At 43.6% G+C, this 144179-nt stretch overlaps 5 protein-coding genes across 11 annotated transcripts; 3 read left to right on the top strand and 2 right to left on the bottom strand.

Moving 5' to 3' along the window:
- Nucleotides 1–37579: 37579 nt before the first annotated feature.
- fax (failed axon connections) lies at nt 37580–46036 on the top strand. Its single transcript, XM_037413634.2, has 4 exons — nt 37580–37992; nt 39188–39523; nt 42657–42794; nt 44489–46036. The coding sequence occupies exons 1-4, from the start codon at nt 37705–37707 to the stop codon at nt 44861–44863; spliced, it is 1137 nt and encodes a 378-aa protein (XP_037269531.1). The 5' UTR covers nt 37580–37704; the 3' UTR covers nt 44864–46036.
- An 8002-nt stretch (nt 46037–54038) lies between these two features.
- Fbw5 (F-box and WD repeat domain containing 5) lies at nt 54039–60454 on the bottom strand. 2 transcript variants are annotated; one of them, XM_037413635.2, is made up of 2 exons: nt 60266–60454; nt 54039–55736 (listed from the first exon to the last, which is right to left on the bottom strand). In XM_037413635.2, exon 2 carries the CDS (start codon nt 55683–55685, stop codon nt 54069–54071), a length of 1617 nt encoding a protein of 538 aa, XP_037269532.1. In that variant the 5' UTR covers nt 55686–55736; nt 60266–60454; the 3' UTR covers nt 54039–54068. The 2 variants fall into 2 exon arrangements, with proteins under 2 accessions (XP_037269532.1, XP_037269533.1); XM_037413636.2 differs by lacking the exon at nt 60266–60454 and adding an exon at nt 59500–59523.
- Nucleotides 60455–60570: 116 nt separating this feature from the next.
- mRRF1 (mitochondrial ribosome recycling factor 1) lies at nt 60571–101701 on the top strand. The gene is made up of 8 exons (XM_075879640.1): nt 60571–60720; nt 61088–61275; nt 65621–65767; nt 72437–72555; nt 76603–76694; nt 87914–88073; nt 94853–94944; nt 101484–101701. Exons 2-7 carry the CDS (start codon nt 61089–61091, stop codon nt 94934–94936), a joined length of 789 nt encoding a protein of 262 aa, XP_075735755.1. The 5' UTR covers nt 60571–60720; nt 61088; the 3' UTR covers nt 94937–94944; nt 101484–101701.
- A 137-nt stretch (nt 101702–101838) lies between these two features.
- Nucleotides 101839–121045, bottom strand: LOC119161259 (phytanoyl-CoA dioxygenase domain-containing protein 1). Of its 3 annotated transcripts, none has more exons than XM_037413640.2 (11): nt 120897–121045; nt 116181–116324; nt 116014–116089; nt 115890–115937; nt 113590–113645; nt 113450–113512; nt 113349–113370; nt 113157–113285; nt 110130–110249; nt 109526–109652; nt 101839–102389 (listed from the first exon to the last, which is right to left on the bottom strand). In XM_037413640.2, the coding sequence occupies exons 2-11, from the start codon at nt 116262–116264 to the stop codon at nt 102338–102340; spliced, it is 777 nt and encodes a 258-aa protein (XP_037269537.2). In that variant the 5' UTR covers nt 116265–116324; nt 120897–121045; the 3' UTR covers nt 101839–102337. The 3 variants fall into 3 exon arrangements, with proteins under 3 accessions (XP_037269537.2, XP_037269535.2, XP_037269536.2); XM_037413638.2 differs by lacking the exon at nt 120897–121045 and adding an exon at nt 120636–120774; XM_037413639.2 differs by lacking the exon at nt 120897–121045 and adding an exon at nt 119863–120591.
- Nucleotides 120647–138315, top strand: Coq4 (Coenzyme Q4). Of its 4 annotated transcripts, none has more exons than XM_075879637.1 (7): nt 120647–120780; nt 121518–121631; nt 121705–121801; nt 121862–121964; nt 123479–123702; nt 128268–128443; nt 138138–138315. In XM_075879637.1, the coding sequence occupies exons 1-7, from the start codon at nt 120777–120779 to the stop codon at nt 138155–138157; spliced, it is 738 nt and encodes a 245-aa protein (XP_075735752.1). In that variant the 5' UTR covers nt 120647–120776; the 3' UTR covers nt 138158–138315. The 4 variants fall into 4 exon arrangements, with proteins under 4 accessions (XP_075735752.1, XP_075735753.1, XP_075735754.1 ...); XM_075879638.1 differs by lacking the exon at nt 138138–138315 and adding an exon at nt 127075–127165 and having other exon boundaries at nt 128268–128405; XM_075879639.1 differs by lacking the exons at nt 128268–128443; nt 138138–138315 and adding exons at nt 127075–127165; nt 127726–127975.
- The last annotated feature ends 5864 nt before the right edge of the window (nt 138316–144179 follow it).

Below are 144179 nucleotides of genomic sequence, written 5' to 3'. Positions count from 1 at the left end.
AATCTCGTTGCTATATTTTACCCTGTTACCATTTCTGTGCCCTTATAACGCACGTAGAGAGTACACAAACTTGAGGAAAACGTGAGGGAAGTCCAAGGTTGGTTTGTGAATACGCGTGCCTTACACCTCGAGCAGTAAAGAAAGAAATCTTGTCATGCAGACCGGTATTTTTTAATTAAACAAAAGTGGTGGCACTTAAGAAAAAGTGAACACATTCGTATACAGGCCTTTAATTGCTACCGCATGATACAAATATGTTTTAGCTAATTTGCAAATGTATCGAAGTATACAACTGGAAAGTATCGTATCGGGTACTACTATTTAGGAAATATCTTGCATCTGTATCTCAAGTACTTGCTGCGTTGAATATCTTGTATTGTAGCACGATACAATTTCAAAGTATGTTTGCGCAGCTCTGCCATACACGTTATGCCAATATTTTATATGCGCCACACTTTACATGTATACCGAGTGCATGCTGAAATATATTACAACAAATAGAAAGGCAAAATTGCCCTATAACGGCATACAAAATGAATTATAATCTATTTGAACTCATTGTAAGCTTTATGTCTTCCAGACCTCTTTCATAATTCATTTGAAGCCCTAGCACACCGAGTTTGTTCAGAGCAAGAACGAATGAATCTCGAGGTTTTGTGTTCAGTCGTATTTGATGTGCAGAAATGCGCCTGAGCCTAAACAACGGATATATTGGATCGCGGATGTTTTCCGATGAGAGGTTCCAACCACCTGGAAATTGCTTTTTATTTTCGACAAGGAGACGAAATCTCTGGTATGAATTCTGCATTGTTCGCACGTAATACCGCCACCGCGGACGTGTTAATTATATGATCAACGGTGGAACACGACACCTATTTGATTCAACGTGGCCGATGACGTTCCCGGCGCGTCGAAACTCCTCTGTACTGAGGTTGCTTTCGATTACGCTTTTCGCGATGAGAGCACTGGCCCTCCATTCGCTTTCCTAGACTCTATTGAATCGTTTGTCGCGTGAAACGGTATTTTCTACTGTTTCTCTCTTCCATCCTTCCTTTATTTTATTTATGTATTTATTTAGGATATGAATATTGCCAGATGGTGAAAAAAAAAGGTGTTGGCCATGAAGTCGCACCGTCGTCCACCGCCATGAAGCAGGGCACTCGGCTGCTGACCGGTGGCGGTCGCATTTCGATAGACCCGAAATGGTAAAGGCCCATGTAGTGTGATGTAGTGTGCAATGTCAGTGCACAATAAAGAACGCCTCATAATCATATCGTGGTTTTGAGACGTAAAACCCGTTGTAATATTTTTGAAGATGTCATGTCGCCCCATCCCCCATGCACAAACACACACACACACACACACACACACACACACACACACGCGCGCGCACACACACACACACACACACACACACACACACACACACACACACACACACACACACACACACACACACACACACACCCCTCCCTCCCTGACCCGAAGTTTTGTCGTGCTTTCGGCTGCGCCAGGATTATTTTAGCGCGGGGGGGGGGGGGGCACCCACGATAACTGAGTTCCTTTCTTTCAGGCGGGGAACTTAGCCATTGTGTTATGACAGTGTTCCCTTGAAGTCGCACCGTCGTCCACCGCCATGAAGCAGGGCACTCGGCTGCTGACCGGTGGCGGTCGCATTTCGATAGACCCGAAATGGTAAAGGCCCATGTAGTGTGATGTAGTGTGCAATGTCAGTGCACAATAAAGAACGCCTCATAATCATATCGTGGTTTTGAGACGTAAAACCCGTTGTAATATTTTTGAAGATGTCATGTCGCCCCATCCCCCATGCACACACACACACACACACACACACACACACACGCGCGCACACACACACACACACACACACACACACCCCTCCCTCCCTGACCCGAAGTTTTGTCGTGCTTTCGGCTGCGCCAGGATTATTTTAGCGCGGGGGGGGGGGGCACCCACGATAACTGAGTTCCTTTCTTTCAGGCGGGGAACTTAGCCATTGTGTTATGACAGTGTTCCCTTTAGGGGGCAACGGGAGAAGAGGGGGGGGGAGAGGCAGGCGAAAGTTTTGAGGGGGCTCCAGCCCTCTCTCTTGTGTCCTCTTCTCGCGCCGCCCCTGAACGATTTTTATGGCTCCGCATTACCGTCAAAAGTACCCCTGAAATAGAGGCGTAGGTTCACCAGTTGCGATGAAAAAAAAGTAGGGGGGGGGGGGGCATTGGAATATGCCGACATATTTATTCGTTATGGGAGGCAGAGAAAACGATCTTGTCATTGTTGTCAAAATTTGGAAGCGTGTTTACGCATGGTTTGTTCTAACAGTATCAGCCCCGAGAACGAACACTGGCGTCGCTGCGGTCGCGGCGATGTGACGTCACGGCACGGACTCACCTGCTCTGCCGGCGCTTGTCGCCTTTTTTTGCGCCAGCCGTGTACACGCTCTATACCGATACGTTGGTGATCATTCCTCAATTTCGTGACGGTAATTTATCAATATACAAGGTGCAAGGTTGCACAATTAGTGAGAGCTTTTAAAGCTGTAAGAAGTTTCCATAATTCAGCTTAGGATTGGCAGACTCCCGTCAGAACGGAAGATTTATTTTGAACATGGTGATGCAGGAGAAGGCGTTCGTTGTCTTTATCGCGTACACCACGGAATGAGTGCTAAGAAAATATGCTAAGTGGTACTAAGGTGATTACAACCAGGCACAGACTTCGGGATTAGAACATGTCTGTGCTGAAGTCATCATCATCATCATCATCAGCCTGACTACGTCCACTGCAGGACAAAGGCCTCTCCCATGTTCCGCCAGTTAACCCGGTCCTGTGCTTGCTGCTGCCAATTTATACCCGCAAACTTCTTAATCTCATCTGCCCACCTAACCTTCTGTCTCCCCCTAACCCGCTTCCCTTCTCTGGGAATCCAGTTAGTTACCCTTAATGACCAGCGGTTATCCTGTCTACGCGCTACATGCCCGGCCCATGTCCATTTCCTCTTCTTTATTTCAACTATGATATCCTTAACCCCCGTTTGTTCCCTAATCCACTCTGCTCTCTTCTTGTCTCTTAAGGTTACACCTATCATTTTTCTTTCCATTGCTCGCTGCGTCGTCCTCAATTTAAGCTGAACCCTCTTTGTAAGTCTCCAGGTTTTTGCTCCGTAGCTAAGTACCGGCAAGATACAGCTGTTATATACCTTCCTCTTGAGGGATAGTGGCAATCTACCTGTCATAATTTGAGAGTGCTTGCCGAATGTGCTCCACCCCATTCTTATCCTTCTAGTTACTTCAATCTCGTGGTTAGGCTCAGCGGTTATTACCTGCCCTAAGTAGACATAGTCTTTTACAACTTCAAGTGCACTATTACCTATCTCGAAGCGCTGCTCCTTTCCGAGGTTGTTGTACATTACTTTCGTTTTCTGCAGATTAATTTTAAGACCCACCTTTCTGCTCTCCTTGTCTAACTCCGTAATCATGAGTTGCAATTCGTCCCCCGAGTTACTCAGCAATGCAATGTCATCGGCGTAGCGCAGGTTACTAAGGTATTCTCCATTAACTCTTATCCCTAACTGTTCCCATTCTAGGCCTCTGAAAACCTCCTGTAAGCATGCGGTAAATAGAATTGGGGAGATTGTGTCCCCCTGCCTTACACCCTTCTTGATTGGTATTCTGCTGCTTTCTTTATGCTTTCACTATGGTAGCAGTTGATCCCCTGTAGATTTCTTCCAGAATGTTTATATATACTTCATCTACGCCCTGATTCCGCAGTGTCTGCATGACGGCTGTTATTTCTACTGAATCAAACGCCTTCTCGTACTCTATGAAGGCTATGTATAGTGGTTGGTTATACTCTGAGCATTTCTCTATTACCTGATTGATAGTATGAATGTGGTCAATTGTTGAGTAGCCTGTTCGAAATCCTGCTTGTTCCTTTGGTTGATTGAATTCTAATGTTTTCTTTACTGTGTTAGCAATTACCTTTGTAAATAGCTTGTATACTACAGAGAGCAAGCTGATCGGCCTGTAATTCTTCAAGTCCTTGTCATCTCCTTTCTTATGTATTAAGATTATGTTAGCGTTCTTCCAAGACTCTGGTACCCTTCCCGTCAGGAGACACCTCGTAAACAGGGTGGCTAGTTTTTCTAACACAATCTGTCCTCCATCTTTCAGCAGATCTGATGTTACCTGATCCTCACCAGCAGCTTTGCCTGTTTGCATGCTCTCCAAAGCTTTTCTGACTTCTTCTATCATTACTGGTGGGGTGTCATCTGGGTTACTGCTAGTTCTTATAGTATTAAGGTCGTGGTTGTCTCGGCTACTGTACAGATCTCTGTAAAACTCCTCCGCTATTTTAACTATCCTATCCATATTGGTAGTTATTTTGCCTTCTTTGTCCCTTAGTGCATACATCCGACTTTTCCCTATCCCAAGTTTCCTCTTCACTGCTTTGACGCTTCTTCCGTTTTTGTGCTGAAGTATGAGAAATTAAACTGGGACGGTTTCAATTCACTAAATAATTGCGCTTTACCGTGCAAGTTTAGCCTGCATCTGGGAATGATCTAAATGATTTGACAGAACTGCGCTTTCTCCAGCCGGAGACATTACGTGAATATGACTGTCATAAGCACTCACTTAATATATTCGTCAAACAAACAAAATAATACTGCCGCACACACAACGATTTCCGGAATAATGAGATATTTCCGTTCACTGGCATCATATGCATAGGTTCCATCTCAACAGTCACCAGGGATTATGTAGTCCTATACCCTGATTTGCGTGAAATGCTGGAGTGTTCTACCACCCCGCCACAAACAATACAGGCAGCTTCACGTGGAAAACCGCTGATGGCAATGATTCCAACAAAAACGTCAGAAAGTCGAAATGAACTCTTTGTATGGCACATTCGCGGACGTAGCCCAAGCAGTGGCGTAACCAGTGGATGGCTCACCAGGCCTGTCCCCTACCCCCAAAATTATTCTTCATGCAGAAAGAAAAATAACCATTTCAAATAGGTGCCTTCTCCAACCCCGAAAAAAATTTCAACCTATAGGCTTCTGGACCCATGTAATAACTACATTTGCCTCGGTGAGGCGACGACTGGTCTCGCACGTCATGTCCACCAACAGGTAATCGACTGCAATGAAATTCTACATATGAGGTGTCTATCTAAACTGGTAGTTCGGAACGTGAGCACGCCATCGGTACGATTCTGCACAATGACAGAATCTGACCGCAATAGAAATTTCCGCACCTAACCTCAACCGCACTTGACCTCAATAATTTTGGTGAATTAAAGATTCAAAATTATTGCGACAGAAACATGAAACTAAACAACGTGTTGAGTGAGCAAGTAGACAAGAAAAACACACAACAACGGCGAGCGCTTTCCGGTATATGTTGCGATAATCGATGCTGTACGCGAGCGCGGTGCTTGAGATATGCGCTTCTGAAAGTGCTGTACGCAGATACGTGGATTCCTCCACTACAAACAATTCTAGTGGAGGAGAAGCACCTGATATTCCCGAAAGGAATCACCCACGCACATTTCAACCTTTTAATGTAAATATGGTGTCTTAATTCATCCTCAAAATCACATGGTTATGCGTCGACAAGTTTGTTGTATCCAAACAGAAGCGTAATCTTGATTTTCACACCAGTCGGAATGCGGTTGTCTTCGCCATGAATGGAATCCGTCATCGGGGTTAGCAGCGAGACACATATACCTTTTCATTCATCTCATATTGCTATACGACCCGGCGCGTGATTGTGCAGAAGCAAAAGTAAACGTTTTTTTTTTTCTTTTACCGGGCACATTACTTGAGGCAAGCAAAAAGCTTGAGGCAAGCAAAAAGCAAACGCAAACATTGGAACAGCGCACGAAGCGAGCGCATCATATCTAGGCGCGCCACGGATCGCATCGAAGAGTCCGTGCCGTGACGTCATCCGCCAGGTGGCGCCACTCCAACTTCTCGGGGCTAATACCTATCAAAAACGAAATGCAGATAATAATGATTGCATTCCTTTGTGAGAGGCGAAGCCACATCGATGAGGCTGCCATCATCATTATAATCACAATGATCGTCATCATCATCAGCCTGACTATGCCCACTGCAGGGCAGAAGCCGCTCCCATGTTCCGCCAATCAACCTGGTCTTGTGCTTTCTGCTGCTACGTTATACCTGAAAACTTTTAAATCTCATAAGCTCCTGTCTTCCCTAGTTAATTAACTAGGACACTATAATCTGCTAACCATGCAACTTTGCCGAGATTTCTCCCCCCCCCCCTTCAGATGACGACTCTGCCCTGAAAGTTTCTGCAATGTATTTGGTGTCGTTGGCTAACTGACGCTCTAGAAATCATCAATTGGAACGCACGCCCAATTTTTTTCCTTCGCGAAAGGCGAAGCCACATCGGCGAGGATGTTAACAAGGACACTATAATTTGCTAGCCCTGTGACTTTGCCAAGATTGTTTCCGTCCGCAAATGTCTATAACACAAACAGTATTCTGTTGACGAAACCATGGGGACCGAATTCTGCTATATACACATGATCTAGCTCGAGTTGTTGCATTCTCATTTGTTTCCTTATGTTGTACTTGCGCGCGAGCCTAGCAGTTAAGGAGCTTTAGGAATGCTTTTTTTGGTTTTTTTTATGAGTACGAGCACAAGGAGGTAGAAGTTTATGTCTAACCTGTCTTCCACGTAACCACAGCTGTCAGATTTGTGATTTCGCCGTTTAGCAACACCATTCTTTGAAACTGTTGCTGTTCACAAATATTGCCTAAAATTCGAATATTACATCAAGTAAGAAGATGTCCCTTGAACTCCACAAAGCAAAATATTAGGAGCTTATTCCCAAAACTTCTGTCATGTTCTTGGGGTAGCATCAGCCGTAGCATCTAACGGAATCTTTACACTTCGCTCCTTACTCTATAGTAACTTCTTCGCTGTCAACACCCTTCCTCGCAACCGGCAGTTCATTTCGAAAATTAGGTTCAGCGCGCTATTAAGTCTTGCGATCCATGTGTAAACTTCACCTGATTTTTTTTTCTGTAAATAAATCTGATTTGTAATGCTACCTCATACGAAAGCGTAATTATTTAAGGGTACAGACTGTCGGTAACTCTACTGTAATTATTTACAATACATTCCTTGTCGATTGTATGGTGTAAGGACGGAGAGAATCAGCTGGAGAGTATACAGAATTACCGACAGCATTGTGCTGCAGTGCGAACCACCGGAGGGTGAGCGAACTTGATTATACTTTGCGGCACGGCTCCTCCTTACATGTAAGTCTGTTGAACGTTTACCCACAGGCCAGCCCCCCTCAAGCCACACCGCAATATGGTTATGAGGGACGCCTCAGTGAAGGGCTCCGCAAATTTTGACCATCTGGTGCTGTTTAAAATACATGAAAACGCACAGTACGTGGCAGGCCTTCGCATCCGACTGGCTCGCTGGATTCCGTGCCGACCGGTTGTGTCCTCGTGATCTCCGACGTCAGCGTAGCTCTGGCCGACTGGGCTCGCCCTACGTCATCTCCTGACGCCGACCTCCGACGACAGCGTAGCTCTGACCGAGTGGACTTGCTCTACGCCATCTCCTGACGCCGACAAGAGCTCTCGCAAATAGTGTCCCGTTCTCAGACTCCTGTGACCGTGTTTCCATCTTTCCTCTCTATCCTATCCCTGGATATGTCCTCGCTCGCTGTCCCAGCACATCTTTCTCTCTCTTTCTCTCGCTCTGTACCGTTTATTCTATCCTTTTAATCCCTCCCCACCGCCATTCCTTGTGAGCTACTGTTGAGGTGTCGCACCCTGATGCAGACAGTTACAGGGCTCACTTTTCTCTTCTTTTCCCTTTTATAAACATAAACACTTCCCCTTGGCATTCATCGAAATGCGACTGCTACGGCCGGGATAGATACCGCGACTTTCGGGTCGGGAACCGAGCTGCTTAATCGCTGCACCACCGAAGTGGACAGAATATTGCTCGAAGGACCTGAAGTTTTGCGAGTACGCTCCTAAGCTTGTATACTTCGTTTCCAGGTTTGCATAGACTTTCGTTCATTCGCTGCGCAGCTGTAAACATAAATGACTCTTAATTATTTTTCTCTATAATATGCACATTTCATGGCTAATGTGCTGCGATTAATTAGAAGTGTGAGATACAAGTGAACCGCGAATTTAATTAGATCTCCGTTTTTAACCGAATTTCTTCTTCAAAGGAACTGCCAAACCGTAATACTGATAAATTATACCCTAAAGATTGTAGGTAGTTTTAGTAACGTCACCACCATAGGTTTATATTTGGATGAGAAATAAATGTACATAGTCTCACTTTTAAATTTCTCGACCAGATATTTGATGGTGACGTGACAAACATAAAAGTATTTTTTTTATGTTTGGCCACATTGGCTCAATTAACGAAAATCCTTGGAAATTGGCATGCTAAGTCTCTGGTGCCCTAAGAAGACAATGTTCTTCAGTTTTACCCATTAAAAGACAACATTGGCCTTGATAGACGCCGTCCAAATCTATGACGTCACGGCGATCAGTGCGGGAGCTTCAAGGTGGCGTCGCCAGCTGCGTTTTGTTTTTTTCGCGCATTATCGAGATTACTTTGCGTCTTCTAGCATCAAGCGCCGAGTTTTTCGGTACCCTGAGCTAGGAGAAAATTTTTTTTTCTCTTTAGTGCCTTAGAAGTGTGGCAGCTTGGGCTAGTTGGTATGGCATGACGATAGTTATAGCGCGAGAACAAAACGACGACACACAGACAAGAAGGACGCTATAACTATCGTCTCTTTTGTGCCGCTTTGTGAGTGTCATACGGAATCTAGAACACATTGATAGAAGTTTGCTTAAGCATGTGTGTGCACGCAATCGAAATGCAATTCATGGCGGGACACCGCCTCTCATCGCGTCAATGACGGAGCCACTGCGATGGCCGTAGGGCGCGAACTCTTCCTCATTCGCGCCCCGAGACCTTGAGAGGAGAGGCAATTACAACTAATTACGCGACGCTGCTCTGATGATGGCCACGCGAGCCGAGAGAGGTCGCAATCCGCTTGCCATGCGAGGCCTCGCGATCGATTTTTATGGAGCGTGCGTGTAATAAATTAAAAAATTTAACACCTTACCGAAACAGTAACCTAATTGAGGCTAGCCACACGACGCATTGAAACCTCTGCATATTATTTTGACTGTATGTACATAAAATTAAGGAGCACTATACCGGTGTCTAACTTCTAAGCAAACGTTGTTTTTTTTTTTCTGTGTGAAAGCTTGCCATATATGTATTTCATACTTTTCCGAAAATAGCCACGATACGACGCGTCAGTAATCATCTGTATATGAATATGATTATGTCCTACTTCACAAAAACAATAATTTATGGCGCAGTGGATACCTTGCGGAAATCGAAAACATCGAATGCGGCTGGCCTTGTCACCACACTGTGGTGTAACAATCGTAATCTATTTTGAGAAAAATTGAAGTGCACGAAAAAGCGCCCATTCCCTCGGTAGGATTCTGAACCCACAAAGAGAAAAGAAAAAGAGGGAGGTTCCTAACCCACAACCTTATAATTTCGGCTAGGAGTTCAGCTAGATAACACTCTCAGGAATATCGTTCTCGCGGTGAGCGCCCTCCGTCACTGCTACATTAAAGCGTCTGACGCGTAATTGGAAAGTTGGCGGTTCAGATTCCAGCGACAGGAAGAATACTTTTTCGCGCCCTTAATCCTTTCATTTTTGGTCGTATTCATTATACTGTGGGTGAAAAACAACAATAAAGTATCTATGGTTTATTTGACTTGATTGTCTGTTAGCTTTCTGACAAAGATATGAGATTATCGAACAAGTATTTCCTTTTAAGGAATGTTTGTTGAGAAAGCTGGAGAGAAATTTTTCGTTTCAAAGTAAATTCTTGGCTTTCACGAGCCAGAAACTTACACATCAAAACAACCTAGAACGTGGTAAAACATTTTGGTTCCTGTGACTGGAGAGACTCGTTTTCCGACCGAGATAGAATGTTTCATCGATCACGTGACCGCGGTGCGACTGAATGCCTAACGAGGCGGAATGTCCAACCGATACTGAATGTCCAAAGAGACTGTATGTCCAACGAGTTTGAATGTCCGACCGACACGAAATGTCCAACGAGACAGAGTGTCCAACCAGGACGGAATGTCCAACGAGACTAAATGCCCATGTAGCCTGAGTGTCCACTATTAGACATTCCGTCTCGGTGGACATTCAGTCTCGTTGGACATTCAGTCTCGTTGGACACTCAGGCCACAAGTGAGGCGTGAAGTACCGTTATATTCTCTTGAGAACGCCGTATCCATTGCTGTACACTCCGAAATTCAATTCATTCGCATTCACACTTGGACACGTAACCAAATTGCACAATCTCCCTCTAAAGGGAACCAAGTGTCATGCAAAGCAGCGGACACTTACACTGGTGGCGACGCTGACGCTCATCGCGACGTGGCGTAGCAGAGAAACCTGTGGAGGCGCAAAGCACGCAGTGATGGACCGGTGTTTCCTATAATGGAATATGCCAATCGGGCAATGAGATACAGAAGACTCCGATTGGACACAGAGAACCACAGTCCGCTCTTAATCAACACGCATGCTGCAAATTTTTAGTGTTCAACAACACACTGGAGAAATCTACCAGCTGCACTACCTCGGAGGTCAAGACCCAGTGCCCGTATATACAGGGTGGCCATGCATCGCGAGCAGTCTGTTTCTTAGTTTTTTTTTTTGTTTTTTCAACCAAGAAACTCACTAGCAGGCGCTGCCTGCGTCGGCGATGCGAGGCGAGAGAGGGGGAGCGTATGCGCAATGTGGGTGTAAACGCCGGGGGGGAGAATGCCTATAGAGAAGAGAGAGGGAGGAGCGAACGCGTTAGAAGATGCTCCCTGCGGCGGCGTTGCGAGAGAGGGGCAACATAGGAAAGAAGAGAAAGGGGAACGCAGGCGCATGCGCAGTAAGGGTGGTGACGCTGCACACCGGATTGGCTTAATGGGCAACAGAAGATGGCTTAATCCGACAACACGTGTTTTGCGCGTCTGTGCTGTGTGTTAACACGGGGATTTTAGTTCCGCGAAAGTTCTTCAGCGTTTCCCAAAGGCAACGGGTGAGCACCAAAAATTCGGACCGTCCATTTGAGCAAATATTGATTTTGCATGAGTAAATATGATTAAATCCAGTTCTTTACAAGCCTGACTACACTGACAGAAGTGCAGTGTCACTTGACTAATCGGTGAAGACAGCAGCCAAGCTCCGGTCGGGAAAATGCGTTTATTGAAATGATTGAATTCCAGTTGGCTCGGCTACACAGTTTTAGTTTCTTTTACTTTCGGCGTGTAGTTAAAATGATGTCGAGTAATTGTAGGTTACTTCCTGCTCATGAAAATATTGTAGCAGTTGTTTGAAAATTTGGGAGTCTTTAATAATGTAACTCAAGTGCAAGTGATGGACTGAATGCTTCTAAAAATTATTACTGAGAATGTCGTGGAGCAAATATTTTGACAATAAGCGAGTTTTTCTTCGTCAAGGCAACGCTGTTGCCCTGACGAAGATAAGTCATCTTGCCAAAACACTGTTTCAAGCGACGTTCTTTCTCGAAAAACTTCTGATAACTTCAAGCTTCTCTGTGCCTATGGACTTCGGTCTCGTTCGGTACTCAAGTTCTGTAAAAAAAAACTATGCCTGTCGTCATAACAAACGTGACTGAGTCAAATACAACGTGTCCTACTCGCGATTGTTGATAAATTTTGAATTGGCTCAGATATTCTGGGTTCAAAGTTTGCTCATCATTTCCATATTTTAGTTGTCACTTTCACACTACGTGTATATCTGTTTCCTTATACAAAACGTGCAATAAAAAGTTAATTTTATTTGTTTCGATCGAGTTTCGTCTTACTGAGAAATCAGTCAGTTTAACTTTTGCCTCTTCAGAAAACACGAACAAAATCAGAATTAAAAAAAAATGCCCCCACCTTCCCGAAGAGAATCATGAGGAAATGCGAATGCATTGCGTAGCGTCCATAACGGCGTTTCGCACGTGAGAACCCAGTGTTAGAAGAATGTTTTCTTTTTTTTTATTACACCGCGTGCAGCCAATAGCACCGTTTGCCGTATGTAGCGTTTTTCTGTCGCGAGAAACGCGGTATCCAGCTCTAGTAGCTGACGTGCCCGGTTAAAAAATACTACGGCGTTTCGTGAACACATTTCCGAGTGTTCTTGAGAGGCGCACAACCAGCGAACGGGTGAGAGTGAGGCGCGAGTGGACGGGAAAGTGGGGCGCAGGGAGGAGAGGGAGGTAGCAGCAAGAGAAGAAGCGGCGAAGCACTGCACCTACCCTCTCCTACACTCTGTCCCACCACATGCTCCGTTTGCTAGGGGCGAGGATAAGTGCGCGCGCCCGCAGCTGTTGCTATGAGAGCGGGAGGGAGAGCGGAGAGATAACACCTGCCGGCGCGCGGACGCAGCCGCGGACAACGCCGGATGCCTGATATAGCCTGACTAAGAAATGCATTTGCATTTCAAAAAAATTAAGAAAATGTTAAGAGTTTTAGCCTGGCGGGCTTACGAGCGAGCGGGCAACCCACCCAGCTAAAACTCTCTAATGGCCGCATCGCCCAAGCGGCCAGCGGACCTGAAAGAAGGCGCGAGCGCATTCCGCTTTCATTGCTAAGTGGGAAAGGAGGGCTTCCGTGGCAACCCTCCTGGTTTCGATTATTCGTCCTTTTCCTCTATTTCTGGACGTCACCAGTTATGCCATGAAAGACATTTTCTGTTCCTCATTTATTTCTAGTAGGATGTCCGGCAACCGCCAGTGTTAAGATCGGCGCTGCCGCTGCCGAGAGCGAATACATGGGAGGTTTATATTTACAACTTAGTTCCTACAAAAAATTGCGATTGGCTTCGGTGTACCAATTACTTATTCGGAAAAAACGAATTGGGGGATTACTAAAACGTTATGTATTACATTTGCATTACTACCGTCGCAACCTCAATGTTGACGTTGCACGAGTTGTCCCGACTTTTTCAGAGGGTCCCCGCACGTTCTTTAAGCAAGGGGACGTGTTGTAAACCTACAAGGCTGAATTAGCAAATTAATTAAAGCGTTAAGTATTGTAATAGATAAGTTGCGTCATGAATAATTTCACTGGCACTGATCGCGCTATTTATCATCAATACCGTGTATTTGCAAATCTATAAAATATCTACAATTGTTTCATCAAATCCTTTACATTTGTATTGACATATGAGACAGTTACCGCAGAGGCTCCGCCGCTAGTGGCTACAGTACTCGGCTGCTGACCAGCAGGTCATGGGATTGAATACCGAATGCGGCTGCTGCATTTTCGATGGAAGCCAAAATGCCGTAGGCCTGTGTGCTCAGATTTGGGTGCACGTTAAGGTTGAAATTTCTGAAGCCCTGCACTATGGCGTCTCTCGTAATCACAAAGACGCATGCCACAATTGATGAACGAGCTGCTGTGACTCATACTCGTTTAGGACTGAGAAGAAGAAGGGATGATTTGATTGATATGTGGGGTTTAACGTTCCAAAACCACCATGTGATTATGAGAGACGCCATAGTGGAGGGCTCCGCAAATTTCGACCACCTGGGGTTCTTTAACGTGCACCCAAATCTGAGCACACGGGCCTACAACATTTCCGCCTCCACCGGAAATGCAGCCGCCGCAGCCGGGATTCGAACCCGCGACCTGCGGGTCAGCAGCCGAGTATCTTAGCCACTAGACCACCACGGCGGGGAGAGATGAAGAAGGGAAGATTTTCGTTGCTCTGGTTCAGGTCAACTCCTGGCAGCCGGTCTTGTTTCGCTCGTGACATTACTCGTGGAGGTGCAGGGTGTGGAGCCCTATTCGACAGCGTGGCCGTTCAAAAAAACTGCTTCGCCGCTACTTCAGCCCTTGCAAGGTCGTACCACTTCTCAGCGACGTCACTTACGAGGTTCGTTCCCGTCGCCCCCCGCAAACTGAAGTCATTCACGTGTTTCACGGCTCAAAGCATACTTTTCGCGCTGCGAATGACCAGTGGAGTGACCGACTTTATTGCTGACTTTGCGTCGTTCTTTCTGTTTCCTCTTTTCCTTACATTCTTTCCTATTTTTCTTATTTCTCATTTGACTCACAACCGACTACATTATTCCGTCTCACGCCATTCATTTTGCTTGCATAGTAGTTTTTGCCTCATTTTTTTTTTGCCTTCATGTACAGCATCAAGACGATGCTTCTTGGGAGAGGGGGTAATGACGCATGCCACCATTGATGAACGAGCCGCTGTGGCTCATTCATCTGGTGGTTTTGAGACATTAAACCACACATATCAATCAACCAAATAGTTATCGCAGTGACACACGATGCGACGTTCTGGCGCTGCGTGGTGTTGCCGAAATGCGCTCTTTAATTTAATTGTTCTCGCGAACCGTCGGGCCGAGAGGCACAGAGATATGACAATGCGAGAAGCTGAATATGGTATTCACCGATATTGAAGGGCGTAAGGTGATTAGAGTAGTTGTAAGTAATCACTGAATACTAATAACATGACGGTCCTGCATTGGTCTTGCCGCAGTAAGTGTGAAGGAATAAAAAAATAAATGCATCAATAATTCAAGCAGTCGTATAGTCATAATCATAGTGCGTTCAGCATGCGCTCTGGTAAAACAAGCGAAAACAATTATAGCTACACACGCACACACAGTCGAACCTTATCGATACGTTATCGCACGCGTTTCCGGTGCCAAGGTTCACGATATCGTTATCAATCGAGAGGGCGCAGTGTTTCATTGGACTCAGTCGACGGCGAGTTTTGTCGCATATAGTGCGTTCCCCCCCCCCCCTATTTTTTTAATGAGTGATCAATGTTCTACTACGCGCATGCATGCCCGTTGGTCGCATTTCGATGGTGGCGAAATGGTAGATGTCCGTGTCCTGAGCGATGTCAGTCCACATTCAAAAAACACCCAGGTGGCCTAAATTTCCCCGAGCCCTCTACTACGGCGTCTCGCATAATCATATTGCGGTTTTGGGACGTAACACCCCAGATATTATTATTTGAAGACGTATGTCTCTTTGAGCTGTGCGTAGGTATGCGCAAGTCCGTATCTAATCAGTTTCTCTCTCTTTCCAGGTTAATATTTCGAAACAGCAGACAGTCTTGCGCTTGCTATATGGACAACGTGTTTCGGAATGCGCCGCCGCGGTCGACCTGTCGCTTCCGGTGTCTGGCGGACGACCACACTTCGAGCCGGGGACGCCTCGGAAAACCGCGCCCCTCACGAGCTGCAGGGGGCGTCAGCCTCGACTGCGACAACCGCGCAGGGGAGCATGTCCTCTAGCGCACTCTCAGGGCAATCGTCTTCACACCGGTGATAAGCTTGATCGTCGCGTTTCGCCTCTCCACCTATTCGCTGAGAAATGCGCCCAAAAAAGTCGACCAAGATGCAAGCCGTTGTTTTTCTTTTTTAGGTCGAGTACACCGTTTCTCGACGCCCTTCCCACCCGTAATGCGCACTTTTGAAGAGCATTCATGTATTTATAAATTAAGAAATAAGGTACATTTCTACATATAGGAAGCTCGTGCATGAGGAACACCAAGCACGAAATCTATAGAGCGACCTTTATACGTTTCTTTTTAATAATTAGCCCCACCGTGGTGGTCTAGTGGATAAGGTACTCGGCTGCTGACCCGCAGGTCGCGGGTTCGAATCCCACCTGCGGCGGCTGCATTTCAGATGGAGGCGGAAATGTTGTAGGCCCGTGTGCTCAGATTTGGGTGCACGTTAAAGAACCCCAGGTGGTCGAAATTTCCGGAGTCCTCCACTACGGCGTCTTTCATAATCATATGGTGGTTTTGGGACGTTAAACCCCACATATAAATCAATCATTTTTAATAATTATTTTCGAAAGTCGGCCCTTAGCCATAATAATTTTTTTTTATTCTTCATCGTTGGCATAATATGTAAAGATCGCCTATAGAATGCAACGCGATTCTTTCTTTAGCGAAATCAGCAAAAGAAATGTACCGAGAAACAACTACGAAATGTTTACAATGAGTAACGAAGTTTCGTCAATGCAACTTTTTATACTAGCTTTGTACGCGTTGTTGTCAGTTCCATAATACACCCTGCCCACGGCACCAAAGAAATTAAAAGAAAAGGAACAAAAGCGGTTGGAACTCCCATTGTTTAAGGCACACAGAGTTCGAACGCCGTCTTGCGTAAACCGGGCCTTCACATGCAGCCTATGAACCCCCAGGAAAAAAACAGAGAGAGAGAGAAATATTGACTGACGGGGGGGCTGTCTGTACCCGTGCATTTTAACCGGTAGGTAACCGTGGGCCAGTGGCCTTCGCAGTTGGACACTCATCGAGGGGGCATACGTGCACGAGCTTTCAATTTATTTACACGAATAAATGGTCATTCCGCGATGCATAGTTATAAACGATTGTCACTTCCCTTTTAGCGTTCTCGTATACAGGCAGTAAAGGAATAAAAAAAAATAATAATCATAGGCGGGTCTGCTGTGACGCTCACTTCTCTGCCTTCCTGAATCGCTAGAGGCTCTCATGAGACTGGAGTGAACTTTTGCGCTGCCATGCATGGTGCGTTGTGTCAAACGCGCACATCGATGAGCATTGGATGGCATCTGGGGACGCAAAAAGCGCGCTGTTGCGCGTGGACGCCTCTGCGACTGAAATATAATACCGGTGCGTCAGGCTTTTGACAGCTGTCGTGCGTGTAGCGGATAATGAAATACCTGTTCGCGAACAATGCCCGTGGCGCTGGGGCGGTGTATACAAAAACCCTGACGGCCACTAGATGCAAACAGCGCGAACTAAATCGATCTCCCTGGTCGCACTCAGAATAATGGCTTTTTTTTCTTGTATAGTTATTCAATTTAATTATTAACGATCTCCTAAACGCGTACGTTGAAGTACTGTCGGCTAAAATTATCGCGGAAATATAGGTAATGCATGCAAATTTCCCAATTTTCATTTAGTGCGCCAATCACTAGCAACCCATAAGCGTAGGATTTTTAGTTAAGCTTCTTGTTTTTACAGACCGCAATAAAGCATTGGCCGCACGTGAATTCTCGTAATTGCCGGCCGCGGTATCGGTGACTTGCACTGATTAAGCGTCGGCAACATCAGCGAACATTGCCTTATCTTTTATTTATGCTCACATCATTTTCACCGCGCGTGTCAATAATTATCTCGTATCGTTTCGTGCTATCGACGCGCAACATACCCACGAACGCCGCAATCGACAACCATATAGTCGCATGTTTGCCGAGTCAGCAACCCTATAATAAAACGTATAGTGTGCGTGGCGTGAACAGGACCTCGGAGTTCTCGTGGCAGTGCAGAGTCCAGATATCGGGATATCTGTATCACAAGCAACGCCATCGTCCGGGTCGCTCTATTATTGCATTACATCCGAGCTCCGCGGTACGCTGTGCCGCATTGCAAAACGGGTATTCCATATTCTCAGGCCTACCGGTACCGAAGAATATGCTCCGATATGCGGGAATTTGACAGACACGCAGAACACCTAAAGCATTCCTTATTGAAACAAAATTATCCGGAAGACATTATTGACGATGCCATACTACGTGCTCGCAACGTGAACAGGAATGATATAATTAAGGGACCAAACAGAGTATCTAAAACGACTTCCCAAACGAACCTTGTACTAACTTACTCCTCATCAGCGCCACGAATCAACAACATACTTTCCCGCCATTTCAACATAATCAGGCAAAGCAAACGACTAACTTCTATTTTCGCGAAGCCACCTCACGTGGTGTACCGCAGGGATAAAAATCTGAAGGACATTCTTGTCAGAGCAAAAACAAACACCCCCGAAATTCAATCAGGGTGCCATCCCTGCGGAAAAGCTCGATGCAAGGTATGCGCACAGATGGTCACAACACGTGAATCCAAAGCGAACTTCTCGGATTTCAAATTCTGCATAACTGAAAGCCTTAATTGTGACTCCAGTAACGTAATATACATGCTACTTGCAACATCTGCGGACAAGAATATATCGGCCAAACAGACACGCCATTTCGGCTGCGGTTCAATAATCACCGGTACCACGCCACTTCACTGCCGAAGCTACCTTTATCTAGACATCTGCGCCTGCCAAACCACAGTTTTGAAAATATCAGCGTAACTCTTTTGCAGTCTGGTTTCTCAAACAGGCGCGAGCGCGAACAGCGTGAGGCATATTTTATTTTGGAATTTCGAACATTAGTAGCCGGCATCAACGAGGACCCCGAAAAACTCTCCTGCCTCCGAAAAGTAAGCCAGGAGGAAATTGGTGACAAAGATTGGTAGCTGGAGACTATGATTATTTTTTCTGACTGACTCGTACGTGTACACTGTCCCTTCTTGTTTTTTTTTGTTTTTCTTCTTTTTTTCTTTTTTTCACACGCACATACAAAGTGTTTATGTTCGCCTACCACTTGATGACCATTGAAGGGAAACGGATGAAGATTAAGGGTAAAGAGCCGACCGACCCAATACGGGGAACCCTTTCTTTACGCACGCCGTCACGGACCCTCCTTGGGTGGCCCGACACACGTCGAGAACTGAACAGCACGTGATAAGAACCGTATGTGGACGTACACGGACAGTTGGTTTCGTTCTCAGTGTTGTCAGTGGTTCTTTCCCTTTTTTTTTTGCTTTCTTTCTTTTCTTTCTTTTTCTTTTTTCTTTTCGCCCTTTTTCTTTCCCTTTTTTTCTTTTTTTCTTTCCTTTTTTAGTTCCCTCTCACTCCCCCAAACATCTTTCAAGGCGAGAGGGACGCGGCAGCAACGAAGTTTAGAAGTTCATGTCAGTATAACTCATCCCCTGATGAAGGGAGGACCCCTCCCGAAACTGTTGGGAAATAAATATATTTATCCTTGTTGACAACGCTCCCGTTGTGCCATATCCCGTACCTTCACGAAGACTAACTGGCCCATTGAATTATTACTCCCACTATATATATATATTGTGATGAGTGAGACAGAGAACAAGATACCTTTTTTGGTCATGACTATATATATATATATATATATATATATATATATATATATATATATATATATATATATATATAAATGATCAGAGTTTTTTCTGGCTACCGTAATAAAAATTATAAACTTCGAGAGTAGGTCAGTATAGGAAGCAAAACAGTAATTTATTTATTTATTCCTAACAGTTTCAGCTGGTGGACCAGCCTTCTTCGGAGGATGTAAGCAAAATGATACGAGTTCCCGTAGCAGAGGGCCACCAGCACAGTTTGGAGACCCCAGTTAATTTTCTCCACCTCGACTACCTTCTACACTAGCTAAGGAGGGAGGATGTTTGAGGTTCGGAATGGGTCATCTCGATTACTCGAGTGCACGGTGGCAGCGCGAAGGAAGAACTTGAGCTTTGAAGCTCACAGAGATATTGTGGGCGCACGACCTATTTAAGGCATTCTCAAGACAGGTTCGTACTATGCCTCGCTTAACTAGCTTGCTGTGAGCGGAAGAAAAAGGAAGTGCGAGCTTCAAAGCTCACGTTTCCCTGCTTAAGGCTTCTGGTTTCCCCGAGGCGTTTATCACTTCCGTTGCTGAGACTATCCTGCGGACTAATAAGGCAGAGCAGAGGCAGTGACAGAATCCGAGCAACACGGATACAGAGCGTGAAATGATAGCCGTGATTCCATACAAACACCCGATATAACACAGGCTCAAGAAAATCGGAAAATGAGTTGAAGTTCGTGTCCTGTTCTCAGCACCGTTCTAATTATCAGCCTCACTAAATCTACAAACCCCCCGAAAACACAGTCATCAACGGAATGCCGAGTTCAACATACAAACAGGTATGCGGCATGCTCCCGAGAATTTGTCTATAGAACGCCCCTTCCATGCTGTGCTTGTTATGCCGGAACGACCGGAAGGTGTCTGAATGATCGACTGAGAGAATACGCTAACAATGCTAGAAACGGGAAAGGTGGTTTTCTTGCTCAGCACTGCACTGAGTGCAATTGTGTGCCCCTTTTCAAAGACACAGCGACGCTGTACAAGCACAAAGATGAGCGCACCCAAGTCATTGTCGAGGCCGCGCAGATGGCACGCGAACAGGTGCCTTGTATTAGCAAGCCCTCCGTGGCTTTGTCCGAGAAGGAACGCAGGTTCCTCGAAGGTTTCGGTGCGGGCAGGTAGTTATTTTATCTTTACCTTTCTGTTTCGTTTTCTTCTAGGTTTTTTATTTGCCTTTTTTTCTGTGTTTTTGTTTTTTTGTTTTTCCCTTACTCATGTTCTGCTTTTTGTGCCATATGGTTTTTTGTCACATGGTTACTGTCTCCTCTATATATGTTCGCGCTCTGCGCAATAAACTCAGTTGAAAGTTAGCACTCGTGTCCTCCGTGTCATTCTTGTCTTTGCGTCGTCGTTTTGTTCTCGCGCTACGACTATCGTCATGCCACACCAACTAGCCCAAGCTGCCACACGTCCGTCGGCAGCCGTTCTCACGCTCGAGCCCCATCAGCTCTCTCATTAAATGTTGCTTCGTAGAAGCCTCCCTAAGAGCTGTGAGTACACCGTTGGGCTCCGTGCGCTTACCAGGTGTGCATGCGACAGCGAGGCGCCCCGACATCCTAACAACACTCGGTAATGACGTACAGCGGGGAAGGTTATGCTCGTCTCCCTGGTCAGCCAAGTGGTCGCGTCCCCGCGTCATTCTCAATGGCACACGTGCATGCCAACAATGGCTTAAACTCAGACGGCGGTGCCTGGCCTGCTTCTTGTCAGACGCACTTCTAGTCCCGAACGGGGGCGACCTTGACGGCTTCGCTCGTGAACCGTGTGAACAAAGAGGTCTCCTTCCTTTCTTTCCCGTGGTCGGGTCTTCGCGTTCGCCTTCGCGGAACCGATCAGCTTCGCAAGTTGACGGGTCGGGAACTGTCTACGCGCTCGGCATCATCCGCATTAATTGCACTGCATACAACAGGCCGGTAATTGTTGCCTCATTCCAACTCCCTCAAAACGAAAAAGAAAGAAAGAAAGAAAAACGAAACAAACGGGCTAACGAGGCAAGTGACAGAACACAACAACAGGAAGAAGAATAAGACAGGAGGGACGGAGAGCCACCGGAAGCGGGCGGGTAATCCTTGCAATGTTACTAGGGGTAGATAAGACGCACCGCCAGCGGAGGCGACCAAGGAAACGGGATTCACATATTGCCGCTTCCTCGCATCCCACACATGGATCGAGTTAGAGTTCACGTGGTTCGACGGCTGGCCCGCGGCGTCGGGCCACACACGCGCACACACACAAGAAACGTACGACCCGCTCCAGCTTTAGGAAAACATTGGCCACGATGCAAAGCTAATGTGCCCTCTCTTTCCTTCCCCATCTGCCCTCTCCTGTAGAAAAGTGTATAACCAGTCATACTCAAAATAAATGAATGGATATTCTTTGGCAGATGAACAAACAAAACATAAACAAAGGAATAAAAAGTACCTAACAATAAAAATGAAATCTAATAAAACCTCATCATATTTCGCAGAAACAGAGATTTCGGGTGGCTGGCGATGAGGGCAACACCCTCAAAACTTGAATGTATACCATCAGCCGCCAGAACCCGGCCAGGCGGAAGCCATTCCAAGGCGTGATCGATGTAGAAGAGAGTACCGCTTCGACGACACTGCAATCGAAGGAGGTGGTTGAAAGGGCCCGTTTCTCTGTTGAAACGTATGACGAAGGGCCGGTTGAGACACGTGCGCCTGTGGTCTGGGGCCCTCGGTAGCACCAATGTGGTGAAGATCTTCGTAATCTCCGGGCGCTGTACCGCGATTTTGCTCACCATATGCTTGTATTTCTCAAACACTATTGTGGCTGGGGAGGAGGCTATGTCCTTGGTACCCACATGCAACACCAAAGTAGTCACTGTGCGTGGAATAAAGTCCAGCAGCGAGAGCGCTTCCTGCACCAATAGTCAAGACTGAGACACGAAGACGGGCGTGTTTGTTCGACGGGGGTCGAAATGATTGAACAGGTACTTTGAGAGTCACCGATGATGGCTAACGTTGAGGGATGGTGAAGGAATTTCCATGTTAACTGTTTCCTTGCAGCACTTGCAGTAGCCATGAGCTTTGCGCAGTTTAAGTGACAGCCAGAGCATCATTATCAAACCATCTGATAAGGGTGGTGCTGTGGTGTTACTTGACAGGACCGACTACATCAAAAAAGGGCTTCGCCAACTGGCAGATAAGAATTTCTATAAAGAACTCCCTTGTGATCCAACAGGAATCATCATCATCATCACGTTCACTGCAGGACAAAGGCCTCTCCCATGTTCCGCCAGTTAACCCGGTCCTGTGCTTGCTGCTGCCAATTTATACCCGCAAACTTATTAATCTCATCTGCCCACCTAACCTTCTGTTTCCCTTAACCCGCTTGCCTTCTCTGGGAATCCAGTTAGTTACCCTTAATGACCAGCGGTTATGCTGTCTACGCGCTACATGCCCGGCCCATGTCTATTTTCTCTTCTTGATTTCAACTTTGATATCCTTAACACCCGTTTGTTCTCTAATCTACTCTGCTCTATTCTTGTCTCTTAAGGTTACACCTACATTTTTCTTTCCATTGCTCGCTGCGTCGTCCTCAATTTAAGCTGAACCCTCTTTGTAAGTCTCCAGGTTTCTGCTCCGTAGCTAAGTACCGGCAAGATATAGCTGTTATATACCTTCCTCTTGAAGGATAGCGGCAATCTACCTGTCATAATTTGAGAGTGCTTGCCAAATGTGCTCCACCCCGTTCTTATTCTTCGAGTTACTTTAATCTCATGGTTCGGATCCATGGTTATTACCTGTCCTAAGCAGACATAGTCTTTTACAACTTGAAGTGCACTATTACCTATCTCAAAGCGCTGCTCTCTTCCGAGGTTGTTGTACATTACTTTCGTTTTCTGCAGATTAATTTTAAGACCCACCTTTCAGATAACGTATCCTATGCTTAAAATGATGTCACCTGGCAATTTGTTTCCTTGGCGCTTCTATTTACGACTCAAAATTCACACGAATAACAATTCCAGTCGACCTATCTTCCAGCAATGGCACTGCTATACTGAAAAAAGAATCTCTAGTTTCATTGACTTTCTCATTAAGCACATCCCACAATCATTCCCGTCATACATCAAAGATACCAGCCACTTCCTTCGAGAAGTCTCAAAGCTTGTGGTACCTCTAGAATGCTATTTGGTCACCATGGATGTCTCATCACTGTACACAAACATTCCCCACACCAAAGGAATCGCCGCCAAAATCGCCGCCTACGGAAAAAGTAAATCGACGAGTCAGTTCGATGAAAGCGCCTTACAGGTGCTCCTAAATCTTGTACTTAAACTTAATAAATTTGAATTCGACCAAAAACATTACCTACGAGTGAACGGAACTGCCATGGGAACCAAAATGGCCCCAATATACGCAAATATTTTTATGGCCTCTTTGGAGATTCCTTTCCTCGAAAATTCTTCATTGAAACCGATATTCTACTGACGCTTCCTCGATGATATATTCTTCGTGTGGGCTGATGGTGAGCATACTCTTCCAATTCATTTCCGATTTCAACTCCCTGCACCCTTCGGTAACATTCACGCACACGTATTCGCAGAAGAGTGTTCACTTCCTGGATGTCACTGTATCACTCAGTGGTACCGCCATATCTACTTCCCTGTATAAAAAAACAACTGACCGCCAACAGTATCTGCATTTCCACAGCAGCCACCCCCATCACTGAAAACAGGTGTTCCTTACTCTCAAGCCCACAGATACAGTAGAATTTGTTCTGAAATTACGCAATTTGACACCCACGCACAGGAATTTAGAGCAGCCTTCTTCCGTCAAAAGTACCCTGAAAAAATGATTGACAATGCAATTGAGCGCGCTCGCTCTTTGGACCAAGATTGAACAATGGGGGAAAAAGGCGGAAATAAAGATATAACTTCAGGGGCAAATTTAATCCTCAAATACTCCGCCACCACCCCTCGGGTGAATTCTATACTAAGCCGCCACTTGAACATACTTAAACAGAGTAGTCGCCTCTCTGTCGTTTTTCAGACTCCGCCCAAGGTTGTTTACCGAAGAAATAGAAACCCGAGAGACTTACTGGTCAGGGCGAAAGCACACAAATCCGACCACTATCAGGGCTGTAGACCCCAAACCTCGCTGCAGGGTGTGCACACACATGGTGACCACAGATACCACCGAAGCCTCCTGTTCCGACTTTGTGTACAAAATTAAAGACGACCTTAACTGTGACTCAGCCAATGTGGTACACAAAATTCGCTGTGAGGTGTGCAAACGGGAATATATTGGACACACGGAAACCGCGTTCCGTTTGCGCTTGAACAACCACAGGGCACGCGTAGACTCGCTCGCTGAATTCCGTGCCGACTGGTTGTGCCCTCGCGATCTCCGATGGCAGTGCAGCTCTGGCCGACTGGGTTGGTCCTACGCCACCTCCTGACGCCGGTCCCCTACGACGACGATAGCGTATTTCTGGCCGACTGGATTAGCCCTACGCCATCTCCTGTCGCCGACAAAAGCTCTCGCAAGTGGTGCCCCGTCCTCGGACTCCTGTGACCGTGTTTCATCTTGCCTATCTTCTCTTTACTTCCGTCGTCGCTCGCTGTCCGTGCGTATCTCTCTCTCTCTCTCTCTCTCTCTCTCTCTCTCTCTCTATATATATATATATATATATATATATATATATATATATATATATATATATATATATATAAATATATAAATATATATATATATATATATATATATATATATATATATATATATATATATATATATATATATATATATATATATATATATATATATATATATATATATATATATATATATATATAGCCTTTAATCTTATACTTTTAATACCCCTATCCCTTTTGAACTACTGTTGAGGTGTCGCACCAGATGCAGACAGTTACGGGGCTCACGTTTCTCTTCTTTTCCCTTTTATAACCACATAAAGAAGGACACACGTAAAGGACCTCCCCAATTTGCCGTTCTCGAAACATATCAACCTCCCTGGTCACTCTTTCAAACGCGTGTCATACTCCTACAATCCGCTTTCCAGAACGTGAACAGCGGGAATCATACTTCATAAAGAAATTCACATCAATTACACACGGAATCAACGAGAGCCCTGGGCGACTCACGTGCCTCCACGAATATTCGTGAAACACAGAAAGTGAATTACTCAATTAGTTTATTTATACATACGTGAATTCGCACACATAGAATGATCAATATAGCCCGTGAAAATAAATGAATTCGATGATACGTGCATGAACCGGCTCGTGTTAGTATTATTAGTTTTTATGTTTATTTTTAAATATTTTTTATTTTTTGTTATGTTTTTGCTTGTTCATCTCCTAAAGAATATCCATTCATTTATTTTGAGCATGACTGGGTATACACTTTTCTGCAGGAGAGGACAGATAGGGGAAGGGGGGGGGGGAGGCACATTAGCTTTGCATCGTGGCCAATGTTTTCCTAAAGCTGGAGCGGGTCGTATGTTTCTTGTGTGTGTGTGTGTGGCCCGACGCGGAGCGCCAGCCGTCGAACCACGTGAACTTAAACTCGATCCATGTGTGGGATGCGAGTAAGCGGCAATATGCCTCACTTTTTCCCGTTTCCTTGGTCGCCTCCGCTGGCGGTGGGTCTTATCTACCCCTAGTAACATTGCAAGGATTACCCGCCAGCTTCCGGTGGCTCTCCGTCGCTCCTTTCTTATTCTTCTTCCTGTTGTTGTTGTCTGTCATTTGCCTCGTTAGCCCGTTTGTTTCGTTTTTCTTTCTTTCTTTTTTTCGTTTTGAGGGTCTCCAAACTGTGAAGGTGGTCCTCTTATGTGATTCTTAAAGTGAAAAGAAGAGAAAAGTGAGCCCCGTAACTGTCTGCATTAGAGTGCTGCATTAGAGTGCATGCTATATGGCAGTGGTATCAGACCCTGTGCAAGCAGTCAACACTGGAGGAAGTTTTCCACATCAGTGCATTGTCTTGTTGTCTGCGGAAAGAACACACACAGTGCTACCTCGGCTAGATGTGAAAATGTATGTTGGCGCTGGCAAAGCAATGCTAGAGTGTACATGAACAAGCACTTGAGCATTGCTTATGTGCACTCTGGCATGGTGAAGTATGCTGCATAGCGGAGACACTACTACTACCAGGGACACCCTTGTGTGACATATTTGCAAGCGTGGCCATGCGAAGGCACTGAAGTAGATTGAGCATGTCTAGAGAACACTGAACATGTAGAGTCCTAATTAGTGAAAAAATACAAAGGATAATAGCAAAGGCAATGACATGCACCAGTGTAACTTTTGTGTGGGGCCTTGCCATTAACCTGTTAGTTCACAGTGCATAAGTGCAAACATTCAACAAAATCAGGATGTTGATGTGAAAAAAAAGCATTCAATACTGCATGTACTTAAAATATTTCAAACATTTTTTTTGGCAGAAGATTGGTTAACTCATCATCATCATCATCATCAGCCTGACTACGTCCACTGCAGGACAAAGGCCTCTCCCATGTTCCGCCAGTTAACCCGGTCCTGTGCTTGCTGCTGCCAATTTATACCCGCAAACTCCTTAATCTCATCTGCCCACCTAACCTTCTGTCTCCCCCTATAACCCGCTTCCCTTCTCTGGGAATCCAGTTAGTTACCCTTAATGACCAGCGGTTGTCCTGTCTATGCGGTATATGCCCAGTCCATGTCCATTTTCTCTTCTTGATTTCAACTATGATATCCTTAACCTCCGTTTGTCCCCTAATCCACTCTGCTCTCTTGTCTCATAAGGTTACACCCACCATTTTTCTTTCCATTGCTCGCTGCATCATCCTCAATTTATGCTGAACCCTTTTTGTAAGTCTCCAGGTTTCTGCTCCGTAGCTAAGTACCGGTAAGATACAGCTGTTATATACCTTCCTTTTTGAGGGATAGTGGCAATCTACCGGTCATAATTTGAGAGTGCTTGCCGAATGTGCTCCACCCCATTCTTATTCTTCTAGTTACTTCAATCTCGTGGTTCGGCTCCGCGGTTATTACCTGCCCTAAGTAGACATAGTCTTTTACAACTTCAAGGGCACTATTACCTATCTCGAAGCGCTGCTCCTTTCCGAGGTTGTTGAACATTACTTTCGTTTTCTGCAGATTAATTTTAAGACCCACCTTTCTGCTCTCCTTGTCTAACTCCGTAATCATGAGTTGCAATTCGTCCCCTGAGTTACTCAGCAATGCAATGTCATCGGCGAAGCGCAGCTTACTAAGGTACTCTCCATTAACTCTTATCCCTAACTGTTCCCATTCTAGGCTTCCGAAAACCTCCTGTAAGCACGCGCTAAATAGCATTGGGGAGATTGTATCCCCCTGCCTTACACCCTTCTTGATTCTGTTGCTTTCTTTATGAAGCATTATGGCAGCAGTTGATTTCCTGTATAGATTTCTTCCAGAATGTTTAAATATACTTCATCGACGCCCTGATTCCGCAGTGTCTGCATGACGGCTGATATTTCTACTGAATCAAACGCCTTCTCGTAATCTGGGAAGGCTATGTATATTCTGTGCATTTCTCTATTACCTGATTAATAGTATATATGTGATAGATTGTTGAGTAGCCTGTTCGAAATCCTGCTTGTTCCTTTGGTTGACTGAATTCTAATGTTTTCTTTTATCACAGCATACGGCTAGTATTTTTCACTTCAACAGCGAATGCGCGAATGCAACTGTGAAATGTCAAGCAGTAAACTTCGTGCCCAAGCTGCATCCTGAATGGTGACGGTCCTCCCGGTGAAAAGGGCATCGAGCTGGTTACGTATATGTAGCTTGTAACGTTTATTCCGCCCCACACCTCCCAACCATTGGGTCGTGCTGGAGAATAGTCAACCTCAACGCGAGCCTCTTTCCTCCGCGCCGTTGCTGAACAAGAGAGAGAGAGAGAGAAACCGTGCCAGTGGCTATTGCTTGGGACCGCGCACACGAGAACATAAAAATGCACAAATAAAAACACAGGCCAAAGGAGGAGATTGGCGCCCCGCCGCGGTGGTCTATAGTGGCTAAGGTACTCGGCTGCTGACCCGCAGGTCGCGGGTTCGAGTCCAGTCGGCGGCCGCTGCATTTTCTATAAAGGTGAAAATGCTGTAGGCCCATGTGCTCAGACTTGGGTGCACGCTAAAGAACCCAAGGTGGTCGAAATTTCCGGAGTCATCCATTACGGCGTCTGTCATCATCATATGGTGGTTTTGGGACGTTAAACCGCACACATCAATGAAGGAGAAGATTGCCATGAGTCGTTAATGAGAAAGAAAAAGAAAATGTTGGTAAAAAAACACACCCACAAAGCGCGAACAACGAGAGACCAGTCGAAGAAGTACACATACAGCGCTCTGTCTGTGTCACTTCTTCGTCTGGTCTCTCGTTTTTCACGTTGTTTGTTTTTTCAACTATATATATATATATATATATATATATATATATATATATATATATATATATATATATATATATATATATATATATATATATATATATATATATATATATATATATATATATATATATATGTATGTATGTATGTCGTACCCCTAAGCAACCACTTTAAATGTTGGTACTAACTGCAATCGCTCTTAAATTTTGACGCTGCTTTACAGATATATGCAATGACCATGCACAGCCTAGTGCCCAGTGATTGCGGTACTCTTCACGACGTCCTTCAGTTCATCTTAGACAACCATGAGTGCGACGACCTCCGGGAGTGCCATTCCTTAACCTGGCAGTTTCAATGGCAACGGCAGAGGTTTATTTTTTTAGTTAAAACAATTAGGATGTACGATCTGCCGCCGAGCCTGGGCTAGTGGGCTCGGCGGCACACCGGCGATGGGTCATCCTAACCCGCTTGACGTCTTCGCTACGCAGTTCTTAGTGCTGCCCTGGATCCTGATGCTACTGCAGAACTTCGGCCAGCCTACCGGGTCTCCACTATCATGCGGCGCTGGCCACCTGGCTGTGAACGCGTCACCTCGCCATGACGGGGTGCGCCAGCCCGGCCTCTACTGTGCACTGGAACGCGCATCACCGCCAACGCTATCACTACGGTGGCCTCGTGGTCATCAGCTGGCATCTTGAATTTCGGGCACGCTATCTTCTGACAGTGCCACTGTTCCATGGAGCACCAATATAAACCCCGGGCAGACGCTCACCGCGCCTAGTGGGCTCGGCGGCACACCGGCGATGGGTCATCCTAACCCGCTTGACTTCTTTGCTACGCAGGTAACGAATTACCACTGTCTTTACGCTAAGCGAACTGGATGCCGATCATTACTTGTTCTACCGAGCCCACGGCGCTCCATCTCTGTAGTTCTCGATTGTGCCAAAATGCCATTGAAATTGTTGTTATTAGCAGGTGATATTGAGACTAATCCTGGACCTAGGAATGAACACTGTGTGGTGCCTACTGACATGCTTGATATACTGAAGACGTTGCAATCTGGGCAGTCGGCAATGCTTGAGCAGTTAGGTTCGATCAGACCAACCCTTGCTGAACATGAAAAAACGTTCACTGACCTGAGCTGGCGGTTGACCAAAATAGAATCTGACTTACTATCACTTTCAAATGTTCAGTCTCAAATTGACATCATTGAAAGTGTTGCCACTAACAGTGCTGCTCAGGTAACTAGGCTGTCTGACTGGATTAGCCACATGGAAAGCAGATCCCGAAGGTGCAACCTGATCTTTTACGGGTTCAGTGATGTGCGAAACGAGGCGTGGCGTGTTAGTGAAGAACTGGTTATTGATCTCTGTCACAAAAGCCTGGGGATGACTATTCAAAGTCGTGACATAGAACGTGTCCATAGGCTCGGAGCTTATCGCGAGGGGAAGCGGCGACCGATAATAGTAAAATTTGCCCACTTCAAGGATAAAGAAGCACTCCTTTCGCCTAGCAGTAAACTGAAAGGCACAGATTACGGCATCAGTGAAGACTTTGCCCCGGAAATTCGTGTAGCCACAAGACGCCCTATCGAATTTGGAAAAGCGCAGCACTCCCCGTATAAGCTCCGTTATGACAAGCTCATCTGTGGCAGTAAAACATACGTTTTTGATCAGGCTAAGCAGTTGGCTGTCGAACTTCAGGCCTAGCAACGAGCGCAAAAGCCACGAAGGCCGAATCGGAGTGTTAAGCATGATCTCTCGCTGCTTTACACTAACACTTGCAGCCTGATGCCAAAACGTGATGTGTTGTGCACCTTGATCTCTTCTTCTTCTAGCAACGTTGTTCTGTTGACGGAAACGTGGCTAACCTCTAACATACTTCATTCCGAGATTCTTCCAGATCTACCAGATTTTGACATCTATCGCAAGGACCGCTTTGATGATAACCGTGGGGGCGGGGTGGTGATTGCCACACATCGTTTGCTTAAGTGCTCTGCTGTAAATGTAAAAACTTCTCTGGAAATGGTTTGGACGTGCTGCCACTTCACCGCGCATGTTAATCGGCTGTTGCTACCGTCCACCAAGCGCCGATAGCTCCTTTCTTTCGTCTTTTCACGAAGCATTGTTAGAACTAACAACGACGTATCCCAACACTCCCGTCTTATTATTCGGTGACTTCAATTTTTCTTCAATAGATTGGAGTAATGTTAAGTCATGTCTTGCACAAAATAACATGGCTACAGAATTTTTAAACATATGCTTGCTTTTTGGCCTCTCACAGCTGGTCAATAAACCTACCCGAGTAACCCAACACTCGTCAACAGTCTTGGACCTCCTTTTCACGTCACCCCCCCCCCCCCCCCCTTACGTATATCCGTGGTTTTAATGGCCACAACGTCATTCATGCAACATTTCCTTGCAACATCTTAAAAAGCAAGAAATCTAAAAAGTACTCACGTTATACGACAAAGCCGATTGATTCCAGCATCAACCGTGAACTTTCTGTTTTTCACGACAAACTTGCCCTTACATATAGGCAGCACTCAACTGAGAGCATTTGGATACTATTCAAAGCCGAAATGCTGCGTTTAATGAATATTTACATCCCAACTATCACTATAAATGAAAAAGCGCGTTCCCTCTGATTTAACAAGTCTTTAAAAGGCCTTAATAATAAAAAAGCGATTATTTCGAGTTGCTTAACGAACTAGTTCATCCTCGGCCTGGCAAAAGCATAATGAGGTCGTTAAAGAGTACAACTCATTAAAAGCACGCGCGAAGCGTGACTACTATTGATTGATTGATTTGTGGGGTTTAACGTCCCAAAACCACCATATGATTATGAGAGACGCCGTAGTGGAGGGCTCCGCAAATTTTGACCACCTGGGGTTCTTTAACGTGCACCCAAATCTGAGCACACGGGCCTACAACATTTCCGCCTCCATCGGAAATGCAGCCGCCGCAGCCGGGATTCGAACCCGCGACCTGCGGGTCAGCAGCCGAGTACCTTAGCCACTAGACCACCGCGGCGGGGCCGTGACTACTATTAAACTACCATACCAAATATGCTACAGTCTAACCCGCGGCGTTTTCGGAAAGCGATTAAGCCTGATAATAAAAGTGCCATTTCACTATGTGGTTACTCGGGGACACCCATTGCTGATTCCGAAGTTCCCGACGCACTGAATCTAGCGTTTTGTTCAGTGTTCACAAAAGAAAGTACAGATGCATTACCACACTTTTCATATTTCAATTTTCCTCCAATGGGGGGTATTGAATTCAGGGCAGAGGGCATTGTCAAGGTCATTGACTCCCTGGAAGGCTCTTCATCTTGCGGTATTGACGGAATCAACGCGAAAGTACTAAAAAGTACAAAATATTCGTGCAGTGCGATTCTTTGTATTATCTTTGAGCACTCACTTGACACTGGTACAGTGCCAGATGATTGGAGGACAGAGAAGGTCATTCTAGTCTTCAAAAAAGGTGACCGGTCTTCCCCTGGAAGATACCGGGCCATTTCCCTCACCAGCATATGCTCCATGATCATGGAACACGTCATCTACTCTCAAGTAGATGACGTGTATTTGTATTTTTTATGTAAAAGTTTGTATTTTTTGTTCCACTTCACCTGAACAAATGCATGGGTGGAGGGATCTTAGTCAGGTAGAGGTAATCTGCCTTTAGTCCCTTCAACCTATAGGCAATCATTGTTTTTGTCTGAATCAACAGTGAATGAGTGAATGAATGAAGTTGCTCATTTCCTAAGCTCGGTGAACTTCTTTCATCCAAATCAACATGGTTTTAGGAATGGTCACTCATGCGAATCTCAACTTGCTCTATTCACTCATGACATTCAGTTAAACTTCGACAGTAACATTCCAACCGATGCTCTATTCTTAGATTTTGAAGAGGCCTTCGATAAGGTTCCACATTTTCGTCTTTTGTTGAAATTGTCGCGCCTAAACATTCACTGTAACCTCTGAAATACGTCTTTTTGCAGATGATTGCGTCGTGTACCGCCCTATCAATAACTCCTCCGACGTTTGTACTTTTCAGGAAGACCTACTTCGTATTCAAGACTGGTGTACCACATGGCTCATGTTACTGAACACCAGTAAGGCCGTGAACATTTCATTCCATCGTCGACCCAACTATGCACCCTCCGTGTATAAGGTTAATAACAGCATTATAGCTAATGTGCATTCCTTCAAGTACCTAGGACTTCACCTGTCTTAAGACTTATCTTGGACGGATCATATAACCCACATCATCAATTCAGCGAACAAAATGCTTGGTTACCTTCGCCGAAACCTTTTCATGGCTCAGTCACATGTAAGATTACTTGCATACATAACGCTCGTGCGACCTAAACTTGAATATGCCTCTGCTATCTTTGACCCCCACCAGTCTAATCTCACTAAAGCTCTCCAATCAGTCCAGAAACGTTCCGCCAGATTTATCCTTTCTGAGTACTCGTATCATACAAGCGTTTGGTCTCTAACGTCTAAGCTGGAGCTGGTGCCCCTTGCCTCTCGTCGCCGCATCTCACGCCTTTACCTCTACCGCAGATACCTCCACACCATGCCTCGTGACAGTCGGTTGATTCAACTGACTCATCGTACATCCCGAACAAGCCACCCGAACGCAGTAATTTCACCCCGTACCCGCACCACTACATTCCATCACTCATTCTTCGTCAGAACTGCCCGAGACTGGAATGGCCTTCCAAAAGATGTTGCACTTGTCCGTGATGCAACACGCTTCCGATATACTATCGAACATACATGAATTGATGCCTTTGGACTTGCCTTTGTGAAATGGATCGTCTCATTTTTATTGCCGACATTTGGTATTTTAGTCTTATTGATGTTTATTGTTATATTGTTTATCGTTTTCTCTTTACTTATGATACCCACCCCTCATGTGATGTCCCTCGGGACCCTTGAGGTACCAATAAATAAATAAATAAATAAATAAATAAATAAATAAATAAATAAATAAACTATGGCAGACGGCAGAAAGTTTTCGCCGGCGAGTTGGTCAATCGAAAACAGAAGAGCGTATACTTGTAACGGAATTCGCGACGCTGAAGGCTTGCAGGGATGCCTTCTAAAGTGTCTCGCGAGCTTCTATAAAGTGGCACACTTTATACAGTAGCACACTGCTATAGTGTCCACTCCGAGGCGCCGTCAGCGACGGCCAGAGGCACGCGCCGATGCATTCGTCGAAGTGAGCGCGCTCGATCATCCTCGAGTTTCCCCGCAGTGACGCGGATTCGGGCGAAAAGTCACGCACGCCGGCCACGGGAAACGAAGGCTTCGCCGAGCCGCGCCCAACGGCGAGCGTCTCCAAGTGGGGCCCCGCCGATAAGACAATTAGTGCTCCTTTTAAACACGGGGGGGCATGCCACCGACTGTAAACGAGTCGGCGGCCCTTCGAAAAAGCGTCCCTGCTCGCTTGCACGAGAAGTTCGACCCTCCAACTGTGTTCCACCCTTCCAACCATCGTATAACTCGGTGGCGTCATTTCATTAATTTGATTTACTGGTTACGTCATTTGGCTGTGGCGATCGATGGCGCGAAAAGACTAAAGGGAGAGAAAAGGGAGGAACGACATATTTGCGGAAGATATACTGTTTTGTGAATTAACACAGGGGCAACAGGGCTGAATGTATCATGCCTCAGAAAACGATTCAATGCGACTGAGCATAAAGAACGTTATAGATACACACAAAGGCTTCTTAAATAAAGCGCAGCGAGCGTTTTTTTTTTAAAGTGGCAAGGGAGCTCGTACCTCTTTTCATGTATGTTCGTGTCTGTCTTTTTCTGTGCGCGTGTATACAAAATGTAAAAATATCGAGGATGGGGGAATTGTTGAACCCCGTAAAGCACACCCCTGTCTAAACCACCACTGGAGCTGCGTCACGTGGCATTTGGCCGGGCTGGGCATCCTCCGAGACCTCGCGTAATTGTTTAAAGAGCGTGTTCACATTATACTTCGTCATTCAACTTCTGAGCCACTGTCGCTCTCGCACATGACTGTAGTACATCACCGAACCCCGTCACCTTTCGTCAACTTTTGAACAATTCCACACCATATTCGGTCACACAGCTGTTCTCTTTCATTTACAACATTTCCGAACGGGGACCAAACACTTGACTATGTTGACCGCAAAGATAGGAGAAGCTGGAAACCGAGCGACAAAAGTCCAGTGTCTGTGTTCACATTTCTCCCTGATTATCGGGGTTGCAGCTCCCCGGCGAAATCGAAAAAAAAAAAAAAACGTCCGAAGTAGCGACCTCACGAATACCATGAACGCGAAGCAAACAGGTATCATCGACGTGAGTGCTATAAACGTTAGCAAGGATACAAAAGTCGCTCGTCACAGTATGAGAAATGTATAGGTATCGGTGATCGAATACAAGTGCAGTTCCTGTGTCAAAAAGTGGCGTCTGCTAAGCTTCCCTAATCCACTCAATCACTTATATATATATATATATATATATATATATATATATATATATATATATATATATATATATATATATATATATATATATATATATATATATATATATATTCCCACTCTTTCTTCAACTGCAATAGTGTGTGATCAAAAGTGCAGGAACACACACACCACAGCACCCCCCCCCCCTTTCCCGCGCTCACTAACCAGTGACCACCCATATACAGTTATACGAGCATCTCAAGTATGCGTACACAAGTAACCTCTCACTGTGTTGTCGTTGTTAATTAATTATAGCAAAATGTAGCAAGAAAAAAAAAACAACACTCGGATAGTGAAGAAATCGTTATCTTATGAGAACGCTTATTCGCAAAATGATAATTCATTCAGACTTCAAGAAATGCACGCGAATCAACGAATGAACTCGGCTCGATCATGACACCTGGTGCCTTGAAGATCCCGCCGCACTGGGCACCGTACCGCGCGGCAGCAGCAAGCAGCCGGGGGAGGGGAGGGTTGCGGATATCACGTGACAGTGTACAAAAAATGGTTAACGCATACGCAGGTATCCATTCGTTGGCTAATTCGCCGTCTGTTTCCGGTAATAAAATGAAGTGTATTTAACTTCTCCCTGGCATCGATGTCAACGTGTCTTGATGCTAGGGTTGCGAAACATTTGTAGATGAAAGGGGGAGGGAGGTTAACGAAATAAACGGAAAGTAAGGCAAGGATATCACAGCCAATCCTGATTTTCCCTAACAGTTGATGCTGGAATAAATGTATTTTTTTTTGCTTGCAATAAGCAAAAGAAGCCCCGCCGCGGTGGTCTAGTGGCTAAGGTACTCGGCTGCTGACCCGCAGGTCGCGGGATCGAATCCCGGCTGCCTTTCCGATGAAGGCGGAAGTGTTGTAGGCCCGTGTGCTCAGATTCGGGTGCCCGTTAAAGAACCCCTGGTGGTCGAAATTTCCGGAGCCCTCCACTACGGCGTCTCTCATAATCATATGGTGGTTTTGGGACGTTGAACCCCACATATCAATCAATCAATCAATGAACAAAAAGGGGAAGTTTATGGGCTTCTTTTTTTTTGTTGGCCACAACATTCATGAGGATTGACAGCCAATCAAATAGAAAAAATACATGGGGGGTGTTATTTGACATCAATGTGACGAAACTAAAGCGGAAGAAAAAAATGACCGCGAAATCCAGATCGGGTGCGTTAGCCGAAAGTTACAGGTTCGGTCCCTGGCGGCGGCAAGCCATCCTTTCGCCCACCTTAATTTCTTCACATTTAAGCCCCAATCACTACAAGTGACGTCCCCTATACTTTCATTGGCTTGATTGGTTGTTCTAATTAATTTCTAGGGGGGCTTTCAAGTATTTTAGCACGATTAGCACATTGCACACATGTGTGTACACAGGGGGTGGACACCGGGCCTCTTGTTCTAGTTTCGATAAATGCGGAAATTCAAAATGTACCCTCGAAATGTATTGTTGTTGCACTGAACAGTTGTAATGGGCTATCGTACTACATATAAAGTTTTATGATAGGCTACGTAGAGACAGCGTTGGTTGGGTACATTATGCGATTTCCGTAGGCATAACGTGGTAGCCAAGAGGATCGCTTATGACGCATGGGCAGTGATGAACACTGACTCAAAGCTTGGCGTTCCATATTCTTGATTTCTTTGTTAATTTTATTTCTTGAAAAAGGGTGAATTAAGGCGCGAAGTTTGTAAAAGCAGGATATCTGCCATTGACTACTGCATGACTTCAATGTTGCAATTGTAGCCCGTCCACGAATGTCATGGAGTAAAACGTCAATCAGTGCGAGTTTGATGAAATCCCACAGTTGACATTGTGCAAAGTCTGATGCACTCTTCAGTGTGGAGTAGTGTAGCACTGCGGCAGCTGAGGTCACAGATAAATTAGACATTGGGAGGAAGAGGTAGGAAGGTGCAACATCGCCAAGGTAGTCATAGGTGTACGTAGCAAGAACAAAAATAAATAAACAAAAAGCGCTTGTTCAATGCAGCCTGTTTGGCCCCCTGTCGTCTACAGTGTTATTTAGTAGGTTAAATGTTACGTTCATATCTAAGCGTAAATGAAGCTCTACATAGAAAGGCTGGCTGTAAAGCTCCTATCGCAGCTTTATGACTGTTCACTAGATAGGAACGGAATTTATGTCGTCCGCTATTGTTTCTTATTTCATTAGTATTTTCTGGGACTTGGGTAATCTGTGCACTTAGCGGGCAGAATGAATTGCTCATGGCTACAGTTTTTCGCAGATATTACGCTGAAGAAATATTCTCTGTGATGGCTTACTCGATGATGAGTCAGCATTTATCGTACTTCCGAAGGGAAGTAGCGTGACATCATGAGCGAGGGACGCCCTTACGCGCCCGTATCAGCGCGCTTTGGATAACGCGTCGCCGGTTCCAGCGGAACACACTATCCGAGGAGAGCTGTCAGGGAGGGCAGCAATGAGAACGTCACGTCCGCTATCGAACTCATCCATCGCAGACCGCATGACGTCATGCGCCGAGCCGCGTATAAAGCGCCCCCTCCCAGGCTGCCCAGGCGTTGGCCAATCATCGACCGCCTGTCAGGCAGTACGTGAAGCTTGGGTTGCTGCTCTGCGCCATTTTGCGCCGGTCTCCCGTCGTCGCTGTTTCCCTGCCGCGGAGTTCTTCCAGCCATGACGAGCCCTAGCGAGACCGAGAACTCTGCAGGTACCGCACCCCCGGCGAAGGCCGAAAAGCCGGCAGAAACTCCAGTCACACAGGAGACAGCCGCCAGCCCGACGTCCGACGCCACCACGACCGCCGCTTCGGCGCCGGCAAACAAGCCCAGCGTTCACAAGACGGATTACGATAAAGATGTAGTCTATCTCTACCAGTTCACTCGCTGTCCAACTTTGCCCGGAATCTCGCCTTTCTGTTTGAAAGTTGAGACTTGGCTGCGCATGACACAAGTGAAGTATGAGGTGAGCTCGTCTTCGCAGCGCGCCGTTCGTTTCAAATTTGCCCACTGCTGGGATTGCGTCGGCCGGCTTGGTGTGACGCGGTGTTAGGCTTAGGAGCTGTCAGTGCGTGTTGTCATGGCCGATGCGTGACAGGGAATAGCGTTCGGTGACCGCTTTCACGCTCGCCGAACGCTGCACTTTAATCCTTCTTTTTCATTGTTACTCAGTACAACGGCGATTCAATCGATCTAGCTGAAAACATAACGCATGTGGGCAAGTTCGGACCGCGGGGTGTTCGGCGTACTGCCCCGCCTTTGCCGGTCAATCCGTACGCCGAAGTCGGTCGATGAAAAAAAAAAATCTGACCAGCTCCGAATTAACCGCAGATATTAGAAAGTACGTTTGGTTACTCCGACTAGATTAGAACTCTGCGAACGTTAGCTAGTTTTCTTGGAAGAACCTGTATGCTTACTGTATATTCCTTCTGACACTGCTGTAGATCCGATTGATTCACTTAAATGTGGTTTATCAACCGCGATTTGGCGTTCTGCACACCATGCGTCGCTCTGCCTCTTCACGGAGACAAGTTCGACAAGCTGAACCGTATTCTTATAAGCGGTGTGCTTAATGTATGTTAAATAGCCGCGGCTTGCTGGTGCATGACTCATTCGTGGCGTGCCCTCTCATGTTTAGAGTAGCGTGGATATGAATGATTGCGATGGCTTTACATGATTAACCTCGTCCCGCGTCATTCATAAGAGCGTTACACATTATATATAGTGCAGTGTTTTTTTTGTTAGTCACTTTTCTGATACGCAGGGGCTTTGTAGCACTTGGGTTAAGAATGGTGAAATAATTACGAAAAAAAAAACGTTTTCTTCGATAGTATAGTCCTTGACGAAGCTAACGCGTAATGCTGCGTTATGTAAGCCTTCAAAGCTATATGCAAGAAAAAAGTGAAAATAAGGTGCAGGACTGCCCATATTTCTCCTCTTTTTTTGTTAGCCACTTTTTTACTTGTGCATAGGGTAAACCTGAACAGACCATCAGGGGTGCCCTCTGCAGATCAGTTGCCAAGGGCCACTGGGTCTACTGTTGTACACCTAGCGGTCCTGTGCACTTTTCACCATGCCCGCTGAAATTCTTCCACGTTGAGGAGCAGCTCGGTGGCATGTTGCTTCTTTTCGTTACTGAATGCCACCTTGCACTTTTACAGAATGTGGACCACAAGCTCAAGTTTAAATCGAAGAAAGGTCAACTCCCGTTTGTGGAGCTCAACGGCGAGGAGATAGCAGATTCTGACATCATCATCAAGCAACTGAGCCAGTTTTTTGGCAAAGATCTGGATGCCGGCCTAACCACAGAGGAGCGCAACATCTCTCACGCCTTCTCATCTATGCTCAATAACCACACAGGCTGGGTGTCTCGCTGCTGGCGTTATCGTCACCCTGGCCAGTTTCTCAAGGCAGCCCAGATGGATGTCAAGCGCATGCTCAACTCAAAGTTGCCTAAAGGCGTCCTGCAGTTCTTTTTCAAGCTTGCTTTTAAAAGCGTAAGTTTGGTACTTTCAGTGCAATATTCTTGTGCTGTTCTGGTCAGAAAGTGCTTCCAAGATATCTCGCTCTAAGAGGTATCACCTGCACATTGTGCCCCGTCGCGGTGGTCTTGTGGCTAAGGTACCCTGCTGCTGACCCCCGGGTCGTGGGATTGAATCCCGGCTGCATTTTCGATTGAGGCGTAAATGCTGTAGGCCTGTGTGGTCAGATACATGTGTCTAGATACATGAGCAAGACCTCTAGTACTGTTTTTTGTTTATCCTGCATGGGAATCTGATCAAGAGCCATTAAATGAATTTCATCACCAACCTGTAATGATTTCTTTGGAAACGAGTTAAATTTCTTTATTTCCTCGATGCGCACACTTTTGTATATTTATCGTGCAACCTCGGAAGCAGTGCACTGCTGGGTGGCTGTCTAAAGTGCCCTTAATTGGACTCTAGTTTTGTAAGGTGACCGTTGACACAATAGCCAGTGTGGCTGATGTAGCAATAGCCACAAGGAAGGGAGATCTCTATAATATTTTGCAAGACAAATCTTTTTGTTTGCATGTGTAGCTTCGTGTGTTTATCATTCCTGCTTTTGCATATGGTGGAAAATTCGTTTTTTTTTTTTTTTTGTGGTGTAAAACTGATGACCATTTTTTGTTTCCCTGCTATCTTGTTCAGAGACAAGACATGCAGATGAAGAACATCACAAGGTGTCCTTTTGATTCTTTGCTGAAAAGTTTGTTGCATCCCTTATGCAGTGTCTCGTCTTACTTTTTTTCAGAGCAGCAATGCTTGCTTAAATAAATTCCCGGTAGATCATAAGGTCTATTCGAAATTGTAAAACTATGAATGGAAAGACAGTAGCTCCGGTGAAACCTTTCTTTCGCTGCTATGCAGTGTGGCAAATGTGCGATTGTTCATGGTCAAAGGTAAATGAAAGAAAGCTCTCGCCACATACACAAGGGGTAAAAAAAAACATTTTAGCTCTCGTACAGGGGCTTTGTTCACTGAAAAAAGGGGACAAAAGTATGCGCAAATAGATGGCGCAAGCAGCTCGCACAAACAAAAAAAAGGATGCCATCATTGTGTTTCAGCATGTAGTCGGTAGTTTGGATTAATAATGACTTCAGATGAAGTCGTGAGGTTACTTTTTTTCAGTAGCAAGGACATTGCACTAGCCCAGTTGTGGCCCCTATAAGAGAGCTGACACAGCCTTATTTTAGTTATTTTTGTATTCGGTCAGTGTCTACCTTTTTTCTTTGACTATGAGCATTCCTGACCAGAAGCTTTCATTCAACTCTTGATTTCGCGAAATTGTTTGAATGTACAGTATGGTCCACTCTTGGAGGGAACACGGCAACGCGTGGCTGGCGGCCAGCGTGGCGCAAACTGGTGGCGAGATTTACAAACACAGCGCATGCGCATAGACGCGAATGGGTGGGGCTTGCCGCGCTTCGTCTGCTACTTTCCGCTCCGGCACTTGCAGTGCGCTGGATATCACGTTCGCTTTTCCGCGATGCGATTCATGCCCCTACCACTTTCGCTGCTCCTCCCCGGCTAAGCGGCGTGCAGAAAAAAAAGGGGGCTGTTTGTTGTGCTTTCTTGGCAGCTTTGTTGCGATTCCATTCATGGTCACAGCATCCAGTTTCAGAATTCATGCGATATGAAAAAAAAAAAAGCCATGTGCATATAGTATTTCAAAAAAACGTTAAACACGTGTTTGAAAATACTTTTATGTATTCCATACAGCGAGACACAAAATTATATAATTATTGTGGATTGCAGTATCCAGCAAATGTTATAACTTGCGATACATTTCGTTTTCTTCGTTGAAGCGAAAACGCTAGAAGCTCCTTATTTGAAATATGCGATAGCATTCACTTTTCCGAGAATCATTACGTTTCACCAATACGCGTGCTGAAAAACTACGTACGTAGAACACTACGGAGTAAACAAATTTTAAAACCTTTGTGACAGACGGGTCGTGTGAGGCCAGATCTGCAGCCTCGAAACACAAAATAAAATGCAGATCTGTGTAAGCAAAATAGGACTACGAATTACAGAACTAGGCACTGAAAATTTTTTCGTAATGCTGATGATTGCGCTGGCGACGAGAAAGTGGCCTTTTCGCGATAGAAGTGACAGCATGCTGGCTCTATTCTTTGGTGTACAGCTCGACTATTCGAAGCCTTTCGTCCTCGGGTACTCTAGCTATGCCGCTTCTAAAAACTAGCTCTGCCCAAGATGCGATCAACGAGTAAATACGCCCCCAGCTGTGGAACTCTGTGAAAATGATAACGCAACCCATCACTCGCGTAGCCCGGTGTTTTTGCTTTCCAAACGTAAGCTTAAGCAAATTGGAAGCTTTCCAAACGCTGTTCGAACCAGCCAGCCGCTTTTGATAACAAACATGGAAATCGATCGTCGATGAAGCGAGCATGGCGATCTTGTCGTTGGCGCGCGCCGAACGTAGGGCGGGGAAGTAGCGGACGATGCGGGCAAGTACCGCCCTTGCAATTCAGCTCGCACGCTCCGCGTTTCCAAATCTCGCCATCAGTTGGCGCCCCGCGAACCACCGGCCATGCACTCGTGTGTTCCCCCTAACAGTGGATTGTACTGTACATTATCCCACTAAATTGCTAGCTTCATGCCTGCCAGCGCATATTTTCATAGCATTTATGGTTGTCTCTTTGGTTACCATCATACTGGTTAAATTTGGAGACGACTGCTGTTAATATTCTTTAAAGTTAGTTCATTAGTCCTGTGCCTTTCAAATGGAAAATGCAAGTACCTGGCCTTGCCACCAGCTTGGCCTAGTCCTCCTTATCATTATGTCCCTTTGCAATGTGGATTAGTGCTCATGCTTTAGCATGACTGATGCAACCACATCAGGTTGCCACTACTTAGTGATGGCCCCTAGAAATACGTTATTTTGATAAGGGTAGATGAGCAGCTTTATTACGTGTATGTGCACCTTTCTAAAATTAAAAATTTTACATGTTTATTTTGTTGCAGTTTCATAACGCTTGCACATCCTTGGGATACATTTAGGTGTGAATATATCTGTCCAGTAGAACTTGTTGGCCTATTGCAGTCTTTTCAATTTTTTTTTTTCATTTATCTTATTTGTTGTGTGCAGAATGTGCAGCAGACCATTGGCCATGGCCTGGGCCGTCACACAACAGAGGAGATCTTGGAATTTGGGAAGGAAGATCTTAAACACCTGTCACAGTATTTGGGCACCAAACAGTTCTTCTTTGGCACAGAGCCTCACTTGGTAAGACGTGAAGTTGTTCTGCCTATGCTTATATGTAAATTTAAAATTTTGCCTGAAATAAGGCAGATGTCTTTGTTGCACAGAACAAAGGCAATCGTCAGTTGATCCTGCACTTTGGAATGTTCTACTAAAGCTTTTGTTGTATCTGACTTGAGTGAACACAATTTAATAGGAACTTGTAACATTACAGGAGGCATGTAATTGTAAAACATGCAAAATGCCTTGCTAAGGTAAAATTTCAGCCTTGGCTCTTTTCCGTGTGGTCCTTTTCCCATTAATAGCCTACTTTTCCAATTTTCTGGCTTTAAAGTGTCCTCGAACAAAGGGAATCTCCCAACGGCTAAAAGAAACTGCTTTAGCCATGGGCTTGTAGTTGGCTAGCCTAGTTCTCGACAAGGTGTCACTGGGAGTGGCAACTTTGCAAAGATGTTGCTTTTCTACATATTTCGATGCAGCAGCATGTGCAATTTTTTTTTTTTACACTGACAGCATCAACTTTCTCGGTTCGGCATTCTAGTTAAAATTTTAGCTGCACATTAAGCATACAGTAGGCTCTCGATAATTCAAACTGATCGTTCAGATTTGGGCGCTCGTTGAAGAACCCAAGGTGGTGAAAATTTCAGAGCCCTCCACTACGGTGTCTCTCATATTCATATGGTGGTTTTGGGACGTTAAGCCCCACATATCAACTAAACTCTGATCATTCATACTCGGTTAATTCAAACAGAATTCCATTTTTTGATTGGCCTTCTGTTTTTTCAATGTATTTTAAAAGCCTTTTCATTCAAACTCTGTCAATTGGTTAATTCACATTTTTTTCTGGTTCTATACCGGAAATTGTCTGTGGGTTTCCTTCTACTATTTAAATATGTGTGCGCTGGTATAATCCTAATAGCCTAAAAATAAAAAATATGAGCCCCTCAGGCCTTCAAGGAAAACTACTTTGCCACTAAACAAATGCTATAAGTGAAGCACATGCATGGTAAATTATGATGCTTCTCAACTGGTATAGAGAGCTTTGTGCTGAAGGTACACATAGCAAAGTAGTAGGCAATTCATTTCTGTAAAAGGTCTGATCAGTAATAAATGGCCAATAAAATAAACTCTTACACCTTTAATATTTGCTGTTCATTTGGTGCAGTTAGGGTGTAAAAACACCTTTAAACAATTTAAATGTGACACAGTCAATGCATCACTTTGCCCAGAGGTAGTATATGAGAACTTCTGATCATTCGAACTTCTTGATAATTCAAACAAAATTCGGAGGTCCCTTCGAGTTAATGCGAGTAGACTGTATATGCATGAATGTGTAAACAGGTGTCCTTGTGAAATTGCTTTGTTGTGTGTTTGGGGGGGGGGGGGGGGGGGGAGGGTGGGCAGTGCTTTTGAACTTTGGCGCTAATGGTGGGGAAAACAAAACTTCTTTATGAATTGGTACTGTGCACTTTAATAGTGTCAACGTATAACTGGAACAATCGGGAAGTACTTCATCTGTGGGCAGAGAAGTTAATACCTGCTTGAACTGAACATGACCAGTTGACTGAGCATGCTTTGGAGGTAGCCTCCTTAATTCTAGCTTTTTGACCACAAGCCCTTGTGGAAAGTAAGTGCAGCTTCTGCAGTGTTGGGACTAACGTAAACAAATCTGAAGTCGTTGCTGCAGTACTGTGCTCACAATCTTGTCTTCTGCGCAGCTCGACTGTGTGGCCTTTGCCCACCTCTGCCAGTTTGTGTACGTGCCCTTCGGTGGTCTCCTGGAGTTCATGGAGCAGGAATGTGCTAATCTGCTAGCATTCGTGGAGCGCATGAAGGAGCGCTATTGGGCTGACTGGGACGAGATCTGCAAGACCCTGGAGCTCAACACGCATCTGCCCAAAAAGGCACCAGAGGAGGAGCCCAAAAAGGCTGCCGACGAGTCTGCCCCAGCTGCTGACGAGAAGACTCCTCCTGCCGAGGATGCTGTCAAAAAACCTGAAGCTACTGTTGACGAGGTCAAGAAGGAAGAGGTTATCAAAAAGGAAGTTGTCGAGGAGGTTGTTACTAAGACCATCACGGAGGTCAAGGAGTGAGCAGTTTCGGCACTGGAGAAAGGCTTTAGTCATTTTTCCGTTCCAAGGGTTTGGGGGGTGGGGGGGTAATAGTTCCGTTCTTAACGAGACCTCAAGAAGGGTCGTTTTCATCTCATTGTGCAGCGAAGCATAAGGGATCTCGCATTTTCATGCTTCTTTAATGGAGAGCAGTTCTTCGTTTTTTGGGGGGAGTTTGGAGGCGAAGGGAAATCCCGTGGAGTTGATGCAGTGTGTGGTTTTTAGCAATGTGCACAGAGCTAGAAAGTATTATACAGGGAGCTCGTTGCACAGGGCATTAAGAGCTTTTACGAGCAAGTCATGAGGGAAAGGGGCAGCAGTGCATTTGAAATTTTTGTTCCTCTTTTTTTTGTGCATGGGTGGCCAACTTTCATGCGTTTTTGTTTGGAGGGCTGGTCAGATCGAGGAGCTGAAGACATCTTATACTCATGATCCACTACATACTCAAAGCAATGCATATTATATTATATCAAAGTTGTAAATTTGCTCTTGGTGTATTTTTCATCTGTCGTACATCCTTTCGTTTTTAAATTCTGTGTACACATGTAACTATATGCTCGTTTCTGTTGTAGAGATCTGTTTTTGTTCCTGCTACTTGAGTTCACCTTGAGGTCTAGATGCCGACTTCGCTAAAACTGCTGCTTGGGCGAGTTGTTCATGATTATTTAGACAGATCTATCAGCGCAACGGAAAGAACTTTTAGAGAAGAAACGCACGCAGTGCTGTGTGTGTGTTTCTTCTCTACAACTTGTCTTTTTTTGCGCTGGTAGATCTGTTTAGATGCGGAATTGCTCAAGGAAATTTTTGACGGTTGTCTTGCCATCTTTTTGCATACATGCTGTTATTGTATTCATATATAGCATACTGTAGATCTCATGTGAGTGTTTACAGCAAAAGTTTTTATGGCGTTTTTGCTCGACCATTTGTGTGAACAAATTTTCAGCCTGATCAACATTCTTTGTATGTCCCTTTTAATTCAATTTTTTCAACTGTCAATGTGTGCATGGTCGCATTATTGTACATGCCCGCAGCTTTATACTTTTTTATGGCAGTTTTTGTAATGCCTTTTTACTTTACCTTCCTTCCCTTCCTGTTTCCCCTTTGATGTGGAAATTTGTAAAAATGAGACAACACAGATTAAAGTTTGTGGATGAATTTATGGGTCTTTGTGGATTAATTTATGGTTTCTTTCATAATTCTATTTGGAGCAAGACTGTGCTTAAATGCCTTCTTTTATTAATAGACTAATTCTGTTTTGAGTAGCTTTGGTGTATTGGCTTATACTGAGCTACTGCTTTAGTTCAGACCTGTGCAGAATAGCTCTGTACAGTGTTGCTGGTTAAGAATGCTTCATCATCATCAGCCTGACTACGTCCACTGCAGGACAAAGGCCTCTCCCATGTTCCGCCAGTTGACTCAGTCCTGTGCTTGCTGCTGCCAATTTATACCCGCAAACTTCTTAAATCTCATCTGCCCACCTAACCTTCTGTCTACTGTAGAATACTGCAAAAACTGGCAGATCCAAGCTGAAACGGCTCCTGCACAGGCCAACACTACATTGTTTCTCATAAAGTACCCAGATTTGCTGATGCACGACTGATTGATTTATGTATAGGTCGTCTTTGCATCTGTTAAAAAGACCTCTAGAAATGGTTAGGTGGGAGTAAAAATTATCCTTTCATGTTGGCAATCTCTAGCTAGACTGCACTACTGCAAAGCCTATGGTGTGATGTGCAACTGATGCATGTGTGCACAAGTTTAGAATGTTGATGTAGAATAGGGCTGTACTTACGAAGTGCAGCGCAAACTGCTATGCCATAGCAAATGCTATGCCATAGAATGTTCGCTATCACTTGGGCTAGATATAGGCTGCATCCGCAAGCTACATCATTCTGGCACTGTGCCAATGCTGCCAAGAACTATTGCTTTTAAACAGACTTGTGCGTGAATTGGTGTCGTTTACACATTTTAAACATTGCACTTTTCTCTTTTGTATACTTCAGTGGTTAATGAAAATTGAGTGCATGCAAGTCTGATTCTCGGTGAACCATGTGTAGGCTCCTTCAAACTTGGGGACATCTATTCATGATTACTAGAAGTAATGAACTTCATTCTTTTTTCCCCAATTCATGCCATAGTAATCCACATGTTCATCCTATTGATACACTAGAAATTAGGTGAAATGAACTGTTTGTTAGATGTTTTTTTCTGAATATGGTCAATGCTGTACACTATGTAGTGTGACAAACTGGAAATGAGGTTAGAGGCCTTGTTTTCTACCGTTTTAATTTCCCAATACCTTTATTCATGTCATAGGCATGGATGGCCCTGTTAAAGGAGTTGTGATGCCCAATTTTCGATAATATTTATTTAGGGTAATTCTTGTGTGTTTACAAACAAGCTGGCAAACATTTAGTGCATTTAGTCAAGCAACTAATTCATAATTGAAAATTTTTATAAACATGAAAGTGGCATTAATAAGTAGGGCAACACTGGTGCACTCGTTAGCCATGATGTAACAAGCTGCTTGCTGTGCAAGTGTCTGCGTTCCGGCAAACGATTTTGCATGTAGTCAGCTACATGTGCAAAACGGGCTATTTCAACTTGACATTGATATACAGTAGTTGAACTGTTGTAGGTGACTACGGACTTGCTCCACAAGTGATGTAAAATATGGCATGGCAAGATGGCAGTTGCTAGCGGGGGACAGGGTTTATAGGTAGCTGGCGACTTCGTGTTAATTAGCAATGAAACATTTTTCTATTACAGCCGATTTTTTATATATGTGTAGGCACAATGAAGGCTCTACTGCTATTTTTCGCTGTTGTTGGGTGACCGTGTCATGGCCCCCAAAGCCAGCATCAAGATGCCATGAATAAGTGTATATCTCGTGATTTTCCAAAATACAGCTGCAAGATTCCATGGGTGGTCATCAATAAGAATCTTGATAGGCCAGCCAATGAAAAAGCTGGTGTGGCAAATTGGTGTAACAAAGTGACCTGCAATATGAATAAAGTAACTGCAAACTCTTGTGCTAATTGCTTACACGAGGTGCTCGGGAGAAACTAGAGTATCACTTTGTCCTTTATACTATGCTGCCATTATAAGAATGCCATTTAGCCAGCATAAAAAGTTTCATTCCGAGGTTCTACATGCCAGAACTACAATTTCATTATGTGAAACATGCACTACTTTTGACCTGGCTCTTATCACTTGTTTTACGTCCACCGATAAGGATGTACCCGAATGTTTTTTGCATTTTGTCTCCTGTGGCCACCATGGCCTAGAATTGAACCCATCACCTCAAGCTTGGCAGCACGACACTTTGGCCACTAATCACTCTTATCAAGTTGCGACAGCAACATACAGTAGGCTTACTATGTGCTCAATTGCATGCTATTTTGCAGCACACATGGATTGCAACATGCGATCAATTCACATAATGCATGTACTTTCGTTGCCACCACCTCCAGTTTGTGCTATGCTGGTATGATTTCGACTGGAACCTTTAAAATAAAGCCAACATCACCTTTAGTGCTACATTTGTAGTGACATAATGTGGTTATCATGAGCAATTGCATATAGCAGTCTTAAAGAGGTACTGACCTGAAATTTCTCACTTATATTTTTTTTTGTGCCAAATTATAGGTCACGCCGCTGAGAGCGTAGGAAATGAACCAGTAACCATGAGTGTGCTCTAAAAAATTAACTACAGCACGCTGTTAGAACCTAGTTTCAGTTCCTACTGTACGCTGACGTCGCGACGTGAAATGAGCAGCACCACCAGGCAGTCGTATGTGCGCATGCAAGTTTTTGTAGCGTATCCTCGTTCGGGCGTCACTTCTTCGGTCGTCTGCTTTTTTTGCTGTGTGCCACACGAGTGGCAACTGTTGCGGCTGAGGGCCACAACAATGCGGAGCCGGTCAGCAGCCGCACGGTGCGAGCAGACGATCGAGAAAGCGATACACAAGCTGCCATATTTTGTGTTTTGGTGCTTGACGTCATCACAAATAGCCAGAGTGCCGTGTGAAGTCGCCAGGATTAGTACTGTAGCCTGTGTCGATGTAAGTAAATGCGGCGCAAGAGAATTCACTTTAATATCAAAGTAAAAAGTATGTTATCGGCAATTGGTAAGTGTCACACTTGCTTAGAGCAGTCTCTGTATACTAGGGACTTGTATAGCAGAGTAAACTCTCCTCTGAAAAAGGTGTCAATACCCCTTTAACAAAAAAAATTTTGGTGTTACATTTCAAACCATGAGCACTTAAGTACAATGCCAATCTTGTGCTACATGTATACTGCTGCACCACTGTTTTAGCCTGCTGCATCATGTATCGTATTTTCTTGCATATAACCTGCACCCCTAACTTCCACTCAGCTAAAAGAAAAATGTGAATTGACCCCCCCCCCCCTCCCACTTTCTGGCTCAATGGTTGCAAGGAATTATATACCCAGAGTTGCTTGGAGGCAGATCACCCCCCTCGCAACTGTGTCGATAGTGGGTGGTATATAGAGGTACTTGCATAGTCATTATTTTCTGTTGCCTTGTTTATCTCCAGCGCAGGACGAAGGCCTCTTCCAATGATCAAATTTACCTTACCTTGTGCAAGCCGATTCAATTTTATCCTTGCAAGCTTCTGAATTTCATCACTTCGTCTAAATCACTGGTGTCCTTGGCTGCACTTTCCTTCTCTTGGTATTCATTCCATTGCTCTAACTTGCCATAATATCAACACTTTATGTGACTAGCCCTGACGTGTTACTTTCACTGATTCTTGGCTAGAATATAGGCTACTACTCGTTCATTTTTTGACACATTTTATGGTCTCCTGATCCTTTTCCTTATGCCGTAGGTTTGGTCCCTGCCGGCAGCAAGTTATCTTTTCCTTCACTTTTCCTTATTCACTTCTAATACTCCTAATAACATCCCTACACTTTTCTTGGCATCATTGTCTCTTAATTTTCATTAATGTTGTGTCTAACAAAGAAAAATAACTTCAATTTACACTTTTCTTTAATTATGCCTGTCATTATCCACTCTATTTCATATGCTACATGTTCCCGAACTTTTCCTCTAGTTTCTTTGTATCCTTCAAGTTTGTCCCCTTCATGTGAGAACTGCTAATATGCAATGATTGTGCACTTTTTGCTTTAGGGACACCAGCAACTTGCCTAGCATGAGTTGGGAATGCTTACTGTATGTGAACCATCCCATCCTTTTTGTTCCATGAATTTCCTTTTCACAAGTAGGCTCCTCTGTTACTAAATGACTATGGTAGGGATACTCTGGTGTCGCCTACAGAGGTTGGTGCCTGCCTTAGTGCCAGGTTACAGCACATTATCTTGAACTTCAGTGCACATATATTAAGCCGTACTATGACACTTCAGTTTAGATGTTCAGTTATTCTTTGTAATTTATCGCTATCGCTGCAGAAGAGTAGCCATCAGCAAATCGTAGGTTGTCAAGATATTCTTGGTCAAGCTTCATTCATATTTCTTACCAATTCAGTCATAGCTCCACATGAATGAACGTTGCAGAGATTTTACCTTCTTGTCAGACCACCTTATCTCAATCTCGTTGCTTTTGTTGTGGATAATCAAGGTGGCTGTGGAGCGTGTAGATGCCCGCTGAGATATATTCATATATTTTTCATGTGTCCCTAGGGGATGTAATGCTCCCAAGGCTGCTGATATTTCTACAAACGCTAATGTTTTTTTTCATTCTGAAAGCTTTAAAATTGGGCGTGGGCAATGAAATTATACTTTCCTCCTTCTAAATACTTAGTGTTTACTCCACCCAAGTAAAAAATATTCGTAACAAGAAAGTCATACTTCTAGTATAGGTGGCTCGAGTGTGACGTCATGGATGCATAACATAGCTCCAACAATGGTGGATTAGACGATGTCAAGGCAGTATCACGAGGTATTTAACTAGCTTCGGCGTGATATACATTGCTGGAATGTTATATTAAGTGGCTGAGCATGAAGAATGAAAGAACCTGCACGTGACATACTGATGACACTACTATGACCACATCCCACCATGTTGGTGCTCCGGCATGGCTGTTTTAGTGATGCCAGTGCAAGCCATCTATGTCAGAATTGCAGTGCCCCGTATCCTTAGGATGCCCAAAACTTGTATGCTCGATACAGAATATAGTTGGCTGTCCAGAGAGGATTCCGTGCATTCTGCTGGAGGAGCTTTTGTAATAATAATGTTATGAGAATAGTACTATTTGGCAAAATGAAGGCAGTCCGACATTGCTGCAACCTCATGCATGCGGAAACTTGTTCTATAGCTGCTGTGTCTACATATTTCATTTTTACTTGTCGCGGTAGTGTTACGCTGTTGAGCTTGCGGTTACTGGTTAAGTCCTCGTGGCAACAAAATGCAGAAACTTTTATTTTCTGGTGTGCCATACAGTCGTACTGTAGTTTTCACAAAAGAAAACAAAATTTAATTATAGTCAGTTTCTAAAACTATTATACTGCTACAGATAAATCAATAAGCCATCCACATTTTAAGAAGCTTTAGTATCATGATAGCTTCCCGGCAAGATAAAAGCATAAAACGACAGGACTGTTATGAACACCTAGCACAGTCACTGCATTAACTGGAGGCCTTCATAGAGCAAGATTTCAATTCACTTAAGGAATAACATACTATAAGTACAGTTGTAAGTACCGACTGAATGTTTGTTAGGTAATACATGCACCCAAGCAGATACATAATTTGTCATTAATGAGGCAGATGATGATGACACTAATGAAGAATTGTGGCTGAGCCCCTTGCGATTGGTGGGGAGCTTTGAACCACCCACTCGTGCAAATTCACTCGTGAAACCTGGTGCAATTCAACTCTCCAGCCACGCCGTATTATATTAAAGTGATTCCTTGCCACACATGATGATTGTACAGGCTCGTTATCTGATTAAGCTTCAAGCACTGACAGGACTCTGAGGTACAATACTTGTCTGCTAGGCAGAATGCCTTGGTTTAATTCCGGCTTCCGTCAAAATAAATTTCTCTCTGGTTGCAACAGCTGTGACGGACATCGCCAATAAAATGGTTGTGAGCTCATAAAAGCTTATGCTCTAAAAAGATGAAAGGAGGGGGGTTATGTCATTATGAGATGGATTATAAAACATTTTTTACAATGTAATAGATATGTAGCCACTGCAGCCGCCTATCAAACCCACAACCTCATGCCTAGTCATTAAGCCACTGCGACTGGTTGCCCTGAACTCAAGGCTGCAATATATGCAGGTCTTTTGCAATTATGAATGCCAAATTCAGTACCTCCCACTCGCCCATGTTTTCAGTGTACGGATGTGTAGCTGGTTAACAGCAGTACCCTGATGTAGTTAGTCGGCCAGCTTACTCAAAATATAATTTAAAGGCAATACAAAAGAAAGGACAGCTGATGAGAGAGAGTTTACATTCAGTATGTCCTTTTAATGAGGGCATTAGCCAACAGAATGTTTGATATTGTATAGGTTCTGTTACAAATGGCATTGCCAGGGAATGAGAATAATTCGAACCCCTCCCACCCCACCCCCAAAGAAAGAATCTAGCTATACTACTACTGCCCGTTACATTTTACAGTGCGGAAAAAGCAAGTACACTGCTTGGAAATTAAAGCGTCAAAGCTGGCCTGCATTATGTCTAGTGCACCCATGTCAAGTGCTAGGAAAACAGCTAGCTCATTTTGGCATTCATTGAGAGCAAGAATCTTGGTTCCTCATGGTAACATTATTTGCAACCCAAGTAATCACTCACTGGTGGAACGAAAACATGCTGGCTGCCATATTATCTGGCCATTTCATTTAAATTTTAAGCACTGTAAACTATTCACATCATTGATTCTCATTCCTTTCTTGCATTATTTAAAGGTCACTTTTCTAGAGAAAAGTACTTGTCACTCTTAGTAACCAGTAAACAGGCGAAAGAGTGATGCTTATATTAAAGTGCTGGGGTGTTTTTGAATAGTCTGTACTTGCTCCGTTACATGAGTAACAAGCAGAAACTTATCTGACAGCTAAGACACTACAGGACAATATTTACGTTGACTATTTTAGCATAAATAACTGTTAACACGATCTTCGAATTTGGCAGAGCCCACCATAGGCGTGTACAGGGTTCCCCTTCAAAGGGGGGGGATGTTAATCGCAGCAACCCCGCTCCCTATTATTCCAATATGTAGGGCTAACTTTGCACCCCCTATTAGTTGATTAGGAGGTGCCTGCCTCTCCTTCCCTGTGCACATGCCTATGGATCCCAAATAACATGGGAATCGACCCCATGTGAAACATGCAGAGGGAAGGAGACTGGTGAAATTTTTTTGAACTAGACATTACAAAATATGCTAAACATATGTACAAATACCATATGCACTAGCATGCAAGTTGAACAGTCGCCTATGTTTTATATAACTAGTTGTGTACAGTTGCATAACGATGCCAAGAGCAACAAGGGTATTGCGAACACCAGAGGCGACAAGCTGAAATGTAGTGCTTGCGAGAATGGTAGCCCTGGATAGTGCTATGTAGACCAACTTCAGTGGATGCTGCTCGAGTACAATTGACACTAACACAGTGGGAGGTCTGTATCATTGGAGTACATGTGTAATCTTTATAAAATTATATTTGCAGCTCTACAACCACAATTGATGTTCCACCAAAATTACACCAGTATAGGACCTTTTTTCAAAGGAGTTCAGAGACCTGAAGTGGCTCTGTGGAATACTCGATTGCCACACAGAATGCTTGGGTGTGATTCCTGCTGGGACCATAACATATTTTTTGGGTCGGCGTTAACGCCAGTTTTTCTCAACACTCTCGGATTTACACTACCAATGTCCATTTTCACCACCTGGGTATAAACTGTCGATCACCTGTGGCGCATACTCTTAAACAGTGGCCTATGGTATACGGCTATGCTCTAAGGGTTTGGCAATGAACAAAATAGAATTTTCACATTCATTTCGTGAACAGCCAGACATTTTCGTCAAATCCTCTTACCCTCTAATGTAAATTTGGTATACCCCAAGTGAAAGGGGTGATTACAAGAACACTCAGACGTAGCCGGCTAGATTAATAAGTAGTGTCTGCAGTATGCAAAGAAATGCTTTGCATTAAAAAAAATACATTAAATCAAGTTGTGAATTCCAACACAGAACATTTATTTTTCAAGCAGTGTCGCACCCCTTTGATGAACCACTAGGCCCAGCTCGGTCAAAGAACTTGCTTGGCTCTGCTTGCTCCATGTGGTAGTCTCCAGGAGGCAGCTGAAGTTCCCGAACTTTTGCTCGTGACCTCCACACTTTGAGTGAGAAATCGTCACTTGCAGTCACTAGCATCTGAGGATCCTTGGGATTAAAAGCCACAGCATTCACGACATCGCTGTGGGGAAGCGTGGCCAAGCAGGCAGAGTAGTGGCGGTCCCACAAGTAGCCCTTCTTATCTTCGGCACCACTAGCCACATACTGGTCACTCACATCAAGGAAGATGAAAAAGCACTCGTCGTTAGGAGTGTATGCACGATGGGAACGAAACAACTTGCCAACTTCTTTCATGGTGGTCAGGTCTATGACATGGATGTCAATTTCTTGTGCAATCGGAGGTGGTGCAAGTGGCTCCTCGATAACATAGCCTTTAGGCCAAGGCCTGCTGTTTACATACAGAAATCGGTGGTCAGGTGAAAGCCCCATGCCAATAATGTGACCGTGTAAATCCACAAGATGATCAATGTCATCAAAATACTGTCCGTACGGATCCGGTGGATAGCGCCTTTCTTCCTCCCGCTGGGCAATGCGCTGTAGCAACGTCGGCGGTTCTTCAGGATTAGCAAACGGGAAAGGCTCGATGCGCTTGAAGCCCACTTGATGTGGTGCGTAGGTCAAAGTACCAGTGGTGAAAATGAGCAATTTCTCACGAGGGTCCAAGGGGCTATCAAGATCAGCACTGTCTTCATCTGTGTCGTCATCATCTTGGGATGAACATGGGTCAGGCACTACAGGCACTGAATTACCACTACTGCTTGGCTGCTCACAGTTGGCAACTAGAATAGTGCGCACTGAGCTGGCGTTAATATTGAAAAACTTGAACATCGGTTTGACAATGGGCTCCTTTTCCGACTCGCTCTCCTGCCACGCCTTATTCAACCAGATGGCTGAGCAGGATATCATATGACCAAGAAAAAACAACCTTCCAGAGAGGAGGTAGTGGTCAGTGTACCACGTGCCAAAGATATCATAGGGCTTGTTGAGAACTCTGCATTGCAGGACAAAGCCTTCCTTCAGATTGAAAACTGCAATCTCCCCAGAAGCTGTATGAGTTCCAAAGTGTACGCCAGACACAAGCAGCAGTGTGTCAGATTCATTGAACTGCGAGAACTGCGTATAGTTCCAGCTCAGGTCACGCATATTCCTCGAATGAATGACTGAAGCTGGATATGAGGCACTCCAGAGCTTCACATGGCCATCTTTAGAGCAACTGGCAAAAGAAGTGCCATCGTGTGCGAAGCTTACATGCAGGACCTGATGACTGTGGTCAAGCAGTACTTCAGATTCAACTAGAGGTGCTTCATAGTACAGGCGACGATATTCCGATTTCCATAGGGCACCCTTTACAATGGGAACACTCGGGTCAACCTTCCAGTCCAGCTGGAACTTCCTCCGCCACAGCAACTCATCATCAGCAGCAATTGACCAGGATACACATACGCAGCCACATCGGCATATGTCTTTCGCCGGAAGGTGAGACAGGACGCGCAGGAGCAACGAGTAAGGCAGCGACTCCCACATGTTCGAAGTGCAGTAGAGAATTCACACCACGTCTTTCAACACTCGCTTAACCTGCGCAACATGGAAAAGAAACTTGGTTTAACACTGGTTTGAGCAGTGAAACTGCAAATGAGGGACAAAGAGAAGATACACAAGGGCATTGAAAAATGGCGCCAAAACTCTACCACTGCGCGATCCACTAGCTATGAACCAACTATAGTCGATTAGCAGTCTATGGTATTTCCTCCTCAAAGGCAGATGGATACACATAAGCTTGCACTAAGAGGCGCACACTCCAGACTGACATCATGAGCCAGACAGCCGATGACCCAGCCTACAGAGAACATTGCTGATTGGATGAGCGGTTCAGTCATGGAGGCAATAGCTGTTGTGCTTCTGCAGTCGGGGCAGAGCCTCTTTGAATATCTCAAGTTGTATCCGGCTATAGCTCCGGTAAATACCGTTTTGAAACTTTGGTGAGCGAACAGTATACGGATCGTACAGTTGAGTGAACTGTAGTTAAAAGCATGTGTGAATACAGTACAGGGTAAAACAGACTTAAATACTGAAGAACTTGTTCTTGGGCGAGTTGGTGCTCGAGTATGCCGAACATATTAATTCCTGCGCAAAGCTAAAAACACGAAAACAGAAGAAGAGTGCCGGACTACCTAAGGTTTATTGCCAGCAAGGCTAGAAATCAAGAAAACTTTCAATGTATATGCATTGACATGAAAGCATAGAGTTTCATACAATAATACCTAGAAGGGAATCTGGCACTAGTGTCTACACGAGCTCCTTCAGCAGTGCTTGTACCCAAATGGGAATTATAGGAAATACAGGCTTCAGATCTGCTTAGGATAGATTACGTTCTTGAGATTCGCGACACTTTTTTTCAGAGTATAAAACGAAGTCATTTGAACTTATATTTAATTGAAACTTGCTTCATTTATATGTACTAAAACTTTATTGCAAAAAGTTTTCATGTCAAGGCAGCAAAAGTGAAACCTGGGCAAATTTAACCATCATGGTATGCGTTGCTCTGCCATTGTGTACAAGATTTGGCATCAAGATTTCATTATTTTTTACACTTAAAGCATGCTTGTTCTTCTCTGGAAAGTACGCATTATCTATTAATGTAAATTACAGTACAACATTGAGTGAGAAACACTTAACGTTTCATCTTCCGCGATGCTAGGTGCGTCTGTCCAAGTGGTCTGCCCCCAACGCACTTCTGGTTTGTTGTGAAGTTGAGTCAGCGAAGCGTGATGATGCGTCTATTTAACTTCATCATCGTTTTGCAGTCAATTTAAAACGAGTTTAGGCAAGACATGCTCGTGAAAAAAAACTAGCGATATTCTGCACTGTCATGAGACACTACATTTACGCACAGCGGCTAGTGGACAACGCTTTGTTTAAACTGTCAAATAAAACTCTTAAAGCTTCGTCGCAGCAAAACTACAGACCTAGTGGTCTTAAGCCTCTTTGAAAAACAATGGCGCTGCTTCAGTGCTTTTCACCACACCCCACTATTTGCACTGTGCGAATAACGGAACTGAAACTAGAAAAAAAGTCTGTAGACAGTTCACGAGCTAACCCTATCCAATCTGACGCCTGTACTTCCCATAATTCCCATGGATCGCAGCACCAGATTCCTCTCTAGGTATTATTGTATGAAACTCTGACATGAAAGTGTGATGAGAACATGTCAATACGAAAGCTGCCAATTAAACAGAGGGAAGAGACAGAGAAGTGTCAAACTACCAACTGTGTATCGCCTCTTGCCTTGCTCCGCAATGAACCGTTGATAATTCCGCGTTCCTCTGTTTTTCCTCTGCCTTTTTCATGTTTTTTAGCTTTGCACTAGATATAATATGTTCAGCAAACAGTCAAATACTTTAGCAGTGTGAAAATAGACTAGACAGCTGTTGCATACAAAATGCGTAACAGTTAAAGAACAGCACTTCTAGTGTCTAAGTGGGATATTTTAACATCTAAAATGCTTTTAATAACAAATGAACCAAACAATGCACAGGGTACAACAGTGAAACAATTCGTTACCAAGTAGGTCCCTAAAGACTGTTTTATACCAGATGCACAATGCAGACGGACCAAACTACTTGATTCTACGTGAAGTATCTGAACAAACAATGATTCTCACAGCAAACAAACACTGCACTAGATGCACCAAGCGCTCAAATATAATGAAAGCTCATTAATTCAAGCTGAATCCCTCATCCCAGCACAGCCTTGTTTATTTCTATGGGGGAAAACTTCCGATGACTTGAACGCATCGGTATCCACAATGGTTATTTTGAACTGAAAGTCCCCCGACTTTCAACGCTCCTCGCAGAAGTCTGTCTGCAATGGTCATAATGTGCTACAAAATTAAACCAATGCAAGTTTACTAGAGATGCAAAACAACGAAACAGCAACATTTCTCAGCAGATGAGACTTGTAACGCTGCACTGGAGCACTTGGGCAAACTGTAAATGACACTCGTGAAGTTGCGACAGAAGAAACGCAAGCCAATTCAAACTGCTAATTAGTTGTAATTTCGATTGCATTACCTCTACTACGTAAATGTTTTGCAGCATAAATAACATCATATATTTTGACATTAGGGCTCTCTGCTCACATGAATCCATATCGGGACTTGTTTCTAAAGTATCAGAGACTGATTACGTTTGCTATTAGAGCTATGTGAAATTAATTTTCTAAATAACCTGCTGCAAACTTCACAAGAACGATTACAGAGGTGGCTTCTCCGCGTTCTGCAAGCGCAGTGCGGTGCAATGTCTGTTCAATCTAGCACCCACCAACCAATTCGAAATCCACTTAATTCTAACAGTCTTCCAGTTAGAATTATAGCTTTTCACTGTAGCTAGTTGCTCTCAAAAGAAACAAAAAAAAAAAAACCATGTTTACTTCAATACAGAGAATGCACTGTGATCGAACACGATTTCTCGCATCTACAGGAGGAAACAATTAAAATGCTTCGGACAGCAAACTAATCAAACATTGCACCAAGAAAAGCATAGGCTGAAATAGCTTGTTAATGCAAAACAGACCACTGCATTTTGCATCATATGTGGTAAGTTCAAAACACCGCAATTACAAAGACGTGCAATGTGGAGTGGTCAAACGTTGACTCTCAGCATTTACACGGTGCATAAAAACCTGCAACGTTTCCAACCACAAACTAGTTGAACATAGCAGAAAGTAGAACACACAAAATATTCGCAAATTTAAAAAAAAGAGAGAGTGACCACTAACAAGAATCAAACGTTACAAGGTTATTTGGCTCATCGTAAGTTGGCTTGTAGCATGGCGTGGAAAACAAGATCAGACAACAAACGAACGCAGGCACTATCTCATCTTGTCCTCGTTTGTTTTCAACGCTACGCTACAAGCCAATTTGCGTCGAATGCGACTACTAGCGTCCATGCGAATTAGTAGCTACAACTGACTGACAACAAATTGAATATTGCACAGGGTGCGACACAGGACGAACTAGTTTGTTAATGCCGAAATATATATTTCGTAAAAGATTAGCCACGCTAAGTGAACATAGCACAGGCATCTATCCGGATAACGCGAGTTGTTTGAAGAGTTACAAAGCTTCTCGGAGCAAACGCACGGGGTACAACAAAGGCTGGAATATTTTGTTACTGCCAACATAGTCTATAAAACCACGCTTAACTGAAAGTACGCAACGTGAAGTGTTTTAACGGGTCTACGAGGGGCAGCTAGAATGCTTAATTCCGGCCGCAAACGAATCGAACATCGCGCAACGCAGGCTGAAATAGCTCAGTAATGCCAAAAAAAGATCACTTACAAGAACTATACGGTTTATATTACACGCGCAAAGTAGAAAACGCCCCAATTCACAGAAGATGTCCAACGAAAAGCGACCAAACGTGACTTCTGCCGTTTGCGCGGGAAGTCACGTTTGCGCGGAAACTACCCAGTCGTACCTCAACAGCTAGAATGTTTGACCGACAGGTTGAACATCGCATAGGGCACAAAAGTAATGAAATAAATTTACCACACGATGTACAACGCTAATTAGAGTTCAAACGAGACTTCTAGCGTCAACGCGCCGTATCTGAACATACTCTTCCGACAGCAAAAAATACATCGCAAACGGTACAATACGAGCTGAAATAGTTCGTTATTGCCGAAATACATAAGAAAGACACGTTTTAAAATTAATTTGCAACGATAACCGACCTAACGTAAGTTCTAGCGGCAACGCGAGGTATGCACATAGCTCGAGCGCTTCCTAGGCAAATCGGCATCGCACAGGGCACGAGACGGGATGGCTGAAGCCAAAAAAAAACATCACAACCGCAACGCCAAGAGACCAACCTCGAGTTCAAGCATTTGTGCTGGGTATCTCAAAAGCTACAACACATCCGACCGTTAACGGAAATCCCTCATCACGCAGTTCGCTTACAAAACATCGCGTCCGTCGGGGTGAAGGTCGCTACTCGCGAAGTTTCGGCTCTCAATCCTGGCATAGTCCTCGCAGCTCCGCTACTCAGTCGTCACTCTAGCCACCCAGCGCTAGAGAAAGGCCGCATCTACCCAATAAATCGTACCTCCAGGCGTCAGAACCTCGGCTGTCTCGACGATGGCTGCAGCCATGGACTGTGTTTAGAAAAAGTGGTTAACGATTTAGAGTACTAGGTACTTAGCCATGGACTCGGGCGCATGCACCTGCACCCGTTCAGCCCGTTCTGCGCGAGAGCAAGCTCATGAGCTCCTGGCAAGCTCGCGAGTCACGCAAGTGCCGTAAGATGGTGCCGTCGTCGTCTTCACGCACAAAAAAATAAATAAACAAAAAGCAAGTTCGTAACGGCTATTTTGGGGTAACATCAATTTATAAAATAAATCTCAAACTTGCACGCAGTAGCTTTTGTAGAGTTTCTTATTATCGATCAGTATATTCACCGCTGTTAGTATGTCAAGAGAATTTTTTTTAGGTATCTTTGTTGTTTTTCGGTAGCCGTTCAAGTCTCATCATATGTGCCTGTAAGAGCACGTGCGTAAACATGTGCGTAAATGCTTACTTTCAGGAAATATCTTTCTTTCGGAGCATGTGTCCACTGTGTTTTACAGTTATAAATTTTTCCGGTAGCCGATCTAGCTCTGGGAGAATGCTTACTGCTATTTTAGTTTACCGCTCGCCGGTCGTTTACGATAGTTCTCTTAGACGTTGTTTGTTGCACGCAACTGTTTTTCGTTGAGCATAGATTCTTGCGAACGCCGCAGAAACTTCGCCTCTCAAAGGCGTCAATATCATTGCATGCCTTGTATGAAGAGTAAGAAAAACTGTTGTAAGCAAGTGCGTCGAGAACGAAGCTGATTGGTATGGTTTTTCGGTTTAGCTTATCTATTGTTATTTGTATTTATTGTTGCAGCATGGCACTGAGGTACCAACTGCAACTTATGAGCAGACTTCGGAACGTTCTGCCAACATGTGGTGGCCTTGCGACAACGCTGCATCAACCAATATACCACCAGCCCGTGCTGCACAATGCGTTAAAGCCACCGCTTATTGTCAGCTGCTTCCGTTATGCGAAAGGGGCGAATCGACCTAAGCACTCTGGTATATTGCACTCTGCTTCTTTTTTCGCCTTCTCTGTGAATCAGCAACAACAACAACAAAAAGTTTTTCACTGCCTGCCGTGTTAAACAGCACTGAGCATACTTAAGAAGCCCATGTATATTGAGAAAACTGTAGCCAGTTGTTATACCCCACATTTACATAAATTTTCTTGCATGTATGCCATATTATAATGCTTTCATCTGGTCCTATAAGCGCTCATGTAATCCCTCCCCCTCCCCCCATTTTTTGAGCGCAACCAAAGCAATCTGAAAATGTTGACATGAACTCTTCTTCATGGGTTGTCTAAACTGATCCAACTCTTAAGAGATCTGCACATACTTGAGACATTTAACTATTCTTTCAAGGTGATCCACGCCCGTGACTTTTCGTGAGCCACATGTCTGGGCTTGAGGCTGAAAGTTATTGTTGTGCCAGCATGCCATATTTTCCTCTCACCGCCTTTCAGTGCTGTATAGCTATTTAAAGGGATACTGAAGAAATTTTTTGCCGTCAATATTCGCAACCTTCATTTCATTCATTTATTTCTCGCAGAAACGAATGAAAAGTAATTACTTTACGGCTGCAGCGGCTGCATTTCCGATGGAGGCGGAAATGTTGTAGGCCCGTGTGCTCAGATTTAGGTGCACGTTAAAGAACCCCAGGTGGTCAAAATTTCCGGAGCCCTCCACTACGGCGTCTCTCATAATCAAATGGTGGTTTTGGGACGTTAAACCCCACAAATCAATCAATCAAGTAATTACTTTAGTGCATTTTTTTACAAACAGCCATGTCGTCGGCTAGAAGAGCCAACATTTAAAGTCTCCTGAAACGGGCATGCCAATGATGCCAGCCATCGCCTGCATTTCTCAATCCACTCTGCTCCCACTACTGCCCCGCCGAGGTGGTCTAGTCTGCCCTGTCGTGGTGGTCGCCGCCGGCTGCTGACCCGCAGGTCGTGGGATCGAATTCTGGCTCCGGCGGCTGCATTTCCGATGGAGGTGAAAATGCTGTAGGCCCGTGTGCTCAGATTTGGGTGCACGTTAAAGAACCCCAGGTGGTCGATATTTCCAGAGCCCTCCCACTAGGGCGTCTCTCATAATCATATGGTGGTTGTGGGACGTTAAACCCCACATATCAATCAATAAGCTCCCACTACTATTCCTAGAACTAGTACGAACTGCACAGGTGTAAACGGTCTTAGGTAGGGCATGTCTCAATGCCTTTTTGGAAGGGGGAGAGTGGGATCTGAAGGAGATGTGAAGGAAGGAAAGTAGCAAACAAGAAAGCATGGACCTTGCCTTTGTCGCGCAGCTCCCAGCGCTTTCACAGTCCTTCATAAATACACCCAACTGTTCAAAAATATGTGAAATAATCTCTTGCTTATCGAAATGGTCACAGTTGTTGGTACATTGATGGAGCTAATCACGAAGGACACGGATGATCACTTCGACTGTTGCTGTGTGATGGCAGGTGGTGTGCAGCAGTGCAGTTTCCCATCGCTCCATGACGCACTGCAGATCCTGCATTCTTCTGTGGCTGACAGTACATTCCTGAAAGTTTCTCTTTTTTTGAGTATGCATTGTATACATAATCATTGGTCTAAGATTTATTTATTTTTTATGTTGATTGAGGTCTACAGAGTAAAGGGACACTGACGAGAAATAATGGCTTGGTTTAGATTGATAAACTGCACTGTGAGAATTCTAGTGCCACAAGTTTCGCTATCATAGGTTTATTTATAGCGGAGAAAATCTAGGTTGAAGTTTCATGTTTAAATTTTGCGTCAAAATCTCCCTGCACGACAAAAAAAATTTAAAAAAAATATTTTTTTGTATTTTCACGACATTGTCTGAATGAAATTTTCTAAAACTTCGTATGCTAGGTCTATGGCACCTACAGATGACAATGTACTTCATTTTTAATGAGTAGAAGCTACATAAGATCTAGTAGACACCCTCAATATCTATGACATCACAGTGTTTGTTGCGGGAATTCGGTGCACCTCCACCCGCATTTTCTTCTGGGGAGTTTTATTGTTTGCCAAGCGTTGTCCTGCGTAAGAGTGGCGTTTTGGGATAGTGAAACTGTACTTTATGATATTTCAAAAATCGTTTTTCTCTTTAGTGTCTATTTATTATTGCATTAGCTCCATGTAAACAAGGCTTACGAGCTTACATGAAAGCACTTTAAAACAATTTTGCTCTGTTAGCGTGGAGAACACATGACATTAAATTTTAGTGATTAGCCAAAGATGTCTAAATAATGAAATGTGCCACAGATAAAACATATTTGAATGAGTGAGATGTCACATTGACTTGTACAGCAGTCTGGAATGAAGCATGTGTATGAGCCCTTCACAGATGAGAAATTTTTTCCTAGGCTGATATTGTAAGGGGACAGGAAGAAATAAATTTTTTTCTGTGGCACAGAAATGCATGCACAGAGAGGGATTTAAAATTGACATCTCACAAATTTTTAACACCACAAGCCTCACATGTGGGGAGTGGGTGTTTCACTGAGGTATAAGGCGCTGAAGTACTAGAGGATGGATATTTTCGTGCAGTACTTCTGGGTGTTGAATCTATTAGAATAAAAAATTATTGTGTCTGTTACTCAAGGTCAAACTATGAAGATCACTTCAGTGCTCAACTATGTATATTCCATTCACTGTTCATGATTGAAAAGGGAAGGCTATTGTGCCTTGCAAGAAATTCGTGTAATTTGAAGTAGCGAGCTGAAGAGGCCAACTTGAAAGTATTCGTGGCTCTTTGAAAGCTTAACTCAGTCTTAAAATCACCAGTCAAACATGGGGGAAGGCACGTGCTTGCAAGAAATGGCATAGGACAGAGTTTGTAAAATTCAGGAAGGATGATCTGTGGCCAACGCCCTGTGGCAAGCACTGTGTTGAGGAGACGAGGCATTGCCTCAATGGAAGATTAAGGGAGCTCTGCAATAATGTTCGAAAATGACGTGACAGTTTCCTAATGTTACATTGTAGCTCTTGTCGTCGTTAACTGTTTCTTAAAAAAACTGTTATTTTATCAACTAGCAGAAAAAAACTAGCCAGATCGGGAATAGAAGCTGAACATATTGTAAATTTGGGCTCCGAGTGTGCTAGTAGTCCGTCTTTTTTTTTGTGTCCTAGAAACTATTGTCAGTGTTTATGTGCTATAGTGTGCAATTTGATGAGTGATTGGAATTGCGGGTATAATGCATCAAAAGCCAAAGATCATATCTGTGCACATATGGGATGCTGTTGCAGTGTGTAGACAGCATCTAGATGAAAAGGTGTGCCTTGATTGAAACAAGCCTTTTGTTTAAAGGTAACCGATGTGTTGTGTCCTTCATCCTTTTATTATTCCAGCACTTAACATTTCTAACTATTCCGTTTTTCAATGTGCATGCTGTGTGAAAATTTCTGCATTTTGTCACTTCTATGCCGATGCAGCAATTGTGAATCACACTCGTATCTTTGTGCTCAGTCCCAGATGCCACTGCTAGAGAGATAATCACAATGTTGATATCATTTATGTGTGGCCCTAATGCGCTAGAGCATGGTGTCTGTATTGTTCTATTTCAATCTTTTAAATTAAGAATGCCGGATCACCTTACAGTTTTGCATATTATACCCAATGATGGTTGAAAAGAAGTGACTATATTTGTCATTAAAATGTGCTTATGAAACCATGCTGATACATTTATTAACCGTATGAAAGCCCACGCTATGTCTCCATCATTGAAATCGTGCCCATTTCAGGGGGAAACATAAAAATAGTGCCCATTTCAGGGGGAAACATAGTATATTCTCTTGCCATTTATTTTCTATTATCTTCTATTGTGTTTGTAATGAGAACAAACTCCACCATGGAATTCTAAGCTCATTAATCACTGCTAGTTAACTTTTTAGAAGAACCTTCAGTACGAAGTATGACATATCTTAATCATTGTGGCTCCTTTAAAAGGCCAGATGATTACTGCAGCAACAAGAGGGGACCTTATTTTGTTCATGAAGGAAAATAATCCAGTCTACTGTGTTGCTCAATAGTGGGGCAAATTACTTGGTGAATATCTAATGATGCTGAAAGCTTGTGATCTTTATGTCATGTGTGTAGTTTGGGCATGCATGTTCTGCTCTTTCCTTTTTTTTTTTTTCTGTTTGAATAAAGCACTTAGTTGCCATTCAGCACTCATGTTCTTCAGTCCTCTTCTGTGTGTTTTTGTCTTTGCGATGTTTTAAAAGGAACCTAAACCAACTGGCCCACTCTCCCTTTCTGGACAAATTGATAAACCACATTCCTTTATAAACAAAGCCGTTGATTAAGTTATATGCTTGCCTTCTTTCCAGGAAAGGAAGCCAAACCTAAAATTGCACTCACCGATGATGAACTTTCAGAAGTGGTCCGTATTCAATATTTTCGATCAGAAATGCAAAAGGTGGTGCAGCGGTTGCAGGAAAGTTTCATCAAGCACCTTACTATAAACTCTGCTGCAGGTAAGCTGCTTATACAATCTTTTGTTTTTGTTATGATAGTACTGTCATTGGGTTTATAAATTGTAACATGTGTTATGCTGCCATTTCTGGTCAAGCACAGTCTTTGGTGCTTTTCTTGCAACCTATGCCAATATGACTGGATGTTGCAAGTGCCTGTGCCAGAACACCTTGAGGCCAGTGATCTCATGCACACCCACACTAATGCATTGCTTTGACTGGCACTTACCAATGCGATTGAATTAAGCACATTAAACTGTGTCAAGTTGAATCAGCAATGGTCTGCTACATTATTAGGAACAGGGAGTGTTGCCTAAAGCCTCTTATGCTTACAGCAATCTCCAATATCATTCCTGAAAGTGTCTGAATAGCAAGCTCTGAAAGGCTAGTTTTGACATCCTGGTGTTTTTTATATGCACAGTAATGAAAAAGGTCAGCGCTGTTCTGAAAGGCAGAGGGTACCACTCTCAGGCCGAAATACGGTGTTCGTTATTGGTGCATTGCGACGCTTGCGCCTGGTCGGCTGTTCTTCTCTGACTTGCTGCGACAAACCATATAGTTTATATATAAAGAATTGCTGCGCCGAAATGCCTTGTTTTAGCACCAAAATGTTTGGCTTATAGCACCGTTTTTTAGGGGCATTTCAGAAGTCGATATGTGACCGTAGTATTTCTTGTGCAAAATTTATGGTGCTTCATACAAAATGCATGTTATTGGTGTGGGCCAACTTGGATTTGGGAGTGGGCGAAAAAATTAAATGGGGGTGATGGCTGAGGTGGGTCAAGTGAAAACTGGAAAAATTTATGCATAAATTGTCTATAATGCAAGGTACGATGTCTTTCATTGCTACAAAGCTTCATCAGTAAAAGTTCCCATTTTTATTAATTTCAAAGGGTACTAGTACAATGATATAGCCAAACATTATTACTTAGAGCGCAAGGAATTCCCCTTGCCACATTCTAGACTTAACAGGCCATAGGCGATTAGTACATTAAGATTTCTGCAGACGTGGACGTACCCCAACCAGGTCATCATGAATAAAATTAATCCGGACTGCGGGGTTTCGATTTATTGTAGTAGGTGGGGGGGTTTGGTCGATTTTGAGGACATGCTCTGGCGCTGCTCGGCAATGGCCGGTGCGGCTTCTCACGGGGAACAGTGGCGGCAGCGAATGTTGCACAGTGACACGCTGGCGGACCTACTCAGGGCTGTCCATAGGGTCCGTGTGGCGGCAGAGGGGCTTGGCCTCCCTGTCTCGACGTGGGAGCAGCCAGCATCAGTCCTGGACTGATCCTCAGGACTTTAATAAAGTTCTCCATACCATACCATATACTAGTAACGAAAATACACAGTATGCCTGCTTGCAAATCCTATCTGTTAGAATGAAGATGCCGATGTTCGAAAGCTGTTTATTTCGTCTCTTGACAGAAACACGGCTGACATGACACCACTTGGTCACTGTGCTTGTAACAGAATAACAGCGCCAACAAAAAATGCACGTGCACGCTCTACACACTGAACAGCAAAGGCACACAGCTATCACAGACATGTTTTTCGCCATTACAACACTCCTCCCCAAGCAAAATCATAGTTGGTCGTACATTAGTCGATCTGGTGGACGCATCACCTGAGTGCTATGTCTAAGTACAGGAGGGGCGAGCGGCTGCTGTGGTGATGGCACTGCTGGTTGTACCGAGCAATTGCCCCATTTAAAAGCATCGCTGGCATGTGGCAATAACATTTCATCACTGCAGTCTTCCAAATATTCTGCATGTTTCAAAGAAGTACAGCATAGCAGATCGGAATGCATTAAGCATGTTTGTCTGTCAGTGTACACCAGGTACGTTACCGGAGATTTCACACTCACAATCTTTCTAGGCTCCCACTTCAAAGTTCACCACGAACAGTACGCATGAGAACGTGATTGCCAACAGAAAATGCTCTGACCATGCCCCTATGCTCATTTGCGTGGTGCACTTCCCTCTTGGACTTGGCATTAATCACATCTTCCATGTTTGGTTTGAGCAGAGGCGCCCTGTTATCAACTTTGTGTTACAAGGATCTGGAACTTCGGCTTCATTCATCCGCTAGCAGCTGCTTCAGCAATGACTGCTTAATAGTCTGCACTGCTCATTATGCTGTGCCGTTTGATTGAGGATGATAAGGTGGACTGATGGACTGAAAGTACGCTTGCTGTTGTTTGCCTATAAGAAATCCTCAAACTGTTTTGCCCTAAGCCGTGAATCATTGTCCGTAACTATCTCATGAGGCAACCGGTAGCTTGCAAACAGGAACCTTACCATTTCAACTATTCTTTGCACAGTAGTTAAATTCTTTATTTTTACATCTACCTACTTGGAGTGTGAATCTACTGCAACTAAAAATATCTTTTCTTTTTCTGCAATGTCGAGGTGCACTCGCTCCCAACTGTTCGTGCACCACCTCCATGGGGTCAGTGGCGCTGGCTGACCTACCAGCCTCACACTTTGACATTGTTTTATGTTTGTTCAATGTGACATTGTTTTACAGTTTGTTCATAGCAGCTATCAATTCTGGGCCATCATATCATTGATCTTGCCAGGGCCTTCATTTTACTGTTGCCTCTGTGTTGTTTATGCAGCAGCAACAGTAGTAGTTCTGAAGAGCGTGGGGTATAACCACTCGCCTCATCTACAGTAAGTTTTAACCGTCTCACAAAGAAAGGTTGATACTGCACATCCACAGACCGCGGCCAGCCATGCCATGTCATTTCACGCACAGCACTCAAGACAGAGTCGTTACGTTAGACATGTCATGTGTGATGTCATTTGTTAAAGGGACCCTAAAGGCAAATATTAAGTCGATGTTTATTGTTGAAATAGCAGTTCAGAAACATCGTTTGTGCCTTGTAAGTGCTTATTTTGAAATAAAATCACATTTTAGTGGTCCGCATCGCATTAACGCACTTGAAATCACCCGTTACTGTTGCTGTGCCCAATGTTGCCCACCTTTATTGCACAGCTTCCAACACTAGTAGCAGCAGTTTGAAAGCAGTGAGAGCCACAGCAAGAACAAGGGCCATTCAACAACATTCTACTTGCTCGTTTCAACTGGGCCCCACTAGATGACACCACCTATCCAGCCTAGCCAGGCGAAAACTGAACTTTTGAATCACTCATGCCATTTCTTCTAGTAAGACCAGGTTGTTCTTTTTTTTACAAATCAAATGGAAAGAGAAAAGCAGCATTCTATTATGCTTCTTGATGTATGAAAGGTTTTTTATTGCAGCTAGTTTCATTACTAGTGATTAATTGTAGTTGGACACTGTAACGTTATCAGGATCATTTCCAAAATGTCTCACTTGTGGCGCACGTTCTGCGATACATTTAGCTTAATTTCTTGGCAAGTAGGACACTACTGTTGATACTATTGCGTTTTAGATGTCATGCATTGAGCTTTCACTCTGACATAATTGTTATTTGGCTTTAGTGTCTCTTCAAGAGCAGGGGAACAGTAAAAAATCTTGTCTACATTATCACTGTTTTAAGACAATGGTAGACGCAACAAGCCATCAGCATTGATAATCTTTGCCCTTGATTTGCGTACAATGCAAAAGAGGTACTTTGACAGAAAAATGGCCCAGCAGTGGACTCGCGCCACTGCAACAGCACTGCTGTGATATCTAGCTTCAAATATTACCACGAGTAGTCGATGGTCGGTGATAATAACGACGCTGTGGCCGTAAAGATACTTATGAAAGTTCTTTATGCTGATAATGATGGCGAGTGCTTGTTTCTTAACATATGCATAATTTCTTTCTGCTTGTGATATTGATCTAAAAGTGAATGCGATTGGATGTTCAATGCCATTCACCACGTGTGATAACACTGCACCCAGCCCGTAAGCAGAAGCATCACATATGGGAGCTGGATTTTTTTTTTATACGTCATACAATTTGTGGAGATAAGTTTTCAAAAGGCCTACCCTACGAAATGACCGAGAGGGGAGGATGGCGTGCTCGATTCCCACAAACTTAACACTGCTTCTGTAGTTAGAAATTGCTTACACCTCGTGAAGCACTCTTTGCACTGATGCTACCATTGCCATAAGCTTCTTCTGCATAAAATCTGGTGCAGCAGTTCTAGTTGTCTAGCTGAATTGGGCATAAATTTTGCATAGAAGTTTATTAGGCCCCAAAATGCCCTCATTTGGGTCACACTGCTAGGTTGCAGTGCTTCGAGGATCGCTTTCACTATGTCCGCTGTGGGATGCAGACCAGTCTGGTCTATCTCGAGCTCCAGGCACTGTACTCTTGAAAGAAAACGCATTTCGCTACATTTACTCTGATTCCATGCGTTCACGGAGCATTTGGCGCTTCCTTCGTGTGACTGTAGCAATTAAGTTTTTTCTTGCAATCGGCACATTGTCAATGTAACAGGCTGTGCCAGGTATGCCTTAAAAAACCTGATTCATTACTGTCTGAAACATGGCTGGTGTACTTGCAACGTCATACAGCAACCGCCAATACCTGAGGAAACCGATGTGTATGTTAACCGTTGAAAATTCTTCGGCATGCTCAACTAACTGCAGCTGTAAATAAGATTTAGCGAAGTCTAACTCATTGAACATGGTTCGTCCCACCAGGGATGCAAAAATGTCCTCTGGAAGTGGTAAGGGATAGTTACCGACATCGATGTGCTTTTTCACACTAACTCTATAGTCCTGACTTATCTTTATTTCTTGGTCATTTTTCTTGGGCACAATAACTAGCGGCGTTGCCCAGCTGCTGTGCCGCACTCAGTAAATTAGTACGCCAGCTTTCTCTATTGCCACCAGTTCTTTTTCTACTTGTTCTTGCAACGCATACGATACAGGCCTGGCTTTACAGAAAGCTGGAGTTGCATTCTCTTTTGTGCAAATGGTACCCTTGTATCCCTTTATAGCACGGTATTCTGCTTGAGAAACGTCAGCACGCTGTTGTTTCAATATTTCTACAGCTTCTGCAGTTTTTATAGGCGCGACTGCTTGTACCTTAAGTACAGCCTCTTGCAGTTTATGCAGAGCATCAGGCAAGTTCACTTTTAGCTTTGTGAGCCAGTCATGGCCAAGAAGCACCAGCATGTGCACACCTTCTTCGTATTTGGCAATGACAAATGGTAGGCGGTGGCTTTGCTTCTCACACCTGACAGCGACTTGCACAACACCTTTTACACTGATTGCAGTGCCATTGCACAGTCCAAGTTTTACGTCCTCACTGTTGTATGATAAGTCAGGCAAGTTTTCTGCAGACATAATTGTAACAGCAGCTCCTCATGTCCAATTCCATCGGTGCCTCATGACCATCCATGATTACTTTTACTACTATGGCAGGCAGACTGCCTTCTCTGTTCGTTTGGTATGTACGTAGTAAGCAAATCCTGCTCTGTTGCTGCTAACTCTACAACAGGCACAACTCGGTTTTTGCACATGACCAAGTTTAGAACACTTAAAACGGGCACTTTTTAAGAGTGGGCACCTTGGTAGAAGTGTGCTGTCCACCACACAAATGACAAGCTGCTGCTATTTTTCACGTATAGGTTTTTTTTCAGCTACTTGCTTCTTGCAGTAGGCATCAGTTGGCTTCTTTGCCTGTGTAGTTCAGCGTTGCTGTCAAACAGCATGTCCTGGGTGTCCTTCTGTGCAGCTTCCATGGCGGTGACTACATTGCACACCCGGTCCCAGGTGACCTTGTTGTCGGGCAATGCAAGCAGCCTGCATCGCTTGGTGTTGCGGTCTCATAACACTTCTTTCAGGAAAGTTCCAAATGTGCATGTCGCAATGAGCATCTTCAGTTTCACAAGAAACTGCGCGATGATTTCATTTGACTCCTGGTTCCGCCGGTGCAAGTGGTATCGCTTGGTGACCACAGACCTTTTAAGGGCGTAGTGCTGTCGTAGCATGTTCTTGCCATCCTTGTACTTTACTTTTGTTTTGGCAGCATTAAGGTACACAGCATCACATCGGCCTTCTCTCCTATGATGGTCAGGAGAACTTCAAGCTTCTTTTCGTCACCTATTGCATTTGCTTTCACGTATAGGTAGATGTCGATGCTACCCTAATCTGTGCAAAACTCTGGCAGCTTCCAGAAAATGGTGGGCATAGCTTGTGGTGGCATAGCTTGTGTGCTGCATCATCCCTTCTTTGTTGCCAATGTTAGACTAAAGATGCCATTGTTCGAAAGCCATTTATTCATCACATGACAGGAACACAATTGATGCGACACTTTTGATGCTCCGCTTTTAACAAGATAACAGCGCCAACAAAGGATACACGCACATGCTCTACGCATTGAACAGCAAAGACAGACACCATTACAGGCATGTGTCTTGCAATTAAAAAACTATCATAAGGTCATTATATGCCACAGTGGCACTTCAGCATCTAGAGCATGTTGACATGCTGTCAGGCGAGACACAGGGGGAGTAGTTCAAAGCATTTCTACCCTTCCACCTTACACCAAATTAGCAATGAACAGAAAGCTATATATACAGAAACCTTTTTTTCTTCTAGTTCTCCTAGTTAGTCCTGTCTTTGATGTAACTAAGGCTTTGTGTATGCATGCTATTGCCAATTTTTTATAGCGAACTTCTATAGAACCTTTGCCATTTTTGTTTGTGTGTAATTGACCAGCTATTAATTCTTATAAATTTTCAGGAAGCATTGACACGATACCGGTGCATGTTGATGGACAGGAATACAGTTTGGCAGAGGTAGCCCAAATAGCCAAGAAAAATCCCCAGCTTATCGTGCTGCATATGGCCAGCTTCCCTGATGTAAGTTTTTGGTGCAAATTTATTCGAAGTAGTATTTGCATCCAGCACTGCTTTCAGTTCAGAATTCTGCTATGTTTAAAGTTTCTGTACCATTTCTCTATTTTAATTTATGGCGTATTCGGTTGGCAGCTCTGGTCCCCTGGCTCAGAGTCGCCAGATGCAGAGGCAGCTTGAAATCGGAGCGCGTGAGACAGCGTACCAACCAAATACATCGGCGATCTCAGAGCGCCCAGAGCTGCGCGCCTGTAGCGCCACCTTGCAGCCAGCACGGGAAGCTGCCGGGCAAACAGTGCTGCGCCTTGTCAACAAATGGTGCCAATCAGTTCAGTAGATATCTCTGATTTGTCCGACCATTCTTATATTCTCTATCTCTGACATGTCTGGATGTAGCGAAAGCCTTCTGAGCTCAGCACATAAATCTGGCGATCGTCTTCGTGTGAGCTGCTACTATCTTCAAGGCAAATCAAGAGGCTGTCTGCGAGCTGCTGTAGCGACAGCATTGAAGTTTTCTTCCCCTTCGCTAGCCATCTCGTTATTGACATGGTGCATATATGGCTTCATAGATGTGAATTTGCCCCACACATGCTCAAAAATGCCAATAACAACGCACGTGCATGAAGTATTACGTGCTCGGCGATGCCCCCTCTGAAATGCACGCTCGCACTCCTCACCTGGTTCACTTGCCGGCAGCCACATCATTGGCCAGCTTGTGTCACGTGATCCGTCTTCCCGGTCGGATTGACCCACACTCTCACTTCAAAGTCAAAGTGGTCAAGAGCGCTCCGAGTCAGAGGCTGACGCTCTGAAATAACCAATCGAAGGTAGTCCGAGCACTCGAATTCTACCAACCGAAAGTTCAGTCACTTTTCAAAGCGCTCTAGAGTGCTCGAAAACGCCCAACCGAATGCGCCATTAAAAACATAATCTCAGTGAACTAATCGACCTCTGAATGTGACCATTTGATAAATTTCAGGAAGCTGTTTGGTAAGTCATGCCATTGAAGCTCATCTGCATTTTACTCGGACATGCATATGAACGAAGAAAGTCTTAATATGAAAAAAGAAAGTTTTTAGGGGCACTGCAACACTTTTTCAGCATGGTCAGAAAACACTGCCGATTGGTAGTCGAGGCTGCTGAGAACAGTCAAGCCAAACATTGCAGAGCAGTCCGGAATTCACAATATATTATCAATGTGCTCAACGTCGTAATGCGTGCTGACGAAGGGACGCATCCTCATGACCACTTGTCGTCCCCCTCCTTGCATAGCTTTCAGCACGCTTGCTAGTACTAAAAGACAGAGAAAACGCTTAAAGCATGCGGCAAATTCTTGCAACTCTGCTCATACTTGACAGATTTTGAAAATTTATGCAGCCACCAATTCATGAGACAATAAGCCATTTTAATGAAGTCATTGGAAGCTTTGCTTTGAAAAGAGCAGCAGGGCCTCTTTACGTGCTAGCCTGGCACCGCCATGTCACCTTCTTGCTGTGGCTTTGACCAGAACAATGCAGTTGATCACTTTTTCTCTGATTATTCTCTTTTGATTTGCTGTTCATGACTGGCCCTTCTTGGGATAACAAAGACATCAATCCTCACACCACTGGTGAAGCGAGGAAATATCGCAGAATTCTATTGTAATCATTACATTATTCCAACTTTTGTTCCTAGGAATACTTGGAGCTTTGTGATCACCTGCGAATATGTTTGCTGACTAGGCATGTGCGAATAGTGGTTTGGTTGAATAATTTTGAATCACATTTTAATAGGATATACTGCAGAAAAATGAGAATATTTATCATGACCCAACTAACCTGCACAATATCATTAATGTCATTCTTTTTGGTTCAGAGGAAAATGAAAGCAACTTTTAATAGGAGCAGGATTTTTACTTTCGGTAGAATGCAAGTGATAAACATGTAAAACACATTGCGTTTTTAAGTTTACTATCCTAAGAGCATATCAGCCAGTATGACAAGCTTTTAAACTTAAAAATTAAAAATGAATAATTGATATGAGGGTAATTTAATGATTTCACCCTGAAGTGGAGCTTTGTAGCAGTGCAGATCTCTCCTGGATAAGGTATTCTTGGTATAGCACCTTTTCATTGCAGTGAAACCATATTACAGGGGGTTTCATGTGGTTCATATTTGTTTATTCATTCATATTCGATTACTTCAAAACTTTGAATAAATTCGTGTCAAAGTGAATTTGAATACTGTAATAGTCGTATGAATATTTGAGTGGACGAATATTTGAGCATGCCTATTGTTGACTTTACTATAGCATTAGTGAGAGGGTAGCTAGTATCATAACTAAGTTTTAAAATATGAGGTACAAAATGATGGGGGTACAACTCCCTATACATAGCCTTCAAACATTGCGAGAAGGCATTTGATTCGGTCGAGATATCAGCAGTCTTGCAGGCACTACAGAATCTGGGCATCGACGAAGCTTATATAAACGTACTGGAAGAAATTTACAGCTGATCCAGAGCCACCATAGTCCTCAATAAAGAAAGCGACATAATCTCTCGCCCCACCGCGGTGGTCTAGTGGCTAAGGTACTCGGCTGCTGACCCGCAGGTCGCGGGTTCGATTCCCGGCTGCGGCGGCTGCATTTCCGATGGAGGCGGAAATGTTGTAGGCCCGTGTACTCAGATTTGGGTGCACGTTAAAGAACCCCAGGTGGTCGAAATTTCCGGAGCCCTCCACTACGGCGTCTCTCATAATCAAATGGTGGTTTTGGGACGTTAAACCCCACAAATCAATCAATCAACATAATCTCAATAAAAAGGGTGTAAGACAGGAAGACACGATCTGTCCAATGCTATTCCCCACGTGTTTACAGGAGGTCTTCAAGGCTCTAGATTAACGGACAATATCTCAGTAACATGCAATTTTCTGATAACATTGCATTGATCAGTAACTCAGGGGACAAATTACATCTCATGATTACTGAATTGAACATAGAAAGTAGAAGAGTAGGTCTGAAAATAATTATGCACAAAACTAAAGTAATGTGCAATAGTCTCGGCAGAAAATGGCACTTTGCGATAGGTGTAGAGACGCTAGAAGTTGTAAAAGAATATGTCTTCTTAGGACACAAGTATCTGCGGGGTCGAACCATGAGAGTGAAAAAACTAGAATAATAAGGATTGGGTGGATCACATTTGGCAAGCATTCTGAAATCATGAATGTTAGTCTACCACTATCCCTCAAGAGAAATGTATATAACAGCTGCATCTTACCGGTACTTACCCTACGGAGCAGAAACCTGGAGTCTTATAAAAAGGTTTCAGCTTAAGTTGAGGACGACGCAGCGAGCGAGTGATGGAAAGGAAAAGGATCGGTGTAACCTTAAAAGTCGGGAAGAGAGCAGAGTGAGTCAGGAAGCAAATGGAGGTTAAGTACATCACAGTTGAAATCGAGAGGAAATAGACAACGGCCAGCCACATAGTGTATGGGCAGGGTAACCGCTGGTCACTGAGGGTAACTGACTGGACTCCAAGAGAAGGCAAGTGCACGTGGAGGAGACAGAAAATTAGGTGGCAGCAGAAAGCGCAGGACTGGGTTGATTGGTAGGCCATGGGAGAGAGGCCTTTGTCCTGCAGTAGGTGTAGTCAGGCTGATGACCTCATTTATGGTGCCTCTCCTGATCTGAGACCTCTTGCATGTCTATGGCTCTATTAATGAGTATTTTATATTTTATATGCAGGTCATCATGGCAGTTATTATTATCGAAACGCTGTCACTTTTTTTGGCAGCTTTTTGATACATAGGTATGTGTTGTCAGTACTGGTGAACTTAAATTTCTGATGAAGCAGACTTGAATGAAGAGCTTAGCTGAGTTCTTACAGGATTATTTTGCAAGACCGTTGCTTGGAATTCAATATTTCTTTATACTATTGTCCTTTTTTTTTTTGACATTCCTATTGCTGTGTGCCTAGTGCATATAAAGACCTTCATTAGCATTTTTTTTATTTCTGGCAGAGATTTAGTATATTTATCGGAAACAAATATATGATGTAACTATCATACCTTTCAACAGGCCATCAAGCCAACTATACAGGCCATTCAGGCATCTGGGTTGAACATTTCCACACAACAGGATGGAACGACAGTGTTCTGCCATCTTCCCAAGTGAGATTCTGTGTTATTAGGCAAATGAAATTCATGCATGGAATGAAACCAGTGGCATCCTACTTAAAAAAGAACTCTATAAAAAATTAGGCTTCAATTTGTAAGACTAGTAAATTTAAAGTGACACTTCTACTATACCAACAGTGCCAATGAAGACTTGGTAAGCAAAGTGTTCTCACTTTAAGCCAGAAAAGTGCAACAGTGATCGACAGCCATCTCAAAGTTCCTGTAATATTTATTTATTTATTTATTTATTTAATCATTTATTTATTTACCTTAAGGAGCTTGGAGCATTACAGAGGAGACTGGATTACATTTGTTATACAACATGGTTAAGAAAAAGCAATAAATTGTGGGGGGGAGGGGGGTTACATAGTAAAATAAAGGAAACCAACAAATAACAGCACACATTGAAAAGACAAACTGTTGATTGGAAATGCAAAGCATAAAGGGATCTTTTACAGAAAGGAAACTGTGCGAATGAAATAATGCTCAAAGCACTCGTACATGCTTATGAACAAAAGAATGCATCATTGCATCATCATGTAAAAATATTGGCATGTTTGCTAAAGGAAAACAAAAGGTCATGCAAAAAGGAAAGGTATTGTAGTGCTAAAATATAATAACCTTGTGACAACATGTCAGTTATGGCAGCCTTGAGCTTAAAATTAGCACTAACCTTGACGACATATCAGAGGAGGTGATTCCAAGAAGCTTGCCACAATGTCATAGATTTGTATTGTGTCTGCTAAAGCCTGTGTAATTTTGTGTCAGTAAAAGTGAGTTAGGTTTTTCGTATTTCATAGGAGCCAAAAATTTAACAAGGCATATTTCTGAAACTTTAATTGGGGCAACGTAGCAAAAACAAGGAAAAAATAGCTTGCCATTCATTATGTCATTCTGAGGTACTTGAACGGAAATTTTGATTGCATAAAAAATCCTTTCAAATTCATTTTTTTTACTCTTACGAAACTAATTGTTATGAAATTAAATACTATAGTTTTCAAGGAATTACTTATTGGCTTAAACTAATTCATTGTTGCTCATAATGTTTTGAACGTGAAGCTCCTGTGCAGCTCACGAGTGCTGTCCAACAAGCCAGAACATGTTTTGCAAAGTTGCAGTTGGAGTGCATAACTTTACATAAATGGCTATAGATAAGTCATAGTAACAAAATGAAATAAGTAATATTTTTTATGCCAGCATTTAATTTTGTAATCTTACTGTGTTAATACCATTGAAGGAGGCATTTGACATTGTAAAAATATACATAAAATACCATTGAAGGAGGCATTTGACATTGTAAAAATATACATAAATATGTGTACTTTGTCATTAAGACAAAAAATGTTTAAAGGGACACTAAAGAGAAACAATGACTTGGTTTAGATTGATAAACTGCTGTCTGAAAACTCGAATGCCATAAGGTTCCCTATCGTAAGTTCGTTATTCATTATTAGTAAAGAAAATCAAGGTTGAAGCTACATTTTTAAATTTTTTGCTTAAATGTCTGCACGTGACATCGAAATTTTCAATATGTTTGCGATATTGGCTTGATTAAATTTCTTGAAACTTTGTATACTAGGTCTACAGCGCATGCAGATGACAGCGTATTGCATTTTTATCGACTAGAAGCTACCCCGCCGCGGTGTTCTAGTGGCTAAGGTGCTTGGCTGCTGACCCGCAGGTCGCAGGTTCGAATCCCGGCTGCGGCGGCTGCATTTCCGATGGAGGCGGAAATGTTGTAGGCCCGTGTGCTCAGATTTGGGTGCACGTTAAAGAAACCCAGGTGGTCTAATTTCCAGAGCCCTCTACTACGGCATCTCTCATAATCATATGGTGGTTTTGGAACGTTAAACCCCACAAATAAATGAAATCAATCGATTTGAAGCTACGTAGTATCTAGTAGATGCCTTCAAAATCTATGATGTCACGGTGTTTGGTGCGGGAATCTCAAGGTGGCATCTCTCCACCTGGGCTTTCTTTTTGGTTATTTTCTCGCTTATAAAGCCTTGTCTTGCGGTAAGAGTGATGTTTTCGAAATTGTGAAATTGTACTTTACCAATATGTGAAAAATTGCTTTCCTTTTTAGTGTCCCTTTAAACGAAAAAAACAAGCATTTCACATTTATTTTCGAGCGTGATAGCACTGATAAAGTGTTCGTTCGAAATGTCTCTCACTCTTCTCTGTTAGCTTTACAATCGCCTGGAATTGCTTGTGGTTTTTTTAATGGTAGTGCTGCACTTCCTAACAATAGTAACTATAAATTATCCTGCTATTGTTTAGCTAGCATTCATGGTGTTCTGAACACGTACAATTCAAAATATTTTCTACATATATACAGTCCAAAATATTTTATCATATTTCTTTGGACGACAATGCAACAGTGCCATAGCTGAAGCATATTGTGTTTAATGGTTTAAAATTGCTTACGGTATATACTGGCGTAATGAATGCACTTGTGTTTTAAATGCACCCTTAACTTCAGTCGTCAAAATTTAGATTTTTTTTTCTCCCGCATCATAAACACACCCCCTAGATTCATCTCCTGTGGTATTGCGAACGGACACGTGGCTAACCTGGCGTCTCCTTGCCCATTAGATCTTTACCGTTTTTTATTTTATTATACCATGCCCCTCGGTTCACTCCCCCTCCCCCTTTGCCCGCTGCCACGCGTCGTTTTGTTTTTCTGTCTATTCGTGCATGGCATGTCCCCGGTCTTTTAGAAATATCCGTGCACCATAGCAGGGTTCACGAATGGTGCAAGTGTAGAGACATTGCAGCTGACGAGCACACAGCGAGCAAAGGTCACAAAACTGCCCGTGTCAACTCCTGCAAATACAAGCTTTAAAGGGGCCCTGCAATACTTTTTGAGCATGGTCAGAAAATGCTGCCGATCGGTAGTAGAGGTCCCGACAACATGCAAGCCAAATATTATAGCACAGCGCGCGGCCAGAAATTCACAATCAATTATCAAAGTCAGCTAACAATTGTTTTCTCTTCTCTCGACAAATCATGTTATATGCCCAAAAATCGCACGTCAACGACCCATCTATTAGCCATTGGCTGATTTGAACATGGAATGCTCGCTTGTTACAGAGACTGCCACGGGAGGCCGCTACTTGTCCACGCGTGCGCGCGCAATCACACTGAAAAAGCTGCGCATAAAAAAAAAGTGCTGAAGGTCGCGAAGCGCGCGTGACGTTTTTGTGTGGCCTTGCCATCCCTCCCTGCTTAGCTTCCAGCGCTTTCCTCAGGACGAGAGAAGAGAGAATGCAATTGCAGCATGCGACAAACCTTTGTAACTCCACTTGCACTGGACAGATTCTTAAAATTGTTGCGGTGTTGAATTCGTGGGGCAATAAGCTCTTCCAGTAAGTTCATTCCATGGTTGCTTGAAAAAGTGTTTCAGGGCCCCTTTAAGGCCCAACCACATGCATGCAATTTGCGAGTGACGGCAACAGGATTTGCTGTCGCTATGGCTGTCGCAAAGGGCCATCTGTTGCAGGTATGTTGCAGGTTAAAAAAATCGCTTGTCACCCAGAAAATTGTTAAATTTCCATAACATTGATAGAAGTCCTGATCCTCGCTTCGGTGGCTATTTGCTCTTCATGCTTGTTATCCGTGCATACATCAAGAAGTGAAAAATATAGGCCATCTTTTCTACAGTCACTTCTCATGCGGAGAGCGAGGCAGCAGCCATGTTTTATTGTTAAATTTATTATCGACGGTTTGTTTGGATCTTTTAGTGGTAGCTTGCTGCAATCTCATTAAAGTCGTGTGAAGTTGCCATGGAGTTTGCCAAGTGCATCTTAGCACATGCTTCTCTGTGCCCCTTGAGATTGCAGCAGATACCGCTGTTGTGGTATTCTAGGCACTATAATCGTGGTCAAACAACAGATGGTGAGAAAATACAGCTGCGAAACTATTTTATGAAGTGCGCGGGTGGTGCGGGACAGCTTGCTGAAGATAGCGCCATCAATCACTGAAGATGAATGAAATGCTACAAAAAAGCTGTTTCCAAACACTGTGTGCGTTTCCAAACACTTGCCAAATTTTAAGCTACCTAGCTTTTATTTTTTTTTTTTGCTTAAATGCATTTTTTGCTCATCCCGAAAAAGTTTTCGTTAAATTTGCCTTGCATAACAACACACCCCCAACTTTGCTTTGATTTTTCGGGAAAAAATGTGTGTTCATTACACAAGTATGTATGGAAGTACTTATCCTTTTAATAATAAACTTGTATAGTTGACAGCATCATGAAGTTAAGCATAATGGTGTCAATTTACATTGTGCCCTTTTTATTTCGTAATCACTGACAAGTCATTTTGTGGCTTGTTTTGTCAACCTGTTGGGGTAACACCTTGACTTCTGCTGCTGAGCAGAAGTTTAATGGTTCAATTTGAGACTGACATGGTTGTATTTGATAGGGTGAAATACAAAATCTCTTGTCTACAATTCTGAGCAATTAATAGTGCATACATTGCGTATGGCTACCAGTGCTTGTTATGTCACTAGTGGGCGTTTATGAAATGGAGTTGATGAATTTTGGTATATGGCGAGGGAGAGAACATTCGTGACACATGTTGACTGCATCCCGCCGACAACTGCTTAGTTGTGTATTGTCATGGTGCCAGTGGGAGTGCTTCAAACCTTGAATTATGTTTACTCTGCACCCACTTGCCGCATGACTTGTAGTCGCTGTGCAAAATATTCATTTAAAGTTGTAGTGTTGTACGTTTACACCAGATGGCCTTCTGAGTCATTGGACTCACAATAGATGGCGCCACTGCGCTCGTGTGTATATAAACGATACTCGCTGATTAAACTGGGTTATTGTCATGGATCGTACTGTGGTGTAGCGTGGTTACTTTCACGTGTCGCCATGCCGGCTACACGACATTCTGGCGACGAGGATGGCTTCCACGGGCATTTTGCCACCTCCTCCTTTTCTGGCCACCCCCGGCACGCCCGATGTGCCATGGGCCCGATGGTTACGACTGTTCGAAAGGTTTCTGCTGGCGTCCGGAGCGAACGAGCTATCCGCACCCCGTCGCCGAGCCCTCCTGCTGCACTGTCTTGGGACGGAAGGACAGAATTTTCGACGCGCTTCCACCTAGTACAACGCAAACCAGGGCAGAGACAACGAGTGCTGCACCCAGTGTCACGGCCACGCCAGATGCCGCCGCTGGAATCATCAGAACCACTGCACCTACTGGAACGCAAGACATGACCACGGAAGCCGTACGCCCACCCGACGAGTACGACGTAGCCGTTGAGATGCTTTCGAAGCATTTCGCCACCCCTTGCAACGTCCGCCTTCAACGCCATCGATTCCGGGAGCGTCGTCAACTGCAGGGTGAGCCCATCACTGATTTCGCCGTAGCCCTTCGGGAGTTAGCAGCTCTTTGCAATTTCGCCACTCAAGCAGACGAAAACCTGTGTGAACAGTTCGTAGCAGGCATCACGTATCCGCGGCTACGAGAGTGATTGCTGCTGGAGGGCGATAACCTTACGTTCGATCATGCTGTCGAGGTAGCACGGCTTCGTGAGCAAACCCAGCGTGAATCCGAAGCCTTCGCCAATCCTGTGCAGCGCATTCAGCAGCAGTTGCGAGAGAGCTCAGCCAGGCACTATCGACGAGATAACGGCGATAATGGCACACGCCTCCCGGGCCGTCGCCACTTCAGCTGCTCACGCGCGTACAGCGCACCTCCACCTGATATGAATGCCGCCGCCGCTGCTCTCCCCGGGCTTAGAAATGTAAATGCCTGCGGAAACTGCGGGGCAGCACGGTGTTCGCCTACGGAATGTCCCGCGCGCGGTCGCACATGTTTTGCCTGCGGACGCCGCGGCCATTTTAAAAGAGCATGTCGCAGCTACCGTCGCGGCCGAGAAGGGTATTCTGCAGAGGTCCAGGAAATTGTTCCGGAAGAGGATGCTACCAGTGTCATTAGCATCTTGGCGGTCCGTACTGATAAGAGCACAGGCGTTTACGTGGATGTTAATGTCGCGTCAGTTACCGCGACGACACGGGTGCATACCATGAACTTTTTGGTGGACACAGGCTCGGCCGTGTCTATTATGGGTGAGCACCAATTCCAAGGCTTGTTCGCAAACGCAGTACAACTGACAAGTTCCCATCTTACATTGCTGGATTTTTCGCGCAGGAAGATTCCCGTTCTCGGGTCATTTCATGCCATAGTCACATACAAGGGGAAAGAAGCCATTGTAACTTTTCATGTTACGCCATGTGGTACATCTCTCCTTGGCCTGGATGCTGTTCAAGCCCTTGGCCTTCGCATCATGGGAGAGGAATTCCGCTGCCTGCAAATGTCCACGCAGGAATGCCGAGAGCTTCCAGCAATGAGTTCAGGCCTTCCCCAAAGCCCCAGGCATGAAAAACCCCTTGGCCCTTCCAAGTTTGGAATGCCGCCAACACTGTGGACCAAGTTTGGCCACTTGTTTTTGCCTGGCCTGGGACTTGCAAGAGGGGTGCAACACAAAGTTAAGGTGAAAACTTCCATCGCGCCAGTCGCACAGAAGCTGAGACCCCTACCATTTTCAGTCCGCCAGCCGGTCTTTGACGAGATTGAGAAGCTACTTGCTGCTGATGTCATTGAGAGAGTCAATGCTTCCGAGTGGGTATCTCCTATTATAGCAGCCCGCAAAGCAGATGGTAGCATTCGACTGTGTGTCGATCTCCGGGAACCCAACAAAGCTATAGTACCAGACAACTTCCCTTTGCCTCATATGGAGGAGCTGCTTCATGCCCTCAATGGAGCCCGCTGCTTTTCCAAGGTGGACCTGGCATCAGTCTACTACCAGGTTGTGCTGCACCCAGACAGCAGGGACCGAACTTCATTTATAACTCACGATGGCCTCTTCAGATTCAAGAGGGTCTGCTTCGGGTTGGCATCGGCACCAGCTGCGTTTCAGCAGATCATGACGAAAATTCTTGGAGGTTGCAAAGGGGTCTTATGCTACTTGGATGACATAATCATTTTTGGCTAGACGGAGAGCGAACACAGGCAAAACCTGGAGCAAGTGCTGGAACGAATAGCAGAAGCTGGGCTCAAGCTCAACGAAAAATGTGTCTTCAACACGTCGGAGCTGTCGTTCTTAGGACATCGCGTCAGCGCAGAGGGTATAGCACCGCTCCAGACCAAGATTGATGCAATCATCAATGCTCCTGCGCCTAGAGATGCAGCCACGCTACGCTCCTTTTTGGGGCTAGTTGAATACTATTCCAAATTCGTGCCGCGACTGGCAGAGCAAGTAGAGCCTATGCGTCGTCTACTTCGCAAAGACGTGCACTTCGACTGAGATGACGCTGCAAAAGAGAGCTTCGCGGGAGTAAAAAGACTTCTAGCATCCCACAAGGTCCTCCGAATGTTTGACCCGACGCTTCAAAATACAGTACCGCAGCGGAGCCCACAACCAGGTAGCAGATGCCTTGTCCAGACTGCCCGTGCCAGACACAGAAGGGGGCTTTCATGTTGATGAAGAGGTTGTGTCCTTGGTTACATCGTCTGTACATTGGGAGAATCTTCAGGTTGCTACCGCGGAGGATGACATACTACGGCAGGTAATGCAATTTATCCAGTCAACATGGCCAACAAGGAAAAGACTTGCCGCAGAACTGACTGCGTACTACGAAATACGAGACGAGCTCTCGGTAGTAGATGGGTTGCTTCTGCGCACAGAACGCGTTGTAGTGCCTGCCAAGCTAAGGAATACATTCATCCAGTTAGCTCATGAGTCACACCCGGGAATTGTGAAGACTAAGCAGCGCATCAGGGAGAAGTACTGGTGGCCTTGTCTTGACAAGCATGTGGAGGCCGCCGTCCGGAGTTGCAGCGCCTGCCAAGCCTCGGACAATAGTGTCAAGAACTGGCAAGCCCCACTACAGCCTGTCCCGCTTCCTGACAGGCCTTGGGACAAAATATCAATAGACATCATGGGCCCCTTTGAACGTGCACCAGCCGACTGTCGATTTGTCATCGTGGTAGTGGACTACTTCTCCAGATGGCCAGAGATTGCGTTCTGCTGTGACATCACTTCTCGCACGGTGATCAACTTTCTGCTTGCTGTCTTTGCGCAAGAAGGTTACCCGACTGAACAAGTCTCAGACCACGGCCGACAGTTTACGTCGAGTGAATTCGAGTGCTTCCTTGCAGACAGGGGCATCAAGCATTTCTTCTCGGCAGTTTACCACCCTCAAGCCAATGGCTTAGTGGAAAGATTCAACAGGGTCTTGAAATTGTATATACAACTAGCTCTCCTAGAGCAGCGACCAATCAAGACCACAGTTTAGAGTACCTGGGTATTTACCGAGCCACACCCCACAGCGCCACTGGCATCTCTCCAGCAGTCTTGCTTCATGGCCGCCACATGAGGACATCATTAGATGTTGTTGGCCAGCCATCAGCGGATTTCGGCACCCATCCCGCCCGTGAACTGCGTAGACTTCGGCGTCGTGTCTGCGAATACCAACAAAGAAATAAGGCGTATGCAGACAAGCGAAGAGCAGCCCGGGAGCCCAAATTTAAAGTGGGGGCCTACGTGCGGGTGAAACGCCTGGTACCTGGAATAAAAGGCACCCCTAGTTTTGGGGCTCCACTCAAAATACTGAGGCAGGTAGGACGATGGTCATTCCACTTGGAGGACGGCCGTACCTGGAATACCTCCCAACTGTCGGCTGTACCCCATGAAGCTGTTCACGAAGAGACGGGGGCAAGACAAGAACCGCTGTGGGCGGACATGGAGACAGACGGGTCGGCAGGAAACGCCACAGCACGAAAACCGTCCTCAAAGGCAAAGAGCCACACGACCCAAAATATCCCAATACAGGAAGCTGCACAGTCTCCGGGGGGGTCAGCACTGCCTCCTCATACGCCAAGCCCACCACGGCCTCCACCAACGGGGAACACGACCGCAGGACTGGGTGCTGATCGTGCCGACGAACCAGAGGTCGTCCATCAGCCAGAAGAGCAGCCGGTGCCCCTCCATCGCTCTACACGGGAGCGAAGACCACCAGAGAGGCTCGGGGACTATGTGCAGTGACTTGTTTACAGTGGAGACTTACTATAGTTTTCTGTCACGGGTAGTGACTGTTTCTTTTCTATGCACATAATCTGTGTTCTATTATCAAAGGAGGGGGTAGATGTAGTGTTGTGCGTTTACACCAGATGGCCTTCTGAGTCATTGGACTCACAATAGATGGCGCCACTGCGCTCGTGTGTATATAAACGATACTCGCTGATTAAACTGGGTTATTGTCATGGATCGTACAGTGGTGTAGCGTGGTTACTTTCACGTGTCGTCGTGCCGGCTACACAAGTGCTAGCAGGTTGCAGGCACACTTTGAAGGATTTAGTGCATATTTTTGAAAGTGTTGTAGCCTGGTGTATGTAGGACAGATCTAAGGTGTTTGTTATGCACTATGTGCAAAGAGGGAAGAAGGGGGACAGAGAGGAGAAAGCCAGTAGTGTTATAGAGTTTCTGACAAAGATAAAAATAAAAAAAGGACGCCATAGTATAAGCAAGATACATTAGTGGCTACAAGTATTTTGCCCTTGTCCCTCTTGTAATAATCATGCTTCTTAATTTATGGTAGCCAAATACTTTGTTTTATAAAGTACATTTTGTAAACTGTAAGAAATGCACGTTTGAATCCGTGCCCAACCATCTCTCATCATGAAAGTGGCCGCGTCACGCTGCGGGCGTACGAGTGCAAAAAAAAAAAAAAAAAACACGGCTCGCAGAACCCCACCCATGCCATCTTGAATGAGTGATCATCAACTGGACTCAGTCACTGTGTGTAACACCCTTGTCGTCAGCACATACCGTAACTCTCACGAAAGTAATTTGCATGAGAGCTCAGTGGTGGCGCAGTTGGCACGGGTTGCATTAAAGCCGCTTTATTAAGGGCAGTTTGTGACACTCCCATACCTGGGCTGCCACATTTTCATCAGTGGTAAAAACCTCTTTTTTTCTATTCTTTCTTTTGCTACGGCCAGCATGTCCTGCACACTGATTTACTGCGGTGTGTGAGATTGCCCCATCAGCTGATGTTCACGTCATGGACACTGAAACTTATATTGGCCTTTTTTTTTTTTGGGGCACCACTTCCTTTGTTAATTTCACTTATGGTCATTTCAAAATAAGCTTCAATTGCCAGAAGAGTTCCTTGCTGTTGTGCGCTTCAATACAGAAACAGGTTGGAAAAGGGAATGGCATAATTTGGATCTTCGCAAGGAAAATGCAATGTCCTGTAATAAAAACTCTGTCTGCATGTCTTAGCTTATTGAGAAGCTTGTTATCCTACAAGAGGATCGTGGCAGACTGCTACGTTTTTTCGTGAAGCTTACATGCGACTAAAACCTGATGTGAGAGAAACTAAAACCTGATGTGAGAGAAACTAAAACTGGTGCATTTAAAATTTTCTTGAAAGCAGGACGTGCAATAATGACAGCCATTTGTGACACTGCACAACATCAGTAGGAGAGACTGTGCTGATTTGAAACATCGTTACTTATTAGGAAGGTCTACTTTCTTAGTATTATTTTGGGCAAAAGTGACATGGTTTTTTTGTAAATATAGTACCCCATACTGTCAATGAGAATTTATCGCAGGACACCAGGAACAGCTGTGCTTCAGACATGTTTTTTTGTTAAAGCCCAGTGACACAATGCTGTTAATTTTTTCATCTTATTGTTGTCTTCCTTAACATTTGTTTGCAGCTCTTCCCTCAACAATATTAATCTGATTGATGACCACCTTTGCCTAGGTTTCCTTATTTTTGCTTTGTTTATTTTTTATGCACACTTTCTTGGAATATTTATTACTACTTAATTTGCATGAAAAAATGAAAGTATGTTCAAAAATTAAGTCTAAACTGAAGACTCCCAGCAGATGTAGACTCGATAAGCATGTTGTGGGCAGCTATAGCCAGTGAGAGCAAAATTTAAGTAGGAAAGCACTTGTGGAGGAGAGTGTTGTTACTTTTAAAGTTTAAGGAACTTCAGTGCAGCCACACAGTCCGAGTGTTGCATTGCAATTGCTGACATGCTTTCAATGATTGTTGAGGACTTCATGTGATCGACTAACCTAGAACCTTTTAATGTGCTGTGTCTGATAGTCTTTATGCAATATTCAGGCATTAAATGTAGTCAGTGAATCAACTAATCATTCAAATTACCTGTCATGCCTTACAGGATCACAAAAGAGCACAGAGAATCACTTGCTAAAAATGCAAAGACATTATTTAACAAGGCAAAAGAGGATCTGCTCAGTATCGAGCGAAAGTACATCAAGGAGATCCAGAAAAATAAGCAGAATACCTCTGAAGATCTTTCATATAATGCCACATTACAGGTAAGTGGTGAAACTTTGAATGTAGTGTCTAGATAGGTAGTCCAAAATTACTTGAGGTTTTTCAGCAGGTGTGACCTACATTTGGAATCAATTGTATATATGCTGTTGACTGCAGGTGCTTATGAAGGTTGGTAAATATGAAGAGAAAAAAAAGTTCCTTGCACCCGATATCCACTTTACAAAAGTGCAGTGTGCGGATTGATGTTTGAATACTATACTGCACATTTAAGTTCCAAGGTCTGTGAAAATCCTCAAGGAGAGTCAGTTTTATTGAATCCTCTCCTGAAAAGTTCTTTGGTCTGGTGGGCATGGCCTATTGCTGCAGCATCAGATGTTGTTTTTTTGTTAGTCCAACCAACCTGTAAGATCCACACAAAATGGGGGGGGGGGGGGGGGGGGGTATGTTCTGAGTTTCCTTCAATATCTAGCTTACATTGAAGGTAGGCTGTAGTGCTGTTTGAAAGCATCTTGTTGTGATGGCATGTTTCTGCAGTGTCCAGACAAATTTGAACATTTGCAAATGTATTTGTCAAATTACTCAATCTTTTTGTCCTGGGACATGCAGTAATAAGGATGGCTGTGAAAGAGTACAGTGTAATAATACAGGAAAAAGAAGACTCCACAAAAAGGACAATCATTTGCAAATGGCAGTTATTAAAAAAAATATTGCAAGTGCAAATGTGCACATTCTACCACACTCATAGCATACAAAAAATATTTCATGATAGATAATAGAATATGTTTTGGCAAATGCAATTACTTTTTTTTTTTCGATTATTTAGTTGCAAATTGCTGATGCACGCTCCATCTACTATCCAGGAACAGTAATTTTTTACTCATCAGATGGACTACAGTGCGGTCATGCAGCCTGCATATGCATTAACCAGTGTTCAGCATTTTTCTTTCCAGACAGCACATTGGTGTGCTTGAAAAGTGCTCAGCAGCCATATCGTCTGCAGTGTGCAGGCAATAAGTAGCACAAAGTTACTTGAGGAATTTAAGATTGATGCTTTCTTGATCTGTCATTCAGGCCTGTCTACCCAGCATTTCTTTTTCTACAGCCAAGTGCAATCTTCCACACCACTTTGGTAGTGCACGGGACCAAACTTGTATGTATGACAGAAAAATAATTACAGATTACAGTCGTTTTCTTTAAAAACAGCCAATATAGAGGAGGGTCTCCTTCCAGTGCAGGAGCTACTCAGTTTTCGAAACCCAGCACCTTAGGGGACCCAATTTTCTTTGTTGTTTGTTTTAATAATGGGTTGAGTAGTACCCCAACCCAGCACTCAGTGGTGTATGGGTGCTCGTCACAAACTGCTCCTCAGAGTGCTGCGGTTGTGGAAGGCAGGGAATTGCTGCTGCTTCTTACCTACCGGCAAATGAAGTGCAAGCATGCTTCCAGCCAGAAGGTCAGCAGAATGAAGTTTCAGGTCATCTGCGAGGACTCTCATCATGTACGATATTGGTGGCATAGGACCGCCAGACCTAACTATGAGGCCTCACTAATCCTACACCCAGGTACCTCAGTATGCGTGCCCACTGTTACGTCGCGAGTGAACGGCTCAGTAACCAAGCAAGAACAAGGAAGGTTTATTTTGCGTGTCTCGCTTTTATGTGCTTGGCGATGGCGATGACGTCATAACATGATTGGCGACACGCTTGCATGACGTAGCACATCTCCCCCTTTTACCGGTTGAACCTTTGAGGTGGTCGCCGTAGCCTGTTGGACCGGCGAAGCGGCGGCGGTGCCTCAGGTTGGCTAGAGGGCGGCGACCCCGCCGGCGTGGGGTCAGCCATACCGGCTGGCATCGGCGAGGTTTCGTTAGCGGTGGTGGTGGATGTTGTAGCGCCCCCTGGCTGCGTCGTGTTCGAGGTCTTCGGAGTGCGCAGCCGCAGTTGGTTCGCATGACGACGTTGCTCGCCGTCCGGCGTAGACACAGTCGCCATCCGAGCCCCTTGGGTACTGGTGACCACTCCCGGCAACCATTTTGGCCGGCTGTGCAAACTTCTCAGCCACACCAGCTGTCCTGCACAGAACGGCATGGTGGTGGAGCGCTCTTCAAGATGCGGTTCTCCGCCTGCACTCGGGAGGCAACAGTCTAGCCTGGTCCGTAGCTGGTAACCCAGCAGTAGTTCGGACGGAGACTTCCCAGCCTTTACCGATTTCCGTCGGTATCGGCATAAAAACTGACTGAGACGTTTAATGAATGTGCCACCCCCTTGGCTTTTTCGAAGGCCTTCCTTGATCGTGTGAACCGCGCGTTCTGCCAGGCCATTTGACTGCGGGTGGTAAGGCGCTGTCGTCACGTGGTTGATCCCGTTCATTCTTACGAACTTCTGAAGCTCGGCTGAGACGAACTGTGGCCCATTATCTGAAACAAGTGTATGTGGCAGTCCGAACCTGGCAAATATGGGCCTCAACGCTTCCACGGTGGCTTCTGATGTCGTACTCCGCCTCGATATGGCCTCCAGCCACATTGTTTCAGCATCTACGACCACCAGTAGCATGTGTCCTTCGACGGAGCCTGCGTAGTCGATGTGCACTCGAGACCATTTCCAGCCCATTTCTGGCCATGGCGCCGGAACCTGCGCAAGAGGCATTGCACTGGTTTGAGCACACCTCTCACATTTGCGTACCATCCTTTCGATGTCGGCATCCAGCCCTGGATACCAAAAAATGGTTCGAGCAAGGTTTTTCATTGCCGCCATCCCTGGATGTGTTTCATGTAGGAGCCTCAAAAGACTCCCAGCAGCCGCTGATGGCACTACTATTCTATGTCCCCAATAAATGAGGTCCTGATTCACCGTCAGCTCATCCTTTTTCTGGAAGAACGGCCGAAATCGCTCCTCGGACTCTGTCAGGTACTGCGGCCAGCCCTGCAGGATCCACTTTCGCACCTGCTGTAACATAGCATCACGGATGGTTAGAACCGCCAACTCTTTGGCACTGATGGGTGCCGCGTTCACAGCTTCAGCGTATAATACATAGGTACCCGGGAGCGTCGTCTTTTACGTTATCGGGCTGCACCCGAGGAATAGGGAGTCGGCTGAAGGCATCTGCGTTTACGTTTTCAGATCCTTAACAATAGGTTAGGCTGTACCGATATCCACCCAACAGCAGGGCCCAACGCTGAATGTGGGCAGCGGCCATCGGCGGAATTCCCTTGTCTGGACTGAATAGTCCGGTTAACGGTTTGTGGTCGGTTACTAGTTCGAAGTGGGTCCCATACAGATAGTCTCTGAACCTGGTCACGCCAAATACGAGGGCGAGGGCCTCCTTTTGCAACAGGGAATAATTTTTCTCGGTTTTTGTTAATGTTCGTGACCTGAAACTGATAGGGTAGTCAATTCCTCCGACTCGATGCGACAACACTGCTCCCAGGCCTACTGCTGACGCGTCGCACTCTAGGCGAATGGGCTTGCTTGGGTCAAAATGCACCAAGAGTTTTGCATTCTTCACTGCTTGTTTGGCTGCCTCGAAAGCATTCTGCTGTTGTCTGCCCCAGACCCATTTTACGCCCTTTGCTAACAATGCGTATAAGGGCGCTAGTAAGGTCGACACATTGGACAAAAACTTGCCGTAGTAATTTAACAGACCTAAAAAAGCTTTCAGTTCTCTTACCGAAGTGGGCTGGGGGGCGTCGAGCAGTGCCGTGATGTTGTCGCTTTTGGGGCGTAGGCCGTGTCTGTCGATGCAGTGTCCGAGAAAGGTGACTTGCTCTTGCCTGAACTTGCATTTCTCCCGTCGTAGGCGCAGGCCGTGTTCCCTCAGGCGCTGTAGCACTTGCTCCAGGATCCTGCAGTCGTTTGCCTTTTCCGATACAATTATGTCGTCCAGATATACCTGCACTCCGGGGATCCCGCTGAGCACGGCCTTCATGCGCCGCTGGAAGATGCTGGCGCTGACGACACTCCGAACGGCAGCCTGTTGAAACAGTAGAGACCCTTGTGCGTGTTAAAAACGACTAGCCTCTTCGAGTCCTCGTCAAGGGGCAGCTGATTATAGGCGTTCCTCAAGTTCATTGTGCTGAAAACTTCTCCGCCGTTGAGGTTCGCAAAGATATCGTCAACCCGCGGCATCGGATATTGCTCCATTATGGTAGCTGCGTTCACCGTAAGCCGGAAGTCGCCCCATAATCGCACCTGTCCATCTTTCTTGACTACGGGCACCACGGGTGTGGCCCATTCGCTTGATGTTACCGGTGATAACACCCCTTCGTTTACCAGCCGATCTAACTCTGCTGATACCCTTTGTTTGAGCGCATACGGCACCGTCCGCGCCTTACAAAACCGGGGTCTTGCGCCTTCTTTGACGGTCAGGTGTACCAGTGGCCCTCGGAGCAAACCCAACCCCGGAGCAAAGACATCACTCTACTTTGATAGCATGGTTTCCACCATTCTGTCCGCATTTTCCGCCTGCACACACGCCACCTCGTTTCCAGTGAGTACTGGCACGCCTGCCGTATTGAAGCTGCGGATAGTGTCACGGCCGCAAAGCATCGGTCTCGGACAGTCGATGACGAAAAGTTCGGCCTGAATGGTCGTGCCACTCATGGTCGCATTGAGTTGCAATTTTCCGTTGATAGGAAGTGGGCCCTTGAAACACGACAGCTTCATTGTTGTGGCTTGCAAACGTGGCCATTTGCCTCGGTGTCGCTCGAACACTGACTGCGGAATAACACTCACAGGTGAACCCGTGTCTACCAACATCGTGAGCGGCACTCCGTTCCAACTTATCTGGCGCAAAATAGGCTTTACGTGCGCGCTGTCTGTCACTTGATGCGCAGTCAGCGTGTATAAAGCTTCGCAGTCATCCGAACTCTCTTGTGGGTCTTGCGAAAGGGCGTTCGCTTGTTGCCTCCGATTAGTGTCTTCGTCCGACGCTCTACACACTCGTGCCAAGTGGCTGCGTTTCCGGCATCGATGGCACACTGTTCGGAGATGACGAGAATCATCCGCTTGGTGCGAGGATGCACCACAGCGGGTGCAAGGCCGATGCTCATCGCGAGATAGCCCACTTGCTTTCTTCGACTTCGAACGTGAGAGGCCCGGCCGGACAAAATTCGTTGTGTCGGTTACCGGGGAGGGCAGTGGCTGCATGTGCTGCGCGTTTTCCGCGGCGGCCTCAGCAGCCATTGCGAAGTCTTCTGCTTCCTTCAAAGTCAGGGAACCGCGGGTCAACAACAGACGTCTTACGTCGTCGTCTCGAACACCACATACAATGCGGTCCCGCAGCATGCGGTGCAACATATCGCCGAAATTGCAGTCTTCGGCCATGCGGCGAAGGGTGGCTACAAAATCCCGCACTCGCTCACCTTCTGCCTGTGTGCGCGTGAAGAATCGGTAGCTGGCTGCTGTTTCGTTGACCTGCGGCTCGTAGTGGCTCTGCAGATGCTTGATGACATCGCTGTAGGTGAGGTCGTTCACGCTTTTGGGATGGCATCGCCCCTGAAGTACTTTGACGGCGCCATTGGACAGAGCCGCCACCAGCAGGGCTCGTTGTTTTGCCTCGTCTGTGATTTCCTGTGCTTGAAAGCATGCTTCCAAGCGTACCTTGTAGGCGGACCAGCCTCCTTCTTCTTCTGTGAATGCAGGCGCCTGTCCCGGCGCCATCGCTGCCTGTTTCAGCAGCCGCGCTTCAAAGCCTCCTCCCACCGCGTCGATTCGTGCCTCGTCGCCACTGTTACGTCGTGAGTGAACGGCTCAGTAACCAAGCAAGAACAAGGAACGTTTATTTTGCGTGTCTCGCTTTTATGTGCTCGGCGATGGCGATGACGTCATAACATGATTGGCGACACGCTTGCATGACGTAGCACCCACTAGAGAACCCCAGCTGGTCAAAATTGTCCCAAGTCCCCCCCCGTTACAGTACGTCTAATAATTTCCCTTGTGCATGTTGCAGTTTATGATGTGAAACCCTATAATTAATATATTGGTATTCTAGTGCACCTGTCCACTATCTTGGTTGTTTATGTATGTGTATCTCTGGGAGTGTTAGCCGGCTCAACTCGTGCCATGGCCGCAAATGTGGAACATCTTTGTTTGCTCTTCGTGTTCTCTTCATTTATCCTTATCCCATATTTACTGCACTTCAGTTAAAATCACTGAAAATAATGACCTGTTTAAAGGTGAACTTATTTGGCAGAGATCTGCCTCTGTCAAATATGTTAGAAATGATGAACTAAAGTGGCTGGAGAATTTGTTATATTCGTATAAACCACCACCTGTGCTTTTCTTGGCTTCATTATCTGATGGTGTTCTGTGGTTGCATTTTTTCTTGTGTATTTTTATTGGAAACTTTCTTATTAGAACAGAGATGCCATTACATTCTTGCTTAGCTGCAGCCTTTTATCTACTTTGATGTGGAAGGGGGGAGGGGCGGGGGACTTGCAAATAATATTGACAATGCAGCAAGACAGGACTATTGCCAAGTGTTCTTGAGCACTTATATAAAAGTTAAACAGGGGAAAACAAAGCATGTTGCAACTCTCATAAAACTAAACCCTTGAAAAGGGCGAGGGGGGGAGGGAAACAACATGCTTTTTATCAGGGAAGCAATATTTTGTGAAAGCGTTAATTGCACTAAATATATGGAAATGCTTACTTGCACATTTATGAAGGAAATGCAGTCAAGTCATCTCAGTAGCCATTTGTTTATATTTAGTGCGCAAACACTTGGAGCTTTTTTGAGATTGTATTTGACCTTTCTCCAAGTTGGGCAAATCAGTAATATTTTGTGTGATTTTACTCTCTCTCTCTTTTCTGTACTGGTGCAGGTGAAAATGGAAATAGAAAATACAGTGAACAAAGCTGATGCTATGACCAAAGCCAAACAGCAGGACTTGTTGGGAGAAAAGTAGTGCCTTTGGTATGTGTGAATGTACTGGTAGGGGGGGGGGGGGGGAATAAACGTCTAGTAGTTCTTAAAACTGTACTCTGGTCCTTCTTTCTATGACTGCTCAGACTGCATTTTTGTGGTTGCTGCTTCCCAGTTTCAAGCATTTTCTCGCTCTCTTATTATTAGTTTTAAAAGATGGTGGCACAAGAAAGGAAAGAGGTTGAAAGATTTACTTTGCTATTTAACAGTGCCTTATTTTACTAATACTAATATGCACAAGGTGTCCCACCTATTATGCGCCAAGTTGTATTGTTTTCTTAATGGAAGCCTTTTATGTGTATGCAATGAATTGCATATCATCAGCATAACTTGTGTAAACATCATGTATTGCTTTGATAAGGGAGCATAAGCATTTCACTGTTTAATTGTGCAAAGTAATGCTGGTAAGATTTAATGAAGGCAGCTCGGTGTGAAATGCTACAGTTGGCAAGACGTGGGCTTGTCTGCCTGATCTTAATAAGCTCTAAGGAACAGCATTGATGTTTTGCAAAAAAAAACAAAAAAACAGGTATTTACAAAATAGATATGACCACAAAGTGTTGCTAAAAAAATAGTAGCAGTGATTTTTTTATCAAAGTTACTCATGTCATGACTATTCATTTCGAGGAACAAATCACTATTACCACTAAGTAGTATACAACAAGAAATTTTTCACACGGTGTCACTAAAATTCCTGGCAAAAAGCATGACTGAGGGGAATTATCTTCCACCCTATCTAGATAGCAGATTATAGGCAGACACATATTTGTTCTCGTATGCCATCCTTTGATACTTTCAGTGGAAGAACTACAGTTTAAGAAGTGGTTTAGCACTCGCTACACAGTGTCTGTAAATACCTCTATTAGTCCAGAGCGTCTACTGGGCTAACTATTCTTTTAGCATCTGAAAATGCTTTTTTGGTATAAGGTTAAACCTGCTTGTAATAAACCTCCATATAACGAATTACTCAATATAACGAAGTGTTTCTATTTGCCCCCGTTGCTCCATAGAAGCACATGTTTTTGTGACCTCTGTGTAACAGAGTAACAGAGGGAGACAACTTTTATCTAATGAATTTTCCCCTCAGACAATCCAGGAATTTCGCCCCGGATTTTGGTATAAGCATGCATCATCTGCGGGTGCCCCGTTGCCAACGAAGTGCGAAGTGGCAGCGGAGCGCACGGCACAGCAGGCTAGAGAGAGCGCTCATAATTGCGCACGAGTGAGCACGACGGGCCTGCGCCCCACGAGCCAGTGTTGCCGCCATTCCTGCCACTTCGGGCGCATGCGGGGATGTGCTCCTCCTTCCAAACCAAAACCAAAACAAAAATCTACCTTTGTGTTGGCAGTGCCACACTTTTAGTTAGCGTCACATATGTGAGGCCACGCTGCATATGGGGGGGTTCACTGAATAGTTTTTCGCAGTATCTGTGTCCGTGTCGTTCGCTCTTCATTTGGATGCCGTGCCCGTGTGCATGGTTTTACTGCACGCGCATAGTGTGGCCCTCGACGATGTTCAACTTTGCTCTTTCATTCTTTCTTTTTTTAAATGCGGGCAACCGTGTCGTCACTACCGAGGGGATGTCAGATTAGGCGCTGATGGAAACTCTCCGAGACAACGGTGACGATAGATATTCAAAGGTCGACTTGGCACACGCTTCCCTCTTGCGCCAAGTTGTGAGTTTGCGGGGTCGTAGCCTTCATGATTAGCTGATTAGCTTTGGCAACAACACGACGGCGCGTTGAATGCAATGTAATGAACGCAATAGCAAAAAATTATAATGTTATGCGAAGTAAGGCTGGCAGCCAACTGTTTTGAATCGTCATCGAGGTACTACTACAAAACGCTGGTGTGAGCAAATACGGCCACTCCAGGGAGAAGTGATTTTGTCTATAGAGTTTCCTGAATATACACTAGAGGGAACTCTGGCGCTAGAGTCTATGGCTGCTGCAATGCACGGCACTTCGGTGAGCATGAGAATGATGGGTAGTACACGGATTTGTCTAATATTTGTACTTCTGGTTCCGTGTATGTTCGTGTGGCTTGGAGCTGTTTTCTCGCGAAATAAAAATCAGCAAATGTTCAGCGGTTGCACTTCACCACCTTATTCTTTTAGGCTTACCATTTCAAATTGCGTCACAAAGATCTAATTGGTTCATTCTTTCCTTCGAAACAAAACCGAAACACAGCAATAAACGAAGCCACAAGTGCAATTTGCCACCCGCAAGTGCGAAAACTAGGCAAATCCGTGTACTACCCATAATTTCCATGGTCGCTGAACGATCGCATTACCGGAGTCCCCTCTAGTTATTTTCAGAAAACTATGATTTTCACATAGTCCCTTCATGTTGAAAGTGCACTTATACTTGCCGACATTGTAAGCGCTCCAGCGATCGCGACAGCCCTTAAAGTCCAAGTTCATTGTTGCTACATGAGCAATCCCCCCACCCTACGTTTTTTCGTGCTCGTTCAAGACGTGTAGTTTCCTTTCTGTTTGAGCATTCGACGTCTGTTCTAACATGCGGAGGATGTTATCTTATGAGCCTTTCAGGTGATAGAGATGGGCCGACTCATACGATCTCTGCCTCAGCAGTGCTCGCACGCTTTTACACGCTCGTGAAAGTTACGATGCACGACGGAACATGGTGGCGACGGCAAAAACCCGCCGAGAGTGTCCATATAATTGCGATCACAATAGTAGGGAGCTTTAGAATACCGTTTGCAAGCGCTGCGGGCACCATATAAGATTTAGAATAGCGTTTGCCCTGCTGCTAACCGCAACGCACGATCGCAGCGACACCGTAGCCTCGAAACCAGCGCTTGCGGGTCACATGCGGGGCGCCATTACCGCACGCAATTTCGGATTTTTTGCGTGCGGTCCGCGAACGCGAACGCCGACTCAGGTTACGACGCATGCGCAGTGGCAGCGACCGCACCGCAAGGGCTCGCGGTGCGCTATTTTAAAACTCCCTAATAATCCAGCTTTTTACTGCGAAATAAGTGTTTTAGGTTAGCTATGCCTTCAGCTTCCTTTTTGTTTAATTTGTGCATATATTTTCCAAATTTTTTACCGAACCTGCAAATAACGAAATCCTCTTTGTGTCGATTTTTTTTTAATTTATATCGATCTCTTTATATCTAGGTTTAACTGTACTATGTTTTGAAAACACAACCAAATACAGTAGGCATTCAGTAAACTAAAATCTGTTAAACAGAACTGATGCTTAAACAAAACAACTGCATCCAGCGCGATGGGTTTCCTACGGGTACTTTGTAGCCTTATCAAAGGAACTCCTGTTAAATGAAAGTATACTGTACTTCTGTTACACTTGTTAGTGTGACCTGACAAACAAGTGCTTGCATTGCCAACATTTGTTTAGCTTTTTAAATGCCTCTCACTATCTGCTTGGCACTCGTTAGTAATGACAAAGAAAAGGAACAACATAGGCTTTCTTCTTTGGCACCATTACTTTATGTTAGCAATGTGCTGAACTTAAAGAAAGATCTACTGCTGCCTGTAGTTAAGAAAGCACTGTTGACTCTAGATCTTGTCATTCATGTGTTAAGTATTAGTGTGAAAAGTCCATAGGGAACACTGCTGACTGTAGTTACAGTCGGTAATTAGAGTTGTGGTTGTGTAGGCATACCGGTCAACTAACCATGCAACAGATAAGCAGAAAGCTCTGCCCCTATTTCTGCACTTCCCCTAATTCATTTACTTGAACGAGTGTATTCAGGAGATATGTGTTCCTGTGATTTAACCTTAATGAGCACTCACGTTAATGAGAACTGACTTTTTGTCCACTTTCTTCACATTTATGTTATAATTACCACTAATAGCATCCTCAATACTCCTCTTGGCATCATTTTCTGTTAAATGTTATTAGTGTTGTGTCTAAAAAAATGAGCCCTTAATATTTCCAGTGCTTTAGCCTGTAATTCTCTAGTGCTTCAACTCGTGATTAAAACATGGTATTGCAAAGATTAGTCACAGTGATGAAAAAAAAAAGTGCTTAAGAGTTCTCATGAGCAGTCATGAGAACTCTGTGATAGTTACTACACCATCACACAAGTTTATATGATTCCCATACAGGTGGCAACAGCTGTTGCAAAAGTTTATCCAAAGGTGCAGGGTGTTTGACTCAAAAAACACAGAATATTTTTATTGGTTAAAATAACTTTGTAAGTTCTTACTGAATAACTTTGAAGAATATTGGATTGCATGAAGTTATGAAGTGTACAGAACAAAAAATACATTTTATTTATCTGTGTCAATGTTTAGTGCATGATTTCAAGCTACAAGCTTACTCATAGTGAGAAATAAAAGACTTGTTGAAACTAGTAACTGTTACTTTTACAAATTTTTCGAAGATTTGTAAAAGTACACTATCCAGTATTTTTTTTACTTAGAAATTTTTTTACTTCAATTCATGTATTTCAATTGTTTAATTAACTGTTGAGCAGCTTTCATGGTATATTTTGTTTTTCATATTTGCTCTGCTTGATGCACCATCTTAAACGGGAAACATAAGCTGTTAAGTACATGCTGCCTACTTATAATGTCAGAACAAATTTGTGATGCTCGTTGGCTGCATTAATCTGAATATAGAACATAAAGCACCCTCTTGTGCTGAGCAAAGCATTGTGAAGTGATGACTTTACAACCTTGGTTATCACTCCCACCTTACGGATGAATGCTGTTTCAGTTTATTACTTTCTAAGTTGGCTGTGTGCATTCAATACATAAACTAAACTTTGATTTAGAGATAGTTTATAGTACCTACGTTTGCTTCCCTTAATATGGGCCTTAAGTGCCTGTCTTAGGCGCCTCGAATCAACATTTATAGTGCCTAAAAATACGGTCTCCATGTATATGCATTTGTGTACACATAGGTTAATACTATTCATTACACCATATAGTCCTTACTTGGTCCCATACAATTAATTCCATACAGTGAAAAACTGCATGGGTAGTGAGAAATTTTTAAGCCCTGGACAAGTTATGAGCTTACGACTTGGGGAATTTGAGTAAAAATTTGTCATTTCCAGAGTGGTTTACCAGAATACAATGTTTCACCTATTAATGTTTTGAGAAAGTTCCTCATAGAATAAAGAAGTTAATATATTTTATTATGTTTACTTTCTCAAAAAACATTTTTGTGTGTTTCAGTAGTGAAGAAAGGACCTTCACTTATTTTCTGTGTTGCATGAACTAAGTACTTTGATTTTTAAACATCAAGAGCCCTCAGCAAACGAAATAGTGCCCCAGGAGATGTGCACAACAGTGCTCCTGAGAAAAGTCCAAGGACAAGGCTTTTCTAATAATGCATTGACGAAAAAAAAATTGCATTATCTTTAATTTTGCTGTCATTACAAATGACGTTTCATGTTTGTCAGGATTAAGATGAATTTCAGCGTTTGCAATATCTGCTGCTTAGGAAATCTTGCACTTGAAAAGTTAATTGAATTGTACAGTGTTAGAAAAGACATTCACATATGCAGTTCGAAATGCCTAGTATTTAGCTATGGACAACCAGATGTTTAAGTTAACCGAAGAAACAAGTATGGCTAGATGCAAGCGAGTCTCAGGGGTTGACAGTGTAATTTATAAAATTGGTTTTACTTATTGAACTTCGTGGTGCAAAAACAGTATACTGCTATTTTGTCCAATAGCTGGTAAGTTTAAATGGCTAAAACAAATCTCTTTCATGCTAGGACATGCACGTCTCAGAAATAAAGCCAGAAATGACCAAACTTAATGTTTGAAAAAATAAAGTTAAATATTTCGGATTCACCTTTTGTTTGTTTTTTTGTGTCACTGAGTTGTTTGTTTGGTAATTTTTCCTTAATAGGTGATGATGCTGAAGAATCACTTATCTTCTAATAGATTGCATAACAGAAGAGTTCAGTCCAATTTTGATGGCGAGTAGTATGCTGGTAAATTATGTATGGAGAAGCACTTTAGATCTGTGCTACGAATGGTTCTAAAATGACTTCCACAGCTAGTTACAGGATCTGCGATCTTGTGCTCCGCTGCGAAATTCCTTAATTGCAGAGCCAAGGTCACAGTTTTTTAGTGCTAAATTTAGAGAAAAGCTTGCATTTGAAAGGTGGTATAGCATGCTCATTAATTTTCACCATGTTTCACTTTTTAACGAACTTCGGAAAGAGGTCTAAAAAGGTCATATGTAATAATAATAACACTAATGAGTACATGTGTATCTAGACTGTATTACTTTCAGTTATTTTTACAAAAAAATGAAGCCCATATGCATATTATAAAAAAAAAAATGGTGGGTGCGTTTCGTACCATTTTCAGTGCTGGTGTTCTCCTTATAATTTGGGACTGGTGCATTTTCAAACTCATGAAAATGGTGCCAACATATGACTGCCTGGCTCGTTGATGCATTGGGCTACAGCTTTATTTCTGCAATGACTCTGTGTGCTTTGAGAAGCATTATGGAGTGCTGTAATACAGATTCATGAACCTATGGTGCCTTTCTTCCCCCTCCCCTTTTTTTTCTCTCAGATTTTGTGAGCTTTCTGGTTCATTATTTGCTAGCGCCCAAGATGAGCTATGCCAAAAGAGGTGTCTAAAGAAGAACTTCAGAGGGTATTTTCTAAGCATGCCCTGCAGCTTTTCAGATGCAACCTCAGCTCGTAAATAATGTATAAGTCTGCACTGTTCAGCTTTAACTGATTAGGTGGCAAATCACATAAAAAGTGTTAATCTATATTACTATGAAATCGATATGTGTCTCCACTTTCTTGTTTATTTTGTGTTATGTGAAACATGCTTGCTTGTGTGTGCATCATTAAGTGTGATACCAAATATTCTTTTTTTATCTCATTCAACTTCATCTAAGAAAAACACATCCACAGTATCCACGAAAAACAAATGCTCTGTTTATTAAAAACAGAAGCGCATGTAGTACTTCTTAGGTCCTTCTAAAATAGGATTGTTCATAGGAAGTCACTCTTTGTAGCTTTGATAGCTAAATGCAGCGTATAAAGCAAAATGCAACTTGGCAACTTTCTGGGAAATGCTGGTATACAACACATGCACCTTTCTTTGACATCGTTATAATGCAAGAAAATACTTTCAACAAAAAGTTTCATGTTTTTACATGTGTAAATAAAGATGTCTTGCTCTAGCTGACAGTAAAAATGTTCGGTAGAAAGCCTTTACAGAACAGTCATACAGAATAACCCTTAAAAAAGGCTGTGTATAATGAAATGCAAAAGAAAGAAACAAAATGTGCTCTTGCTAAGCGAGACAAAGTACTCTGTACGGTACCTCTTACTACTAGCTTTTCAATTCTACTTAGGTGTAGTGCAGGTGTGGTACGAACAACTTGCACATGCTTGGACCAATCATTGTACCTAGAAGTTTTCGTAAAGTGATGGAAAAGGAAGTTCTTCACTTGGTTGTAACCTGAAACAAATTAGAGTTGTGTTACACTGCTTGTGAAGTTCTTCAAGCATCACAATCTAGCCTCTTTCACATTTATCTGTAGATTCCTTAGAATGAACACCACTAGCTGGCACAGTAGTGTTACTAGCAGAAATGACGAGAACTCAGTGGGAAAGTGTCGGCTGGTCTGGACTTGAAGAATTGTTACCTCTCTGATTAATGGCGATCATGTTCCTTATCTTTATGACAACCTGCACAAGATGGGGGCAAATGCCATATAATGCCAAATTAACTCATTATCTGCTAAATTATTACAATTGACTGCCCACATTTTTTTAAGTTAAAAAAAGGACTACATTGCTGCAAATAGTGCTGGAGATAGATATAATGAAGAAAAAAAATGAAAATTTATCAAATAAAAACATTATCATTGTTTCACCACAACTTACCAATTGCTTGTTCGACCATTCAGACATCATCTTTCTACTTTTATGAAGTTTTTTCCACTTGTGGAAGCTGTGTTCTCGGCAAAACAATTGTTTGGATACTTTGAGGCACTAATCAATCACTTCAGCACATAAGTCGGCACTTTGAGAGACTACTCACTCATACTCACTCACCACAATTTTTTCAGCCTTCACCCTCACTCAAGTTCATACTCATGTCTGCTCCCACTCATAGGCCCTCACTCACGTTCATACTCACTCCTTCTCACACTCATGAGTACTCACTCACGTTCAAACTCACTTCTACTCACACTGAAAGTACTCATTCACGTTCATACTCACTCTTACTCATACTCATGAGTACTCACTCACGTTCAAACTTACGCCAACTCACACTCTAGGCCCTTACTCACGTTCATACTCACGACTACTCACACTTGTGAGTACTCACTTACGTTCACACTCAGGCCAGCTAGCACTCATAGGCCCTCACTCAGGTTCATACGACTACTCACAGTCACTCACGTTCATACTCATGCCTACTCACAGTCACTCCCGTTCATACTCACGCCTACTCACACTCATTGTTCATGGCTTACGTTCATACTCACGACTACTCACTATCTTAGAGAAACATGGACTTTATACCCGAAATTCAGAAAAAGAAGATGTACAAATTATCGCACAACTCTTCATCGACGACAGCAGAATTGGTGGCTATCTTTGAAGCAGTTAAGCTTATCTGCGAGAATCCTGAGCCACGAAAATGGGTGATATGCACTGATAGCAAACCTGCTCTTCAGCTAATCAGAAATGTGAGATCACCTTACAAAAATGGTGAAATAGCACAATGTATTGCAGAAACTGTGTAATATGCCTCATCGCAGGGTCACGACATCGTATTCCAATGGATACCCAGCCACATTAGAATAAAGGGAAATGAAGAGGCTGATAGCCTCGTGAAGAAAGCATTGAAAGAAGGACGGCATTGCGCAATCTCTATGTCTGGGGCGGATATTCGACATTTTATATCGCAAGGAGCTAACCATTGTTCGATGGAGAAGTGGTTTGAGAGCCCTAAATCAAAGGAAACGGTACTTTATGAAGTTGATCCACACAGAAAATTTTTCATAGCTACAGACCTCCCACGACACCTAGAGACATTAATCCACCGACTTCGATTGGAAGTAGCATACAGAAACAGCTTCCTGCACAAGATACATCTATCCAACTCACCGGAATGCCATTGTGGTCATGCAGAAGAAAATGTTCGCCATATTTATTTATTTATTCAAAATACCTTACAGACCCAATAGGGCATTGTGTAAGGGGAGCATAAAGGGAATGCATACATGAATTGGTACACTTTCCATACAAACAATAACATGAACTAAATGTCAGTTATTATACATGTCTTAACAGGAATAAGACTGAGAAAATATTAATAATAATTTTAATAGGAATAGAACGGCAATGAACATCAGATGAGTATACGCGTGAGGTAATGATTTAAAACAAGCTAAAAAAACAAGCACCAATTGTGAAAAGACTTATCATTATTCAAAAGAAAACATCACTGAATAAAACACAAAAGAACTGAATGACATGTTAGTATTCAAACCATCAAACAAAATAAGCTTAAGTTAAGAGAAAAAAAAAGCGAGATACTAGTAGTGAATAAACGCGTAGGTGCCGATTTTGATATGAATAAAACGTGCAATTAATCTTGTAAATGGGTGAGTAGAAGGTGCCGGAATTTTTCCCGATTGCGTTCTGCAACGATTTCATTTGGAAGGCTGTTCCACATTCGGATGACACAGGGGAGTGCAGATGAGTTAAAAATGTATGTTATACCGTATATGCGTGTGAATGAAAGATGATTATTTAGTCTCTTTGATGTGAATGCAGATGTTTGCAATGTCAATGATAATGGCCTTGTTTCATGTACGTATTTATGGAGTAATGAAAGGAGGTTTAGGTCACGTCGGCTGCTCAAAAGGGAAAGTAATGCGTTTTTTTTTAATTTGTTTTATGCTTGCGCAATGTCGTAGTTTTGTGAGATGAATTTAGCGGCTCTATTCTGGATCGATTCCAGCATGTTAGTTAAATAGCTGTAATGAGAAGACCAAACTGCAGAAGCGAATTCTAGCTGAGGGCGAACAAATGTTACGTAAGCTAAAGCACGTATATTTGTGGGCGTCTTACGTAGATTGCGGCGTATGTAGCCTAATGATCGTGAGGCATCACTGCAGATGTTGGTGATGTGGGTAGTCCAAGAAAGGTTAGATGTGAAGGTTACACCTAAATATTTAAAAGAGTCAACACAAGATACGGTATTACCATTAATAAAGTAAAAAAACTCAGAGTTAGAATGTTTGCGAGAGAAGGACATTACTTTACATTTACTTGAATTAAGGGACATTAGCCAACTATTACACCAATTGCTGATGAGGTCGAGGTCATTTTGAATTATTACGTGGTCACAAGTACTAGTTATTGCTCGGTAAATTATACAGTCATCAGCGAAAATGCACACTTGTGAGGATAAATTACTTGGTAAGTCATTATTATAAATAAGAAAAAGCAGTGGACCGAGAACACTCCCTTGCGGCACACCAGAACAAACGTATGAAAGTGGGGATGAAAAGACATTAACAATGGTGAATTGCTGCCGGTTAGAAAGAAAGTTCTTTTCTTTTTGAGTGCGTTAAATACGCGAATGAAAGAGAAAAATTAAAGAACAAATTAGCAAGTTTGGACAGACGGCCCCTCACAATAAAAAAACTACTTGGACCATGGCCTGAGATGCATCTCCAGAAAAAGGCAATAATCTTCCTGACAGACTTTTTAGTGGAGACCGGACTGGACAAGCGCCTATGACAGACAGCCAGAGATGGGTATATATAAAATGTGGTCATTTATATACTGACAGTAGAATAGTAAGGTGTGCGTGTAAATAGTTTGACTGTGTGAACTGCACTAAGAAAACTGTGTATTGGCATAATATTTGAACTGGTTTAAGTGTGCTATTATGTTTTTTTTTTCTTTTCCGTATTGTTAATTTTTGGGTACCGTTCTGTATTATTATTTTATTTTTCGCTGCAGAACTTTGTGATATGGAGTAGCCGAGGCAATAGGCACCTCAACCTCTCCACAGCAAAGCAGTTAAAATAGAACAGAACAGAAACATGAACTGCTGGGCGAGTTGGTAATTCATATTAACTGAGGTGCGCGAAATATTGAAGTACAAAAGGAAAAAACCTCGAGACAGCGTGCCGTGTCCAGGTGTCTCCATTTTGTACTTCAATTTTTTGTGCACCTCAATTAAGGCTCATAGTTACTCACTCACCTTCATACTCACGCCTGCTCAAGATCATAGGCCCTCACTCATCTCCGCACTCACATAAGAATTCACCTTCATACTTACGCCTACCCATACTCAGGCGTACTCACTCACGTACTTTTACATTCACGTACTCATCATCATCACAGCAGGACAAAGGCATCTCCCCTGTTCCGCCAGTCAACTCGGTCCTTTGCTTGCTGTTGCCACTTCATACCCGCAAACTTCCTAATCTCACCTGCCCACCAAACTTTGTTTCCCCTTTTCTCACTTTCCTTTTCTTGGAATCTACAAAATAACCGGCAGAAAACGAAAGTAATGAACAACAACCTCGAATGAAAACAGCGCTTCGAGATAGGTGGCAGTGCACTTGAAGTTGGAAAAGGTATATACGTCTACTTAGGACAAGTAGTACCTGCGGAGCCAAGCCACGAGACTGAAGTAACTAGAAGAATAAGAGTGGGGTGGAGAAGATTCGGCAAGCATTCTCAGCTCATGTCTGGTAGATTGTCACTATCCCCTCAAGACGAAGGTACATAACACCTGCATCTTGCTGGTACTTACCTACTGAGCAGAAACCTGGAGGCTTACAAAGAGGATTCAGCTTAAATTGAGGATGACGCCGAGAGCGATGGAAAGGAAAGTAGTAGTTGTAACCTTAAGAGTCAAGAAGATAGCAGAGTGCATCAGGGAACAAACCGGCGTTAAGGATATCATAGTTGTAATCAAGAAGAAGAAATGGACATGGGCCGGGCATGTAGCGCGTAGGCTGGATAACAGCTGGTCATTAAGCATAACTGACCGGATTTCCATAGAAAGCAAACGGGTTAGGGGGAGACAGTAAGTTAGGTGGGCAGATGAGATTAGGAAGTTCGCGGGTACATAATGGCAGCAGCAAGCACAGGACCCAGTTGAATGGCGGATCATGGGAGAGGCCTTTGTCCTGCAGTGGACGTTGTCAGGCCGATGATGAATATTAACATTGAGGTAGCGATGCGTGTACTCAGGTTACTCAAGAAACAATTGAGCTGATCGATTGTTGTTTTCTTTTAGGGTCGGTAGGCTCCACAAACAGTCAATGACTCAGCGCAATTACAACGCACCTGTACATTCATTTGTGTGCCATGACGCGCAGGAGACGCTGAGACATCGTTTAGAATCTCAGTAATCTGTTACAAGCACTGAAAACGCGCTTTCGTAGGCTACGACGCACGCACGCGAAATAGAGACGCTCTCGACAGCTTCAGTATGCTACACGGTCGCCGCTATGATTACCCGCCAGAACCCAAGACGTTGCCATGCCATCCGGCTCAGCCGCTTCGTTTGTTACACTGCCCCTAGCCCCTTCTGACTGCACTAGCGGGATAGGCGGGCGCCGGGGCCTCGCCGCCACGTCAGCGCCGCGGCCACCCCGGCGACTGGTAGGTGTTCTGTGGCCCGGCGCGACCGTCGAGACGGCGCCTCCCCTCGCTGCCTCGCCTTCAAATGGAATGCGTTGCGTACGACAGTTTTGCATTCGAGAAATTGTGCGCATCGTCGGAGATGTTTTCCTTCCTCTGTGGGTCGCGCTCATGCGGAGACTTCGTTGGCTCGTGCCGTGCCCGCACTGACGATTGCAGGGGGCCTTATTTACGGATCTGCGGACGCGGTTAACATTCATTGGCAGTGTGCGTACACAGGGTTATCGCGGACAGCCGAATGAAACGGTAAATAACGAGTTGCGTTATGTGTGTTTTTGTACTAGCCCACGTTATGTCAATGACAGAATAAATTATCAAGGGCAATTGGGCACTTACTGCACATTGTGTCTGCCCTGTTGAAGGCATAATAAGCCGCCGAAAAGTGAAGCGAGGGTAGAGATTGAAACGGTGATGCGAACAGGGTTCGATTATGCTATCGCATACCATACTATTGATGGCGAAGCTCAACCATCCTCCAAGCTTTCCTTTTTTTTTCTTAATAGGGCACTGAGAAGGCGAAGTTTGCACACAGCTTCGCGCTTGAGAGGTCATGAGATCACTTAAGGTTTTCGTTCAAGGCAACCTTCACTTGAGGGACAACGCAGAGATAGAAACTGCAAAATCGCTGCGCACAATGTGCGTAGCGCACACAATGTGCTTTCTCTCGCGGGCCATTTCAGCGTTTTTTTTTTTTTGTCGCTAGCGCAGTGAATTTCTTTTTTCTGAACCGGCTCGCGCGATGATTTTCATTAAAGGGCTTCTCAAGACCTTGTTGTTTTACATGTATAATCAGTGCGTTGCGTAGACTGAAGGTGCAAGAGGTAAGTCCAGCAAGAACGGTATCTATAGGGACAGGTAGTTCAAAGTTATTCAGCCTAGAAAATTCAAATTACAATAAAATGGACGGCTACCCCCAACTCGAGTTTTGCGCGGTCACCTCGCCCCCCCCCCCCCCCCATCTGATGTAAGATGGCTCCCCCAGTTTCCAAACTAACTGAAGGCTTTTACATACACGAAGCTTGCATACCATAGTGCCCGTTATTTCCAACGTATTGAGGATGCCGTTGCGATGGTTACAAATATTTATCACACTCATAGTAACTCACTCATGTTCCTACTCGTTGCTACTCACACTCACAGCAACTCACCTTCGCAGTCAAGTCTACTCACACTCATGAGTACTCACCCACGTTTGTACTTACTCCTACTCACATTCATGAGCTCTCACTCACTCCTAATCACACTCATGAATACTCACTCACGTTCATACTAACGAATACTCACACTCATCAGTACTCACTTATGTTCAAACTCCTACTCACACTCATGAGTACTCACTAACGTTCATACTCTCTCCTTCTCACATTCAGAGTACTCACTCACGTTTATACTTACGGATACTCACACTGATGAGTACTCACTCACGTTCAAATTCACATCTACTCACACTCATAAGTACTCACTCACATTCATACTCACTCATACTCACACTCAATGTACTCACTCACGTTCATACTCACTCTTACTCACACTCACAATACTCACTCACGTTCATACTCACTCCTACTCACACTCATGAGCCCCCACTCACGTTCATACTCACTTCTACTCACACTGAAAGTACTCATTCACGTCCATACTCACTCTTACTTATACTCATGAGTACTCACTCACGTTTTACTCACTCCTACTCATACTCATCAGTACTCACTCATACTCATACTCACCAAGTTCAAATGAGTATGAATAAGTGTGAGTGAGTGTACTCATGAGTGAGTATGCCGAGCTATGCTTCAGCATTACTTAGTAGTATTTCCTATACTTAATCTGTAGCAATGAATTCCAGTATGAAGGATTGTAAAAAAAAAAACAGTTAAAGAGAAGATATGTCATACAAAAAACATGTACCAGTTTTCTGGGCTGTACTCAGATCCATCTTTGTCGATAATGTGAAATGTGTAGGCTGGCCGAGGAAAAAGAGAACAGTTTTTTTCACTCTTGTGCACGACATTTCCATGGATGATAACACATGAACCTGTTAAAGAGAGCACACCACTCGTGTAAGAATGTTCTTTTCCAACCCTGACGCTTACTTCCTGTGTATCAAAGAAAAAAAAAAAGCACCTTTGTGCAGTAAAGGTGTATAAAAGTCAGACCAAATAGATTCTCCATCACGCGGTACTATCACACTTTGAAGCTGTGGTCAACCATGTGAATAGCTGCACCACAAGGAATTGAAACCATCAACCAATTGGTTGTGCCAGGATGAAACGAACCTGCCTGTGTTAAAAATGGTTTTGATTGTACTAGTTAATTTGCATTATCATTACTCTAAGCACATTTTGTGAATTTTTTTTTATGACACCTGCTTTTTTAAATGTCTGATATCTATTATTTACTACTTTTGAGCCACAGATTATATATCTAGCCTAACTGAACATAATCTGCAGAGCCTAACAGGAGCAGCATAACATTATAAAGACATTCAAAGTGAATGGTTGCATCAACAAACCTTTGAACACTGGGACAGGCACAAATGTTTCATTGCTGTAATCATGGGCAGACAGTTCAACCATTTTTAACAATGGTCCTTCTGGTTCACGATTCCGAACATATCTTCTTGAAAGGCTCACTGTGGGGAGATTAAAGAGAGTGCTGTTCACAAATGTGTGTAGTTATTCAGAAAGACCAACACTTCACACACAGAAAGGTGTTGGCATATATGCATTGATGTACTCAAATTTATTTATAATTAATTAACTGAATTGATCGACAGATCATGGGAGAGGCCTTTGCCCTGTAGTGGGCGTACTCAGGCTCATGATGATGAATTTATGGGAACAGTTAAAGCTTTGTAGCCTGCAATATCCAATTATTATTGTGATAAGTGCTCTGAATTTGTACGAAAACCTGCAGACTAGTTTTTTATAAGCCCTCATGGATGAGCATCTGCAAGTAATGCAGCAAAAAGATTTTTTTTCTTGCACACTTTCAGCTATGAGCGCTTAGTTCCTGGTAAAATGCCTTCGGTTAAAACTTACTGACATTATCATCTGTTCGATTAGTGCAAGGACATAAGGAGGAATAAATGTGGCCCGTGACTAGCTTTTATTTTTTTAAGTACAGTCTGAGGAGAATACTCACATGGTAGAGGTATTGCGCTGTTGATGTAAAAAAAGTATGATAGTATATACACACACGAAACGTTGTTGGCATGGTGCAGTGACATACTCCTACTTCATAGCTAAGACAAAACTTCATAGCTAAGAGTACCTAAGTGATATTACCTAAGTAATACATAAACACTTGTGGACTGGTGTGTTTTGAAGGAACAATAAAGAAAAGTAATTAGTCTGGATTCATAAATTATACTCCTAGAACACTGAAACTGTGCTGTGCCATGATATAATAAGTCAGTGAACCAGCAGAAGTGCCAAAGTACAATAAATGAAATAAAAGCAGGGTGCTAATGCCGTCTTGAGAAATTTCCATTATAGCTACATTACGTTGCAGAGGGCATGTGGCGGATGGACTGACTGTGAGACAATATGTCCGTGCGGTATGGCTGTTTATTCTCCGTCTGCTGAGCTGCAGTAGAACGCGAGTGTGGGCCGCCACCGCGAGAGGGGGAAGAAAAGAGAGGAGGAGAAAAGCGTACAAAGGAAGATGTTTTAGGCATATACAAAAGCACAGTGTAAGAGAAAACACAGAGAGTAAAGTTGATGGCACGGAGTTTATGTTATGCAGTGGTGTGGAGGCGTGAGTTCCGACGCTAACCACTATGTCATGGAACAGGATGCAACCGACTGGGTACTGAATAATATTTGTAATTAGGATGACCAAAACTACATTACAAAGGAAGAAGAGGTTCAACCAAGAAAATTTGGAGAGAGCTCTCGACACAGAAATGGCAGAAACATATACACGTAACATCGCTTGTCTGTTGGCTTCATGTGCTTGTCGGTGATGAAGATCGGGAACTTTCGATTCCCTTCCTCATTCACAACGCTGCATTAATATCTCGGTGCCATTGTTTGTGTGCAAGGTTGAAAAAGATATGCTTTTGCCCTAATCTTCTGTGCCATTAATCGATTGTGAATGCTTGAAGGCACAGTTTGATTCCTGGCCACAGCGGCCACATTTGGATGGAGTCGAAATGCAAAGAACACCCATTAGCTTAGATTTAGGTACATGTTACATAACCCCAGATGGTCTTAATGCATTCAGAGTATACAGCCAATGTGTCTCGTAGAATTATATCATGGTTTTGGCACGTAAAACCCAAAAATAATCATTCGCATAGTGAATGCACCACTGTCTTGGTGCACAGTCTTAGTGAAAACTTCTGAAAACTGACTTAATGCTCCTCTTTATGATTATTTTAACCTATGTCTGTCTAATAAGGCAACAGCGGTTAGTTTTGCCCAGAAAAACAAATCAAGTATGGAAGTAAATTTTGATTTATTCCAAAATATTTTTGTCATTTTCGTTCCGTTCCGACACACTGGTTGTAACCGCATGTTTGAATCCACATATACGAAAATTTGTCAAGTTCACTTGCACGTTAGACTGGCACCTGAATAGGGTAAGTTGAAGGGACGCACTAAACAGCAGAACAATTTGTCTTGTATTCCACATGTGGCAATTACTTTAACATTTTAGCACTAAAAGATGTCCTATTCTTTGAACAATTCATTGCAGTGACTACATGGTACCAAAGTCACCACGCTTGCTGCGAGGAGACGTTTATTAAGTGAGAAAATGCGCAAAAAAAAAAACAGGGTGGTGATGCCATCTTGTAGTTTTTGCACCATTCACCATGAGGTGACATGTTTTGACTGCGCCTATAAGGGCCTACATAGTTCCTAATCAGCAAACATTGAGTACATTGTCCTCTTAGGGGGTAATGGATTTAAGGGACATTAGTCTGTCAGTGTACAAAATCATTCAAAAATCAATTTTTTGAAAACCGCATTTTTGTAACACACGGGCATGCCTGCCTCTGGCTAAGTTTCTCGCACCTTGAATTGATACTTTGGCCGTAACAGCAATATATACCACAAAAATAGCCTGTTTTATAAGTAAAAAAAAAGCATCAAAACTGAGCCTATTCATGCCATGCTGCTGCTGAAGAATATACGCAGCAGCAGTAGGCAAGCAGGTTATATCTCTGGTGGCCTCTAATCATCCACTGAGAAAAACTGAACGTCTTGTGTTACATGAGGTTCAAAATCGGCTTTATCGTTTTTTCTAGATTTTCTCGCAACCTGAATATTTTATCATAAAAAAAAAAACGTGGGTATACGAGAGAAAATAGACAACAGGACAGATCGCTGGTCTCTCGTATACCCGTGCTGTTTTTTTATGGCGCATCTATGCCAACTAGCTCAAGTTTTATCCTTGAATATTTTACCCTTCACAACCTTTCAGAAGTAATTTTTGAGTAATAGGAGCACCTAGAACTGTCGTAGCATGCACTCGGACATGAAAAAAATTGTGTAGTTGCAAACTAGTGGCACCCTCCTTTATATTTGCTTACTAGTTTTGTGGGATCCAGGAATATACCAGAGGCAACCATTCTCCATTGTGGCATCTTCCAGTGGAAACCAGAGGCCAATAAGCTTGTTTGGCTCAGTGTACAAAAATGTTGCATCCTGGTGTGCTGTCACTAAATACCAAAAGCGGCAGCACTCAGTTTCCAAGTCTGGTAGTTATTTTATCTTTGTCTTACCTTCGCCTCCGATTTCTGGGTTCTGAAAAGTGGTGGGGGTAGTCGACATTTAGGCAGTACAACCATTAATCGTAACTGTAATGATATTGCACAAATTGTACCTTGAAAATGTACATGCTTTGAACAATGCATGGATCCTGGAATCCAACTTCTCTAACCAGTGCCTGAAATGAAACCATCTTGTTTGAAATGTCCCTGTATTTTTGCTTTTTCCAATGCAAAATAAGTTGCTAATGTGTACCTTTACTTTGGAGCTGAAGGAGATGCGTCTAAAAACGGGATTCAGCCAGTGCAAAGCTGCAACATGCAAGTTGAGCTCTTAAAATGTCAGGCACATATATGCTAGATACTATCACTTTAACTTCAGCCACATACATACGGGTTCTATTACAGCTGAGAATTTAATATATTCAGTCTACTTTCAGCATGTCAGCACATGTCGAGTGAAGGTTTTTCTGAATAAAAAACATTACCGTAAAATATCAAACAAGCCCCCCCCCCCTCCCTAAGGTGAAAGATAATCCGACCAGATTTGGGAAGGGGGCGCTTGCTCTGTCCCGGATCGGTCATTGGCACTTGTTTGGTATGTTATGATATGCATTTTTTAAGTGAAGGGTATCCATGGTCATACTTCATTTTTAAGCTCTAATCCTTTTGTTTAATCTGCTGTTAATGACTTCATTTACTTCAATATAATTAATATATTGCATGTCAATGCATTTCTGTACTATGGCTTTTAAAGGGTGTCTCTAGGACAGGCTCCAGGTAATTTTGACCATCAGAAAATAATTGCATATGCTGCAGTTTTAGTGCATGAGGATGTTGGCATCTAGCTTTACCAGCTACCATAGTCATGTACAAGCAAAACGAAATGTAACATTGCAGGCATTATTTGTTCATTTTGGTTACCTGCCTTCAACATCTCATCACTTTATTATCATCACTATTGTGTTCAGGCTCTTTTTAACTTCACTGGAGAGACTTTTCAATACTCCAGTTTTCTTTAGATTGAACCTACGTTATATACACCAATTTCCTAGATTGGTCAGTTCATATTACGTAGGAATGAATGAAGGTGAACACATCAAGAGACCTATTTTTGTTAAGCACCACCAGCATGAAGCCAGCTGATACTGAATTCAAGGAAACCATTATGTAGCTTTTAATTAAGTTATAGCAATTATAGTATAAAGGTAAATGCAAGTGGATGAAAGAACAATTTGCCACCACTGGAACACAGACCCACAAACTTTGGCACCTGTTACCCCATCTCCTTTCTTGCACATTGTTGTATGTGTAACCTTAGCAGTGTTGGCCGGCCTGTTCCACTCATGGTCATGACAGTGAATGTGCCCCCCTGATGCTGCCATTTCCTTTAAAAGAACTGTCAACAGATAGCTTTCTTTATGCTTCAACAAAGGAGTACCAAGTGCCATCTACACATCCAGTTTTTTTTTTTTATTCACTGAGCCTGCTCCATTTTGACCTTAATAGGCCTTATTTTTAGTTGTCCCTAAATCAGCATATTATAAGCTGCATTGTAAAAGACAGAAGTTCAGGGAAAGATGGGAGCTTGAAGTGAAGAGAAATTGTTGAACAGGAAAAATTCCTGGGGGGACAAAAGTTTGCTGTTGTCCTCTTCCACGATACACATAAAAATGCTGCTGAGGAAGCAGCAGCTACCCTGCCAAAGTCTCTTTATCGAAATGTTGGCTCCAGTCATATGCCCTGCTCGACTGTTTCTAATCGTGAGGTTCAAGCACACTGTATATCAGTAGTTCATACATATAACCTAATTAATGCCCATTCCATAGATTTTTTTTTTTGTCATTCAAAGTAGCAGAGTTTCCTCCTATTAGTCCATGTGCATTCTTTGTATCCCTCTAATACATCTAGGCATCGACCCATTGCTGACATTTATCGCAACAGCTTGTGCTAGCATTTTTGACCATCTTTGTAAAACATATGCACACTCTTCATTTCTTTGGTTCCACATAATCCTTATCTATAAAAATTATGAACACACCAAGTGCTCCTAATAAGGATTTCATTTATGAACAGATTTTCATTTGCTTTGTATTTTTGCATATAACACATTAAAATTCTTGTTTTCCATCCTGGTGCTGACTTTTCCTGGCAGTGGCGGCTATCCTACCATTTGTGCATGCTGATAATCACTGCGGCAAGTCTAATTCATTGGATTGCATTTGCAGCCAGGAATTGTCAAGAGCACCAAGAGAAAAAACTCACTATTTGATGCTTTTCCAAGCTTAAATTTCCATAGTTTTTATGTATATTGTGTTAAATATTGCTCAATTACCTAAAGTTCTAAATCAGTATGAAGAATGACAGACTTTCGGTCTTTTGTATGCACGAAATTTATACCTAGACTTAGCTCACTTAGTCTTATGGTTTACTAGTAGATCACAGAATTTTACAAGCTGTAGCTTGCCATGCTGTTTCACCCACAAGACTAAATTTGCAATCAACTCTTACCAGTCATGCCTACTCTGCAAAATACTTGCTTCATCTACAGCTTACCATGCCCAATCTTGTTTATGCTCCTTGATTTACTTACTACCAGGTTTCCTGTAAGGCAGAAAGTCATCTTTAAGTCACGACAAGTATTAGGATGAAAAATTGCAGTTATTGCTTTCGATACTACCTTGCTCATCAAATGCGTCTTCTTCAAAAAAAGCTCGAATCTTGTCACCAGATTCCAAGAAGTATGTGTTTCTTCCCTTCAAATAGAATGCATTTTTGCATAGCTGATTAGTTTGTTAATGCCTCATTATGGCTGTTTTGGCTAGATAGTGAACTTCCTTATGTTACCTCATTATTTGTTGTGGTGAAAATGGTTGGCTGTTCGATGTTGTCTTCAATGCTGTCGATTATTTTTTGACACTCTTGCTTCATCTGCTTGACTTCATTATCTGATAGAAAGTCAGGTATTGATACCAGGCCTGTCTTGTGCAACTGAAATGTTAGAGAGCTTTAGGTTAGGAGGTGTGGGTGGCTTCTGCCCCATTATCTATAACTGTCTATTTTGTAGCAATACGAGTGTCATTTTCGTGACTTCGAACGTATTTTAACTGTGATACAAGGCAGTAAACACATTACAGACATACTGAAAAATGACTAAATAATATACAAATAAAAAAAAATGCTGATTAAGAAGCACAAGTACACCTCTCATAATCTGCATAACTGTGCTCCAACCTCTGATTATGTGCCAATGCTGCATAAAGGTATACTTTTAGCATTATGAAACTAACTTTTTGCTTCAGTAATTATAGCACATCTGTCACTAGAAAAAGGTAGTGATGCTAAGTGAGAATAAAAACTGTAGAAAAATATACCCACTGATTTTACGGATGGACACTAATGAGACCACTTACACAATGTGTGGCAAATGCTTTAACATTTTAGCACTAAGAGATGTCCCATTCTTTGAACAATTCATTGCAATGACTACAACTGTACTGTTGCAAATGCTCTATGCAATTAAAAAAATAATAATAATCTCAGTATATGTAGCTTCTTGGAGCACTGCCCTCAAACACTTTTATGAAACTTTTTAATGGGCCAATTTATCACAATAGCGAAAGCACTTTAAGTGCTTCATAGATAAGTAAATGATTCAGTCAGTTACCCTTAATGGCCAGCGGTTATCTGTAGGCAGAATAACCGCTGGTCATAAAGGGTAACTGACTAGATTCTCAAAGAAGGCAAATGCGTGAAGGGGAGGCAGACAGTTAGGTGGGCCAATGAGACTAAAAAGTTTGCTGGTATAACGTGGTAGCAGAAAGCACAAGACTGGGTTGATTGGCGGATCATGGGAGAGGCCTTTGCCCTGCAGTGGGCGTAGTTAGGCTGATGATGGATAAGTAATTGTGAAACCACAGTTCTCTGTTGCTCTTAACAACCAAACCATTTTCCACATCAGCTTCCTTTGTACAACATAACAAACATAGATAAGTACTATAATATATTGTTTGAATGGAACAAAGCAAATTTAAAATGCTTGTCGACAATCCAGTATATAACAATTATAACCCTGTAACAAATAATGAACATAATTTATGCATTTATTTTCATGTTGGACATTTCTATGTTATAATAAAGTCTTACTATTCCTGTTTTCTAAATTTTGAAAGTCTACAATATAGTCGGTATGCACCCCACATTGGAAGGTGCTTCTTGTAGCACTCTGCTCACCAGTTACACTGATTACAACAAATGTGGCTCTACATAAAATTATGCACATCACTTTCGAGATTGGTAACTATACTGGTAACTATAGTTTACCCGACTGGTATAGTATATTCTAGAACCCTTTGTTTGCAGACTAAGCATAATGTTTGTTAATTTATTTTTAATGAGGAATTACATTCCCAGGTTTTACATTCCATTGTACCATGCTTCGATTATGAGGACACTGCAGGAGACTCCAGATTAATTTTAACCACCAGCATTTCACCCTGGCTATTTATGTTACTTTGTTCAGCACTGGTATGTGAGAATTTATGTGAAACTGAAATTTAACACTCATCATTCTTAGTCTCGTGTTGTGAATTATTTTATCTCATTTTCATTCTTTATTTAGCAATTTTGTGAATTTTTTTCTCTTGAAGCTGTATGGCAGCACCACACTGTCAAGTTTTGTAACTGTAGGGGCCAAATGTTTTCAAATGGAATATTCTGCCTCCAGCCTCCTTGGAAATGAACTTCACACTCCTGTTTGGTGATGAAAGACGTGTGATGGCTGACCTGCATGCATGGGCCATATGTTTGAGACCCATGATTCAAAATGTGTCATAAGCAGATAAGCAGCAACACAACATTCTGGCCAAGAAAGAAAGCTTTTCTCATAAAATGTACAAAATATATCCAAATATTTGTGCACCCATTTAGGTTTAAAAAATAATTCAATAACAGCTAATTGTTTATATAGTATATATTTTATGGATAACATTTGAAGTTTTTTTGCACATCTTTTTTAAAAGAAAAAAAGAAAAAACAAGCTTGTACCAAGAAATTCTGGAGTATGCTTTCCTTGTGAGAGAAACATGTTTTACTGATGTGTTTAATTTACAATCTTGCACAATCGAATCTCCAGCTTGTGTACTATGCACTTTTCTCAACATTTTCTGAAGACATTGAATTGTAATTTTGCTCACTTGAACATACCGGGGATACTTTATAGAGGTTCCCAAGAAAATGGGACAGCCTACTTAGCACAGAACATATACACAGATATGCATGCCCACTAAGTATACAACTTATGCCACTCTATCTGTAGGCATTTTAAGTACTTCTGAAGCTACAGATAATATACAATGTCCACTCCTGGAAATATGTGCTTTAAACATAGTAAATCAGTATTACAGGAATCTAATTAAATTAAAAAGCTTTAAGGAGAAAATCATTTAACATCTACAGTATAAAAAAAACTACACAGGAAATCATGTGGTTGTCGAGAAGAGTTAAACTAAAAGCAATTTGCACGCAGACAAACAGAAACAAGCCTTCGAAGGAATCCATAGGTTTCTTAAAAAATGAGTTTCTTGGAAAACTGAAAAAAAAAAAAAAGTCTGCCCTGCTTGTAAGGCTGAACTCAGGGTACAGCCTTTCAGGAATAGTTAGTCTACCAATTGAGCTAAACAGCGGGCTAGTAAACCACTGAGTGAGTTCACATATTATTTTGATAAAATATCCGTAAACATTGAGTATTGCTGGAGCCAATGTTAGAGTGTTGTCTTCCTCAAGGCAGCAACTACCTACCTTGATGCGTGTATGCATAAGCCTCATACGCTCTCCCCCAATCAAAACAGAAGAGAAGGAGAGGGCAAGCGCAAAAACGGGGATGGAAAAGTAAGAAGGGCTAGCGTGCCAAATAGGGCGAATAAAAGAAATGAGAATCAATCAGCAAAAAATAAACTAAAATAAAAAACAAGTACATGGCTGAGGAGCATATAAAACCTGTGTGCAGATGTCCAGCACCCATACATGAAGGGAGCTCTCTATTGTGCTGTTGTTTCATGTCTTCTGTAATCCTATGTCATTTCTTTGTACTAAACATTAACATCATGAATACATTAAGTGCACTGCCTGGCAAAATCATACGCATGCTTATTGTACACTTGTACATGCCTTGGCAGCTCGAAAAGAAAAAAAAAAAGTGGATTTGCGTGATATAATGCTTTTCATTCTCGAACTGAAATAACAGAAGCCTATCGGGCCAGATTCATCATAAGAGCTGCACAAATGTAAAACGAAAAGCACTGTTAAAGCAAGTTCTTGCTTTTCATATAAACAGCAGTCCTACTTTGAGCACTGACAAAAATGGTGGGCAAGTACATACTGAAGTTATAGTTCTGTATGTTGGCAGAGTTGGCCTTTAAGTGTATTGCTTTGTTCAGAATTCTAACCATTAAACAAGAAATGCAGTCCATGTCATAGAGGACACACACACACACACTCCTCTGATGTTCCAGCTTGTCAAACAACACACCTCCATGCACAGATTGAGGCGATGATTTGTGGGTTCTTGCCAGTGAAACCCTAGAGTGGCCAAAATTTTTTTTCCCTTTCAAATAAAGCTTTTGACCTTCTCTTCCATCCTTCGTAGGCTTCTGCAAGTTCCAGTCGCCCACTTCTTTTCTCCTTGAAGTTTGTGAGCACATGCTAATAACAGGCTTGTTAGTACACATCCTGAGTCTGCGCGATTATCATCATCATCAATCAATATTGTGTCAGCTCTACGAGATGCCCTTACTCCCTTTTAACTGCGCATGTAGCATATCATCGATCGGGTATGCAGCGAAAATTGTCAAATTACCACGCAAGAGTCGTTTCAGTACATCCCGTCCTGGTAGCTCATGTGTTAGTAATATGTCGTAGCCAGGCGCTGTTTCGATCACCAGTGGCACGAGGAAACGATCGAGCGCATAAGACGCTTATAATTTGTTTCAAAAAAATATTTGTCCCTTTAATAGCCTTACGCTGGGGTCTAAATCTCTGGAAATGCAGAAAGGCCATACACAAAACGATCATTCAACAAAATTGAAACGCGCGCGCATCGGTGGTCTTTTTGGGCATGGTAAATCAATAATGATTCAAGACATTGCTCTGTGGACATCTGCTTCAACCACATGGGCATGAAATGTAACACCTTAAAACTACGCATTTAACAAAGTAGTTAAGTAACACAGCAAATCTCTGAGTTCACGCATCCACAGACCACAGCGCATGCTCACTGAGCTTCACTCTGTAAATATGTACTACCTGTTCGATGCATGGCGCAAAGCTCGAGCCTTCTGCGTCGTTCATGATTCGCACTTTTCAACTCAACACCGCGTATCAAGCGCGGCCGAAAAGCTGCGCTTGAGCGTGGGTAGTGAGAGATTCTGCTGCAGCCTTATCGTAATGGGTAACGCGACACATCTTATCGGTCACTTCAGTGGCCTTCCAGCTACAATTTGAGGAATCGTGCAGGCCGTCGGCTACACTTTCGCTTTCACTCAATTCTTTGCCAACTTCACGAACCTTGTTTTTAGCATCTCTAAAACGCTGATGTGTCCATCAAAATGCCAAGTTTATCGTCGCTGTGTTGCGTTCGTTAAACATTATGTTTTACAGTAGACATCGCAACGCATGTAAATAAAAAGAAAGTTCGGTTAAACAGGATCATGCTCGTGGCATCCTCCGTGCTTGTTACACCCTGCACGCACTAGTTTACCACGGGAGTAGGGCTCTCACCACGGTCGCAAACTTTTAGCGGCATCAACATCACCGTGTTTTGGTTTTGTGGCGCAGCGGGTAGTGAGGTGTTTCTTGGCCTGCAGATGTTAAACGTTTGTGCAGTCATTTTTATGCTGTAAACGTATATACACAATCGCGGCTTTAGTGCTTTAGCAAAGCATAACTATGAAACGTGTCGCTTGTAGCTTGCCGCGTTTACTTGAAGGGAGACGTGCGTGCAAATCTTTTTTGTTGACAAGTCGTTCGCTCACACACGCCAAGGGCGCCGAGGTGCAAGACCATGGTAAATCGTCCAACGATAGTCTGGCAGCACGCTGCGTTGCAATGTGCTGCTTTCATTTCATTTGAAGCTCAAAATAAGTGTTCTGTAGTCAGGTTAACTGGCGATATTTATCTTTTGTGCAGACTCACGCGAACAAGGTCCCTTGTATCCTGGCCACATACCAACAACTTTCGCCCAGAAAGCTCTCATATCAGTCGGTTCAGCGCTTGCCGCTATAACAGACCCGTTCAGGGATGGTAAGAGATAATGTTTTGTAACTTACCGAAGATTATGTGCACAATTTATAGCAGTGCTTGCCGGTCGTTGCAGACATGGTGGCTGTGTTTGGAGAAGTAACTGGAGCGTACGCTTTTCGAGACTTGCACAGAATTATGTCTGATGACGAGGAAGGGCGACAGATATTAAGGTGGAGTAATGTTTTTAGGTTAAATAAGGTAAGCAGTGCATTAATTGTTGATTCTCGCAGAGACCGGCCGAGAATCAACACTCGTACGGTGAACTTGGACTACCTCAGCAGCCTACCTGATTACACTTTTGGCTACACTTACTATCGGTTCCTACATGACAACGTAGGTACTAATTCTCTTCCAATTCGTAGTACTTTCAGAAAGAAATGACACCTTTGGAAATTAGTCCCATTGGCGTGGACTGCTGGTGCAAGTTGGGAACCAGTATGTGTAGGATGTAGAGCCAGTACATGCAGATAATGTGTATATATTTTAGTTTCACTACGCCTTCAATGAAAATATAACGGATTGAATGCGCCGGAGGTAGCCATAGAGTCAAAGATTAAAACAAACAATGTCTTAGTTTGAGCATAACATTACAGTTGGCTGCGTTGTTATAGGCATGTAGCAAGCACTGCATGCACCAGAGAATCTTTACACTGGTTAGAAGAAAACACTATGAAGCATCACCGACCAGTGCTTCCTGATCCACTAACCACTGGGAAGGTGCCTTACCACTGGTACGCTTGACCAAATACGAATTTCATCCAGTGTTGTTATGGGCCAAACGTAGACAAACAATGCTACATTTGTCAGTGTTTGTTGAAAAATGAGGCATTGGCTGGTTTGTCCTATTCAGATGCAAACGAATATAATTGTGCACCACTTCTCCCCTTGCGTTTGCACTAGAACCCTTTTCTCTGACTTCATTGAAAGCAGGTTTTTTTTTCCTATTTATGTCCTTTCACACTTCTTTCCAAATGCAATGGCAGCCATGTGGTTTTAATTCATATTATAGAGATCATTCCTGGTGGTAAAGTGCTCCCAAATGAGGTCTACAGAATCAGAACATTACATTTTATCTTGTTGTGACTCTATATGACTTGTACAAGGCACAGAAAGAAAGTAGCTAATTGCATCTACTTTCTGTGTGATTAAAAATCCAGCAAGTAAAATGAGTTGACCTGGCTATTGCATTTTCTGGGCAAAAAAACTGTCAGTAGGGCTAATGGAAAGCTGAAAGGGCCGTCACTATCCAGCCATAACTATGATGTTTTGGATAAGTCTGCCAAAATCAGACATGCACAACACCAAGGCTGCTCGTGGCATTTGTTGTGGTTGTTCTGCTTTCAGCTCCTGTCAAATTCAAGTTTCAAAGCTGAGTTGCCTGAATAGCCTCTTCCAATAATGTAACCTTTCCTAAGTAATTGATTTCTGAAAAAGTAATTGAATGGTGTGTGTTATTGCATAAAAAGCAACTGATTAACAAAGCTGCCACATATTGTAATTGACCACAAGGATATGCTATTGCATGCAGTTCATTACATACAAGTCGAAACCGTATCAACATCACCTTTGGCCCAATATGGGTCTCGATGAGGCCTTCTCTGTTTAAACAGGATGTTTGGCCACACTTGGCATTTAAAACAATGTAAGGCAAAATTTATTGTTTATTAACAGTGTTGGTGGTATGGCTTTATAATTGTGGCATGGTGCTCAAGAATTTATGATAAGCAGTGTCTAGTGGCTCATGGATGTGCATGTGATTGCCTTTTGTTTTGCATTGTCTATAACACACTTGACCATTATTCTTGCTTGTTAGTTTTCCTTCTCCATGGAATTTTCTTCCTGTGCAGAATGTGACGCCTGACTCGAGACTTCCTGTACAGTTTGTTGACGATGCTGAGTTGGCTTACGTGGCTCAGAGGTATCGTGAGGTACACGATCTGATCCACACACTCCTCGAAATGCCAATCCACATGCTGGGTGAAGTGACTGTCAAGTGGGTTGAAGCTATTCACACTAAGCTGCCCATGTGCTCAACTGGTGGACTTTTTGGAGCAATGCGCCTGAAGCCAAAGTAATGTTTTGTTTTCTCCTCATTTCTACTGTTTCCATTTTTCAGGCTCTCTCATTTACATGCATTTATATGTTGTTGGCTGGAATAGTACAGTAGTTATTTCCCTGTCATACATCATACACACCACTGGTCCTTCAGCTAACTCTCATGTTGTTGTGTGCTGTCGTTGTCTCGTGGCGTAACGCTCCACTGTAGCATCTTCAGCACGAGCTCTTGCCAAGGAGAAGTCTTCTTCCTCTTGTTTTTGAGTGCCTTGAGGATGATTACTTAATGATGATCAAGAGTGCCTTAATGATGAAAGACTAGTGTGCCTAGCATAACGAAGGCAAAATCACGCATTAACAAACAGAAGCAAGCACGAAATAGAGAGGAAGAAATAAATAGAAAAAAAAGAATGAAAGAAAGAAAAAAAAAACGAGAGAGGAGAGGAGAAAGAAAATAAGAAAGAAAGTCTGCCCAGCTTCGCACTTCTTTTAGGCTTGGTACCCCTAGTGCAAAGCTGCCTTAATTTTTTCAGTTTCTGTAATCAGCCTATTTCTTTATTTTTTTATTATACATTTCAGTAAACTTCAGTTGATGGTGTGGTAAGATCTTGTGCGATTGCAGCCATCTGTCGTAGGTTCGGAAAAGCTACCGATTTGATGCCATGTTTGAGGCTTGTGTCTGAATCGTATTGCTGTAGCGGCTAAAACTTCTTGTATATACTTTGATAGGAGGCAATCACTGTTGAAAGACGTGAAACATGTGTGTGAGGCCTTGTATACGTTACCAGCATTTCCTGTTTATTACGGTGATTGTTATTATATGTAAAGAACTGCCTCAATATCAGAAAGTACAAGCTCATCAGAGAGTCACATTTAAGCATGTCGTCTTGAGACTGGAGCTTTGTGCTACGCTATAAATTTTTTGTCTATTTTCAGTGTAGCGAATAAAGTGTTGTTAGCTCTCTGCATATCGTGCGTGTTGTGTCAGATGGTTGGGAGGAGGCTTTATCGTGACACGGCTGTGCATAGCGATAATGGTAAGAAAGTGCAGTTGACCCATTTTTAAAGTGTATTTTGTAAGGAACAGCCTGTGTCTATCCGGTGCATGTAATTTTGAATAAAACTTTGTACTTTATTTTTAGAACAAAATGTACGCTGTTGCATGCTGTCACATAATCATCCAATTATGTTATGTATAACATTAATACATGGTTAGAAATTTTTAAAAAATCCTTATCTCGAGATCACGCACTTGGCAAGTGAACATGAAAAGTGTTACGTGATCTAAGAAATAGCTGCCAATTAGCAGGCATTTGATTAAATATCATTATGGCATGCGCTCGTAAATGCGCAGTGAGCCTAAAGTATTTGTGTCCACATTGTTGCTTTCGGGGCCAACTCGCACCTTACGATTCCAACCTGTTGCAGTAGAGCAGTTTCGGGTCACCAACTCGATGCTTGCGAAATTACTTCAGCGCATAATCAATGGTAGGAGCAACGACGATTAAATGCAAGACATTTGCCAGAACACCATTTTCTTTCAGTTTTATATGAAAACTGTCACATACTTGAAGCATCTTTTTACATTTCATAGCGCACATGGGTAGATACAGGATTTCTCTGAAGTTGGATCAGCATTTTGAAGAACCTGATATGTGCTCTTCTTGGGGTATAAACTTTTAGAAAACTATATATGGGGGGGGGGGGGGGGGCTGTCAGGGCATCTTGGCTACTCCTCTAAAATGCTTTAAAAATATGCATGGTGAAGCAATACACTTGCAAAGCATCCCACCAAACCCTATCTTATTAAACTCCACAGTCAAAAACAAACTACAAACAAGGCGTTCCAGCACAACAGGTCCCTTTGGTGAAAATCTCTTTGAGAATTTATGGCATTCACGAGCTACTTGTCTAACTTGTAATTGTCATCGCAATTTAATAAACAAAGTAGTACTTTCAACAGCAGCTCAAGTAAGCCTGAGTAGCTGTTGCTGCTTTAAAGCTCTTACAAGAGGCCGGTTTGTCTGTGCCTGCAACCTCATGGTGCAAAAACCGTCTCGTTCTGGCATGGCACGAAACAGTGTTTTCTGATGAGTGCCTATACTAGCACATATGGCATCTGTTAAGAACAGTGAACATAAACACGGCATCAGTCAGAACCAGTAAACGAAGCAACAGAATGATCTGCTGCGAGGAAATCTATTGACACAGTGGTTCATTTTGTACAAATCTTTTTTCGGCATCCCAATTTCCTCTCTCAAAAACGTTGCTCACGAAAATATGTCAGCGTTGCTGTTCATATCGGCCACCACACATTGATACATACCCTTTGTGTTGGCACATGCGGAAGGCACTTAGCCTTCAACATGGCGGAAATACGCTCAGCGGCCACTTGATGGTAGATTTCGCATAAGGTCTATACCTCTGCCTGTCTGCCTTTTTTTTTTTTTACATTGCTTCTGCCACATATATGCAAAAAACATTTCCGAAAGCAGGAGTTTCTGGTTTGTGCAGATTTTTCATTGCTCTCTTATGTTCTTTTAATTTAGACATGGTATTTATGTGTCTGCCACTTTGAGGTGTTGTTCCAAAACTTGTTTTATGAGGCAGAGTATTTCTTTATGAGGCAGAGACTTCTCTTGCTATTATCTGAACCTGTGTAAAATATTCCACACTTTTTTTTTATGCCGGTCTAAATAAGAGCTTGTTCTAGCTGTTGCTACAGTCCTCTGTTTCTCGCAAACATAAAGCTCAGCAAAGGATATGTGGAGTTTTGCATGCATGCTTGTCTACACATCTCGTTTCACTTGTGCTCAAGGGCTCTTGTCGCATTGAAGTGGAAATAAGGCAGGCACTGTGTAGCACTGATAAGTATTGTAGAGAAGCTCATTCTTAGTGCTTTATTTGCATTCCATCTGAGCAAGTATTTTCTTTTCCTTTTTTTTCTAATTGTTAATCTATTTTTGATAGCTTTAGTCTATAGTTTTCAATGTTGAAATTAAAAACATAAAAACTGGCCCGACGTTTCAGGATCGATGTGGTTCCTTCCTCAGGGGTGAGTGTCTGGCCGGCTCTGAATCTAGCGACTTTTTTTATTGGTATCCCCCTCTCCACCGTCATTCTTCCCGCCGTTCTTGTTGCTGCATTGTTTTTCCACTGGTTCTGTAAACTGTGTACATATACACTTGTTATGGTGCCAGCTGAGCAATCAATATTTCTAGGTGTTAAAGGGCTCATAAACCACCTCCGATATTTTTTCAAACATTTCAAGTAAACACGCGCATCGTGTGTGAAATGCCATCGCGATCAATGATTCTACACGTGGCAGCGCTACGAGCCGCCAGCGTGCCTCAAATTTCTAAAAACCATTCCTCCTCCTTATTTCCAGGCCTTTCGGGACTCTGCATGACGCGCCGTGCCATATCTCTGACGCGCCGAGCCAAATATCCTGATTGGTCAAGCAAGAGCTACAACTTTCGGTCAGTCTGCAGGCAGCTGTCCACGCTGCTTGTTGTTGTTCGTCGTGTTGCCCACTTGCGTGAACCCGCTCACGAGTCATCTATTGCGGCCGGTGTGTCTGCGTATGGGTCCATCGCGTTGCCGATCTTTTGAAGGCATGCGCCCAACAAAGGGTCCGTACCGGCATGATAACGGTAGTCACAGTTCGCCAACAAGCACGCAGCTGCAACGCAACTGACGGACTCGATGGCTGGAGTCACGGGAACCTGAAGTAGACTGTGTTTCAAGCAGTGCATCAGCGATGACATTTGCCACGTGAGATTGAGAGGGGCACTCGGCCAAAGGGCAAACCGGCGTGGGATAGGATACCAGCGGAGGGAAGCGCAGGAGAGGGCGAAAGGTGTGGTCGTCACGATTTCGATAATCAAACGCGTCTAACTCCGGTGTTACTGCACCATTTCACGAAATTCTCACGGCTTCGTGCTCGTCATACACTCGTACACAATTTCCCCACCACAACCGAATTTCGTCCTCTGGGTGGTTTACGGGCCTTTTAATGTTTCCGTGTTGATGTTTCCAGGAAACGTTAACTGCTCAACTGGGACTCTGCTGTGTGTATATGTACACAGTCTGCAGAACCAATGGAAAAGCTATGCAGCAACAAGAATGGCAGGAAAAATGATGGAGGAGAGAGGGACACCAATAAGAAAAGTCGCCAGCTTCAGAGCCAGCCTGACACTCACCCCTGAGAAAGGGACCGAATCGGTCCTGAAACATCGGGCTAGTTTTTAGTTTTAAATTGTAACATTAAAAACTGTAGACTAAAAGTGGCTGAAGGGTTTGTTTTATTCGTATAATTTCACCCAGCCCGACAGATCTTCATCAAACATATTTACCTTCTAGGTAATGTTTCATATTTTATTAAACAAAGGTGTGCAACATAACATGCAGTAATACTGAGTGTTCGACTGTGGTCATTACATTGCAAATATGCTATGCTGTGTGGCAAGTTGTATTTTGGCATAAGAGTTCATGTTATCACATTGCCAACAGTGAGTTAGCACTTCTTTAATGATAGAAGCTGATCTAAATAAACAATAAAATGTATTTTTACCTTTTTAGGCAACGTCGAGATTATGTTAATGTTCATCTGCCCTGGGCCCTGCGTGTGGGATTCAATGCCAAGAACCTAATGTGTGTTTATTATGAGAAGCACTGGGAAGAGCCACTTTTCGAGTTGCAGAGAAAATTGCAGATTGAGCCCTTTCCTCAGGAAACTCTTCATCGGGTGGTTGAAGGTGATGTAGCACAAGTCAAACGAAATCTCGGAAGATGCTCTTGAAGTGGTTCACTGTAATCCAGTTACAAGTGCAATAATAATAAAGCAAGTGTATTTTGTTAGTTCTTGACGTTAACAAAATGAATATTCTTTCGGAAAGTTTGTTTTATGAAGTTTTTGACACACATAAGAGCTACGAAGAAGACTTCTATCATAAATAGGGAAACAAACCAAAGAAACAGAACTAAAAATTGTTTCTGCTGTGCAGTGACCCTGTGAAGTATGGTATAAGCATTGTAATCAGCACCACGTTTAAAATTTTCAGGAGCAAAATTGCAAATGAAGCTGCCGTGCTTGTGCAGTATACTAGGTGCCAAAAGCTGCACTTTTATGTTTCTAAGTTAATATTAAGTCAAAGATACTGTTAAGTTAATGCTCCTTAAAGAGGCCCTGCAACTTTTTTTGAGCATGGTCAGAAAATGCTGGCGATCGGTGTTAGAGGCTCCTGACAGCACACACGAGCCAAATATTATAGTGCAGCATGCGGCCTGGAATTCACAATAAATTATCAGTCAGCTAAAATCGCTTTCTCTTCTTTCTACAAATCACGGAAGACGCTCAAAAATCACTCGTAGCAAGCCCATCTATCAGCCATTGGCTCCCCGCAGGGGCGTCTGCGCAAGCAGGCGTTTGGTGTGTAGCGACACCACAGACCCGAAATAACAGGGGGGTTTCGACCCCTTCCTACGCCTAGCTGTGCGTGGCTTTGCCATGTCAGGGGAAAAGGGGATCCTGGGGGTTGAGCCAATGCTGGGTGATTGGACCTGGAAGGCCCCCCAGCGGCGGCAACACACCCCTTTGGCCCTGGCTTCACATAGATGGCACCCCCAGATTGACCGGCCCGGAGGGAATCAGCAGTCGCCTTTTCCTGTCTCCTCCTCACATCTTCGTCTTTTCTCTTACTTTAAATCTTTCCTGTCCTCTACTCACTTCCATTGACTTCCCTGTTTCCTGGCGGCAAGGGTTAACCCTGTGTGGCTATCCTACCTTGGATACACCATATTTGGTTATAGTGGTAGCGTACAGCTGGCGTCAGCAGGGCCTGTACTTGCAGACCCTGCAGCGTCCCCTTGTAGGACTCTATGGTGGATGGCTGGCGCCGCTGCCAAAAATTAAACATTTACATGGCTAGTTCCTTCCCCCCGCTCCCTGACCACCCTCAGAAAAGAGGGCGCACCGATGAAGTCCCAGTTTTTTGGTCACCAGAGAGTATTTTTTCCCCGATTCCATGTTATCCACGCTGACACACCCGGCAAACCAGTGCGAACACTTTCACCTTTTCTAGTTTTAAAGTCTTTGAGGGAAATCTTTGGCCCAGGATATAAAGCATCGAGAATGGCAAGTGGTGACCTCCTGTTGGAGCTCCGCAACCAGAAAAAATATGAAAGACTGCCTAATCTTGTGAAATTCGGCGATACCGAATTAATAGTAACTCCACACCGAACCATGAACACCACCCGTGTTGTTTCAGATGATGACCTGTTAGGGCTGACGGAGGCTGAACTCTCCTGGAGGGTTTCAGCGAACAGATTGTCATCAACGTGAAACAAATTAGGATGAGGCGTGATGGCAAAGAAGTCCAGACTAAGCACCTGATACTTACTTTCAATTCAAATGTACTGCCCGACTCCGTTGAGGCTGGTAACATCAAGCTTCGAGTGAGGCCATATATACCAAACCCTCTCCGATGTTTCAAATGCCAGCGGTTTAACCATAGTTCACAGAACTTCCGAGGCCGCCTAACTTGCGCGAAATGCAGTGCTGAAGAACACACATCTGATGCCTGTGAAAACTCTCTTCACTGTGCAAACTGTAATGGGGAGCATGCCGCATACTCACGGTCATGCCCATGCAGGAAAAAAAAAAAAAAAATTGTCACAATTAAAGTAAAACAAAACATTTCATTTAGGGAGGCACGAAGGCAGGTGTAATACCTACCAGAAACCAGCTGTGCCGAAGTGGCGTGTCAGGGGGCTGCGCCACGACGGCCCCCGGCGGCTGTCTGGCACACGCGTAGTGAGCCAGCGGTGACACCATTCGCCCCCTCGGCAGTGGCAGCCAGTGCTGCTCCGCCATCCAAGAAAGACCCATCAACCTCCGGGCTGGGGGCCGCGAAGGTCTCGTCCTTTGAGGCAAGGCCCTCAAAACAAACGCTGCGCTCGCAAAAGCGCGTGTCCAGCGCTTCGCAAGAGGCAGTAGACACAACACGGAGCGTGAGGGTGCAGCCAGCGCCTAAGGTTCGGGGCGACTCCGTCGACCAATCCAAAAAAGAAAAACTCGTGTCACTGCCCCTGGAAAGGGTCCGTGAGCTAAATTTTCATCATTGAGCACACAGCACAAAACACATCTAAAATGGACACACAGATCTTGCAGTGGAATGTGAGAGGACTTCTCCATAACCTCGATGGTATTAGAGAACTTCTTAATAAACATACTCCAAAGGTGCTGTGTATTCAAGAAACACATCTCAAGTCCACACAAACAAACTTTCTAAAGCAATATGCCATCTTCCGCAAAGACCGTGACGACACTGCCGCTTCGGCGGGTGGTGTCGCTATAATAGTTTATAAAGATGTTGCCTGTAAGCAATTGAACCTCTGAACTTCTCTTGAGGCAGTTGCTGTCTGCGCAGTGCTGGTCGGGAAGCTACTAACAATTACCTCTATTTACATTCCTCCGTGCTATCAACTTTCGAAGACACAATTTCAAAGCTTCATTGATGAACTTTCTCCGCCATATATAGTAGTTGGTGATATAAATGCACATAATCTCCTATGGGGCGACTCCCGTTTAGATGGGCGAAGAGGCCTGATAGAACACTTTCTGTTTTCGTCAGGTGCATGTCTACTGAACAAAAAAGAACTAACATATTATAGCACTACACACAACACATACTCTTCTATAGACCTGAGTATTGTCTCGAGTACACTTATTCCATATCTGGAGTGGTCTGTTCTCAAGAACCCCTTCGGGAGTGACCACTTTCCAATTATGTTGAAGCTAACAAAGAAGATACATGCATGCCTGACTTTCCTCGATGGAACACCAATTCAGCCAACTGGGAACTGTTCCGAGAAATTACATTTTTAGACGGAGATGACATTGCTGATTTTAATATAGACAATGCTGTAGCATACTTAACAGGTTTTATTATTGACGCTTCCGTGAAGTGTATTAAGCAAACTAACAAAATGACTAATAAGCGTCGCATTCCATGGTGGAACGACGATTGTCGGAAAGCGCACAATATTCAAAATAAAGCTTGGAGATTACTCCGAAATTACCCAACGGCTGAAAACCTCGCCAATTTCAAAAACAGGTTAAGTCCCAAGCCAGAAGAATGCATCGTCTAGCAAAGAAAGAAAGTTGGAATAGGTACATCTCCGGTATAGATGCTTACACTGACGAAACAAAGGTTTGGAATAGGGTAAACAAGTTAGTGGGTCAGGAGTCACACCTCCTACCCTTGCTAAGTAGCCGAGGAGAGAGCGTGGAGGAGCAGGCGGACTGCCTAGGCGAATACTTTGAATATGTCTCAAGTGCATCACACTATACAGAAACATTCTTAAGATTCAAAGAACGCGAAGAGCGGCAACCCCTTAAATGTAAACGTCCATCCAGTGAGACTTACAACTGCCCATTTACATTAGCTGAACTTAAGGCATCTCTTGCGTACTGCAACACTTCTGCGCCAGGTGGCGATCGCAAAATGTACGAAATGATCAAGTACCTTCACCCCGAAGCACTAAAAACACGCCTAACCCTCTTCAATACCATGTGGGAAGCTGGGTATATTCCATTGTCATGGAAAGAAGCGATAGTCATCCCGGTACTTAAACAAGGCAAAGACCCGTCCTTGGCCGTTAGCTACAGGCCAATAGGGTTAACAAGCTACAGGCCAATAGGGTTAACAAGCTGTCTATGCAAACTATATGAGAAAATGTTAAACCGGCGCTTAATCCACTTTCTAGAAAGTAACAGTATACTAGACCCCCTTCAGTGTGGTTTCAGAGAGGGGAGGTCGGCAATAGACCACCTTGTTCGCATAGAGACATACATCAGAGATGTATTTATTCATAGGCAGTTTGTACTTTCGGTAGTCCTAGACTTAGAGAAAGCATACGATACCACATGGCGATTCGGGATTCTATGCGATCTTGCCGCCATGGGCATCCATGGGAACATGTTAAACACAATTGAAAGCTATCTGTCTAATCGAACTTTTCGCGTAAAAGTGGGAAATGCTCTCTCTAGATCATTTACCCAAGAGACTGGTGTTCTGCAAGGGGGCGTGCTTAGTTGCACACTCTTCCTTGTAAAAATGAACTCCCTGCAGTCAGCAATTCCAAGCGTGATGTTTTATTCCCTGTATGTTGATGATGTGCAGATAAGTTTCAAATCATGCAATCTGTCTATCTGCGAACGACAAGTGCAGCTTGGAATGAATAAATTCGCTAAATGGGCAGATGAGAATGCTTCTAAAATAAACACCCAGAAAAGTACTTGTGTACTCTTCTCCAATAAGCGAGGGGTAATGCCACTACCAAATGTTGCGATCAAGGGAGACCAACTCTCTGTGAGCAGCGAGCATAAATTCCTGGGAACCACTTTAGATTTTAAGCTCGCGTTTCTTCCCTATATTAAATATGTAAAAATGAAATGTCGAAAAGCGATGAACCTCCTAAAGTTCCTATCATGTACAACATGGGGGTAGTGATTGGAAGTGTCTCTTGAAGTTGTACAAAAGCCTTGTCTGGTCGCGCCTTGATTATGCCTCTATAATTTATCATTCCGCAACGCCAAGTGCTTTAAAAATCCTAGACCCCGTTCACCATCTGGGTATTCGACTTGCGACCGGTGCTTTCAGGATAAGTCCGATTTAGAGTCTCTATGTAGAGTCGAATCAGTGGTCACTTCACCTGCAGCGATCCTATAGCAGTTTCACATATTTTATAAAGGTACACGCAAAAATCAAGCATCCTTCTTATTCAACTATAAACGATATGATCGCTGCCACCCTATTTTATAATCGACCCGCTGCAAGAAAGCCGTTCTCTTTGCGTGTAAGAAACTTAAGTGAGGAAATGGGTGTTCCACTGCTAGAACTTTGTCCTATGCCCACAGCGAAACTTTTACCGCCGTTGCAGTGGCAGCTTATACATTGTGACACCTCATTTGTCGAGATCACTAAACACGCACCAGAAGCACATATTAAAATGCATTTCCGACAACTTCAGTCCAACTACTCATGCGTAGAGTTTTATACCGATGCTTCTAAGTCGCATGCAGGGGTGGCTTATGCAGCCCTCGGACCATCCTTCTCGGAATCCGGTGTACTGCACCCGGAAACAAGTATCTTTACGGCTGAGGGTTATGCACTATTGTCGGCTGTGAAGCATATACGGAAATCAGACATACAAAAATCAATTATATTTACAGACTCGTTAAGCATTGTAAATGCATTAAGATCACTTTTAAGTTGAGAAATCCAGTAATAATTAAGCTGTATTCCGTTCTGTGTACTGCGTATATGTCCAACCAACATGTTACTATTTGCTGGGTACCTGGCCATAGAAGCATTGAGGGCAATGTGTTAGCTGACCAAATGGCCACGTCAATTATATTGCGCGCTATTAATCCTACCGCTACTGTCCCTGCAACAGATCTAAAACTCTTCCTACACAAGAAACTGCAAAGCCACTGGCAATGCTTGTGGGACACAGAAATAAATAATAAGCTTCACTTGATTAAGCCGCGGTTGGGTTACTGGCCCTCCGCTACAAGAACATGGCAAACTGATGTTCTACTATTCTGTCGCCTCAGAACAGGACACACATATGGTACCCATAGCTTTCTTCTGACTTGCAATGAACCTCCTACTTGTGGTAGATGTGGCAAGAGGCTAACCGTCCTCCACGTCCTCCTGGAGTGTTCGGAAGCTGAAAGATAGAGAAAGATACATTATCATCTTCCTCTACATCCTACTATGTTTCTCGGCGAAGAGCCGCTTTTTGACGCAAAATCAGTCCTTGGCTTTCTAAAGGAATGTTTTTAGCCCAACAAGTTCATAGCGCATGCTCTGTCTAGAAAATGCCGCTGTGATAGCAGCTTTCAATGAGCCCAGGCCTCCATGCTCTTGTTTTATGGGCTCTGCCGAGGCACTGGTGCTCCACGCCAAGTTTTTATTTCATATACATATCATTCTTAAAGCATTTTATGTCTCCTTAGCACACATCATTTGTCATTTTGTCATTGCCATAATTTTACTATATGTATATTTTACGCACCTACAGCGACTGTTTTTAGGCCCATTTACAGCTACGTCACATCTGTTTTATCCACACTGCATATCGCACAGTTCATTATCATCACTCTGGCGCTCTTTGGCCACATCTGGCCCTTGCGCCAATAAACTCCACTAATCATCAACCATCAGCCATTGGCTGATTTGAACATGACGCGCTCAGCCGTTACAGAGATGGCTGCGGGAAGCCGCAACTTGTTGATAGGTGCACGCACGATCGCACTTTAAAATCGGCGCATTCGAAGAAAAAAAATTGGGGGACCCTTAAGCATCGTCTTTAATAGCTGGAACACGATAGCGAAATCCGGCTAAATAATGTTCTGTTACACACACACAAGCATGCACCTACACACGCACGCACACAAACGCTCGCGCATGCAATCGCAACGTATCCATAGTAATGGTACATGTTTTCAATCTATTTAACAGCACTTTTAAATAACAACTTCACAAAAATATTGCACAGTGATATAGTCACATGGTCTTGTATTATGAAATGCACGTAGGCGTGAGACATGTATTTGTAAGTAGTCACATTCTGTGGCCCGCCTTGTGTTAGTTATGTGGCAATTGTTTGACTTGTTCTTCTGGACACCTGTAACCGCAACAAGCATCGCTTTATGGTCGGTGAAATGGCAACTGCAGTACTTCACTTCTTTAATGGTGTCGTGCGAATGAAAAGCTAAATCTATGCAAGTGTTGCAGTTTGTTGAAATGGCATTTCCTTGAAGGGGCATAAAGAGTCTCACAATGCCTTACAGATGGCAGCACATTATCTAGTCTTTGCTGTTTGCTTGATCAGTGCCTCTGGAAAGGCATAATATGTTTTCCGCTAGATGGACATAGTTGTCCATTTTTAGAGCTGTTTGAAAGTTCCTGTGTTTTTAGCAGCTATGGCTGCACTATTCCAACCTTTTTCGACACAGTTTGACGGCCTCCCAAATGCGCCTACAAATCGCCGAATGAGCTCGTTTTCGTCGTGACACCTATCGAACAAATTGCGTTAAGGAGACTCCTTGCGCTACATGGTATCTATGTAGTGTTTTTTCCCGAAGCAGCTGTAAGTAACATTGTGGATTTGTGGTAAGACACCTGCTTGCCACGCGAATGGCCCGGTTAAATTTTCGTAGGACCGAAAATTTAATTTTTTTATTTTATTTTATTCTTTCTCGATTTTTTGCTCACAGACAATTTTTCGCTCACAACCAACGATGCTGACGCCGATGGCGTAATTTCTGTGACACGAGCTTTCTAACGCTATTGCATTAAAAGAAATGCTCAAGGTCACGAGGGGCGTGTGACGTTCTTCTTTGCCCCTGCCATTCCTCTCTGTTTAGCGTCCAGGGCTTTCGTCGGGACGAGAGAAGAGAGAATGCAATCGCAGCATGCGACAGATCTTTCACTCCACTCACACTGGATCAATTCTTCAAATTTTTGCGGTGTTGAATTCGTGAGGCAATAAGCTCTTCCAGAGAATTTATTCTATGATTATTTGAAAAAGTGTTTCTGGGCCCCTTGAAGTTACCCACTGTAATGGTTAAAAAAATTTATTTTTTGAGTCTAATACAAGACAAAATGCGTCTAATACAAGACCGCATGTACAATCATGCCGTCTTGTATTAGACGCATTTATGCAATTTTATGCAATTTTAAACAAAGACTTATTTATTCAATCTGGTAGGATGTTTTTTGCGTCTTTGGTGAGGTGCCGTAGTGTTGTAGCCTGTTGGACAGTAAATAACCGTGGTGGCCAATGTAATGTTTTTCTCGTCGCCCTGGTATGGGTGATTCAAATTGTGCCAGGCATATGCAAACCTTTCAAACGGCAGTTTCAGCATAATTTCGCCCCTTATGTGTTACACTGCTGTACTGGGCAGATTATGACCAGAAATTGTTAAAATGTTTTCTCTATTGCTGATGCTTCTTGGTAACATATTTTAATTGCTCCCTCTAAGTGAACTCGCTTCTGTTTTTGCTGTCCAAATGGATATGTGGTGCCATCCACCACATCATGGCAAAGCACTGAGATGAAGCCAGCTTGTTCATTGGTAGCTTGTCGATAAGCTGAGCTTGTCCTTGGCCATTCTTCTAGAAACATTATTCTCATCTCTGGCATGCATGGTTTCATTAAAGGGGCCCTGAAACAATTTTTCAAGTGACCATGGAATGAAATCACTGGAAGAGCTTATTGCCTTATGAATTCAACGCTGCAAAAAGTTTAAGAATTCGTCTAGTAAGAGCGGAGTTATGAAGATTTGTCGTACGCTGCAATCGCATTGTCTCTTCTCTCGCCGCGATGAAAGCGCTGGAAGCTAAGCAAGGAGAAATGGCAGGGGCAAAGAAAATACGTGACCCACGCCTCGTAACCTTGAGCACTTTTTCTTTTTTTTTCTTCGAATGTTTGGCTTTATCAGTGTGATCGCACGTGCACGTGTGGATAAGTCGCAGCTTCCCGCTGCCATCTCCATAACGACCGAGCCCGCAATGTTCAAATCAGCCAATGGCCGATAGATGGGCTTGCTACAAGTGATTTTTGAGCGTCTTCTGTCATTTGTCGAGAGAAGATAAAGCAATTTTTAGCTGACTTTGATAATTTATTGTGAATTCCAGGCCGCCTGCTGCGCTATAATATTTGGCTCGCGTGTTGTGAGGAGCTTCTACTACCGATCGGCCGCGTTTTCCGACCACGCTCAAAAAGTGTTGCAGGGCGCCTTTATGCATTTTTTTTAGAATGAAATTGGCACTGTAGAATTTCTCGAATGGTACTTTAATTCTAAAAGCCATTTTAACAATGCATGTCAACTCAATATTTTCTTTTAGTGTTCGTGTGATAACTCTCAGAGTAGAAAGAGGCCACATTCTTTTTCTGTTTGTACATTTGTAAACAGCCTTCACCTTTACATAGAATTTTATTGCATAGTGTTCTCTTCATCCGTTGTCCTTTACCTGATCACACGAATTCCTTCATCATGCTCAGTTTGTGCTCATTTGTAAACTACATAGTTTAAAAGACTAGTGTATGATAGTGTGTGTTTTGAAGGGTACATAAATACATATTTAATCTTTTACAATACTTACTTTTCTCTAGTTTATGGTTAAAAAGGAAGTATTTTGTTAAATGGATGTTTTTAAGTTTGTATTTTCGAATTGTATTCTGCTCTGTGATAAATCTTTATTGTTCTCAAGTTAATACAGTAATTATTAGCCTGCAGCATGGTGGTCTAAGTTCGAAACGTAGTCATGGCCAATTGCTAAGAGCCGACTGTAACCACTGGAAGCACTTTTTGAACTTTGATAGCCCATGCCATATATTATTTCAAAAATTTCTTCTTTTTTTTTTGTTTTGCAGAGAGTAAAAAACTGTCTTGAAGAAAGTAGTGTTGGGGAAGATCTGAATGTACCATTGCATGTACACAACAGGAGCTGGCAACAAATAATCTGAATTATTCCCTCTTTTGCCTGGCATGTCTCTGTCCAGAGTGTATCTTGAAAAAAAAAAAAGTAAATAAATGTGTTGATATATGGCTTTTTCCTGATGTGCTGATTTGGCTCTTCCTCAAGATTTTCTTGAGCATTCCATTTTGTTGTGTGCTAAAATTTATGCTTATTTTTACATTTATGTTACCTATTGTACCACCCAGTGGTGTAGCAACAGGAATTTCATTGTGTTTAACCACAAAATGCCAAAATTTTCACTTTATATGCCTATATGTGGTCTGCCACGGTGGTATAGTGGTTACAGTGCTCCGCTGCTGACCTGAAATTTGGGAGTTCAGTCTTGGTCATGTGTCCACACCCAGATGCAGAGACGTGCACGACTAGACATGCATACTTGTCCTCCTTTTTGTATTTACTGCATGCTCCCTAATTCAGTCGCAGATGCGTTTCTTGAGCTGGTTGATGTACAACTTCCCGCACATCATGGGAATGAAGTCAGCAACCCAAAAGAGCATTCAACGAAAAGGTTTACATGCCTGATGTTTCATTCTTGTTAACAATGAACACAGATTTGAGGGGAAACTTTTTGCAGTTTATTGAGGGCATAAAAAACCACAGGCAGTTCATGTCTGCTAGCAACCTTCTTGAGATCGCGTGAAAAAAGTATGCAGATGTGGTCCAGTGGCTATGGCATACGTTCGCACTTCATCAGACTTTGCCTTGGTCACGCTGTGTAACAAAACTGTCAATGTATGACAGTTTTGTCATACATTGAAGTGGGTATTGAAGTGGGTGCTCGATGCAGTGGGTGCACGACAGTTTGTCATACATTGAAGTGAGCATTGAAGTGGGTGCTCGATGCAAAGATGGGTTCACTATGCATTATACTGGAAACTTTGTAGAAGAGTTGCCAGAACAGTCATATTCTCGACTGTGCTGGCAGCCGACATATGAAACAAAGGGTGTACATGCTCCTACCGCTTGCTTCCACGCAATTTTGTCTCGGGTTACCAGTTCCATTTTTTCACCTTTTTCACAAGTCTGTTGCCACTTGCACTTGGTGAAGTGAACAGGATAACGAGTCAAAGACTTCTTGTGCTGCTTTCAAGCTTTCCTTGCCTGCCTATTTTGATGCGTGTGCAGTGAACAGTGTTCCTAGCCTACCCTGTCATGATACACAGCCCCCTGTTGTGAAGTATAATAATTGTTGGGGTTTTACATACCAAAACCAAGATATTATTATGAGAGACACCCTAGTGGAGGTATTCCGAAATTTCGCACATTTGGTGTTTCTAAACTTGCATATAAATCTAAGAACACTGGCCTCTAGCATTTTGGCTCCGTAGAAATGTTGCCACCACAACTGTGATTCGATCTCGTGAACTTCGGGTCAGCAGTTCAGCGCCATAATCATTAGAGTTCGTGGCGGGTGCCAGTTGTGAAATGAAATTAAACATATCGGGTGATGTCACTGGATTTACCCATACAAATACAACACTCTGCCTCATCCATGCTTGCTATTGATATGGTTCGAACATTTCGCTTCAGCGCTATGAATTCTGGAGTCGAAGTTCATACGAACAGCCCCCTTTGTGCAGCTGTTCCAGCTACAGTGGTCAGATCACTCTTGGCACCAACATCGAGCACTGTATTAATTATTCGCTTTGGCCAAGGCCTGCACGAGTCTAGTCGGAACTGGTTTCAGACCTGACCCTTATTTGGCACCAACTCTGCCCATTTTGGCCCTTTAACCTCAATGAAGCATTGTACATTTTACACGCACCATGAGGATAGCGGCGTGAAGATATTTCGTGGCAATAGCTTGGACAGTGTCGGGTTTTTTAGTCTAATTATCGCTGAAAAACGATTAGCTAAGACCACTCTAATATCGACAGAAAAAGAAGGACCCTGGTGGGCATGTGTTGCCACCGGTACAGCCATGAGGAGCATTGCTAATTTACACCATTCAGCGAAGCATACTGCTACCATGTCGCAACCAGCCTGCCTCTGCTTTATACTATGGCCGTCAAGCATATTTCTGTAATGGCAGGATTTTAGATAGGTCTGGCTTTAGTCCAGCATTTAAAATGTTCAGTCTGAAAGGGCCAATGATTTGTTGATAAAATTCATCCTTGACAATATGACCAATTATTTACCACAAAAATTATTAATGTGATTAGGATGTCCACAGTAGTTGGACCTCAGGCTAACATTGTGTTTGCTCATAGATGACTTTCATCGACTGCACTGAAATAGCCATCTTGGAGCACCAGCATGAAGGGACAGAATCTCTGCAATTTCTCGTAAATGCTATCAAGATATCACATGCAGGTGTTTTTGTTATTTATGCACGAAGGTGTTCCTGCAATGTCATCACATTGAAGCAAGTTAACCACAAGCTATCTACGTACGGCCCGCCGCGTGCTCCAAAACAGGTGTGACAGGTCTAGTTCCCGAACCGCCGCTGTGGCGCCACCGGGAGGGGGGGGACAGTTTTCGCACGCTCCCATAGAATCGCATGCACGTCGCTCTTGCGGTAGTTAGGATTGAGCGCGTACATCTTTGTGTGACCCGCAAAATCTTTTAATATCTGGCTGGCGTGTGCACACCAGGTAATTGCCGACCTTGCTTTTAGATACCTGCACACCTTGCAAATTTTTGGTATTGTCTTACCCGAGGTAGAACCTTGAACATTGATCAGTTCTCGCAAAAGTAAGAATTGTGACCACATTTTACTCGGATTCTACAAGATCGCAACTAAGAGATCTGGAAGAGCTACGCCTTTCCAATACATCTAAATTAATTATAGTAACTGAGTATGTCGCTTCAGAAAACGTTGCTTCAGATTTAATAATTTCATGTAGAAATGTAACCTCAGCAACTGCAGTTGCCACTGTTCCTTTAACACAAAATAAGATAGACTTCTCACTTCCTCCAAACACGTCTATAGTATTCATGCAATGCAGTATCAGATGCAGCAGCCACGAAATATACTTATCATGTGTGCGATCTCATAACAGTGCACGGACTCGAACCTCTTTGAAGTTTCAGTGACTGTAATTTCAATGCTGGCAATTGAGCGAGCAGTTATCAAGTGAATTATATGAAAACTGTGAGACGAAAAAAGCGATGAAATGCTGCAAAATGCTCACACAAATGCTTGCGTTCCTGCGTTTTTGAATGTTTTCTTCTCTTTCCGTCCCGACGCTCTTATGATAATGCAACTATAATTCAACAGTGAACACATTATCGGAACAAGACGCGTGAAAATAATTTATTTATTCTCAATTCAAGGCTGATCCTGGCATTCTTAATATTTTTTTTACATCTTTACAGTTTTGCCCAATAAAATGGCTTGACAATTGCTCCAGCTTGTGCGCCCAACTTTTGGCTTCTGTGTGTATCGATAATAAAACCATGCGTACAGTCTTTTTATCTAAGCCTCTCCATGGGCACTGGCGAATGCCGATAGCACTCTAACGCGCTTGTCTTCTGGCAGTCTTTGTCATGCGGTTCTGTCATCCATTACTGTTTATTTGTTCTACTATGTATCGTCGACAAATAGGCACCTGCGCTCGCTCAAACGAAGGCACGTCACGTGCACTCTAGTACTGCCCTACAGCAGCCGTAGTTTCGCGATGTGTAAACATAATAAAAACGTGGTTGTCACTTGACCCGGCCGTTGAGAAAACGCGAAAGTGCTGAACAAACGTTACAATATAATAAAAAAATGTTAGTTTACGACATCTCCATAAATATAACACTGACTTTGTCAAGTATTCAGTGCCATATTAGTCAGCTACATGCATTGTAGATTTTTCTGTCAGCCTCAGAGCAAGAGACTGGTTCTGAAAAAAAAAAAAATGTCACGCACTCGGCACGCACAGGAAAAATCACTTCGCTTTTTAACTAGATAGCGCCTCGTAGTCTACTAAATATGCGATATGTCATCACTGTGATAAATATGATTAAAAAAACACTGATTAGAACAACTGCGTGGGTCACTGTTGTGACAAATACCAGCTAATTTGCTGCGGCTGCTGCACCAAGGGAGTCGTCGCCACTCGTTTCCTCGTCCCTCCCGTCCCCGCCCCATCGCACTGCAGCGGCCGCAACTGACCCTACGGCTGACGCGCGCTCACCCATAGAAATACACTGCACGCGGCAGGCCGTACCGTGCGCTTCTTCATCCAGGGGCCGTGCATCTCTTTCAGGCACGATATATAGAGAATCTACTATCTGCAAATATCTCAAATTTGCATGGTACGATATTAAGGCACTCAATATTGAATTGCCAGAAAGGAAATGAAGGAATGTGTTGTTTTTTATGTGTTTCAGTAAATAATGTAAATTAGCGAGTGATTAAATATCTAATTACTTAGCAATCAATGAGCTTAAATAAATTCTTGCTAAACAAGAGTCAAATACTAGGCCCAAAATGCACGTACAACTTGTTTTAGATTGTATTCATTTCACCCAAAGAAAACAAAATACTCGACATTGGTCCTGAAATGCGACTCGTCGAACATGATAGGGTCTCCAGCAATTAAAGTGATCTTCTGCAGCAGTGCACAGCACAATGAAAGTAAATGACAGCTAAATGTTCACTCAGGAAGCCTCCACGAATGCACACACTACATTTCAAGCCATTTGACGAAACACGCAGTGCGTGAAATGCTTCCAAAGTTCTCTTGCTCTTCCAAGTTCTCTTGCATGCAAATATTGTTAGTTATACAGGCTGTTTCAAGAAATGTGACCACTATTATTGAAAAATTATAGAATGGAGGTATCAGTGTGCTGCTTGCAGCGTTCCCTTTACTGAGGCAGAAGGCGTCTTCAGATGTGTGCAAACATTAATTACAACAGTAATTACAGAAATTAACACAATTAACTTTTTCATCAGTGAAAATAAGCGTTCGAGTCAAATGGGCAAAGTCAAGTCCTTCCTGCGAATAGTCCATAGCCACGCTGAAATTACCGAAAGGCGGCCACTCATAATCACCACAATGTGATGAAATCTGGCTAATTTAGCAGGTGAAACCGAAGAAGCAAACAGTGCATCTGCCATTCACTTTGAAAACACCCTGATTGAGGACACTGTTTCCCTTGCATCTGGAGAGGAGGAAAAGCAAGCGTAAAAACATGCAGCCGTCCGGCAAGAAAACACTGCCGAGAAACAGAGTCGTCATTGAGGACATTTTCTTGGCGAGTGGTAGATTCGCAGTTTGGTGTTTCAGCTTCACCAGCCAAATCAGCCAGATTTCATTGCCTCGCGGCTATTACCTGTGGCCGCCTTTCAGAAATTTTAAAGTGGCTATGGACTACCCACAAGAAGCACTTGAACTTGCCCATTTGACTCGACCGCTTATTTCTACGGGTTAAAAATTTTGTTAACTTTTATGACTACCGCTGTAATTAATGTTTGTACCCATCTTGCGATGCTTTCTGCCTCCGTAAATGGAACGCCACAGGCAACACACAGATACCTCCTTCCTATAATTTTTTAATAAAATGGGACACATTTCTTGAAACAGCCAGTATAACTAAGAATATTTCCATGCAAGAGATCATGCTAAGCAACATTATTGCTCACTTGTAACTGCATAGAGTCGATAGAGGTCGGCAAAACATGTGGAAGTCGCTCACGAAATACATTTTGCGTATAGAGCTCACTTGGGTTCACCCACCAAAACTTTAGTGAGCCAGACTCACTCAAACGAATATTTTTCTCACCTGGACTTGTGGCTCCATAAGTGTCCGAGTGAGTTGACTCGCGAGTCTGCGTAAAATTTGCTTTTCCAACCATAGGGTTAATGCTGTCTAACACTCTTATCTCATGTAATCAGTGCCTTTCTAGGCACCTTCCAATACAGTACCTACGAATACTTGTAGCGAGTGGCCGCAAACTAGTAGGGTCATCTTTCAAATAAGAGAAAGACAACATAAGATGTAT

Source organism: Rhipicephalus microplus, chromosome X (assembly GCF_043290135.1).
Source record: "Rhipicephalus microplus isolate Deutch F79 chromosome X, USDA_Rmic, whole genome shotgun sequence".
Lineage (NCBI taxonomy): Eukaryota > Metazoa > Arthropoda > Arachnida > Ixodida > Ixodidae > Rhipicephalus > Rhipicephalus microplus.
Note: the sequence above shows the minus strand (reverse complement) of the source record. Positions and strands in the feature narration are given on the sequence as shown.

Coding starts and splice junctions, on each gene's coding strand:
- fax (XM_037413634.2), top strand. CDS start 37,705: ATGACGAGCCCTAGCGAGACCGAGAACTCTGCAGGTACCGCACCCCCG. Junction 37,993..39,187: donor TGACACAAGTGAAGTATGAG/GTGAGCTCGTCT, acceptor GCACTTTTACAG/AATGTGGACCACAAGCTCAA. Junction 42,795..44,488: donor TTGGCACAGAGCCTCACTTG/GTAAGACGTGAA, acceptor TCTTCTGCGCAG/CTCGACTGTGTGGCCTTTGC.
- Fbw5 (XM_037413635.2), bottom strand. CDS start 55,685: ATGTGGGAGTCGCTGCCTTACTCGTTGCTCCTGCGCGTCCTGTCTCAC.
- mRRF1 (XM_075879640.1), top strand. CDS start 61,089: ATGGCACTGAGGTACCAACTGCAACTTATGAGCAGACTTCGGAACGTT. Junction 65,768..72,436: donor TACTATAAACTCTGCTGCAG/GTAAGCTGCTTA, acceptor ATAAATTTTCAG/GAAGCATTGACACGATACCG. Junction 76,695..87,913: donor GTGTTCTGCCATCTTCCCAA/GTGAGATTCTGT, acceptor CATGCCTTACAG/GATCACAAAAGAGCACAGAG.
- LOC119161259 (XM_037413638.2), bottom strand. CDS start 120,680: ATGAACGACGCAGAAGGCTCGAGCTTTGCGCCATGCATCGAACAG. Junction 116,325..120,635: donor TTGCGCCATGCATCGAACAG/GTAGTACATATT, acceptor CTAACATTTCAG/TTGCACAAGACAGGCCTGGT. Junction 116,090..116,180: donor TCACCACAACAAATAATGAG/GTAACATAAGGA, acceptor TTCTATTTGAAG/GGAAGAAACACATACTTCTT.
- Coq4 (XM_037413642.2), top strand. CDS start 121,278: ATGAAACGTGTCGCTTGTAGCTTGCCGCGTTTACTTGAAGGGAGACGT. Junction 121,396..121,517: donor CGCCGAGGTGCAAGACCATG/GTAAATCGTCCA, acceptor TCTTTTGTGCAG/ACTCACGCGAACAAGGTCCC. Junction 128,444..138,137: donor TCTTCATCGGGTGGTTGAAG/GTGATGTAGCAC, acceptor TTTGTTTTGCAG/AGAGTAAAAAACTGTCTTGA.